Here is a 129,865-nt window from a genome sequence, read left to right on the forward strand (position 1 = left end):
CTACAGTAAAGGTAGAAATGTGAACGGACCTTTAGTAATTAAGAAACTACCCTCTGAACGCATCCAAAGAAATTCCCTCGACTGCTGAATATCCCAAAATATCCCACTGGACTGGAAGTATGAAGCGCCCCCTCTTGGAAAGGAAGCTTCGAGAAGCAAAGACGAGAACCTTCGAAGACATTCTCGAATTCCGAATTTCAGGTATAAAAGGGCAGCGTGGACACCGACCGGATACAGTTTAATCTTGAATGTGAAAGAGTACAGTACAAAGTGAAATAAAGTGTTGGAAATTGTTAGTAGTAAATAAAGTGATTGAAAAGTGTGTTTGTTTGAGCGAATAATAAAAGTAAATTGATTTGAAATAAAGTGTGTTCTTATTTGAACGGAAAGATAAGTGGAAGTTAAAATAAACGAAATAAGTTTTATTGTGAACCCGGAATAAAACGTTACATTGGTGTCAGAAAAGTGGAATAAAACTTATTTATTTGTGCGAATCAGATAATTTCGCGAATAAAATAAAAAGTGCGCGTGTGTTTTAACAATAAAAAAAAAAAAAAAAAAAAGTTTAAAACATTTTGAAATAAGTAAAAGTGCTCGCGTTTAAAAAAAAAAAAAAAAAAAAAAAAAAAAAGTTAAAATGGGTAAGACATTAAATCAGTTAAGTTTGACTGAGCTGAAGGCGGAATTAACTAAGCGAGGTCTTCCTACTGCTGGATCGAAAAATGACCTCATTATTCGTCTGCAGGATCATTTAACCCAGATAAACGAAAATTTGGACACATTTCAATTCGAAATTGAAATGACAGAAGAACAAGTAAGTAATACTTCCGATATGTCGTCCATGGTGGCTGTTCTCCTTGCCAAATTGGAAGAACAACGTAATGAACAGAAGGATGAACAGAAAAATCTTCTCGAACAAATTGAGACACAACGCAAAGAACAGAGAGAACAAATGGAACAACAACGCACAGAACAAAAGAATGAACAGAAGAATCTTCTCGAAATCCAAAAGAACCTTCTAGATGAACAGAAAACCCTCATCGAAGGTAAGCTTGATACGATCGAGAACAAGTTTGTTGCTCTTGATGCTTCCATAAAAGACGTTGCAAAACAATCTCAAGAAAAAATTGAGAAAGTTGAAGAAAAACTCGAGCAAGTAGATGGAAAATTCGAGAAAGTGGATGAAAAATTTGAAAGAATAGAAGTTAAAATCCAAAGTTTTACCGAAGAACTTGACAAAGTTCGGAAAATTAAGATTCGAGAAAGTTCTGGTGAGTATCCAAAGAAGAAGGAGATGCATCCACCAACCTTTGATGGACAAAGTTCTTGGTCAATCTACAAGAAACAGTTTGAGGCAGCTGCCACAACCAATGGCTGGGATGACGAAGACAAATGCATAGCGCTGACTCTTGCTCTTAGAGGTCCTGCTGCTGAGTTATTACAAACTTTACCACCAGAGAAGAATGGTAACTTTAACGCTCTTGTTCAGGTAATTGAAAAACGCTTTGGAGATGGCCATATGCAAGAAGTCTTCCGCGTCCAACTGAATACAAGAGTCCAGAAAAGAGGAGAAACTCTGCAACAACTCCAAGCTGATATTGAAAGGTTGGCTCATCTGGCATATCCGAAAGCAGGAGACGATATTATCAGTCAGTTTGCGACAGAAGCCTTTATTCGTGCTGTATCTGATACAAATCTCCAGCGAGCGATTCGGACAGCCGGAAAACATTCCCTTCCTGAAGCATTAGCGTTCGCACTAACTATGGAAGCAGCAGAACAGGCTTCTCAAGGCGTTCATCGGGTAAGAGAAGTTGCAGTGGAGGAATGCTCTTGTCAAAAACTCGCAATCCAAAGAAACCAGCGAGACGGAGCTGCTCGATGCTGGAACTGTAACAAGACCGGACATCTCCAGCGGCAGTGCAGATTGCCACCAAGAAGAACTGCTTGCCAACACTGTGGAAACAGGAATATTGCCCAACAACAGGTAAGCGATACAACCAACACTCATCCTCAACTTGATTCCCATTCGGGAAACGAGTAAGAACCAACTTCGAGGGGCAGAAGCTGGTTTCTGGTATCGATGGCCCCAGAAACACAATTCAAGTCTCACAGACTAAACGAGACAACAAAAGTCTGACAGTAGAGGCAACCATAAATAACAACCAACACGTGGCTACAATTGACACCGGTGCCACTGCCTCTATTGTACGAAGAGACTTGGTGAAGATGACGTGGCTACATAACACCAACAGCTACCGTCTGAAGACCGCCACAGGAGAAGCAGCAAGGGTGTACGGTGAAGTTCGTCTTACGATCCGTATGGCAGAACTAGAGTTTTCGCATGTGTTTTTGGTGGCAGATATATGTGACGAGTGCATCATTGGAATCGACTTTATGAAGGAGCATGGAATCATTTTGGATATCGGTAATCAAGTCCTGAAATACAGAAATGTGGAGATCCCAATGGTCTATGGCAACGAAAATTCAACAACAATTAGAACTGTCATCAAAGAAGATATGTGCTTGCCTCCTTCTTCAGAAGTTTTTGTGTGGATGAAGTTAAAGGGGAACTGTGGAAGCCATCGATACCTCATGGTCGAACCAGAAGTTGAGCAAAGTTCCGACAACATCTTCATCGGGAAGACTCTTGTGGCACCAAAGAACAACATGGTACCTGTACGGATACTTAACATCAAACCGTACCCAATCAAGCTTAAGAAAGGAGAAGTTGTTGGGCAATGTGAATCTGTGTCCGCAATAACTAAGATCAATGAGATGGACATACAGATCACTATGAACTCTGAGAAACTAAAGACTCAAATTCTCAAATCAGACAACTTGAGTCAACATCAGCTTAATGTTGCTGGAAGGCTTCTTCATGAATATGCTGATATCTTCTCTTCACCAAGTGGGCAATACGGCCGAACACAACTGGTGCAGCACCGAATCGATACAGGAGACGCTACGCCGATTCGTCAACCAGCAAGACGTCTCCCCTTGGCCAAACAAGGTTAAGTTGAAGAAATGATATCGACAATGAAGAAAGACGGGCTGATCGAAAATTCCAAAAGCCCTTGGGCATCACCGGTAGTTCTCGTCAAAAAGAAGGATGGAAGCACTCGATTTTGTGTCGACTACCGCAGACTGAATGATGTGACGAAGAAAGACAGCTACCCACTGCCAAGAATCAGCGATACTCTAGATGCAATGGAAGGAGCACAATGGTTTTCGACTTTGGACTTGAAGAGTGGCTACTGGCAGGTAGAAATCCATCCAGAAGATCGAGAAAAGACGGCTTTCTCCACAGGAAATGGTCTGTGGCAGTTCAATGTCATGCCGTTTGGGCTATGTAATGCCCCAGCTACTTTTGAGCGCTTAATGGAGTGCGTTTTAAATGGATTAACCTGGAAATCTTGCCTAGTCTATTTGGATGATGTCATCGTTTACGGGAAAACATTTGATGACCATTGTGAAAACCTAAAGGCTGTATTCCAGAGGCTACGAGAAGCACATCTTAAGTTAAATCCAAAGAAATGTGCACTTTTCAAGACCGAGGTTAAATATTTGGGGCATATCATCTCATCCCAAGGAGTAATGACTGATCCAGAAAAAGTTGACACTGTGAAGAATTGGCCAACCCCTCAGGACAAGCATCAACTTCGGAGTTTCCTCGGTCTGGCAACGTACTATCGACGGTTCGTGAAGGATTTTGCGAGAATCGCCAAAAGCTTGCACCAGCTTACGGAGAAGGGTAAACCCTTTAAATGGTCAGGTGAGTGTGAGAAAAGCTTTCAGGAACTGAAGCTACGGTTATGTGAAGCTCCTGTGTTGGCCTATCCGACTCCAGGCAAACAATTCATCATTGACGCAGATGCAAGTAATGTTGGAGTTGGTGCTGTTTTATCGCAAGTTCATGACGGAGAAGAAAAGGTCGTTGCCTATTTCAGCAAGGTACTCTCGAAACAAGAAAGAAACTATTGCGTGACCAGAAGGGAACTTCTAGCTCTGGTATTGGCAACAAAGCACTTCCATAAGTACATCTATGGACAGAAGTTTCTTCTTCGCACAGATCATGGTGCACTAAATTGGCTTTTGAACTTCAAAAATCCAGAGGGTCAAGTAGCAAGATGGATCGAGATACTCCAGACGTATCAATGTCAGATTCAACATCGAAGAGGAAAGCTACATTCAAATGCAGACGCATTATCTCGGCGCCCGTGCAAGCAAGACTGCAAGCATTGCACACGGCTAGAGGAAAAGGAAGTTGTCGCTGTAAGAAGAACGAGAGCTGATCCCATTTGCGGCTGGAGTAATGAAGAACTCAGGATGGCCCAACAGGAAGATTCGGACATCGAACCCATCCTTGCATGGAAGGAACATGAAGAGAAACCAGAATGGGCCGACATCTCCGACCGAAGCCCCAATCTCAAAGCATATTGGGCACAATGGGACTCACTTCATGTGCAAGAAGGGTTACTCAGGCGTAAGTGGGAATCCGCAGATGGTAGATCTTATGTAATGCAACTAATCGTACCTCAGTCAAAGGTTAATGATGTTCTCCGAGAGATGCACGAGGGAACTTCTGGAGGCCATTTAGGCATCAACAAGACGCTGGAAAAGGTACGCCAGCAATTCTACTGGTTACGTATGAGAGAAGACGTTGAAAAGTGGTGCCGAAAATGTGATACTTGTGCCGCTAGCAAAGGACCAGCTAGAAAAATGCAAAGCAAGATGCATCAGTACAATGTGGGCACACCTTTTGAGAGGATTGCAATAGACGTGGCAGGTCCTTTTCCCGAAACCAACAAAGGAAACCGGTATATCCTCGTAGTGATGGATTACTTCAGCAAGTGGCCTGAGGCATTTGCCATCCCAAACCAGGAAACCAAAACAGTTGTGGATAAGATTGTCTTTCATTGGGTGAGCAGGTTCGGAGTACCCATGGAACTTCATTCCGACCAAGGAAGGAACTTCGAATCTAAGATTTTTCAAGAGGTTTGCTCACTCCTTGGCATCAAGAAGACGCGAACAACACCGCTTCATCCACAATCTGATGGGATGGTTGAGCGATTTAACAGGACACTTAAAGAACACCTGTCAAAAGTAGTCAACGATAATCAACGAGACTGGGATCGACATATTCCATTATTCTTGATGGCTTATAGAAGTGCAACACATAGTTCCACTGGACATACACCATCGGAAGTCCTTTTTGGTTCTACAATACGGCTGCCAAGTGAGATAAAATTCGGATGTGTTCCAAATGAGCCACAGGAAATAGATGAGTATGTTGATAACCTGAAAGAAACACTGGCTGACATTCACCAACGGACAAGGACAAATATAAAAGCGTCTAGTGACAGGATGAAAACAAGATATGACGCGCGAGCGACAGCAACAGGGTTTCAAGAAGGAGAACTTGTGTGGTTTTACAATCCCCACCGACAAAAGGGACTATCACCGAAGCTACAACAAAACTGGGAAGGCCCTTACACAGTAATAACCAGAATCAACGACGTGGTTTACCGTATACAGAGAAGGGTAAGAGGCAAGTTAAAGGTAGTTCATTGTGACCGTTTACATCGTTATAATGGTGAAAGAAGCAATGGAGTTGTTCGGGACGAACAATCCTAAGAGGGGGGCAATGTAACGATGAATTACCGAACTACTTTTAAGATAAAAGTCTGAACACACTACCTGCTACAGTAAAGGTAGAAATGTGAACGGACCTTTAGTAATTAAGAAACTACCCTCTGAACGCATCCAAAGAAATTCCCTCGACTGCTGAATATCCCACTGGACTGGAAGTATGAAGCGCCCCCTCTTGGAAAGGAAGCTTCGAGAAGCAAAGACGAGAACCTTCGAAGACATTCTCGAATTCCGAATTTCAGGTATAAAAGGGCAGCGTGGACACCGACCGGATACAGTTTAATCTTGAATGTGAAAGAGTACAGTACAAAGTGAAATAAAGTGTTGGAAATTGTTAGTAGTAAATAAAGTGATTGAAAAGTGTGTTTGTTTGAGCGAATAATAAAAGTAAATTGATTTGAAATAAAGTGTGTTCTTATTTGAACGGAAAGATAAGTGGAAGTTAAAATAAACGAAATAAGTTTTATTGTGAACCCGGAATAAAACGTTACAATACTTTGGTAATTTTATATACATATCTGTTCAACAATCTTATCAGGATCCATTTAAGACTTTTATCTGAAAAGAGCATTGCCTATATCTCGAGATATTAACATTTCAATGCAACCATGTCAAACAAATTTTTGATTATTTTTTTCTATGAGAGTTTTTTCAAACCTCGTTTTCTCCGCTTTTTTTTTTTTGTTAATATTTTCAGATATTTCTGTATGAACACAACAATTAAACTACCTTGGCACTACTGTTTTTATCGAGAGAAAGTAAAATCTGGATAATTATCTGGATTTTTCAAAAATCTATACAGATAAAATTTTTGTTGTTTTTAACACGTAAATTGTTTCGATTTCAAAAATCTCGATGTCGTTTTTTTGCACAAAATCTATATAGATAAACAAAAAAACACACCTATTATTTTTGCTCATTTTGTTTTAAAAAGGAGATGGGGCGTTTTTGGGCCATGAGCGTACATTAATGAGACTAGTCTCGAATTGAAGCTGGAGCTTAGTATATTCAATATATGAAGTTTTTTTTTAAATCGAAAGTCAGGGTCCTGAGATATAAGGCTCCAAAGTTCGTTCTGATAACCATTTTCTGTCCCTTTTATATGCAAATATCATTAGAACTATAAGAGCTATATGTAAGTTTTTGATGTCAAATGAAAGGTTTTTTTTGTGCCTTTTCAACAATATATAACACATATTACACATAAAAAAGAAACGGCGAAAAAATAAAGAAAAAGTAAAATATTTATGAAAAAGAGAGTAATCCTGAACAAGTTTAAGGTTGACCTGAAAAAACGACAAAAACTAAGGATGAGGCTTTGTTCCTGAAAGCCTCTGCAATAATAATCCGCTTTTACCAAAATCGGATTAGATATTTTTTCGAGATATCCCCGTAAAAGGGTTTTTTTTTTGTGAAAAATTCATACCAAAGCAAGGCACGAGTACGATAACTTAGGCGCCGAGAATTGACAACGGCTATTTCTAGAGGTGTTCAAAACAAATATTTTTTCTTACGGGAGGGGGGGGGGGGGGGGTCAATGTCCCTCCCTTTAGGCGGGAGGGGCAATTTTCAAAAGAAATACTTGAAATCATAAAAAAATTATTAAAAAACAACGGCAACACTTACAGTTATCAATTATACTTTTTTCAAAAGCTAGAGTTATACACTTGATTTTAATTTTTAAATCAAGATATTTCAATCAATCGTTTTTGAAATAATCGATTTCAAAATCAACATTTGGGAAAAATAAGATTAAAAAAATACATTGGATACTATTTTTGTCAAGTTTTTCAATGAGAAATTGATTGATGAGTAAATTGTCTCAATAATTTCCTAATCAAACACTGAAAACCATATCTTCTTATGCCTTGCTTCTAGTTTTTGAGAAAAATGAAAAATAGAAAAACTAATTTCTTAATCAGATTTTTATTTTCTTGGCTGTTTACCATTATCAAAAATCAGAAAAGATCGATATTCATACATAGAGTCAGTAAAGAGCTTTGTTCTTCTTAAAAAAAAAAACTAGATTCCCATTGTACGCTCACCACAGGCGAGCCCTGATGGTGCAGAGAATAGTCCCCAAAAACTTAATCCACTGAAGGATTTGAAAAAAGTTTTCTTATTTTACAATTTTCTCAAAAACTAGAAAGCATAAGAAGATATGGTTTTCAGTATTTGATTAGGAAATTATTGAGACAATTTACTCATCAATCAATTTCTCATTGAAAAACTTGACAAAAATAGTATCCAATGTATTTTTTTAATCTTATTTTTCCCAAATGTTGATTTTGAAATCGATTATTTCAAAAACGATTGATTGAAATATCTTGATTTAAAAATTAAAATCAAGTGTATAACTCTAGCTTTTGAAAAAAGTATAATTGATAACTGTAAGTGTTGCCGTTGTTTTTTAATAATTTTTTTATGATTTCAAGTATTTCTTTTGAAAATTGCCCCTCCCGCCTAAAGGGAGGGACATTGACCCCCCCCCCCCCCCCCTCCCGTAAGAAAAAATATTTGTTTTGAACACCTCTAGAAATAGCCGTTGTCAATTCTCGGCGCCTAAGTTATCGTACTCGTGCCTTGCTTTGGTATGAATTTTTCACAAAAAAAAAAACCCTTTTACGGGGATATCTCGAAAAAATATCTAATCCGATTTTGGTAAAAGCGGATTATTATTGCAGAGGCTTTCAGGAACAAAGCCTCATCCTTAGTTTTTGTCGTTTTTTCAGGTCAACCTTAAACTTGTTCAGGATTACTCTCTTTTTCATAAATATTTTACTTTTTCTTTATTTTTTCGCCGTTTCTTTTTTATGTGTAATATGTGTTATATATTGTTGAAAAGGCACAAAAAAAACCTTTCATTTGACATCAAAAACTTACATATAGCTCTTATAGTTCTAATGATATTTGCATATAAAAGGGACAGAAAATGGTTATCAGAACGAACTTTGGAGCCTTATATCTCAGGACCCTGACTTTCGATTTAAAAAAAAACTTCATATATTGAATATACTAAGCTCCAGCTTCAATTCGAGACTAGTCTCATTAATGTACGCTCATGGCCCAAGTCCCATATAATTTTGCCCCATCTCCTTTATCGATATAATAGGTGTGTTTTTTATTACAACCGGTCTTAACTGGACAAAAAAAAAACGCAGTCTGGGCTAAGCAATTTACATGTTAAATACAACAACACCTTAGCCCCTTGGGCTTAGTTGTTTAGCCCGGAGATTTCTCTGGGCTTAACTTTTTGAACAGTTTTAAATCTGTGCTACCAGACTAATTTTTTCATAAATTGTTTAGAATTTGTTTAAAAACGTGAAAACTCACGTTTCTAAGGACAAAATGTATTAAAATAGTTTTGCTAGCATACATTTTTGTATCTCTTTGTAAAACATACATGAAAAATACAAGAAAATGACGAAAGCAAAAAATATGACAACTTTAAATTTTTGTTGTGTCGGCTGTTTTCGGAACATTCAATATACAGTGCTGCCAAGATTTCAGGTTAAGCCCCGAGGCGTTTTTTTTGTCCAGTTAAGACCGGTGGTAATAAAAAACACACCTATTATATCGATAAATTTTTAAAACAAAATGAGCAAAAATGAAGTTATTAAAATCAACACAAATATAGGCTTAAGGGGTTATATCTAGTTGTAAGTGCAAAAAAAACCTTCTTTTTTGTTGATTTTTTGTGAAGAGGCATTTAATTATATAATTAATATATATATAATGTATTAAGCTTGCTTCAGAATTTAACTGCTTATAGAAGTTCGGACTTGTTTAACAACTTTTAATAAGTTGTTTAAATACTATTAAAGAAACTTAAGCGAAGAAAGCTTGTTTTTCTTATTAGCCTGTTTAATGAATTTATAGAAGCTTTACAGAAATTACCAAGTTTTGTATTTGATTTTTGGTTTTGATATTAAGGCCGTGTGCGAATTGCGTTAAAATGTTGGTTAAAATATGACGTTTGGTTAAAATTTGACACTAACATGGTGAATAAAATGGGTTAAAATTTACCCAGCTGCGGAGCAGGGTAAAATTTGACACTAGTGGTTAAAATTTGACGTTTCTCAAGATAGAAAGATCAAGATAGATTTGAAATTATTTTTGTTATGATAGGTGTGTTTTTTATTACCACCGGTCTTAACTGGACAAAAAAAACGCAGTCCGGGCTAAGCAATTTACATGTTAAATGCAACAACACTTTAGCCCCTTGGGCTTAGTTGTTTAGCCCGGAGAATTCTCTGGGCTTAACTTTTTCAACAGATCTAAATCTGTGCTACCAAATTAACTTGTTCGTAAATTGTTTAGAATTTGTTTAAAAACATCAAAATTGATGTTTGGAATGACAATTATTATTTTAAATATTTATTTAATAGTTAGTTAAACTTTTTTTCTTCAAAAACACACAAGAAACCCCAAAAGCGAAAAATATGACAACTTTATATTTTTTTGTGTCAGCTGATTTCGGAACATTTAGTATGCAGTGCTGCCAATTTTTCTCGCTAAGCCCCGAGACGTTTTTTTTAACCAGTTAAGACAGGTGGTAATAAAAAACACACCTAATGCGTTGATATTTTAAGAAATGTTAAAAGTATTAATACAAAGTACTTCCTCAAATTAATATTCATCTTGAAAAATTGAAAATCTACTAATTGTTTGTTTGTTTTTTATTTTTATATTTCTATTTTGTTGGCAGCTGGTGAACTACGAATTAGTGTTAGAAGACTGAATTAATACATTTCTTTTTGATCATAATGAAATGGGAATTTATCGATAAAATAAAAAAAAAGTATGTGAAATTGAGAATTTCTTACATTTTCATACTAGAATATTTAACTTGATATATTTTCAACTGGGTTTTGTTAAAAAAAAATAGTTAATTGAATATAAGAAAAACCATTTTTGAGGGTAATTTTGTTTTATCTTGAGGGAATTTTATTCAAAGTAGTACCAAGAAAAAAGTCCCATATCCCATTTAATACATTTTAACCCAATTCGCACAGCAAAAAAATAAATTTGATCCCTTTTTTAACCAAACGTCAAATTTTAATAGTGGTAGAAATTTTAATCAACATTTTAACGCAATTCGCACACGGCCTAAATAATCTAGCTCGGACACTTTTTTGTTTTGACATTGAATAATTTAGCTCGGACTTTTTTTGCTATTTGAACTGATTAAGTTTTTGATTTCATTAATGAATATACATACTAGGATGGCCGAGTGGGTAGAATGGTGGACTACCACCAAGCAGATACGAAGTTCGATTCCTGGGTGTGGTAAAAAAATGATATACTTTTAAACTTATTATTAATAGATATACTAAAAACTAATGGAATGTTATACATAATATCAGATCAAAAGATAAAATTCATGATTTAAAACCAGTTAAAAAATAATTCTTTTTTTGTTTTTGTAGTTTTTTTTTTTAAATTTCGATAAGACATGTATTAAAGAGCTATACAAGCTCTTCCGTAGCTATCTGTCAAATCTCAAAGCTTCGGTAAAGCTTCGTTTAAGATCCTTATAGAGGGTCAAATTTGTATAACGTTCTTCTTTTTCCATGCTCAACAACCTTACTAAAGTTTAAAAGAAGTTTAAATGTAGCTTTTGTAATACCTTAATCGAAGCTGAAATGTTAGTAGGGACTCCGATCTCAAAACGAGAAAAACGGGGTTGCAATCACACACTTGCAACTTTTTGTGTATGAACACAAAGTAGAAGGAGAAATCGTGGTGAAAAAACCAATACATATAAAATCGGCTCCGCAGTGATTATAATTTTACTTAGAGGATATAATATATGGAGTGCTTGTTCCTATACCTAATACATTGTAACGCCATATGCATGGATAGGGGTCGCTGCCTTCGTTTTTCAATGAGAGTCCTGTTCCGCAGTTTAAAGAAACTAGAGCCCTCTTTAAAAGCTTCAAGGAACAAACAGCACAAGCACTCCATATATTATATCCTCTAAGTCATTTCCATACTAATTTGAGCCGCCGTCGGACCCGTTTCGTAGTCGAGGTCGGACTCAGGCGGAGCGGATTCGGACCGAGGTCGGACTCGTTTGCTTGAAGGGATAATGCATTTTGTATTTGTTGTCAGTCTTAGGCAGCCATGCCAACTGAGGCATAATTATGCCTTTTAGGCATAATTTTGTTGAATGAGGGATTGAGGCTTATTTTTTGTAAAGAAAAAGGCATAATTTTTTTCATGCCACAATTGTTTTCTTTTAACAATTTTTCGAATGATTTTGTCTGCAATAATCAATTTTACTAGAAGAAAATCTACAAACGGCAATTTCGTGGCTAAAACTACATAGGTCTGAAATGCTCGCTCGTTTTGCTTGTCGTTTTTCAGTACGCAGCTCTAGAGAATATTTGGAGAGTTTTCACTAATTTGTAACTTACTTTTTACTGTCCTGTGTTTTTTCACTGTTAATTAATTTATTTCTTGCTTTAAAAATTATTTTTTGTTGATTTTTCTTGATTTTAAATTAATTTTGAATTTTTTTATTTTGACTTTGACAGAATACTCGACGATATGTTTTCGTTAGCATTTTCGTTGTCGACTTTGTAGACTTGAAATTTTTTCGTTTCTCATCAACAGCGTACTAGCGTTCAAGCCTTAACTAAAATGTCCTAAAAAGTGCAAAAGTGGGAAATTTACAAAAGTAAAAATTATTTATTTCTATCTAGCGCTATTTGTTCTTGGAAAAAACTACTGTTTTTTAAACCAAAAAATAAGCTTTCTGCATCATTATTTTTAATTTTGTGATCGGAAAAACTGAAAAACTGACTTTTTGCAAAAAGTGGCAGAGTTATAGTATGCTATGCATTTATTTATGTTTTTCCAATTTGAATATTTTTCCGTTGAGATTTCGCAAGTATTTCATTATCCTGGTGAAGACCGACGAAAAATTTCGATTCGCATCAGAGACCTAGGCTAAAAGACTATTACGCAGCTGAAGTGAAACGAAATTTACCATATAAAAATAGCACAATGAAAAACTTCGTTTTTCAGTAGGTACGCAATTCTGTTAAAAAGTGGATGTCTGTAAAGCCGGTTTACGGATGATGATTTTACGTGATAATGTCATAAGAAAACAGGTTGTGTGCTTTTGTTAAAAAAAAATGATCTCAAAATTATATATTTGTCAACTTTCTTGTAAAAAAATTTATAAGATAATAAATCATATAGAAAAGTAGGTACTTAAGCTTAAGACCATACATATTTATGTATACCTATCTGTATGTTTAGCAGAAAAACGGAATAACTTTTTGAATCCTATCATAATTTACAAGAAAAAGCTGAAAAAAAAATACCTTTTTTTTCTTTTCTCATTATATAAATTTTTGTATATGAAAAACTTACAAAAAATTACGCCATTAAGAAGTTTAATATTTTTTCTAAAGAATAAAACCATACTTAATTTTTTCAATCCGTGAAAGGTATAAAAAAAATTCATTGAAAACAATAATCAAACATTTTTTCTTCTAACACCATTAAATCAATTTTTTTTTATATAAATTGTATTCCATCTGAAAGCCTATTATTTCAGCTCAAAATATTCAATCAACCATGTCTGCATGACATCTACAAAAAGAGCTAGAATATTTTGAACCCAATCAATTTTCATCAAAAAAGAAAAAAAAATCAATCTTCTTTTTTTTAATTAACTTAAAGTCCATTTTTTAAATGACAAAGTAGAATATATGTATATCATGTGAAAGCTTATTATTTCACCTTTTATATGACGCTTCAATCATATTTCTACGATGTCTACAAAAAATAAGGTAAGAATTTTTTAAAGCCAATCGTCGAAATTTCAAACTGAGAATACGGTACTTCCCACACTGGTGGCTGGTCATGGGCAACAGATCTCCCTTCACAGGTGTTTTGAGGTATGTATTTCTGAAGAAAAGAACAGTATGAATAATTTTAACTTTAAGGCTATATCTAAAAAAATGGCCTCATAAGTAAACATATATCTATTTCAAATGACAAAAAACTTTAACTATTTTACACCATCTAGCTCCAAAATGAAAATCTGAAAAAATTGGGGGATTTTTTTTAATACATATTTAGAAACAGTTTTTCCACTTAGGAACTTGATTCTCAAAAAAAAAACCTAAATAACGTACGCCTTAGTAAGGATGCCATCAGATAGTGCTCGGTAAATACTAATTTTGACAAAAAGTGGACATGTGCCGTTTTTCGTCTGGACCCTTCAAATATTCAGATCAGTTAACTCTTTAATACCTACTCATATTTATCTGTAAATGTTTATTTAATCCTGTAAAATTTGTATAGTGTGACCGATTATTTTAAATGAATCATTTATTTTCAAAACATAATAAGTCCACTTTTTTTCAAAATTCGTTTTTTTGACTACCTAAATTGTTACTCGAGGGATAACCCACGTCTATCTTTAAAATAATGAAGTATCAACACCATCTATATACGATTTTACAGCTAAGCGAAATATTTTTTTAGTATCAAAAACAGGATAAGTCCCGGACTTATCATCTTTTGAAAATAAACAACAGCTTTTTTATGTGTAAATGCTATATTATAGGCTATTGATTATGTCATTTAGAAAGGAACTAAGACGTTCACGGGTTTTTATTGCAGGAATCGTTCAATGGGTTATAAAAGAACATAAAACCGCGGAGTGCTATTAAATGAGAGGGTGGAAACTGAAGATAGGGGTGTAAAAGCCCCCTTTTTGGTTTTTTCAATATATCTTGTAAACCGAGCAAAATTTTAGTATATTGCTATCAAAACTTTTTGTAGAGAATTGAATTTCCTATTAGAATAATGTTTTTTAAAAATTGAAAAAAAAAAATTTCCATACCAAAATAGTCGAAACAATCATAAAAAAAATATCAAAAAAATCGATTTTTTGAGTTTTTTTGCTTTTTTAGTTGTACATTTTTTTTGGGTTGAGATAGACATAAACATTTCTCCAAAGAAAAAAAGAAGTTTAAATTTCCTTCAAAACCCTGTACCCACTTAATTTTTTCATTGAAAATTAACCGAAGTATGGCCATTTTAATCTATCTTTTTTTTCGCATTTTTAGTTTTACTCAAGTAAAAGAGAAACATTTGAGGGGAAAGTACGATAACTTAAGCACCAAGAACTGATAATGAGATTTTGTAGAGGGGTTAAATACAATCATTGTTTACCATGGGAGGGGGGATCTATGTCCCCCCGTTTTGGCGGGAGGGGCAATTTTCTAAAAAAAATACTTAAAATAAAAAAAAATTATTAAAAAACAACGGACACACTCACAGTTTTGATTGATACTTTTTTCAAAAGCTAGAATTAAACTCCTGCTCAAAATTAACGCACACGTTTTTCGTCTGAAGTTATACACCTGCATCTTATTTTAAAAGGCTTTAAAATTCTTTGGTGCATTTTTTTGTGTTTTGTTATTGTTTAGCAAGTCGAAAAAATGCTAAACTGCAACAGTATTATCAACCAAAAAAAAGATAAACCAAATTTAACAATTCAAGGTCTGAAAACTGATTATAAAATAATTTTTATTTTTAAGAAGAAAAATTTTAAAAAAATGGAAGCGGGTGACGGTTCTTTCCCATAATTGTATGCAATACTTGGTATAGTCTCCTCTAGCGCATATGACAACCTGGAGTCGTTTGTCCATTCCACTAATTAACTTTTGAAGGTTTTGTTTTAACACTTTTTTCACTGAAGTTTTCAGTTGATCAAGACTGCTTGGAGGTGGATTTCGGTCGCGAATGCATCTTTTCAATATTTCCTACACATGTTCTATTGAATTCAAATCCAGATTTCTGTGTGGTTAATCCGAAGCTGGAATATTAAAATCTTGAAGATATTCTCAAACTACTCTAGCATGCATTATCGTGCATTAGACTAAACTGTGGACCAAATCTAGGGGTGATTGGAACCAGATGCTGTTCGAGGGCATCAGTCAAGTATTTTTAAGTACTTAACTTAGGTCTAGAAAGGCTCGCTAACTCCGTAGGTGTTGTAAAGCAGATTTAACTCCATGAAATTTTATGACTCTTCTTTAAAAGGCTCGCGGGTTAACAGACAGACTTCAGCAAATCTCTCCCCAAATCTTCAGGACAAACATATTATTCCATACCTTTAATTTAAGATCACTATTGTCTCATTTGAGAAAATAACCATGATACTGTGGCATAAAGTAATAGCAGGACTTTACTTTAAAATAAATAGGATGTGCGTTAAATTTGAGCAGGAGTGTATATACTTAATATTAACTTTAAAATGAAGTTATTTTAATCAATTGTTTTTGAAATAAACGAGTGATTCCAATAATGAAAGTATTTTGTCTATTTTTCAATTTTCTCAAAAAGTAGAAGGCATAGGAACATTATGATTTTCATGATTTGATAAGAAATCAATTAAGACAGTTTACTTTGTCGATCAATTTCGTATTGAAGTCCACAGTCTTTGTGAAAATTTTACTCAATGTGCTTTTTAAACTTTTTTTCACAAGTTTTGACTTTGAAATCGGGTATTTCAAAAACAATTGATTAAAATCAAAACTGTAAGTGTGTCCGTTGTTTTTTAATAATTTTTTTTTATTTTAAGTATTTTTTTTAGAAAATTGCCCCTCCCGCCAAAACGGGGGGACATAGATCCCCCCTCCCATAGTAAACAATGATTGTATTTAACCCCTCTACAAAATCTCATTATCAGTTCTTGGTGCTTAAGTTATCGTACTTTCCCCTCAAATGTTTCTCTTTTACTTGAGTAAAACTAAAAATGCGAAAAAAAAGATAGATTAAAATGGCCATACTTCGGTTAATTTTCAATGAAAAAATTTAGTGAGTACAGGGTTTTGAAGGAAATTTAATCTTCTTTTTTTCTTTGAAGCAATGTTTATGTCTATCTCAACCCAAAAAAAATGTACAACTAAAATAGCAAAAAAACTCAAAAAATCGATTTTTTTATATATTTTTTTTATGATTGTTTCGACTATTTTGATATGGAAATTTTTTTTTTCAATTTTTAAAAAACATTATTCTAATAGGAAATTCAATTCTCTACAAAAAGTTTTGATAGCAATATACTAAAATTTTGCTCGGTTTACGAGATATATTGAAAAAACCAAAAAGGGGGCTTTTACACCCCTATCTTCAGTTTCCACCCTCTCATTTAATAGCACTCCGCGGTTTTATGTTCTTTTATAACCCATTGAACGATTCCTGCAATAAAAACCCGTGAACGTCTTAGTTCCTTATTGCCCTGTTTTTTTCGACATAATCAATAGCCTATTAAGGTACTGGCTGAAAATCTTAAGTTTAAAGAGTCTTTAAAGTTAAAGAAGCACTCCGGACATTATATTTTAATCTCAAATACAATTTTGTGATAGACTGGGGATGAAAGCAAAATAATTGTGTACTCATTTTAAAACTAATTTCACATCCGTTTATTTTCAAAGTATGATAAGTCCAAAAGCGTTTTTATTTTTTATCTTTTGAACTATTTCTCCAAAAATTAAAATCGAAACGGTATTTTGTACCTAGGCAAAGTTCTACAGAATATATTTTTTATAAATTTTACTACACACATCAAAAGAAAATAGAACGTTTTTTTTCTGCTCCTGCAAAATTAAAAATCATGGACTTATCATGTTTTGAAAATAAATGATTCAAATGTAATAGATAACCTAATATCGGTTGGCAAGTTTTGGTTCTGGGTACCAATATTGAACAGTAATATGCAAAGTTTTTAAAAATCTTTGTAGTTTTCACAATTTATTTATTTGATAGCTCCTTAGTTTTCTATTTTTTAAGCTTACAAACAAAATAATTCTTCATGGACAATGTTTTTATAAAAAAAAAAAAAAACAATGAAGACGATGCACATTACTTACGGCTGGTCCCGCCCTCCTTGACTGGCAAAGGAAATTTTCGAAAAAATAATAAAACATTCTGAATACTTATACTTTTCACTAAAATGTAGGCCATAAAAGCGCCCTTCTAATAAAAAGTCATCCTAAAACCTAATGAACTTATTGACAAAAGAAAGAAAATGATAGAATAAAAAATAGACAACACAATATAATAATCTAGAAACTAAACTTTGAGTTCATCATGAACTCAAAACTAATAAAAACAACAAACTGAAAATCTACTGTCGCGTCACATCATCACCATCATCATCGTCTTTAAATGGTACAATGTACTCCATGGGTACGAGTATAAAGTCGTAGACTTGATTTTAAATTGGATAATCGTTGAATTATCATACGATATACATTTGATTTAATCAAGCCACATACCCCAAGCGGACAAAAAAAAAAATAAATACAATTTTTTAACCAAATCAGAGTGGCGAAATACTGAAAGAATCATCTGAAAAATATTCAGTCTTCAAACAGCGGTCGGTTCGGTTCAACTTATAATCTCGCTTAACTTGTCAATTTGGTCTTGGAACTTTTCAATTTGGATAAGAAAAAGTTCAGAGGATCATTTTTATTGGATACCTTGAAACAGGTACCTGTTTAAAATATTTTTCTTCCCTGATTTATTTAGAAAAAGGATTTCAAAATAGCTTTTCGTTCTTCCTAATTTAAAAGTTCACATGAAAAAAAAAATATAAAAAAAAAAAAAATTCCAGCCCTTTTAACTGAAAAGTATAAAGTGCAGTGATTTGTTATTTCCTTCTCATTAATATTTAAAGTAACGCAAGGCTCTAGAAATTTGGAAAAACAACTTAAGCCTTTGAAACTTATCGGTTAACATCAAAATCAAAATATTCAACTTTAAATTAAGTGTTTTTTTTAATTTTTGTTTTTAATTTTTCGGTGGACTTATCTACTAAAAAATTAAAATATAATTATAAAAAAGGAAGTGATTGTAGTTCCTTTGCAGTTTTTCCTAAAGAAAATAAATTTATTGCAACTCACTAAAATTATTATTAATCAAATATCATAAAAAATTTAATCTATTTATCTATTTCTCCGAATTAAAAATTTTAATTTTATTTTTATAAAATGGTTCGAGAAACTCGAAAATCAAATTTCAAGGCAAATGATCATCAACATGGAGTTCAAGTTTATTTGAAAAAAAAAAAAAAAAAAATTGTGACTTAATATCCCTTTCACTATCTCAATCCTTTTGTGTTTTTGTTGTTTTAAAAATTACCGAAAATCCGAATTCCAAAATTCCACATTTGTAGTAACTTATAATTTATTCTTACAAATAGCTATCTGATGGTTCTTTTAAAAAGTCATTTATATTTTAGAAAAAGGACTTGTCACAAGATCAAGATATTTGAGTTATTTAAATCATATGGTTTGAATTATATTTTATATTTTGTTTTGCTGAATTATAATAATAATAATATGGTTTGAAGTTAAAACTGAAAAAAGAAAAACAAATCGGTTGCCATTGTAAATAAAAACTTGGGGTTCTGAGTTTTAAAATGAACTACTGCGTCTCGGCTTTTTTCTTTTTTCATCTCAGAAAATTATTTAAAAACTAATTTGCAGAACATTTAGCTACGAACCCCTTCATTTACTTTAAAACTTAAAGGCCCTATTTTCGTTCCATCAAAAATCTAAACTTTGTAAATATTAATTCCGGATGAAAAGTGTTTCATGAATTTTTTTAATTGCAAACAAATGTAATTACGGGTCACTGTGGTGTATGTGTAACATTTTTGTTCAAGAGGTAGACACAAAAGCATCAATTTTGTAGAAAAAAGAATGCTTTTGGGTAATAAGTTACAATCTGATGTTTTCGAACATCGATTATATTATTTGAACAACCTAAGGTGTGTAAGAAATCCGAAATGGGTATTAATGCCTTTAATTTGTTTTATGTAAGAACATTTTACGTTGTCTTAAAATATTAAAAACAAAACAAAATTTTGAAAACAAATTTTAGATTTTAAAAAAGTTGTAGATTTTTTTTAAATCATGTTTTCGAAAATGAGTTAGGTACTGAAATTTTTAAAATTTTTTTAAATAACTAAAAATGGAATAGGTACAAATTTTTTTTTGTGAATTTTATATGAAAAAATTATTTGGAAAAAAATATTTTTTTCCAAATATGTAATTTTTTTGATTTTTATTTAAAGTAATCAAATGACGCACTTTTTTTTTTGAGATTTAATCAATTTAAATTTTAATTAGCAACATTGTCAAAAAATACAGCATCTATTGCAATTTTTTATCGAATTATTTTGATTAAATAATTTATCAAGCAAAAAAGCTCTTAAATTTCAATTTAAGCCTTATTCATTCATCTATTCATTAGTATGTAATAACCTTGTATATTTAATCAAAATTGAATATTATAGAAATAGGTAACTTTTTATGGCAACTCCTTCAACAAAAAAATCTTATAGGAATACCTCTCTGATGTTCACTCCAGTTTACTCCGAAAATTCCGAGATTAGGCACCTCATGAACGATTTTTTTTTTTTGTTTCTTAATTTTATACCAGCTATATCTTCTCTTTTTTACATTTTTGAACATTTTTTACTCTAAAAAAGGCAAAAGATGATGCCTATAGAAGAAAATTGTTCATTGAAAATATTAAAAACATTTTGGTTTAAATTCTTATATATTCCATAAAAATAAATAGATAAATACTAAGTACATTTTTTTTTTTAACATTAATTATGAGATTCTTAAAACTAAAACAAAAAATAAATGGCCTTTCCCTGTACAGTAAGTTATGGCAAAAATATAACATAATAGATAAATAATACTCTACTTTGGGATTATGGTTATAATAATTATAATAAAATTTACGACATTGAAGTAGTGAATTCCTTCGAATTCTTATCATTTTTGACTCCACAAATTCTACCCAAATAACCTGTCCACATACTTCTAGTAACTGGATCCAAAAGTATAAAATACACAAATAATACAAAACCTTGTATAGTTGCAGTAATTGAAAATAAATACGAAAATATTATTCCTGCCTTCATGGCTGTTAAAAGACCAAATATCCAAGTGAATCCAAGAAGAAAGAATAATAAGACTGAAAGTCTGATTTGTGATATTGCCATTCTTTTATCATTGTGTCTGATAGATATATCCGGACCATGAACTATATTATAGATGACTGCAATGAAGATTACAAGATTACCAACAATCACCGAGGCAACTGGTAGACATATCCCCAAATAAAGGGATCTTCCGGTGGGGTAACAAATCGCCGATCCAGAACTTTCACGTGGAATGTATGACTGCCGATCTAGTAAAACCACCAATAGCACAGGAATTAAGGGAACTCCCCAGCCAATGCAGAATGATTTGATAAAAAATCGTTTAGGTCGACTGTTTCCAAAGACTTTGACATATCGTTTGAATTGAAGATAGGCAATGATCATCATCCAGCAGAATTGAACCAACACCGAATACTGCAAACAAGCTCCCAAAGCCACACAACTTGAAAATATATGATTTTCGATAAGGTGAGAAGTGTAATCTTCAGTGTTCACGAAGCAAAACAGAACCATCTGAAGAGCAATAGCCAGAGATAATTGAAGAAGAACTTTTGAAGAAGCCTTTTCCCGCCATGTTTGAAAGGTAACAGCTGTTATGAAGATTCCAATAATTCCAATCAATGACAAGGAACAACCCATAAGAGTGATGATATCCAAAGCCTCTCGATGAATATCTGTGATCACCACAATATCAGAAGAAACTGTCAAGTTATAATAACCCCCGATAAGAAGGGCAAACGGGGTTAAATGCGAACATCCACACCAAACCAAATTATTGTCACTTTGTGATCTTCCCAAAAACACCAGTCCGTCTTTAGCCCAAGTGTTATAGTCCCAATATCGACAACTTGCTTCAGTTTCATTATTATTGTCCGAAGGTGTCCTCATGATCAATGGAAGTAACTCTGGAAGATCACGATCATGTCCAGGAATTGACACCGAAACGATCTTGCTGTAAACTTTCTTATCGGTTATATCAAGATCTTCTTGAAAAAGTTTATCATTTGTAAAAATCTTGATCACAATTCGTGGATCTGGATGATCGGCAGCAGTAAGATTCTTTGCCAAACTTGAAATCTCATCCAAACGTTCGAGTAAAATTTCTGGAACAAATGTAGCCAATTGAAGATCATCTTCTTCAAGTAATTCCTCAATCGACTGATTCGAATGAAGAAATCTATAATTATTATCTTCAAATATACCTCGATAAATAGCTTTATCGGACTTAGACTTGTATAATGCCAATCCAGTGATATTAGCAACATTTGGATCTATAACGAACACAATCAACTTTGGTGTTATTCGAACTACAACCCCATCATCAAAGTTAATGCTCTCAATTAATTCATTTTCATCATCCCTCATTTCAACTATACCAACAGAATGATGATCTTCATGATGATGATCATCATTGTTATCACTACTCGTGCCTGTCACCGTGGTCTGATGGGGTGCTGTTGAAACCTCATCAATTAGCCTCTCGAATGCGTCAAGCAGGATGTTTGTTGAATTCAATCTAATTGATGGTTTTATAACATCTACATTGACTTTCATTAAATAATTGTAAATGCTTATAATATCACTTGTTGTAGCTTTTGTTAAACTTTCTAGGCTTTGTGTTGACAATGATAATGGTCCGCTAGCAGTTGTATTCACCATTGATCTAAGAGCTATTACTTTTGAAGAAATACTTCGTAAAATTCTACCCAAGTAGAAAAGATCAGCTGGAATTAGATGTTTCACATTTTTTCGGATGATAGATTTGATATCTTTCATTGCTCTTTCGGGATCTTTATTGGATCTTTTTGAATGATCGATTTCATACAAATGACTTGTAATCAATTTTGAAGGAATTTTTTGAATACATTTTACTTGTTTGCTAGCAACTTTTTCCCACATTGCTCCATAGAGGAAATCTCCTACACATCGTCGAGCTATTGGAAGACCATTCGGTTGAAGACACAATTCTTTAGTTGTCGAAGTTTCTCCCAGAGTAGCTGTTGTCCATTGATTCTTCGAGTTATCTGGAAGAAGTTCAGGGAAACAAAATTCTGTACTATTCACCGCAAAACTAGTTGAATTGTGCAATTTTAATAAATCACTTAGAAGATTCCGAATTGTCATACGAACCGATGTATCATGTCGGATTCCTCGATTATCTTCTTCTTCGTCATCTTCTTCACTACTCACTTCATCACTATCATCAACAGCTGAGTTCTTTAATGAAGCTGAAACATGACACAGAACCGAAATACTTTGAAGATTCTCATCAATCCATTCGATATTCATCACTCTTACACTATTAATCTTCAATTCTTTGAAGACATCCCTTTCACTTCGGATATCCATGAGATTTTTCATAGTTTTTTCAGCTTGTTTACCAAATTCCTTCATATTTCCATGAACTTCTTGACATTTCTGCCCTTCACAAGGCATATCGAAGAACAAGGCAAATATGTGTCCTTTATGCTTCCTTGCAGCAATGATCTTCTTCGATCGCAACAAAGTAAAATTATAAGCTGAATGTGCTTCACACCAATAATAACCTGGACCATCACCATAAAGTTTCAATTCGAACATTGTTTTCGTCTGATCGGGATTTTCCCAAATAATATCTTTGATCTTCACCGATCGTATAGCTTCATAATCAGCATTAGTGAAGCATTTTATTCCATAATCTTTCTCATCTAATCTCCAAATAGAATTCCGATTATAAACTGTCAGCACAATCCCATCCATTTCGGGATCAAATTTCAAAAACATCTCAACCATCGCACCCTGATCACTTATCACCTCCATACCCAAATATCTAACCGATCGATAACCAAGTCCAATTTTCAATTTCTCCTTAATATTCATCAATAAATTATATCTTACCCCATCAATATGTGCTGGACTAAGTAAAAAATATTCATCTTCGTCATAGTCAATCATATTGAAGATCTGACGTATGGCATTGCGGTTGCCAAAGTACTCCCCAGTACTCAATTGCCTGGCACCTTGATGTGGTTCGACATCCCACTCGATGCCATAGCAGATGTTTGGCTTATAGCTCAGTGCACCATAATTTATAGGACAAACAGATTTTATAGCTAGATTTTTACGCTTAAATACACATACCGAATGATGTCGTTCACGACAATGACTCATTTCGAAAACAGGTATTGGATTAACGGTGGCAATTAAACAGCTCTTATCAGAAAGCTCATTGTATTCGACTTTTGTAAAATGATCACCCCATTCTCGGCCAGGTAGCTTCCATATCAGTGGATTATATCTATTTCCATCGGCTCTTTGTACAGGTATCCAAAAGGCTTTGATATGCTCATGTGATCGTAGATACTGATAGATCGCATCACGTTCGTGATCATTTAAATCAAAAATCGTTGCATCGGATCCTAAACACAAACGATCACTCCATGCAACAGTTTCATCGGATATTTTGACACATAAAGGTTTTGAACCTCTGCGAGTGGGTATTTCGATTAGATCTTCCGGGCAAACATGATGATCGGGGGAAAAACTCTCCGGTGCATGATCACATTTTGGAGAGTTTTTTGGTATCCATTCGCCAGTTGCCGCAGCACACTTTCGCAAAATAATTGTGCCATTTTTTTGTAAACAAGCTGGCTCAGATATTACAAAATCTGTTTCGCTAGCTTTCGAATGTTTCCACGTAAATATTTGATCACCTTGAATTGTTATCTCTTTGCTGCACACATTATGGGGAAGCTAGAATATATATGAAGATTATTTTAAATCTTTTTGTTTAATAAAAGAATTCTAAAATGCATACACTGGGATCTCTTCCTCCACCGGCTGCTGTTGTAGCCAATACAAGCGACATTAATAACGTCATTAATCTAAACAAATCACTGGTAGCACATTCCATGATAAGATTGACCCGCAAGACAAACAAAATACAGAAAAAATAAAACTAAACAAAAAAGTATCTACAAAATGCGGATCTAACTTCTTTGAAAGATCTTCGGTGTAGATCTTCCGGTTGAAGAAGAAAAAATCAAAGAAAATAAACACAAGCAGTTTTTAGCTTTTTTTTATATTCTGGGTCTAAAGTCTCTGAGGGGTGTTTAATAAATATATTTTCTTGAAGAACTTAACGATTAAAGACCACGAGACTGAGTGCTTGGGGTTGAATAATTTCAAATATGTTCGACCTAACTGCAAAATGTATCTCTATTAAGCAAGATCACAGCGGGCACGATCGTTTTCTCAGATAGATTTTGAGCACTAAGATTGAAATTTAATTTAAAAATTCTCTATATCTCTGTTAAAAGCTAAAAGATTTACTGAGAAGAAGAGAGTAATTGAGTATCTTCATCTCATCTCTGAAAAATCCTCAATTCTCGACATAGATATTTATGAGAGGAAAAATAAAATATTGTAATTAGGTTCAATAATAAGAAAATTAATGAAGCAGAAGCAGACAATTTTGATTAGCTTATTAGAGATAAGCTAAATAAGAATTTACTCGAGAGTAGGTATCTCTAAACTTAACCATTTACTATTTGACTGCAGTGCAAGCAAAAGTATTCAGAGAAACGTTTATAAAAATAATCTAAAAGAACAAAAACAAATAAAAAAAGAATTTATGCAAATGCGGGTATTTTTTATAGCAGATTTTTCTTTTTCTTATCAACATTTAAACACCTTTTAGATATATTTGAATGAATAATAAAACAAACAAACAGAATAAAAAAAAAAAAATAAAAACATTCGAATGGGTGGTGGTGGGTTGGTCTAAGACAGGGGTGTATCTGTTTTAGATCGATTAAGGCGATTTTTGATTTTGATAAATAAAAAAAAGATTTCCTTCCGTATGCATTTAAATAAGATAATGGCAATCCCACCCTTAAAAACAATAAGATTACTTCTTAAAATAAATGGAATTCGCTTGAACTCTGTTTAATTTAAAGTGAACTTCATTTCATTTTGATAAGAATTATTATTATCTTTAAAAAAAAAACGACTAAAATGAAAGGAAACTGTCTTAATTCTATGTGCAATGTGCATGTTTCATTTTCAGGAGTATTGCCTCTTGGGAGAAATTGACAAGGCTACACCCTCCATACCATAGGGAAATTTAAGGATTCTTAAAAAAAAAATCAAACTCGACATGACATTACTATGATGGATAATGCCAAAAAATGTGGTTCCCGATATTCTGTCTGCCTGTCTGCATATACAATATACTTCGAACTACAGTCTAAACTAGTAAAACAATTTTCTTCAAAATTGGTAGTTTTGTGTGATTCCCTACAGGGTAAATTGAAATTTTTTTTAGGACACAAAACTAACGGTACAGTGGAAATAGAAGAGAATTTGTTTTTTTTCAAGAACTGCTTTAACGATTTTGATTTAAATGTTTGTGTGTAATGTTACAGATAAGACCCAGATTTTGAAATAAACCTTTTGAACCGTTATTAACAGTACCTGCCATAGAACCATTTTCTTATGTTTCTGAATATCTCGTACCTACACGACTAACCCGATTTCAACGAAAACTTTTATACAAAAGCTTTAAAATAACCGTTGTATTAAAATTTTTAAATAGCACATTTTTGTATTTTAAAAAAATATTCCAAATTAGTTTTTTTTTGAAAAATCAATTTATTTATACACGGGTTAGTGAAATATTTCGAACTTTCGTTTATAAGGGTGTATTAATTTTATTTATTAAGAAATTATATATTAAGAAATCGGATAGCAAATTTCATATTTTTTTTTTTTTTTTTTTTTTTATTATTAAATTTCTTAAAATTATTAATACATAGTTAATACCTTACATACAATAATAATATTATATAGTAATTGTAACAAGATTAATAATTTTTAGAAGAAGGTATCATTCTGTAGCACTTGTGTGACTAGAGGCGAATGATCCGTCATTTTAAAATTTCATTTTTTTTTTTATTATGTGTTTATGGGGTAATATGTATTATGAAATTACAAAATTACAAAAAAAGAAATTAATTCAAATTGCAAAAGAAAGACAATTTTAAGTATGAAAGCTAGTTGAAAAATAATTTGTTTTGATATCAAACTCAGTTTAAAAATAATTTGACCATAGAACTATCCACAGTAAAAAGCCAATTCCTTACTTTATTTATGAACAAATTTGATTGCTTTTCTATTCGTATTTCAAATGGTAGTTTATTAAAAAACCTAGGTGCCGCCGCAGTGTAAAATTTATAAAAGTGTGTCCTATTAGATAAAGGAATATTTACCATTGCCATGTTATTCACTCTTAATCCATAAATGTTTGAACTTCTCAAGGTAGCACTATAACCGCTTCGTAAAAAAAACACTTTCAAAACCTTAAAGATATAAAGATGAGCTATTGGAAGCACCCGAAGATTAAGGAAAAGAGGCCAGGTACTTGTTAGCCTGTTGACTCTACATATAAGTCTTATCATATGTTTTTGGGCAACATTTAATTGTTCTATTGTGCAGTTGTATATTCCACCCCAACTAGCAATACCGTACTGTAACTTAGAGTGCGCCAATCCATAGTATATCTGCAGGAGAATTTTAGCTGAGCAGTGGGGTTTCAAAAGATACATTTTGCGCGTCACGGATAACATATATTTTTTTAGTTCATCTACATGCGGTTTCCAGCTCATGTTTTTATCAATTAAAACACCTAAATATTTAAAGCATTCAACATTTTCAACTTTAAAACAATTTGTACACATAAAGTCATCAGAAAAGTTTTTTTTGCCACATGTGTGAGCTGATAAGGCAAATCTTGAACAATTAGTGGAATGGAAATAAACCTCACATTCATCAGGGTAAGGACCCTTTAAGCTACAAATCATCATTTTAGTTTTTTCGCTTATAAGTAATTCATGTTTTGCAAACCATTGCCGCAGGATTTGTAAATCCATATTAAGCTTAACGGTGGAGTCAAACAAATTTTTATCCGAATACGTAAAAGTTACGTCATCAGCAAATGCGGTAACTTGACTTTTGAAGTTTTGTATGAATAGTGAGTTAATATATATTAAAAATAAAAGAGGTCCTAAAACGGATCCTTGAGGAACGCCAATATTTATATTTAATTCATCACTATAATTATTGTCAAGTTTCACACGCTGACTTCTTTCTGAGAGATACGAAGAAAACCATCTATGTATAACTCCTCTCAATCCAGCTTTGTACAATTTGTCTAAAAGTATACCGTGATTGACCATGTCGAAAGCCTTAGTCATATCTATGAAAAGAACTACAGATGTATTTTTTTTATTTAAACTATCGTTTATTTCGCTACAAACTTTAAGAATGGCATCTTCAGTACATCTCCCTTCTCGAAAACCAAATTGTTCATCACTAAAAAAATTATTTTTATTTAGAAAAGCTACAATGCGTTTTTTTATTAGCTTTTCAAAAATTTTACTGAAGGTTGGGAGAATTGAAATGGGTCTATATTGAGACATTGAAATTCGATTACCTTTTTTGAATAGTGGAATGACTTCGGCAGTTTTTAAAGATGTAGGAAAAGTACCAGAAACCACACTTAAATTAAATAAATGACTTAGTACATCAACAATATAAAATGAAATTTGTTTCAATAGGCAATTATTGATATTGTCAGAGGCACTTGAATTTTTGTTATCCAGAGATAAAATTTCTTTTTGTATTTCCAATGGAGAAAAAGGAGTAAAAACAAAAGTTTTACTTTGAAATGTCTCGTCAACTAAATCTGGAAATAAATCGCAAGAGCAATTATTTTGTAATGGGAGAGGCTTTAAATCAGTTGGGACAGTTATAAAGAATTTATTAAAATGATTAGATATCTTGACAGGATCTGATATTGTTTTACCCTCAAATTCAATTTTTAAAATATTATCCTTATGAGGTTGATTGCCAAGGATGTTGTTGACAACTTTCCACTCTTCTTTAATGTTCCCTTTACAGTTCTTGAGCTTATTAGCATAGTAATTATCTCTGCTCATATTTATAAGTGATTTAACTTCCTCATTTATCTTTTCGTAGTGCTTTTTTAAATTGTTGTTTTGTGGATATCGTAAACATTTTTTCCTAAATTCGTTCTTTGTGTTTATTTTTTTCAACAACCCCTGACTTATCCACGGCTTAAAACGTTTTGATTTAGAGCTATTTGGATTCATTACATCAGTACAATTTTCAATATGATTTCCTAATAAATAAATAAATTTTTCGTACGCCAATGAGGGATTATTCTCTGCGTAGACCGGATCCCAGAACTCAAACGTCAAACGTCTTATTAAGGAAATAAAATCTGTTTTCCGAACAATTTTAAAAGGTATAGGTTTATGAATAGTATATGGTTGACATTTATCTACGAGTATATTAAGATTTATCATGCAGTGATCGGTAATTTTATGGTCCAGAACTTGAGCAAGTAATTTGTATTTGAATTGCTTGATTAACCTTATGAACAAATGGTCAATGCATGTTTTAGATGAGTTTGTTATTCGTGTAGGTTCCATTACAAGCGATTCCAAACCATATGAGGACATTAGAAGCATATAGTTATCAGTATCTACGTTACTCTTTAATATGTCTATGTTAATATCTCCTAACACCAATAAGTTCCTCATCTTTACATCTCTAAGTAAGTCATTCATATGTTCAATAAAAATGTTTTTGTTTAAATTATTTTCATGCAGACGATAAATGCTAAAAATGGTTAACTTTTCCTTATCAATATTACACTCAATTTTTAAAATATCTGCACTACAGTGACTAATCTTAACAACATTACATTCATAATCTCTCTTTATGTACACTACGATTTGTGATCAAAATCATTAAAAACGGTTTTCGTTAGTTATAAAAACAAATTTTATGTATTTTTTACATTATATCAGAAATTCTTTCATAAAATCAAATTTTAAATTTACCCTATTTAATTTTTCCTAATAAAATCTAAGATAAGAGCTACTCTAACCATAAGAGCAAGCACTTGAATTCAATTTTTTTTTGTTTTGAGTCTGTCAAAAATTCGAACCTAGACTTCATGAGATCAGGAATTTCTTTCCTACATTGTTTTTACCTTGACATCGATTTTGCTCATACACACTTGCTTTAGAAAATTTTATTGCATTGCATTAATATGTTAAAAATATTTTAATTCCAGATTCAACGATGTTCTTTTCATAAAAATCGGCTGAGAATTCACTAAGACAATTTTTTAAAACTTTTCGTAGTGTTACACCCCTGACTTAGCAAACCCTCTGTTAAATCAGAAGTTTGCTCCAAATGCAAATTCAACTTTCGTTAAGAACAGTTATGTTTTATTTATATTGCAAACAAAAACAACATCTATAAAAGATTTGTGTTTTTTTTTTTTTTTTTTTTTGCATTATTTAGTGGGATTGTTATTATTCAATAAGAGGTATAATTCATCAGAATTCAAAATTTGTCTTCTATAAACTTTTTAATGGTTCATCAAAAAGGCCAGATTTAATCATTTTCTTGTATAAAATTGAACGCTCTACAAAATTGCATTTATAAAATTATCTGGCCTTTTTGATGAACCATTAAAAAGTTATAAAATTCCAAACTCAAAAACACAATCTTTCCCATGTAAATCATATGGGAAATAGAAATTTGCGATGCGGCGGTACTTAATGTTAATATTAAGGGCTGAAACTCTTACAGTATTTTTTTTTTCATCATTTATAACAATGCTTTGAACGAAAAAATTTTTTTTTGAATCAGTCTAATGGTACATGATATTAATAAGTGGAGACTTTGTTTATAATACCTACCTATTTGTTCTGATACAATTTTTTTTTTTAAATCGGTAATATATGTAGTAAGTGACACAATCATTGACTATACGCATTGAAAGCAACAAAATTTACTACTTCCTGTCTTCGAAGACACTTGAAACCAGGGACGGATCCAAACTTTGGCCTAAGAATAAAATAAAGGTGATTGGGTGCGATGGTTATAATTTATAAACATACAAAGCCTGCAAAAATGGGCATTTTTTTATTTAAGACTCTCAAATGTTATACAAATATTTTATAAAGGTTTTTAAAAGATTTTAAAAATATTAAAACTAGTAACTACACTCACCTGCTTAAATGATCAAAAATAGTGAAAATATAGGCAAAAAGTACCAAAAAAAGTATTCTTTCAGCGAATTTTTCTGTACGGAGTAAGTTATTATGTTAATATCACAGTTGCAATAAAATACAATCAGAACGAATAAGAAGGTCGTCTGGTATTTCTAACACTTCATCTATGATCGTATCATGTGGGTGTGAAAAGTGCATCAGGACATTCACTTCACGTGTAAAACTTTGACTGGCAACTTGATAATGTTGATAATTTGAACAATGTTAACAATGGTGAACTGGTATAGTTTTTTGTTTAGGTTAACAAAAACTTTTCTTAACCAATAACAGTTTGTTTAAAATAAAATGTTCCACATACGCCACAGTGACCAAAAAGAAAAAAAACTTTAAAAACTCCGCGCCTTACCGTACATATTTACTCATAAGTACAACCATGGTCATTGCCAACTAATGTGTAAGGTTTCAGCCGGTACTCAAATATATATAATTTGTTTTTCTTTGTTTAAGAAATTATTTCTCAATATACGATACGCGCAAAAGATACAGCAGATGGTTAGTGATGATGCTAAGTGGACTCACATATCACTTGGATTCTTCAAATAAAGTTTCAAAGCTTACCACACAGGTAGTAGCATCATTGGGTAAGATAGAGGTGTAGCATCGTCCAAGAACTCTTAAAAAAAAAAAACGTTTATTTGTTAAATTGATTTTGTTGTGTAAAGCGCACATACAGAAACTTTGTATTGTTTTATAATTAGATTTTATTCATAAGTTATAGCTTATGGGCTTTAAACATATACAATATGAGACGTAGTATTGTATTTTATTTCGTATTTAACATGAACTTATGTCATTTTCTAAGTAAAAAAAAAAAAAAAAAAAAAAATACACAACTTATGTTTACATAGCAAAATTAAGTGGCACTTAAATGATTTTATTATACACAATTAAAAAAAAAATGAGATTAGTGTTTGCTAATCGACAAGATAAAAATTGTAAAATATTTTTTGTTAGACAAAATGGCACGTGACTCACATTCATTGATGAATTATATTTATTTTGAATCAAGCATAATTTTTTGTAAGCCATAATGTCAATCATCAATAAACAAATCAATCAGGTGGATCATTAATAAAGAAACATAATAACTTTTAAACTCGTTATGACTTCTTAAAAAGTCTAGTGGAACTTTATGTACACTACGCATCAATAAATAAAAACATTGAAAATATTGAAAAATAACACTGGTCGGCAACGAAAATTGAGCTTGAACCAAACCATACTTTTCTATAGGGCTTTTGTGTGCTGATTCCGAATCTGAAGTCAACATGTCACTGGCACGTCAAGTTTTCAAAATATTTAAATATTAAAAGGTCAAAAACGCGTTTTTTTGGTACTTTTGGCGTTGAATTTCATCACCGTTAAATTTTTTTTTGTAAAACTACATATATGCAATATTCAAAAGCTATATTTTATGGTCTTAAATACGTTTATTTTTATTTTCAAAATTATTTTTTTCTAAAAAATATTTGGTATAGAAAGGTATGATATCTCAAAATCTTGGTGGTTATGGTAACTTATGGTCTTTGAAGCAGATTTGAAGTAAATTTCAGTTTTCGACTCCTGATTCGGTTGAAAAATAGCAAAATATTATAGAAAAATAATATTTTTAGATCAAATGTCAAAAAACATTTAATTTAAAATTAGTTTTTGGGACCTTATAGCTAAAATTGTGATGAGCAGAGCTCAAAAACTAGACCTGATGGAAAAAATCTGTAAACTGTCTTGAATTCAGCACACTCAAGTTTATTAAAATCACCTTACAGAGTTCTTGCTCCCGACTTTTTGTGTTTTTTTGCCGACCAGCGTAATCATTTCATTTCGGACAAAATTTAGACAGTTTTATGCTCAAAATATAGACATTTTTAATAGATTAAAGCCCGTGATACGTCATTTTTGTCAGCAACTAGTCTTTAAGGGCTTAAATCACAAAAGACTTCAAAATAAACAATTTCAATTTCTTTAAAAAATTCGTCATAATTTTCAAAATTCTATAAGAAAATCACTATAAAAGAATGGTGCCAAAATAATGACACTATATTTTATTAGCAAAATGGCAATTTTCTTTGGCATCTTATTCTATCAAATTCACATTAATATTAAATACTATCCACATGATTTATAAATTTAGTACCCGTCTATCAATTTTAATACAAAATTAAACATTCTATTATTAACAACATCGTCGGTCGTCGTCGGCCGCCGGAAGAAATTTCAAATTCCATCGAAATGAAAACAAAACATCACACTATTTTGTTTGCCTGGCTTACTAAACAAATAAACATTATTTAAAAACAGATAAACCAAAAAATATAAAAAGAATTAAAACGTAACAAAAAAAGAACAATGACCTTAACAGTATCCACTAATTTTCGATTTTTTTGTATTATCATTGAATAATAAAATGTACTCAATGAATGACATGAAAATGTGACGTACACGTACACACCAAAAAAAAAATATTTAACAGTCTCTTGTTCGCAGAGCATTTTTATAAACTTTTAACGATTTAATTGATCTGCAAAGGCTCTTTAATACATAAGATTTTGGAATAGGGTTGCCATCTGTTTAAAAACTATCTAAAAAAATTCGATGTTCCAATAGCACCTCGGCAAAAAATTCTATAAATTCAAAAAATAATATTCCACAAGCTGCAGAGTTTTTTTTGAACCCGGCAACCCTGACTTGCTCAAACTTTTTCGTGTCACTTATTCACTTAAATCTTCGTATTTTTAAAATCAACAGTTTTGTTTAGCTCTCTGGCAGCTCTTTTTCGATATCGCATCATGAAGATAGACTGCGCACTGCACACATTATGAATGAATGCATAATAAAGTATAATTTGGTTGGCATTTTCGATATCACACGTCGATCAGCATCTCCACAAAATCAAAATAAACAAAAGAGTTCAATTTTGTGAGATGATATTTATTGAAAAAATATCGAATTTATGATAGAATAGCGAGAAGACGTTTATAGACATTTTCAGAGAGAACAGGGTGTTTTTTTTCCGTATTCAAACAAATTTGTTTGCAATAATTTTTTTAATGCAATGTTAATAGTGATAATGAATTAATTCATCAAAGATCAAACAGCATTAATAAAACATCACCCTTATACAGGTTACGTATTTATTCAGAAAAAAAAATACCCTGTTTAAGTTGTGAGATAGGAATCCCCATGTTATGCATTAGACGCCCAGCTGGGGTGCCTTTTCTAAACAAAGTTCACGAATGCAACAAGTTTTTTCTGTTTACTTTTTGCGCAATGTATGAGCGCATCATGCATGATCTTTGAATGCTGCTAACAGTGCAGAATACAGTGGTATAGATAAATTTGTCAGGCACTGCTGGCGGGTGCACTGCTTATGTTTTTGTCAAAGCTTTCAAAAAGAAATCAAATGATTAAGCAATTAGAAGAGTGATGATCAGATGTGTCGAGAATTTTTATTAAATGGATATTGTAATATATGATGATAGTTAAATAGCTAATTGGTAATATCAATATGTAATAATAAAAATATTCAATGTCAAGGTTGTATTTAGACATTAATAATTAATTAGATATAGGTGAAGATCTATGTGAACTTAGTTGAATTTTGATAGCACGAAATTGACTTTTTCTTCATGTAACTTGTAATTACTCTTGTTTACATTGTTGTAGACAAAATTTAATTAGGTAGGTAAAACTTTAACACGTGGAGGAGATAATGAAGGGGTTGGAATATTTGTTATTATGAATTTATTTGATAGATTTCTTTTTGGTTTAGTTTGAATTATTTTATTTGTTTTTGTGAAGTAGTGTTCTTTAAAAGAAAATGGCGCGAGAAATTAAATATAAATCTTGAAAAGTAAAAATTCAACAAGATGATTGGAATAAGTTGTTTTGCAAAGATATAAAGAATTGTCGGGTTGGTGTAAAAATCCTGAAAACAGATATCCTGAAATTCTGAAAACCTTAAATCCAGAATCTAAAAAACCTAGAATCCCGAAAACCAAAATACTAAAAACTAATTTTTCGAGATTTTTTTAAAATGTTTTAGTGCATTTTCTTATTCTATTGACCATGCATTTTTTTCTTGGATAGATAGTTTTTTACTGCAAAAAAACGAGTATTGCGCTAGGTCAGTCAGTAGCTCAGTAGGTGCTTGTTTTTTGTTGTGTGCTGTCCGCAGCTTTTAATTTATTTTTCGCGGTCGATGACAAATTGAACGTTTTTTCTTAGATGTTATACACGAATCATTGGCTTTTTGGGACCAATTACAGTTTTTAATGTCTCATAAGAAAAGTCTATGTAGTTTCAATGCACTCTACTTAATAAAAAACAATCATATATGCAATTCACACGTGGTTGAAGTGAAACCTTAAAAATCATTTTTCTTCCAAAAAAAACAAACGAAAATTCTTCTTCTTCCTTTTTCTCGGCCCTGTTATGATCTCGATGTCGAGGGGATCATAACTATCCCACGTTACTGCTTCACACTAGTGATCCGCTTGTGGGGTTCGCCGGGTTGACCTCAGAAATCGGCGGCAAGCCTCCCGGTTTTGTATTGTTCCATTTCTAAGGCCAACTGAATGCTGGTGTTTTTGCATTTGCTTGTACCAGGTTTAAGGCCTACCTTTCTTTTTATTTCGTGTTGGAACGTTGTATGATATTGCTTTTTTGACGGGGTTCTCAGGATCTCTCCTTTGAACATGGCAATACCAACTGAGTCGGTCGTGTTCAATTTTTTGGGAGATGGTGTTTTAAACATGAAAAAACAAACGAAAATATATAACTTTTTTTTATTCCATCACTTTTTTTATATAACAACCTACGATATATTTTATACCATCTGAAAGCTTATTGTTTCAGGTCAAAATATTAATATCCACCATGTCTATACAACATCTACAAAAAGAGCTAGAATTTTTTTAACCCAATTAGTTTTCATAAAAAAAGCAAAACAATCAATCTCTTTTCTCTTCTACCGCTATTAAATCCATTTTTTCAATGACAACCTATAATAAATTTTATATCATTATTATTTCACCTTTTATAAAACGCTTCAATCATATTTCTAACATGCCTACAAAAAAAGTAAGAATTTTTTAAAGCCAACCATGTCGAAATTTCAAACTGAGATTACGGTACTTCCTACACTTGTGGCTGGTCATCGGCAACAGATCTTCACAGGTGTTTTGAGGTATTTTTCAAGTTTTTCAATTAAAGATTATATAACTTGTAGAGCATGTACCATTATGTGTGATATATCAAATGTGATATATCAATATTATCAGCATGTGTATTAAAGTTAAATAAATTTATGTGCTCTAGATCCAAAAATATAACGTGTTCAAAAAAAGAACATCTTTTCACCGTTATCTCAGAATTTTGAATATGAAATTAATTGAAATTTTGCACAATTATAATTTATTTAAGTACCTATCTACTGTAAATTAAATTTCATTTATCTATCTATTAAAACAAACAAGTTATGATCAATTGATTTTTCATGTGGCTTTTTCGTTTCATCTTGTTTCAAATCACTACGATACTAAAGAAGTTTTCACTCCAAAAACCCTTTCACCCAAATGTTTTTATGAAAACCGAATGCAACCGAATGCATGTTTTTATGAATACCAATTTCATCAGGGTGGCCCATCAATTTTTGTTTCACTATTTCCAATCTCAAAAGTAACATTATTATTATTATTTTAGTTTTTCCAATAGCTTTACCCACATTTTCTCTGCACTTAAAAAAAAAACACCTTTTCACATAAAAATAAAATGCACGACTGGGTCGCACGTACTTGCTCTTGTAGTTCAAAGTATCTTTATCTTAAATATCTATTGGAAATTAAAGATTTTGTTTAGTGTCGGGAAAAAAAAATTAAAGAAAAAATCGAAAGTTAAAAAAAAATCCAAAATTTAAAAAAAAAATTTTTCAAAAACTTTTTTTTTTTAATCTGATTATACATTTTACACTTCAAAGTGATGTCTTAAAATTTTGAATAAAATTAACTTGTGCTTTGATCAAATATATGAACTTAAAAAATGTCAATTTTTGAAAAAACGGCAACGCCATATTTCCGTTCTCCGTATTTTTTGAGAAAAACTAAAAACGCAGTTTTATTACAATCAATAAGAGTATAACGTACACCAAATTTAATCAAAATCGTTAGAGCCATTTTTGAGAAAATTGCAATACCTCGAAAACGGTATATAGGAGGTATGCGTTAAAAAGAGGTATAGAAAAACTAAAAAAAACTGACCTAGGGTATTACGCAAAAATCATCTGTACCAAGTTTCAAGTAAATCCATCTATCCGTTTAGGCCCTAGCTCGATGTACAGATGGACGGCATGACGAAAACCACTTTTTTGATCTTCTCCATCATTGTAATGTTGGTTTTGATTAAAACCTCGAATTTTTTTTTCTACACGAAACCAATACTTGCCCTATACCTAAAGAAAGTAAAAAAATGTATAAACTGATTTTATTCATTACTTCCATGGCCAAGACAACATTTTTAATAAAATTCGTAAGGGTACCTTTTATACCGTTCATTTTATAGGACTTACAAGGGATTTTCCTCATTTCCCAAAAAACACCCTTTCACCTTAAGTTTTTTTATAGTCTGCTTAGATTCTTGGTTTCTGTTATAAATAAAATATTTTTTACCAATTTTCATTGGGGTACCATTTTTGTCCTAGTATTTGTGGTATTTAATCTGAATTTCATCATTTCTTAAAAAATAACACCTTTTCACTCAAGATAACTTCGTATACTCCTTAGATTCAAATTTCTTATAACAAAAGAAACCTACCTATTGAAGTAAAAAAAACAAGCACCTTTGCGTTTAACCGGCAATAACTTTTCTTAGAGCAATTTTTATTTTTATGTCATTAGATTCAGTATCAGGAAAATAACCTAAAAACATGTGTTATATGATTATATTTCACAAGCAATTTTTTCACTGTTTTGTCGACCTTCCTCTTTTCCGCGAAAAAGCATCCTTACGTCCAATTTGTTTTTAATAGACTCTTTTGATCCTTGTTCTTATTCAACAGCAAACTTTTTGCTAAAATTCATGAGGGTAACATTTGTTTTTATTTATTGATTTTTTTTTATTCTATTTTAAATATTTATTAAAAAAATATGTATACATTAACATTTAAAAACAAAAAGTTACAAATTATTGGCAATTTTTTCATGTTCCTCCAATAACACCCCCTGAATTCTGTGCCGTACAGAAAGTTTCTTTTTATGTGGAATAGTTTTCAAAAATGGCAAAAGACTTAATAAAAACATCCTATCAGTATCTGATTCATTTGTGGCACTATTATCGTTATCCAGCATTGATTTGAATTTTTTGCGTTTCATTTGTTTAAGTTTTTCATTCAAATAATTATCATAATCATCTTCGCTTTCAGTCTCTTCAATTGCAGGTCTTTTCTTTGATTGATTTTCATATAAAGTTGTATTAGATTTTGTATTTAATTTAAGTGGATCTCTATTATCAGGAGGTCTTGATGCTTCTCTATCATTATGTGCTCTTTGTTCTTCTATTGATTCATCTCTCAGTCTTGAATCTTCTCTTGATTCTTGTAACAATGATTCCTCTCTGTCATCCTGGAAACTTGATTGTTCCAATGTGTCGTTGTAAAGTAAAAATGATTCACTACTTTCTTCTTTGATGTAATCTCTTCTCATACATTCCATTTGTTCGGGTGGAATGCTTACAGTAAAATTTGTGAGATCTATATGATCACGCAAAAATAATAGTTCATTAAAATACTTCCATCTTTGCTTTGAAGAGGCGGTAGAACCATTTAAGGATTCTACACCATCTATTGACGGTGGATTATTGACTAGTTCATGTTTGAATTTGTCTATAAGATTTTCCCATTTTTGTTTGCACGTAGAAACTGTAAAAAAAAAATAAGAAAAGAAAATTTAACAAAATGAAATGCGAATAGTAAAATTTGGAGAAAAAAAAATTATTTTTGGATTTACAAAAAAAAAAAAAAAAAAAAAATTTGAAAAATAGAATTTTCGAGAACGTGACATATTTTTCTAGTTTTTCGAAAATACATTAAAATCTGTAATTGGTCACAAAAAGCCAATGATTCATTTTATTTTTAGTTTCGATGACAAAGTGAATGTTTATACTTAAGTTCTTAGATGTTTTACACGAATCATTGGCTTTTTGGCACCAATTACAGATTTTACTGTCTCTTAGAAAAAAAAAAAACACCCTTTCACCTAAATTTTTTTTATGAAAACTCTTTATTCTTTGCTTTCTATCCCAAATTCAACTTTTTCACCAAATTTCATTAGGGTGGCCCATCATTATTTTTGTCACTCAAAAAGACAAAGATATTCTTATAGACACTTTATATTCTTGTTTCTAATCTTAAAAAATAACATAACTGTTGAATTTTAATAGGGTGCCACTATTATTACTCACTTTTTCCAATTTACCCATATTTTCTCTACTCCTAAAAAACACCCTTTCACATGAAAAAAATGTATACACTTATTTTATTCGTTATTTCCATAGAAAAGATAACATTTTTAGTAAATTTCATAAGGGCAATTTTTATAGCATTGATTTTATCGGAATTATCGCGGATTTTCCTTATTTCCCAAAAAAAAAAAAACACCCTTTCACCAAAAACATTAATAAAGGCTGTTTAAATTCTTCGTTTCTGTTATAAATGTAACATTTGTACCAATTTTCATCAGTGTAACAAATTTTTTCCCAGGTTTTTGTGGTACTGATTTCGAATTTCGTCATTTCTTAAAAAAAAAGACACCCTTTCACTCAAGATAATTTTGTAGACTCTGTAGATTTTTTGTTCTTATTACAAATAAAAATTTATGTCAGCAGTTACGATAACTTTCTCACACATAACTCAACCCATAAAAAAAACACCCTTTTACCAAAAATATTTTTAAAATCTTTATGAATCATTTGTTCCTGCTTTATTTTAAACCTTTAGACCCAACTATAATAGTCGGAAGGGTGCGTACGTTGACGTACGAAAATTCCCAAATACATGCAAATCAGATGTCACAGTCACAGCCATAATAGCGGATTGCTCGGTTTCGTTCAGTTTTATTTTCGGACGTAAACTCACTTTCCTTTCTCAATTTACGTCCGCAAATTTGACATTTCTTAAAATAGAAAAAACTTTTAATGAAAGTCAAGTAAATTCATTTTTGTGTTTCAAAAAACATTTACATATAAGTTTTATCAAATAAACTTGTTTAAAATATTATAAAAAAGATTTAAGGCCAGTTTTTTCACAATCGATTATCATTTAATCAAGGATTATTCCATAGAAAAATCCTTGATTAAAAGATAATCGAGTGTGAACAAATCTGCGCTTAGTGTGATAAATTTCTGCCCAACACCGCCAAGAATGTGAAATGGCTGGAAACGAAGCCCCTAAACAGGATTATGATTTTGTTTGTCATTGCTCAATTCTCTCGTACACCAAAATTAATGATTATACAAAACAAATCTTAATCAATTTAAAATGTGTTTTTTCTATTTATTTTTAGATAAAATTTTGTAAGTTTGAAAGAAAATGAAGCATGAATTCTCGACACCAAAAACAACTTGACATAATAATGCTTCCGTTCTGTTAGAACAATTATGGTTAAGCGGATGCAATTGACAGTCAGAAAGAAACGGTTCGTAGTTCGTTCAGTTTTGACGCTAGCTTCGGTTCCCGTCCGTCTATTATAGTTGGGCCTTTTATCCCGAATTTCATCAACGTATTTTGTTTTCGATAATATTTACCTATTGAATTCAAAAAATTCGGCAATAACTTTTCTTAGAGCAATCGTATTGATTTCCTTTATTTTTATGTCATTAGATTCAGCATCAAAAAATACCTTAAAAACATTTGTCATAAGATGATATTCCACAAACAATTTTTTTCACTATATTTTTGACCTTCACCCCTTCCCTTTTAACCGCAAAAAAACATCCTTCCATCCAATTTTTTCTTATAGACTATTTTGAACCTTGGTTCTCATCCCAAAAGCAAATTGTTGGCAAAGTTTCATGAGTGTAACAATTTATTTTTATTTGTTGATTTTATATATACCTACCTACCAACTATTTTAACTGTACTATAAAAAAAAGAATTATTAAAATTAAAATAATTTTATTATTTTAAGCTCATTCACCTTTTCAAGTGATTAAATTTAAGTTAAGTCAGTACAATAATACAGTAAAATAATTCATAATAATAATTTTGCAAGATCAGGAATGCAATTTTTGAAATTAGACAAAAATTCATTGAATATGGAAATGGATCTAAATTGTATGAATTGCCAAATACAGTAAAACCCGCTTAAGAGAAACGGCAAAATGTCACAGTCTCTCTTGCACTTGAGCGGGTTTCCACTTAAACGAACCCCGTTTAAGTGAAATACAATATTTGGGGATAAGAAAAGTTTTTCAGATAAGCGGGTTTTACTGTACAATGTAAAAGCAGACTTACCAGTGACTTCCAATCTCATTCTTATCTCATTCCAAGCTTGGTCTATCAAGTCCTCATTAAAACGATTACCGTCTGATTTATCCCACAAAAGCGGATAATTACGCACACAATCTATTAATCTTTTTTCAAAGTTCAACTTGCGAGGAAATTTAATAATTTTTTTCTTCTTCACGTACGACGCATAAATTAAAGGATGAATGTTTCTCAAATGTCTTTCTAAATTAGCACTATGTTTGTATAATACTTTTCCATTGCATTTTTCCTGATAACAAACTATTTGATCATGTTCATTTAATTTATATAAAGCAAATAATGAATTGTTTTGTGGTCGAGGCATTTTAGTTATTTAACTTATTTAGGTACTTTTTTTTTATCTACACCGAATACAGAACAGCGCAACCTTCTTTGTACATCGACACCTAAATGAACACTAAAATATAAAGCACTTTTTACTCATTGTAAACGGTACAGTCTACACACAGCTACAATATTCAATGTGTTCAGCTGCCGCAACCCGCAACCTACCAATACACATTATAAAAAAAAATAATTATGTACACACACATACGTTAAACCATAATATACATATATTCGTATACGTTAAGAAATGAACAATATATTTTACCCATACATTGGAAATGTTTGTGTGCATAGTACACAATTTTTATCTTTATTTATTTTATTGCTCTCCTTTCAAACAGATTTGCGTTAAGGTTTTGTCAGAAACATACATTTATGTGAATAGCTATTTATTCTTTTTTAGGATATTACTTGAACACAAGAAGAAAAATTTATTTTTCATGGAAAATCGCACTTAACGCTCTTGGTACTCATACTCACTCGTTCTATTTGGCTTTGCATGTAGACAGGGTTGTAGCGTAGGTACAGGGTGTGTGTGTCTATACAGTGCTGTTAAAAAAATAAATAATCTATATTTTTTTTTATTGTGGTAGAATAGGTACAAAATGCATTTTATGAGTTTAAGTTACTGTATATTAGGTTTCTAACCGAGGAGGTATTCATAATGCAAGATGTCATACGTTTGTATGTATGAACATGAAAAAGCACATAAGTCTTTTGGCGAAAACTTAGGTACTGTACACTAGGGTGTGTCACTTTTGTATGGAAAAATAAAAGTACCCTAATTTCCAAATGTAATAGTGGTCAAAAGTTGTGTTAGGGTCTGAAATTTAATAATATGTAAAAAAAAATTATAATATCGTTCGTCTTTGGCTCGCTCAAATCGGTTGAAGTTGTTAGGAAAAAAAACGATTTTATATGAAAAAATGATTTTTTCCTTGACTTATTATCTTGCAGTTTCTTTACTAAGTGTTCAATTCCAACAAATATAAGCTTACAAGATTTTTCTTGGAATTATCTTTCACGTGAAAGCCTAAAAATATTAAATATATATTGTTTGTATCGAAGCGGTGCAGATTTGTATCCAATCGGTGCAGATTTCTTTCTATATTTTGAGCGAGCCAAAGATATTAATTAAAATGAAAACTGTAAACGCAGGATTTGATTTTGATAAGCAATGCAACTTTTAAAAGCTATTACACTTGAAAATTCCATATTTTTGCATTTTGACACACCCTACTGTACACTGAGCCAAAAAACAACGTAAAATCAATGAAAACCACTTTGAATCAATGGAAAATCACTACATTTTTAGCCTTAAGTGGAAAATAATTGAATCAAAGTAGCACACTTTAAATCTATGTTTTTCACACGTAAAAATATACAAAAAAAAAAGTACAACTGGCATCCGCTGGGGATCGAACTATACCTGCTATATTTGGGTGGACAAGCTTGTGCCTTACCACTGTGCCATCTCACTTATAAAAATTATTGAGAAAAACTGTACGATAATTTTAAGAACATTTATGAATATTTTTTTCACCATTGATTCAATGTTGAAGGTATTAAAAATTACTATGCGTTTTTTCTCTGGGTGTACTTAATCTTTTTTCAATTAAACTTGACATTTTAAATCAATTGAGTTTACTCACATGAGAAGACGATTTCAAGCGACTAATTCATCAAATTCGCTGGAATGGCATTTCACAGTCCTAGTCCTTAAAACTCGGTTTAAGAAAAAATTAAAACTCAGTTTCAGTTTTCACCAAATTCTAACGCCTTATAATACAAGTAATGAACTATTTGAATAAGAACTTTGTTTTTTTTTTAGACACTCATCGCGCAGAGACATTGTCAGTTTTTATTTCATAGTTCCATACTTGCTATTTAAAAACTTAAAAATTCCCGCTAACTGACTATTCTTTTGGCAGAACGGAGAAAAAAGAGTAGGTACCTTAAAAAATTATATTAAATTAAAATGTTTCCAAACAAAAATAAGATGATTTTCAGCCAGGGCTGCCAGAAATCATGATTTAGCATGTTTTTCATGTTTTTTGAACTAAAATCATGTTTTAATGTTTTCGTGCCCAAAAATCATGTTTTTTTTTCAATCCAAGAGAAAAATCTTTATCATCCAACAATTTATTAACCAACAATCTTCACTAGGTGAACTGTTATTTTTAATAAGTTATTCAATACCTACATGAAGTATGTATATATGAAATTAACCCTAACGGCCATATTATTCACTAGTTTAAAAAATACATCTGAATGTAAAATTGTCAAATCTCAAAAATAAATCCAAATCCAAAATAGTTATCATGATTTTAACTATGAAAATAGTTAAAAATAGTTAAAAATGTTTTTTTTCTCTGTAAGATAGTATTATGGATTTGGATTTATTTTCGACATTTGAATTTCCTTACATCCAGATGTATTTTTTAAACTAGTGAATAATATGGCCGTAAATGAGTACAAATTATAAACTGATGTATCTATGTTTTCAAGTTTTATTCCTGCCATTTTTGTAATTTAAGTTTTAACTACAATGGCCACCTTTTGAAAAAAAGTGGGAAAATTACAAAAGCAAATAATTTATTTTTTCCTACAAAAGGCAATTTTTCCAGAAAAAAAAAACTATAAACTAAATTTTTGAAGCCAATATCTATGATTTCTGCATCATAAAATGAGTTTGAAAATTTTCACATTGAGACTTTTTGCAAGAAGTACCCTGTGTAGGTATACCTTTGACACTTTATTAATAATATTTTCTAAAGTGAACTCGAAATAATTTGTTTTAATCCCCCGTAGTCACGATGTGGATGTTCATTTTCTATCAGTTTTTGCTTTTTTTTTAAATCATGTTTTTTCAACAGAAATCATGTTTTTTATCATGTTTTTTTTAATTTCAAAATGGCAGCACTGTTTTCAGCTCAAATTAAGTGGGTTTCTTTTAAATTTTCACATACAAGAAATTAAGAAGATTTGTCCGCTTAATTTAGGACGGAAGTCATCTTGGCTAAAAAAAATTATGCAGAAATCCTCTTAACGTAATGTGGAATTCAGTTGTTTTTAGATGGTCTTTTTCACGGTGTACTGAGCAATTGTAGTTAACAAACAAAAAGTAGTTTTTTGTGCAGTAAATTGTGGTCTTATTATGTTACTATCAATGCATTTAATGGTAACAAACATAAAAATTTTATATAGTCCTCTTTATTCTGTACAATTAAAAGAAAAATTAGGTCCCATTAAATAAAGTTTTACAGAAGGAGAAGAATAATTTTAAATAATAATAATAAAATGACAATTAATGGCTTGAAAAATTGCAGTATTCACTAATATTTAAAAAATGGAGCTACACACTTTAAGCGCGTCACCGATGATATGCTTTAATAAACGTTTCAAATCTTTTCAAGAGGCATAGAAGTTTTAAAAACGCTAATAGAGAACTACTTATAAAATTTTACATCTTATTGACTTATTCTAAAACTTCTTAAAAAAAAGTTCAGTTAGAAACTTCTAAAACGTTTCAAATGAAAAACGATTTTTAAAATATACATACCTATAATAATAAATTAAAAGTCTTAAAAAAGTTATTGTAATGTATTTATGTTTCATTAAATTTCTTCTACCTAACAAATACGATAACTAATGTTTAATTTTTTTTAACAGTACTGTAACTGTTACTACAAACTGACATATTTGCCTACCTGACTTTTCAGATAAAGATACCCTACCCTAATAATACACACTTACATCAAAGTCCAATATGTAGGTATGGTAGTGTGGTCTTTTAAGTTCTCGAAATGTACAAATAGGTATTCAAGTACTTTATGTTCGATCTGAACTAACCCAACAGTTGTGAAATGAACGAAGTGGAAAAAAGAAATAAACAAAAACGTTGGCTATAATACCTATATTGTGGAACATTTCGGAATAAAATGCATAGTGAACTCATGTAATAACTTATTATCTCCTCTCGAATTATACCAATACCATTTAAACTGATGGATTGATTATTCCATGAGCAGGGTTCGTGAATGTTAGTTTGGCTGAACTGAATGATTTAGGAAAAAACAAGACTGAATTATTTAGAATATAGTTAAAGTCAATTTGGGAATTTTTCATATTGTGTTGAAGAAACCGACTACTACCTTGTAGACTTGTAGTAGTTCTAGATTTTATTCAACTTAATATATATTTTTCCGGTACCTGTAAACGTATTGTATTTGTATGTATTTTGTTGTTGTAATTGTTCATTGAACAATATTTATAATCTATAGTTCCCATAAATTAAGTACAAGATAAGAAATATGTCTTGTCTTACCTGTTACTTCCATTTTGAAGCTTATCTCTTTCCAGGCTTTATTTGTCAAGTCTTCATTAAATCTACTATCGTTTGATTTATCCCACAAAATTGGATAAACCCGAACTAAATCAATTAATCTTTTTTCAAAATTCAACTTTCGAGGAAATTTGAAAATTTTCTTCTTCTGAATGTACGACGTATAAATAGTAGGATGAACATTTTTCAAATGTCTCTCTAAGTTTGCACTATGTTTGTATAATACTCTGCCATTGCATTTTTCTTGATAACAAAAAATTTGATTGTAATCATTACATTCAAATAAAGAAAATAATGAACTGTTTCGAGGTCGTGGCATGTTTTCACTATTTCGGTTCAAAAGAATAGAGAACAACGCACTTTGAGAACTAAATGAACACTAAACCTAAACGGTATGTACTTTTTGTTCATTGTACAGTCTACACTCTATATGGTCTGCTCAAGCGTCGTTACGTATCTAATACATACAATGGTAAAACAAATGTATGCGTAGCGTATATGTACGAACAGAATAAACATAATAAACATGCCTGTATAATGTACCTACCTATAAAACACATTTAGCAACGAGTTAGTGTACCTTATGTTTTTCTTATTTAACTGCTTTCTTTTCAATCAGCTTCGTACTTTTAAATTGTTGCCAGATACCTACATATACGAATTTATTAATGCATGGTTAATATACCTACTTTTGTTTGCAACCACCATGATACAGCATACAATTTTTCTAACTTTGTTTAGAAGACGAAGTAGTCACTCTCAACTCAACGCGTTCTGCAGGGTGCATGGTGGGTATTGGGTATGCCTTTACAGTGATGTGTAAAAAAATGTGCGGATTTTAGGACAATGTTTTATTATTTACACTTCTTATAAATGATAATAATATAAGTTTTGAATGTTTTTTTTTTTAAGTTATTGTTCATTAAATCCGTTATTTCCGAGTAAATGCTAGACTATAATTCTGAATGCGAGTGACCGAAAACACACAATCGCATAAGTCTAGCTATAATACACATTGCACCTTTAACATATCAAGCTTTTTCCGCAATTTTACCATACATGTAAATGCGGAAACTGAGTCTACAGAAAAATCTCTAGTACTGTTTTTTTTACCTCGAAGTTATTAACCCTTTCGGTACCAACCTTTAAAAATTCGTAAAAAATATTCCATCGAATAATTTTTTAGGTTTCGATGGCTTAATAATTGAAAGATAATAATGCACAGTTACTGGATTATTACAAAAAGTTAGTAAAATATCATACTTTTAATTTTGTTTAACGAAAAAGGAAGTGAAATCCACATATTTTTTTATTTTTGGTCATAATTTTGAAAAAAAGATATAAAAAGCGTTAATCCAGAAAGTGTTTTGTTTTTTGGCTTAGAAGAAGTAGCATACATTACACTGGTTAACAAAATTAAACTTTTTTTTTTGTTGCCGGAACAAAAATATACTTTTCTGAAGGTTTTCGGTGTGCTGAACTCGAATCCGAAGTAAATAAAAATTCGTCAGCTCCCGTTTTTGATATATTACCGTTAGAAAATGCAGTACTTCGGACCTTATTCATTCATATAAGTAAAATTGTTTGAGCACATTTAGTAACGGTTTTTATAAGAACTATTTTCCACCTTTTCAAATCTGTTTAAATCTTTCCGATATATTTTTTACTGCCCGAGATATCCTCAGTTGTTTGGTGTGTTTATAAATTTAAAAACGTCATTATCTAATCTATGATATATGAAGCCAAACCCACTAACTTCATTATAAGATATCTCGGGCAATACAAAAGATATTGAAAAGATTTAAACAGGTATCGAAAGATGGAAAACAGTTCTTAAACAATTTTCCTTATACAAAAGAATAAGGTCCGATAAACTCAAAAAAGCGTTTTATTGCATTTTCTAACGGTAATATCTCAAAAACGGGAGCTGATTAGTTGTTTCTGACTTCGGATTCGAGTTCAGCACACTGAAAACCTTCAAAAAAGTATATTTTTGTTTCGGCAACAAAACCCTTGTAAACCAATGTTATTGTTCCATAAAAAGTTATTTTCTCAGTTGTGCGACTTTTTTTGGTGGTCAAAGGCAGTGTGTGTTACTTACAAGTAACATGAGAATAACACATTAGTTTAGCTATTTATTATTTTGGAACATAACTTTTTGCTATTCATATTTCTTAGTTGTAATGTTTTTGACACGATAATACTGAAAAAAAAACATTTTTTAATATTGATTTTCAAGCCTTCAAGATCATGTTATTGTTTAGCTTATTTCATCAAAATGTACATGATTAACTAAAACTTTTTCGTAAATCTTAGAGATTTTGAGGCAGCTCAAGCTCAGATGCTCAAGCCCCCTCCAAATTCTGAAACGGCTGTTTTGTTTGTGTAAGAACCTTAGCTGACGTGAGGGTTGGGTTAGTTTTTTTTCGGATTTTAGTCCAATTCCAATTTTTTAGTATTTTGACGTCGAATAACATCACCGTTAGATTTTGCAAAACTTCTTATGCAATCTTCAAAAATAATATTTTCCACAAAGATATTGCAAATAGATATTTTTGATATCTTAAAATCTTAGTGGACAACAAACTAATGGTTTTTTAAGCAGTTCGCGCTTCTGATTTGGATTATAAACGCAACAGATTGCGAAAAAATATATATTTCAGATTAAACATCAGAAAAAATTTCATCCAAAATTAGTTTCTGAGACTTTCGAGTTCTGCATTTCACTTTTTACGCACTAGCTTGCCGAAAGTGAAATTAGGCGTTCTGCATTTTTTCAATTATTTAGATTTTCTGATCGAATTCATTTCACTATGTTTCTGTTTGTGAATTTGCTGCCTTTTTCAATGAATCTGCAAATTTTGGGCAAAATATTATCAAAACTTATATTTAATTGTTTTGTAATGTTTACTTGTTCTTAATTTAATACGAAATACATAAAATACATGAGGCATGAAATAGATATCATAATTCATCACAGCCTCTGTGTTTTCAACCTCATTCGCTTAACACTTTATCTGATTCATTTTTCTTTTAAAATTTGCAATAATATCGCCCATGTACCTGCCATGTTTTGCATTTCACTTACATATTTGATTTGTCTCGCAAAATGTTTCTTCATAATTTTTTTCTTTTAACCTATGCTTTGTTCCATTAAAATTGGTAATAAAATTGCATATTCATGTTCATGGTAGCAGTAATCTCACTTAAGAAACAAAGCAAAAATGATGATCCTTCAGTTTTGACAGTTCGAAGCAATTTCGAAGTTTTCGAAATCGATCGAAATGAAGTAGGTATATGATATTTCATTTCACGTGAAATGGAAAAGTTATTTCAATTCACTTTCGTTCAATTTGCGGAACATTTGCGTTTATATTGAAAATAGTTATGAATTTAACTCAAAAACTAGGCCTGATAAGAAGAAATCTGTAAAATGTTTTGAACTCAGCACATGAGAAGTTCGAACGAAATAAAGTGTTTTTTTAGAGATGCTATTTTACACAAAGAGCAAGGTGTTGAGTACCTTGCTGTTTGTGTAAAATGTTTAGGATACAAAAACTTTGAAAAAACACTACATTGAATGTTAAAAGAGGAGACAGTAATACGAAGCAGTCGATTGAGATCAGTTAAATGCTACTATACCACTTTCAGTGCCGCAGCACAGTGCTTCAACCTCGATCAAAGATGAATAAAAAAGAAAGAAAAAGGTTTCGTAGGTACATTTACCATCTAAAAAATTTTTGAAAAATTTTCCAGCCCAATCCAATTTTTTTTCTGGATACGCCACTGGTTAAGGGCCATGTTTATTTTAATTAAACCTTGAGCAAATAATCTGAGAGTAGTAATTTGAGGCTTAATGTTAAAAATTATTTTGATTTAAATAGTTTGATGACATACAACAACAAATTACACCTCGTTCTTTTCGAATGCTTATTTTTTATCTTTATGCATGTATTCTGTTGTTAACTAGCCAAACATATTTTATAAAAATGTTTTTTTTTTTTTTTAACATTATTGTAACTCCACTCTAAGTCATATATATTTATGTATATCCATCTGTAAAAAAACTAGTAGTCTATGTCTATGTAGGGTTAGGGTAGTTGTCTTCAAACGAATTGTACAATTGTTCCGTGTCCAGAGTTATTCAGTTGTGATAAGATATTTTATTAAAAATTTAAAACACTAGAAATTTTCTTTTTGGAAATTAACTGTCAAAATTTTGTATGATGATGACTTCGAAATTGGTTATGGATTAATAATAAAAATTGAAAGACATTTTGTATCGTACTGTGTGCTTATTTGAACTCATGTAAAGTCGAAGCACAAAGTTAAATGTTAAAGGTACATACAAAGTTTAAAAAAGCTAAAGAAAAATTTATAAACTTAACAAAATGGAGATATTTGACAATAATTAAAATCCAAGATGATAACGTAAAGGTGAACTTCGCAAATGCAAAAAATTAGTGTTTTGGTTTTTGAACAATTCTCTAACTTATGAAAAAATTTAGTTTGGAGGTGATACAAGTACCTAAATGATATAAACTAAAAAAGTACAAGTACAAGCTATAAACTAAAAAAATAAAATTTTTTTTTTTTGCTGCAACAGGTAAAATAAAACCGAAACCTATGTCAAAACTCAAAAACACGCTGAAATTTGGAATGGAGGTTTAAATTGAAGCAAGACAATGAATCAATAAAGTACTTACAAATATTTTTAGTGAAAGGTTGTTTTTTTTTCAAAGATTGAGTTATGTATGTGTGAGAAACATTTCATAACAGCTGTTTGTTTTAAAATTGCTGATAATTTTTCTCGAAGAGTTTAAAAAAATATTTTGACAATATTTTGGAAAGGGTGTTTTTTATTGAAAAGAATAATAATAAACGTTACATTTGGGATAGAAACCAGGAATTCTGTAAAAAGCTAATTATTCGTCGAGACCTTTAGTGTTGAGGGGTTCTATTTGTAATGAAACTCAAAAATTAATTGAGCCTTTCTGTTAAAGGATGTTTTTTTTTTTCTATGAAGGAAACAAAAATGTCTCGGAGTAAAATTTGTTTTTAAAAAAACACTATTTCATTCAAAATATAATCATTTTTATACCATTTTTTGAACTGATTTTAAGACATAGTTATTAGTTATTAACTTATATGTATTTCCTTCACCCAAAAAACACTTCTTTTTAAATTAATGGAAACTTTTTACACGAATCTTAATGGAAGTAGGTACATACTTATAAAAAATAATTTAAATTTTAAAATTTCGACTCTCTCGATATATTCCATTTCAAATTTTCTTTTACATTGAAGCTTTTTCATGGCTTTACAAAATTTTTAATGTATGTAATTCCAGAATTGGAGTTATTTAAACGACAAAAAACAGTGTTTCGAGTAAAGTCTACATACTGTTATTTTAACAACTACATCAACAAATTTATAAATGTAAAAATAATGACGTTAAACAATGATTTGACTTAAGACTAAATTATTTAATTTATTGAAGTCTTTTGTTTAAGTCGGATGGAAAAGTCCCTAATTTATTTAATCTATCCCTGAGGCATTCCATGAAGAATGGAACCTCGAAAAACTTGTGAAATTTTGTTTTAAAAAATAAAAATAACTCATTTGCCATTAATAACACATAGTTTTTAATGAAGACAATGATTTGTATGTAAATTCGCTTTTTGTTATGAAAGCTATACCTACCGATATTTTGTGAAGGAAATTAGAGCCTTTAAATTAATAACAAAAGATTAATTGTTTGGGATTCTGTATAAAAACTAAGTTTAAAAAAAAAAAATAAGTTTGCATTTTTTTTGCAACATTTTAGGTTAGGTTACGTGGGCTGACAGTTGATATTGTTACCGTCACACTTAGATCAATGTAGATCCCTTCTGATACCCTGAAGTATTGTAACTTCATGAAGAAAGTGTTAACCTATGAATGCTATGGTTGTTGGAGCCATTTGGAGGACTTGACAAAGTTCAGTAGGCTATTGCCTGAGAGTTCCGATAGTTCTTCTAATTCATTAAAGAAGTAGTTTCCTAAGAATTTTTTCCTAGTGCGACAGAGTGCTGGGCAGTGACAGAGGAAGTGAACAGTGTTTTCCTGTTCGTCCTCATTACCGCAGCCTCTGCATAGATCATCCGTACAAAGCCCCATTTTCTTTTTGTGGTATCCTAGTAGGTTATGACCCGTTAAGACGCCTATTAGGGATCTTAAAGAAGGCTTACTAAGTAGTAAGATCTTATTTGATTTTTTCTCGTCGAAGTTCGGCCATAGTTTCCTGGTGTGACCGCAGGTTTCTAGGAGGTTCCATCTATCGTTGGTTTTTTGTGAAATCTTGTTGACGATATTTCGCCTTATTTCACATTGTGGGATTCTAATGTTAAGGTCTATGAGAGAGGGATCAAGCACTGAGCCCTCCCTTGCAAGCTCATCCGCTTTTTCGTTTCCGAACACATCACTGTGGCCGGGAACCCAGCAGAGTCTTACATTATGCTGCATACCAAGAACCCTAAGCTCTTCGCGACAGCAAGAAACAAGCTTAGACTTGATTAAGGTGGCAGAAATCGCTTTTATTGCCGCTTGGCTATCAATGAAAAAGGTGATGTCAGCAGGTGATATCGCCATCATGGATATATGTTTAGCAGCATTTTTCACTGCCAATATCTCGGCTTGGAAGACACTGCTGTGATCGGGGAGCCTGAAAGAACTGGCTAGGTTGAGGTTTTCTGAGTAAAAACCTGCACCAACCCCAGTGTTCATTTTCGAACCATCGGTAAAGATGGCGATAGTCGACTCATTTGAGAAAGGTATACTGTTTTCCCAATCTTGTCTGTTAGGGAAACTGACATTAAAAGACTTGTTAAAGTCTAAGTAGGGGGTCATGTAATCTGTACTAACGTTGTAGCCAACGTAGTTAGAAAGGATCGTAGTATGGCCGTTTTGACTAGTATTCCAAATGTTGGTTTGACTGAGTCGTAGGGCGCTGTTCGCTGCCAATTCTTGTACAAATAGATCTAAGGGAGTGAGATTAAGGATTGCTTCCAGACCCGCGGTTGGAGTGGACCTCATCACCCCCGTAGTAATAATGCAAGCTGCTCTTTGTACTTTGGTTAGGGTCTTCAAGTTCGTGGATTTCTCCAGAGCTTGCCACCAGACTAAACTGCCATAAGTCAGAATGGGTCTGACAATGGCGGTATACATCCACATGATTATTTTAGGATTTGGTCCCCAGTTTCTGCCAAGAATTCTATTACAAGAGTAGAGTGCAAACGTGGCTTTCTTATATCTTTCTTGAATGTTTGGACCCCAGTTAAGTTTCTTATCCAAGATCACTCCGAGATATTTTGCTTTATCCGAAATCTTAAGTGGGGTGCCATCAATTTTTGGCACTGCAAAAGGAGGAATTTTCCTTCTGTTTGTGAAAAGTACCAGTTCTGTTTTAAGGGGGTTTACTTTAAGACCGCATCTCCTGGTCCAGTTACTGACCTGGGATAATGCGCTTTCTAATTGTTCGCTTACAGTGGTTAGGTATTTACCTGTCGCTAGAAGAGCTAGATCATCTGCGTAGGCTATAACCTTGACGCCGCTGTTTTTCAATTTGATGAGAATCTCATTCATCACCAAAATCCAAAGAAGAGGTGATAGAATGCCCCCTAGTGGGGTTCCTCTAGATGCGTACATTTTTATATGTGACCCACCTAATTCACTATTTATTTGTCTGTTTTTTAACATGCACACGATCCATTTTATGACCGTGTCTTCTATTTTAAGATCAGTGAGTGCTTTTTCAATTGCACTATTATGAACATTATTGAATGCTCCTTCTATGTCTAGAAATGCTGCGAGGGTATATTCTTTAACCACAAGTGACTTTTCTACACTTCTACCTTTTGTGTATGCATGCTGAAAGGGTGATATAGTCTCCGGTATTAAATAACTGCGGATATGTATATCGATTAACCTTTCAAGTGTTTTGAGTGTAAAAGAAGTTAGACTGATAGGTCTGAAATCTTTGGGTTCTGTGTAACTGGATTTACCAGCTTTTGGTATAAAGACAACTTTGACTTCACGCCATATTTTAGGGACATACCCCAATTGTAGGCTATTTTGGAATATTGTGATCATGTATGGAATAATGAATTCACTACTTTTTTGCAGCATCAAAGGGAAGACGCCAATGTTTCCAAAGTCAATTAGGGACAGAATTTGAAAGGGAAACAATAATTTAATTGAACAAGTGTCCCACCCGTGACATTGTAATGCCCCTCTGTTAGCCAATTGCAAAACCATATTAACAAAGCTTATTTGTTTTTTTAACTTACATACATTTCAATTGTGAAAACGAGACCTGAAAAAAATTGTTTCGACTTTGGCATCAAATTTGTGTAGGTATTATTTTGACCCGAAATAAATTGGAATTTCATCATAGGTACTTTTTAATATCTTATTATTTATACTTAATTCTTACTCCCAAATAAAGTAAATTTCACCTACAAACAATTTGTCATTAGGATCACTGCACTTGTTGGTATTCTATTCATAAATATTTACATAACTGGGAATGTCATTAACAATATAAAATGTATTTTATCTTCTCTCAGCAGTGGGCGAGAATATTTTCCTAATTTGTTAAAAATCTTTTTTAAGAATTTCCTTTGATGTTGGTTTTGCAATGAATTAATATTCTGTCCGCATAATAATAATCATAATCATTCCCAAGCAGCTAAAAATATTTATGATTTTTGTGTATTTAATTTGTCTTTCAGATCGCCCATCGCGATATGAATTCCATCATATCGTTCCTACTTTTAGGAACGATTCTATCTCTATGCAATGGCTATATAGTCGACGTAAGTACAACAAACAGTCTTCTATCTTTTCAAATAGCTGTCAAAAACTATACCATATTTTGAAGTAATTATGACCACTTTTGTATAAATATTATAGATTCGACAAAAACGAAGCATTGATCTATCTGCGTCACATGCACTCATCCCAGATGCTCGCCTCTCAAAAGATGTCATCCCTACTTCGTATATTTTGAATTTGCGACCAAATTTCGAGGAGAGTAACTTTGCCGGTGACATTCGAATGAATCTTAGCTGGAATGAGGACACCAAAAAGATCTCCCTGCATGCGCATTATGATCTGAATATCTACGAGAAGGACATCAAGTTGCGCAAAATCAAGCGTAGAACAGAGTAAATATTTGAAAATTGTTGTGGGCACTGTCGAACTGAATTTCGAAAATTTGTCAGAAATAAATTTCCATCTCATTGAAGGGGTTCAGCAGAGACGGCTGCTATTGAGTATGAGGACGTTGCCATTCAGAGAGCTGATAGACTGCCAAAGAAGACAGTTTATGTGATCTATTTGAAGGAGGCGATTGCTCAAGGAACGGAATGTGAATTGGAAATCAAGTTTAATGGTGAGATTTGGGAAAGTACGGAAGGACTTTTTAAGGGAAGTTATATGGATGGAAAATCTGAGAAGAAACATTACTTGGCAACTTATATGAGGCCGCATAATGCGAGAAGACTTTTTCCTTGTTTCGATGAACCAGGATTTAAGGCGAGTTTTTTCATCGTTTCGAAATTATTTTGGAGTGAATTGAATAATAATTGGGTGTTATAATTTTCAGGTCCCATTTACAGTGAGCATTTCAAGACCTAAAACATATCAGACGCGTTTCAATACTCTACCAGCTAAAACCGAAGATATGTGAGTAGTTCAAAAAGTTTACATTACGTTAAAAAGTATAAATTGTACACAATTTTTTATGATTTTATAACATAACTTTAACGTTTTTGAATATTTTTTTCGTGTTCTTTTTTTTAACAGTGATAATAACTACGTAGTGGATTATTTTGAGACAACGCCACCAATGTCATCATTCACATTTGGGTTTGTTATATCCCAATTGCAGAAATTAGAACCCACTACTCCCCTACCAGAAGAAAGAAGACCCCAAATTAATATTTGGTCTAGGCCAGAAATACACGAAGACTTGCAGGTAGGTGAACTTTGAAGGAACAAAAACAAACAATGAAAACAATCCCTAGAAAAATATGACTTTTAAACGGTGAACTTGCCAACTTGGCGCCAAAAAATTAAGGTCGTTGAAATGACTACTTTTGAGAACCCATTAAATTTTTACCACCTAAACTTAAAAAAAAAAAAAAAACAAAATGAAATAAATTGCACGACTGGGGTCGCACGTACTTGCTCTTATGCTTAAAGTAACTATAATGTTAAAGCTTTTCATTCAAGAAATTTAAAATTTGATATTTTGAAGAAATTTCATAAGTAGTATAAAAAAATTAAATCTGTTTTTATAATTAATTAAACTCCGTTTTAAATTATCTTAAAAAAATAAAAAATATGCCATTTTATTTCTTGTATAAAAAGGTATTTTTAGAAAAAAATTTTCGAAAATTGTAGGAGCCGTTTTTTAAAAAAATAATTTTTTATATATACAAATTTTTTAACATTTTTCAAAAAAAAAAGTTGGTATGCCATTTTGAAGAAATAATTAATTTACACATAAAAACTAAATTTCAAAATTTTTCATGATTCGTTTTCAAAAAATTGATTTTTCAAAAAAAAATTTTGAAATATTTTTAAAAAAACCAAAAATGCGTTTTTTGAAAATTTTCTAAAATTTTAATATTATCTTTACTTACACACTTTTGTATAAAAATTTTCATTTAAATCGGGTTAATGTTGTACGAGATATTCAGAAACGAAAAAAACCGTTCTATGACAGGTACCGTTAATAACGGTACTTTTTATTTAAAAAGTTGGCTATTATGTGTAGTACACAAAAATTTTAATCAAAATCGTTAGAGCCGTTTTTGAAAAAAATTAACTTTTCTATTTCCGTTATATGGCAGGTACCGTTAGTTTTGGTCATAAAAAAAAAATTTCAATTTCCCCTCTAGGGAATCACCAAAAACTGCTAACCACCAAGTTTGAAGAAAATCACTTCACTCGTTTAGGCTGCAGCTCCAGATAGAGACAGACACACAGACAGACAGACAGACAGAATTGCCGGACCCACTTTTTTGGCATTCTCCATCATCGTAATGCCATGTAAAATTGTTATCTCGAGTTCGATTTTTTTTACGAATCCTAAACTTGTCCTATAGTACCTATATCGCAAGTAAAAATTGGTTGGCAAAATGAAACTGCCACCGAAATTTTTTTTGGAAATGATTTATTTTGTGATATTGAAAAAAAAAATGATTGTCCAAAAATTTGTTTTTCCATTTTCGAAGAAAACGATTTCGAATAACACAATATCAAAATGAATATTCTTGAAAATCGGAAAAAATGTTGATAAGTTAGAAAAGTTGGAGAATTAATTTTAAATGGTTGTCATTTTAGATATTAATTGTGTTTTAAAATATGTTATCTTTGAAATTTTAAAGAAAAAAAAAAATTGTTTTTCTTTCAATTTCGCTAGTTAAAAAATCTTGTCGTTTTTGCTCGTTTTGGACTAGCTTTCTCAAAGTTAAATTCAATTTTATAGTATAGAAGAAAGTAAAAGATACAAGTGGTAAAATTATTGAACAATCGCAACTTTAGCTTATTTGGCCAACGTTAAATTAAAAAAAAATGTTCTATAAATTGTAATCTCCTTGATGAAAACACATTTTTTAAAGATTTTCTGTTATGAAGTTTGGTTCTTTTTATTTTATAACTTTTTGTATTGGTTGGTACAAAATAAGCCATTAACAAAGTTTATTTTTAAGGAATAAGGAACCAAAGTTCAGCATTTCCTCATGTGAAGTCTATTTAAAAATTTCTTTTCTGAAATTTGGTGGAAGGGAGTGAGGGCCATGAAAACAGTAAAATATTTTTTTTTTTCAAGGAGAGACTTAATTCTGTCCCAACAACACAATGATTTGTGAATAACGTCTAAGAACTTTAGTACAAATGGTCAATTTTCCATCGACACCACAAATAAAATGAATTTTGTAGGCAAAGAGTGTTTTTGGACGAAGTGCATTTATTATCAAAAATAAGTTTTAAAAAAGGTACCCATCGAATTCCAGTAATAATATTAAATAAGGATAAAGCCAAGTATCTATGGCGACCATACAACTATCACTATTTTGGATGAAAGGGTGTTTCTTTCTATGACTATAAACGAAAATTATATTCGGAGGTATTTTTGTTTCCTTCACTAAAAAAAAAAAAAACACCCTTTCACCAAAGCTCTTATTTTATTCTTTGTTCCCATTACATATAGAACGAATATTATCGGACGTCATCAGGCTATATTGAACGTCTGCGGCTGAAAACGCTCGAGCACACTTTGGCTGATGACGAATTTGGTGTACGCAAACCTGCATTTCAATTCTTGGGTGACGTTATGTTTTTTTGTAATTTTTTTTAAGGTTTTGTAAAAACAAAAAAACTTAACGGATCAGCCAATGATAAAGTAGGAAATAAAAATTCAAAAACTGATCTGAAGTTACATGGTTACAGATTATAAACATTATTATATGATCAATTAATTATTTGAAAAGTTAAAAAATGAACAACAAAAGATGAACACATCTAATTTAAAGTATAAGATTTTTCAATATAAAAAAGTACACATACACCATAGTGACCCGTTTGTTAAAATTAACTTAAAATACTTATTTTACAAGTAATAAGCATTTTATAGTTGCTTTGCAAGAGAAAATAAGTTGTTTATTTCATACTTAGGCTTTATAGTGATAAAATAAACAATGTTGATAGCAATGTGTTTAAAAAACATATTGAATGCAACGAGAAAGCTATTTTATTATATTATTATAAAAATTTTCAATTTTCAGGAAATTTATACTAAACTGGTAACGGTTTATGACCATTTAGAAGCGTACTTCAATGTCTCGGTTCCATTGAGTAAAATCGATGTTTTAGCTATTCCAGGATTAGCATCTGTACGTCCTGCTGATAACTGGGGTGTTTTGATGTTTAAGTAAACTCTTATCCGGTATATTTTGGATGGTATTAAAATGTCTCAAATTTCCAGAGAAGCTGAACTCCTTAAAAAAGGTTACTACGGACTATCTCAAGAGCTTATATATCAATGGCTTGGATCATGGGTGACACCATACTGGTGGAGTGATGCTCACGTCAATAAGGCTTTAGCAAGTTTTCTAGCTTCCTACACAGTAATTGGTGTAAGTTTTACAAAAACGTTTTCAAAATTAGATTCTCCAAATAAAAGTTTTCGCTTTTTTTAGATTGACAATGGACTTGAATTCAATGGAAAATATCCAATGACTGTGTTATATTCTTTATACTATGAATTCAGCAAACGTTATCCACATTCTCGCATCACAGGAATGAAACAAGAAACTACATCATTCAAAACTGAATTGGTCATGAGAATGTTAAATTACACTTTGAGCAGTGAAACTTTCAAAACAGGAATACGTAGATTCATAGCCGATCGACATTTTAGTACTTTTTTTGGAGATGATCTTTGGGATGCTCTGACTAAGCAAGCTCATGAAGATAAGACTTTAGATGCTAAATATGCTATCAATGAAATTGCTGGCTCATGGATCACTAAAGATCGTTTGCCAGTTATAAAAATTGAAAGAAACTACAAAGATAAGACCGCCAAGGTTAAACAAAAGGTCTATCTTCGGGAACGTCCTCATGATGTACCTGAACAAGACAAGATGTTATGGTGGATTCCTTTGGTTTTGGTTACACAAGATTCGTTAGACTTTAACAATACTACACCACATGCTTGGATGGAAAAGACTAGGGAACTTACATTGAAAGATCTCCCAGAGCAGGAAAAATTCATCATTGTAAATCCGGAAGAAATAGGACCGTTCCCGGTGAATTATGATGAGAAAAATTGGGACTTGTTGGCGAAGTTCCTTCAAACTGAAGATGGTAGGACTAAAATACCAATTTATACCAGGTAAGGAAGAGAAAAGAAGATGTACTTTTAGTTTATTAGTTTATATTATCTTCCTCCAGGGCTAAGTTACTCCATGACGCCTGGAACCTTGCTTATGCGGGTGATCTGAGCTTCGCAACAGCCTTCGATATGACACTCTTTATGCAAAATGAGCGGAATCACATCGCTTGGAATCCGGTATTCACTTTTATTGATCACATTGGAAGACACATTGATATGTCAGCGGTTCACAAGAAGTTCGAGGTAAGGTTCCTGAAAAGATCTGTAAGGCCCTGATTTAAGTCTTTTTCCTTGCAGACTTATGTACGTGTCTTATTGACACCACTTTATGAAGAACTTGGCAAACCTGTTGAAAACGAAGAAAATTGGAAAACCGATTTGAGGTCTCTGTCAAAGACTTTCCTCTGCCGTGCTGGTTACAGGCCTTGCATTGAAGAAGCTCAAGAAGCCTTCAAACTTTGGATGCAAAGTGAAAAACCAGATGAAGGCAATCCGTAAGTCTCTTGAGACCCTTTAAAAGACAATTGTTGAAGTTTTTTCTCTGTAGAGTTCCTAATCAATACATTTGTCCGGTCTTCAAATGGGGAACAATGGAAGAGTGGGAATTTGGCCTCCAGCGAGTAATTAACTTCCCCAAGTCGAGAATTCAAAGTGAGAGAACTTATCTCCTGAAGACCCTTGCTGGTTGTCCTGTGCAACATGAAAAGATCGAAAGACTTTTGAATATAACAATTTTGGAAGAAAATGGAAACTTTACAGAAAATGATATCTTTTTGATCTTTTCCATGTTGACAGGAGGTTCAAGCGGTTACATGAGTTTGTTTAACTTTTTGTCAAATAATTGGGTGGTTATTAGACAGAGGTAAGTTTCTGATATCCTCATCTTTATCTTTTCTAAAAAACATATCCATTATTTAGATTCGAAAACAAAACAAATCTTTGGGATAATTTGATTGGATCAGCAACTGGTGTTTTTACCACACAAGAAGGTTATGATATGGTGAAAAAACTCAAAGACGAACGTCGTGGTGAATTTGGTAGTGCTGAACACATTATCGATAGAAATTTGAAAAATATCAAAGAAGAAGCCAAATGGAGTGATGAGAATTTGCCAGTTATTGAAAAGTGGTTGGATAATTTTTTGAAAACTGTTAATCAAAATGATAATAAATTTATGGGAAAGTAGGGTTAGGCTAAAGGTCTTTTTTTTTATTTTTATTTTGATTTGTAAGAAATTCTCTATGTACCTAATATAAATGCCAATAATATTTAATTGGCTTTATTCAATTTTGTACATTATGTTTCTTGTAACTTTTTTTTAAACATCTTGGACACCATTATGAAATAAGGTCATGGAAATAAATATTTAAAGTCTGTTTGATTGTTTTATTTTTGTATGTTCTACCCTCATGAAACTTTGCAAAAAGTTTGCTTTTTATAGGAAACAAGGATCAAAAAAGTCTTTTGATCTTTTAAAGGGTGAGGGGGTGAAGATCAAATCAAAAATTGCTTGGAGATAAACCTCAGTTAGAGGTTATTCCTAGGAATAAAAGTTTTTTTTATATTGACATTTATTCCTCTGATAGTCTAACTGACGATTGAAAAATCAGGGCTTAATTTAAAATAAATGCAAAAGTGATTTGTGTGATAAGAATTGATTTTATTTGTTTTATTTTTTTCTCTGCAAAAAAGCATTTTTGTTTAGGAGTTTTCTTTTGTAATCTTGGAAAATCTACTTTTTCATTGTAAATTGGGTGCGTTTCCCTCGAAATCTTATTGGTTTGAATAAATCAATAAACATATGAAACCATTAATTAAAAAAAAAACCTATGAAACTTCAATTTAAACGACACATCATTCAAAATAATATTCGAAATTGACAGTTTGTGAAATTGACTGTCACAAATAACCTAGGGATATTATTAAAACAACAAGTTGGGCAACTTTGAGTTTGGAACAAGGGAGCTAAGAATAATTAATGAATAAAACAAATTTTCAGCTTTTGATTAAAATCTCGAGTTGGAGCTAACTCTCAAGCTTGCCAACTTCAGATTTTTCTCAAAGTTGAGTAATAGTGAAAAAAATGGCCCATAATCTACTAAAGGCAAGTTGTGGTGAATGAAAACTATTGGTTCCGCATATGTTGGTAGTAAACGATTACGTTTATCTTCGTAGACTATTCCTGCTTCGAAAAATAGTCTTTCGCTGTAAACACTTGTCCCAGGAGAAGAAAGGTAGACTTTTGCAAATGTTTTCAAAATATGAAATTTTGTAGTATGTGTTGACCACCACTTGTATGGGTCCGCCGTTCGATCTTGGCGAACAGTCCTCATATATAATTCGATTTTAGATGTCTACCTTTGCAGTAGTATGTAGTGTGTTCAGACATTTATCTTAAAAGTAGTTCAGTTATTCATCATTACAATACTATGTTGTTGGGAATTTTTTAAGCCACATCTATTCTTGAGACAAAGTATAAATTTTCTTAAATTACCAACGTTTTTTTCTGAGTGTCCTTGGCCGAATATTCGGTATTCGGCCGAGGAATGTGGCCGAATATTCGGTATTCGGCCAAATCAATGTTCGCGGCATCTCTAATAATAATCAACTATAATAGTTGATAGAGATCGGTATGAGTATCAACTGGTAATTTTGGACGGATTGTGAAAAGTTCATTGTGAATGAGTATTTTTATATATTTTGACGTTGTTTTGATATTTTTTTTGTGCAAAGAAAAATTCTTGTGCGAATATTAGTTGTCCTTATAAAAGATCTGTTTTTTTTTTATTAAAAATAATTTGCAGCAAGGTTGAATCGCTGCCGCTGGAATAGAAGTAAAAATCTCAACAAAATGTTATTAAGAAAATAAAATATGGATATAAAATGAAAAAAAAAAAAACTAGTTTTTATAATTATACTACTAAAATAAAAAAGAATTTGGTACGTCGGTAGGTCTCAAGCAAGAATTTATCGTTGATATGAAAATTGATGTGTAGGTATCTATTTTGTTGATATCCGTATTACCAAGTTTATCAAAAAATCATTGACAATAATGAAAAAATTCACAGTTCATCAACAAAGTCGAGTGCCATAATACCAATTTTATGATAAGAGGTGGACGTTCAAAAATATTTTTTGCAAAAGAAGGAATCGCAAAGATACATTTTCAAGAAAATAATTCTAGAATATCCAGGTAAGATCTGAATGGGACAAGCCCATCCATGGGTGAAATTGAAAGCTCTGGTATAAATAGAAAAAAAGAAGGTCACCGTTAATGTAGTAGAAGAAGGTAAGAAGGTGCTTAACAATACTATAATTGATGATTTGTATCTTCTGCATACAGCTATTTTCTAAATCCAACCCCAAAGTTTGATGGATTCACCCATGTAAACCAAATTGTCCAACGAAGCTTGTGTTGGAGTGGGAACCGATGAATATGTAGCATAGATATAAATTCCATTTTTAATGACAAAAAACGGTACTTCCATCAACATTTGATAGGTGCCAAACCGTTTTTTGTTAGATGTATTTTCAAAACGTATTATCTTTTGTATTGCATTGGAATCAAGACAAAATTTGAAATCAAGGAAAAAGTTCAGAAGTTCAAAAGTCTATACGCGGTTTTTTTTAAGTTTTTATCTCGAGATGGCAAGCTTTTTTGTGATATCGAAATCTTTGGCAATGCGGTTTTTAAAAAAATTATCGCTTATTTTTACTATTATGGACAATGAGATTAAAGTGAATCTTAATTTGGTAAGCTTAATATACATGAAACAAATCTGCAAACTAACAGATTTTTTCATTAAAGAGTTTTTCTGTTCTGATCGAAAGAAATTTTGAGATGAAATAAAACACCACATTTTTGCAGTTATTAAAAACTTACTTCTTATCACTTTTACATAAGTAAAATCAAATTGTTCTTGAGTTTATTTGAACATTTTATAAATAAATAATGTTTTAATTTAAGATAAAGCTATACTTAAAGTTGGTTCAGCAGAGTCTCTATAGCCCTTAATTCAACGAAAACCTTGTACTTTACATTACTATTTATTCTTATATCGTAAAGATTTATGAAAAAATTTAAAACATGTGTATAACAGGAATAACTGATACACATTACGGAGAAGACCATATTGAGTAGCAATTCATTGTAAAAACCGTGATATCTAATATCACCCTGAGTAAGCTTTTGAATTCTTAAACGGGAAGTAAATTCCAGCACATTCCTCAAGGTATTATCAATACTTTGTCGAATACTACATACAATGAGAACCAAAAAGCTCTCTGAGGTATTAAACATTCGTGAAGTCCGCCTTAATTGGATTAAAACACAGATTTTTCCTTTTGATGTCACGTGATGTTAAAGCATAATATTTTGTTTTATTTTTTTTCTTTGATGATAGCATGATACACAATAAAACAAAAATCATAAACAAAAATTGAAAAAAAAATACAAAAAAAACATTGAAATGTTGATGACGATGATGAGATTATAAAATATAAAAATTCTTAGTAAAAATTATGATAAGTATGTGCAGAGACATTAGTTTCTATCAAAATTGTTATGAGCTTACAAACGAAAAAATCATATAGAATATAGTTAAATAAATCCACGAACGAAATTCCTGTGTTACGGCATTATATCACTTGAGTATTGCTGTTTCTTTTGTTGTTGTTGTTTCTGTTGTTTTCTCAAGAAATATCTAGTATATCCTTCTTAGTACTCATCACCTTCTCCAGCTTCTTCATTCGAATCAATACCAACTTCCTCGTAATCCTTCTCCAAAGCTGCCAAATCTTCACGAGCTTCAGAGAATTCACCTTCTTCCATACCTTCACCAACATACCAATGGACAAAAGCACGCTTAGCATACATCAGATCGAATTTGTGATCCAAACGAGCCCATGCTTCAGCAATGGCTGTTGTATTGGACAACATGCAGACGGCACGTTGAACCTTGGCAAGATCACCACCGGGCACAACAGTTGGAGGCTGATAGTTAATACCCACTTTGAAACCAGTAGGACACCAGTCAACAAACTGAATGCTACGCTTGGTCTTGATGGTGGCAATTGCAGCATTGACATCCTTTGGTACGACATCACCACGATACAACATACAGCAAGCCATATACTTGCCATGTCGTGGATCGCACTTGACCATTTGGTTGGCTGGTTCGAAGCATGCATTGGTAATTTCGGCAACGGTCAATTGTTCGTGGTAGGCCTTTTCCGAAGAGATGACTGGAGCATAAGTGGCCAATGGGAAATGAATACGTGGATATGGCACCAAATTAGTTTGGAATTCAGTTAGATCGACATTAAGGGCACCATCGAATCGCAATGAAGCTGTAATTGATGATACAATTTGACCGATGAGACGATTTAGATTTGTGTAGGATGGACGTTCGATGTCTAAGTTGCGACGGCAGATGTCGTAAATAGCTTCGTTATCTACCATAAAGGCACAATCGGAATGCTCAAGAGTTGTGTGAGTTGTTAGAATGGAGTTGTAAGGCTCAACCACAGCTGTCGATACCTAAAATAGAAAAGAAAGTTCAATTAAAAAATATATTCAGTAATATTGCTTTCGAAATTAATTAACACTGAAATTTTTAACAAAATTAATCAAGTTTCTTAATGACTTTTCGAGTTTTCGAGACAACGTGTTTTTGCATTGTTCTATCGAGTTCTATCGATTTAATGATAAAAAATGATTATAACACAAAATTTGATAAAGAAAATTATTAATCGACAATATAACAACTGTATCAATTATTTCAAAAAGTAGTTCCTAAATAATATGTACATATTGCCTATTGCAAGTTGCTTATGACACCAATCAATAAAATAAGTGTCAATTCGCAATGGCGCAAGTTGTTTTTTTTTGTTTTTCATTTAAATGTGCAATATTTTCAACACATTGCATTGCCATTATTAACTTCACGTAATTTAGTTTTTGTAGCAACATTTTGGTAGGTATATTGTACATTAGGGTGGGTCAAAAAAATGGAAATTCGTTTTTTTTGATTTGGTACTTCGAAAACTCGATTGCTAGACACCTCTAGAATATACTCACAATGTACAATGTACATACATATGTGACCTTCTTAAAAAAGAAATCTGCTAGTCGGAGTTTGAAAAGTGTTTAAGTTATAGAAGTTGTTACAAATTGCTTCACTACTAGCGTCAAATATTGCATGCCAATTGACAGCAAAATTTCGAATACAAAATTTCTGTTGTTGTGGTTGTCAGAAAGTTGTCGCCGGGTTGAGGTAAGGTTGAAATGAGTCACAACTTTCCAGTATTTTTGCAAAAATTAAGCCATTAAGAACGATTATGACTTAAAATGACTAAATTCTTTCAAAATTACTGACAAGTTGGAACTCTTGTAAATGAGACTAGACTACAGTGACACTTAGCATTTCCTGCGCTTAAAACGTCTAAATATACATTTTATTGTTCCTATCTTCGTGACCTTTTATAGATTAAATAAATTTCTTCTAATTTTGCTGCAGGCTATTATAGGCCTATAGACCTATAGCCTGCTTAGAAGAAATTTATTTCGTCTATATCTACTCTACTAGCATGAATGGAAAAATATTTGGGAGTTTTGGGAAATTTCGACACGCTATTCTCTGAATTTCTAGAAAGTGAATGAATAAATATCAGTTTCATTTTTTTTTTTTTTATTATTTATGTAAAAATATTGAATATTGAAATGTGTGACACTGTATACTGCGCGTCTCATGAACTCCCTTCTAAAAACAACTGTTTTGTTTTTACCTTGTATTGCACATCTAAACCAAACCACAACATTTTTTCTGAGTCTGGTAGGCCAAAAGCTTAGTTTAGAGAAACCCTGTTGAAATTATTTCACGAAATCCTATATAATTGGCGAATAAACGAAGAATGCTGCAAAATCTCAACCGAAACATTCTTGACAATCTGAAAGGAGGTTGTGGCATCGAAAATAAGTGGGATGAAAGAATAAGACTGCTTTGTTTTAGGGAAAGGAAGTAGGAAGAATAATACTTTTAATAGGAACCTGGCTAAATCTGTTATCTCAATATATTGCTGTGTTTTTTTTTGGCATTGCTATCCGCAATTGGAGTTTAAATTTACTTTAATTTTTCCTTTATCTTGGTGCGGCATATAAATGTTTGTTAATATTGAAATCCTGTTGTAATTGTTTTTTTTTTTTATTTTAACTTGTAAAAAATGCTTCTAGACAATGAGGTTGTCGTAATTTCCCAGTAGAACAGCCTTTTAAGAATTTATAAAAGCTTCTTAGCTCTTAGGAACTTGTTACTCAAAAGTGGAGTATTTAGTTTTTTTTTTTTTTAATTTTTTTTAATAAACCCTGAACTGTAGGTAACGAACACTAAAAGACCTGTTGCGTATCGAAGCACTTGAAATTGGGTCAATTATAAAGGCTTTTCGACAGGAAGCTTGAAACACTGTTGGCGGTCGAATAAAAATTTGCGATTATCTTGAAACTACATTTTTTGACCTTGCACCTTCGAAATCTCAGAAATATTCCGTCCGATAGCTTTAAAATTTGTATCGAATATTCTAAGATAACGTTTTTTTGATAACTTGTTCTTATTATTGTTCTTATTTATTATTAGAATAACCTGATTTTTTTTATTCAGAGAGTGACCATGAACCCTTAAATGAAGAAAGAGTGAAAAGTTGATTTGACATCACCATGGTAAAGTATATTGCAATAATTCATGAAAAAACTTAGACCGTTTCTAGAAATATAAATATGCGATTCTCAAGTGACTCATGAGTCAGAATGATTTGAATAAGCGTCTTGATAGATTTAGTTTAACTCTACTGGAAACTGGATAATGATATATCTGAGATTTTAAAGTGTCAGGTTTCGACGATAGAAAAGTTTCAGCTTATGATTGTGGTTAAAACGTTTGATTTATTTCTAAGATCCGTGCTTAACATCAGATTTTTTCTACATATTTTAGTCAAAGTGAACCAATGGTTCCTTTATAATTCAACATTATATTCAACTGTTGTTTCACAAAACAAACTATAATTGCTGTCAAGTTATTATAATTTTTATCAAACGTAAGAGCTAACAATAGTTTTAGTGTGGTGCCTTTAAGGTTTCGTTGCAACTGTTCCCATAATTGCTTTCACCCTCCATGAGAAGCAAAGCCGGTGTGTAATACATATCAATATCATGACTTTATCAAACCTTCAATTAAGTTCAATACCAAGTTCATTGTGAACAATGAAAACATGTTAAGGACAGACTTTTGGCCTCCTCAAAAACAAATATTCATAAAGAGAATTCAGTAGCTCCCAGTCTAAAGTGCATGTCGAATCAGTATAATCATACTCCTTTTTTTTTATTTTCTAGGTTATTGACCTTAAGTATAGATTTTATAGAAGAAAAAAAAAATAAAAACAAAGAACAACATTCTTCTTGGTCTAATAGTTTAAGCACACACAGCAAAAGTTGTGTGCATTTAACTCATTTCAAGAATTTGTGACTCATTGCTGGACGAAATCCATAAATTTTAAAGCGATTGCGTGTCCATCATAATACTTTACTTTTATAAATCCCCCATCTATACTGACCAACATCCAACTATAACCAACCACACTTACTCTCACGCGAATTATATTATTTTACCACCTCTCTTCAAACATTATGACGATGACGTGCTTGCACACAAAATGGATTCAAATTCTTCTATATAATAATTTTATTTGTAGGTTGAGATAGGTACCTATAAGTTTGAACTTACTTGTGGTGCTGGATAAATTGAAAATTCCAGTTTAGATTTTTTGCCATAATCAACAGAAAGACGTTCCATGAGGAGCGAGGTGAAACCACTTCCGGTACCGCCACCAAATGAATGGAATACCAAGAATCCTTGAAGACCAGTACATTGATCGGCCAATTTGCGAATACGATCGAGGACAACATCGACAATTTCCTTGCCAATTGTATAATGACCACGGGCATAATTGTTGGCAGCATCTTCTTTGCCAGTAATAAGTTGTTCGGGATGGAAGAGCTGACGATAAGTGCCGGTACGAACCTCATCTAAAATAAGAGAAAATTTAAACTCGTTTGATTAGATTTGCATTTATTTTTCTTTTAATTAAACGTGTAATAGTTTTTTGGTACAGTTTTGGAAAAGGTTTGACAATTATGAAGAACAAAAGTATAAAATATTTAAATCAATATCAATTAGCGCTTTGGTCTTTTGTGGTCGAATTTAAATATCTTAAATAAATTGAAGTAAATGCAACAAGTTTAAAGTTTCCAAAAGGTAGGTGACCTTTTAAATTACGTGGGAGTCGGTAAAGAAACGCGGAATTCCTTTTGCTAATCGCTGTTTTTATGACACAAAGATAGGTCTAAGATCCAAAGTCATCTCGCGAGAACAAAGAAGGATATACAAACTTTGCCGCTCAGTCCTGATGATTGATATAAAAATGAAAACTTTGCTGTTTTAGTCAAAATGAATACTTTACGTCTCTCTCGCGGAAATGTCAAAGCATTAAATACTTGGTATTTCTATAAAATGTATAACCCTGTCTTAAAGAGGTTATGGGGGCTTATTCTGGAACTTGTTAGTACTATAGGTTCTTAGTTCACTTGCATATTATATCCGCCATAATCCGTTACCTGATGGATAAATATTTTTGGCAAAAAACGCTCTAAAGCATAAAGTCAACTGTGAAACACTGTAGGCATAATAGATTGCACAATGAGACAAAACGGAAAACTGAAGGAGCAAAAGACGTTGTTCTTGCAGCCAATTAAAATAACGCTAAGTTTTGTACAGCCCGGTGCACAAAAATGTCTATACAAACATGAATATCAATATAGGGTCAGAATTGGGAGTTTAAACTGAGCTTGTTCCAAGATTTCAATGGGGTATTGACTACCACCAGCTAAGAGAGGCACAAATCATAAGGCAAACGTACTTAAGCATGCTTTAGAAATAATATTCTGGATTTTATTTCCATGAATGAGTGGCCATTTCGTAGGTGAAACGCTAATCCGTTTGACTTCAAAATATGTTCTATTCAGAAGGATATGGCTTTTACAACTCGAAATCTATATCGAAATATTGAGTCTTTGAAGTCTCAACCACGACTACAAGCTGCTAGAATGTGGAACGGTTTCTCTTTCCAAACAAATTTTTGTAGTCAGCGTTGACTATATTATTGGATCTTCTTCTATCTTTGAAAGTCTTTAAAAAATGCATCATCAACGAAATACTTATAAGCAAGGCGAGTGCTCCATTTAATGAAAGTAAGTATGAGAACTGGAGCTCTGTCAAGCCCGAAGATCTCAATTTAGGAATTTTTAGGATAGAACTCAAGAATCAAGATCTTTGAGCCCTTTTGTGTCGGACGGAAACTTTTCTATTTAATTTCTTTTTTTTTGTCCTTCGGCCAACCGGATTTTTTCGGTTTTTTTGTCCTCCCTGTTTAAACCGGTGTTTTTTTTTTCTAAAAAAAAACGAAAAACCGAACAAAAACATCGAACAATAAAATGCACGACTGGGTCGCACGAACTTGCTCTTTGAGTTGAAGTTGCTTAAATTTTTAAGACTTTTTATATAGAAACTTGGGAAATGTAGGTACATAAAAACAAACAAAAAAAACAAAAATAAAATAAAATTCATTTTTCAAAAAAATAAAACAATATCTGAAATTAAATCGCCCCACAAAACAAGTATGCAGTTTTATTTGATATATTAAGGTGCATTTTTAGAAAAAAAATTTTCAAAATCGTTAGAGCCGTTTTTTAAAAAACTAATTTTTTATAAATAATTTTTTGAAAAAAAAGTTTAAAAATAAAACTGGTATGCCATTTTGTAGAAATAACTAATCAACATCTAAAAAAAAAATTTCAAAAAAATTCAATGTCCCGTTTTCGAAAATTTGATTTTTCAAAAAAAAATTTTCAAAATTTTTTTAAAAATCCAAAAATTATTTTTTTCAAAATTTTATTTTTGGCTTATATTTAAATTATATAAATGCTTTTGTATAAAAAATTTCGTTGAAATACAATAAGTAGTTTTGTAGAAAATCCGATTTGAAAAAAGCGGTCCTATGGCAGGTACCGTTAATAACGATTTTCAAAAAAAAATTTTTCCTTCAAAAGATAGACATTGTTTAAAAACTAACATTTGAATTTTTTTAACAAAATCGTTGGAGCCGTTTTCGTGAAATTAAACTTTTCCGAAATTTTTGTATGACAGGTACCGTTATTTTTGGTCCGAAAAAATTAATTCCAAAAACACCTCTGGAGAGTCTCCAAAAACTACTACATAGCAAGTTTGGAGTCAATCGGTAGATCCGTTTAGGCTCTAGTTCCTTATACAGACAGACAGACAGACAGACAGACTGACAGACAGACGGACAGACGGACTTCCGGGACCCACTTTTTTGGCATTGTCTATCATCGTAATGTCATGGAAAAATGTTATCTCAACTTTTTTTTTTTGTACGAATGCATAACTTGATATATAGTACCTATATCGCAAGTAAAAAAAGCACCGAGCGAGACAAAAAAACTGAAAACACTCAAGATATTCATTCCCCATCTCAACTAACCACACAATTATAATTTTTCATTCATAAATAGCTCAAAAATTTTAAGAGCTCTTCTAAAAAAATCAAACTAATAACCGCAATAAGAAATTTTCTTCGAAAAGTTGTTTTTTTTTTTTTGGTTTTCAAATTAGATTAATTTTTTTTTTTTTTTGTCAAATCAAGCAAAAAAAACCTAAAACCGTAAATTTTCTTATGACGAAATATTAGGCGTGTTTTTTTGGCAAACCTATCCGCAGTAGGATTTTCCAAATATCAACACTGATGAAAAATGTATATGCACACACCAAGAGAAAGGAAAACGTAAACTTATACACTTGGTCAAAATTCTATCCGCAGCTTGGTTTAGCTTGTATTCCTATCGGCAGCTGCGAATTGTTTTTGTAATGCATGTAAACGCTAACTGTGTACACGGATAGCAATGCCAAAAAAACACACCTATTCTTTCAAAGGTTCTTTCGACATTACAAGAAGAAAATATATGAGCTCTTTATATTTCTTTGAATAGGAAGGTTTATTAGGTCTTAAAACCATTTTAAGATCCGACACTTTTCATTATCATTCTAACGTTCCAAGCAAGTCACTGAATCTTAGACTGAATATTGTATTTCTTCAAAAATAATACATTCTTACATAAAAATTTCCTTGGGTTTAAAAATAAACTTATGACATTGACATAAGCATATTCCTGCCCGACTACCGGACATTCCTTAAAACTATCAACGAAGTAGAATGAGTGCAAATAGAGACCTGTCATTTATCCGGATCACTTAGTCATTTCAAAATTTCAAAGTAGCTTAAGGGGTAATAACACTTTGTAGACACGAAATCGTTTCACCATTTTCATCAGCGCTAATGTAAAAATTTTAATGATGTGAAATTTTTGTAAATGGTGGCGTAGTTCAGGATGATCGCAAAATCCTGTGCTGCCATCGGGCGACCAACTAACTCCTACAGTTTTTAAACAATTGGGCTGAAATTGTGTGGAGCTCACTAATACTGTTCTCCAGTGAAGTACGTAGGATTTTTTTGATATATTAATTTTTAAAGAAATGGCATTAGTTTGAAAAAATTAATTTATTCCCAAAACAAAATTCGGTGAAAAATCTTACCACTGAGGGAAAAAACAACTTAAAATCAACGAAAACCACGTTGATTCAACTATTTTTCGGAATGATTTTGCGTTGCAGACGAGGATTTTGAAATCAATGTAGAACATCGTTAATTTAAAGTGGTTTACCGTTATAAAACATCTTTAAATCAAAGTTGTTTCAACTTTAAAAAAAAACATCAATTTATTATTAAAAAAATAGAAAAAATGGACAGCCGCTGGGGATCGAACCTACAACTCTTGGGTTATTAGGCGAATGCTTTACCAACGTGCTATCTCACTGTTGAAAATTAGAGTTATAAACAAAAGCTGAAGTCCGACAAAAATAAAAAAATTCTTACGTTGTTTCAAATTTATTTTGAAGAAGTTTCATGTTAATTTTTTCAACATTAAATCAACGTTGAACGTTGAACATTTTACATTTTACGTTGCGTTTTTTCCCTCAGTGAAGAGTTTTCGAATTCAAGATTGGTGACACACTACCTGTTGTTTATTGCTGTATTGTATATTGTACTTTCAAAAGACATCAGACTAACGACATAAAGCTCTTTGCCTCTTATCGACGAGTTATTTTGGGTTAATTTTGATACATTAATTCTTGTGGTTGTGGCATTGTAAGTTATTCTTAAAGCTTTCAAATTCAAAGTTACATTTCACAACCTCTAGATATAGGTTTCGTTTCACAGTGGACACCACAAGACCACCATAGAATGTAGTTCTTGCTCAACAAATGAAAGATTCAATTTATTCCTGGAAACATAAAATTAAACTTCTTAAGTTCTTAGTTCTTATAACATCCAGATCTTGTTCGTTTATCGTCGTTTATCAGTTAATAAAAAAGTATTATGAGTTTTTTTTTTTTGTGTTGTTCTCTCAAGTCAAGTAGTTAAAATAATTACTCTCAAGAAATAAAAGAATAAACGCAAAGACATATTTATTTCTACACGCAAAGTTGCGCGTGTTATGTCAAACTCTGTTTTCAGTCTTAATTATTATGTGGAGTTGATATGTTTACTTTTTTATAGGGATTTTAAACGGAATATATTACTCAAACTATTAATTAAAAGCCGCCCTATGACAAATCCTACATGACCATTTTTTACGATTTTTATTTTCATAGAAACGAAAGGAAAGTAATGCCATATTTTTTTGCCATTTTGCACATGATTATGGCAACAATTGGCTTTAATATATCAGGAATTATGACATTGTATCAGCGTGTAAATGCAAAATAACAATAACAATTATTTTCCTTTGCATTTTTAAGAATCGTAAAAAGGGTGCAAGATTTATAGTTATTATATTCTATTAGGGTTAATTGGTTTTATTTATGCTTCGAAGAAGAAGTAATTAAAGTGGTTCTTTGAATGTTCTTCGTTGGATGATATTCATAATGTTTGTTTAAGTGTGCATTTTACGAAGAAATTTCAATCACTTAGTTTTATAGTTGAGTTTGATTGATGAAAATCAAACTCAATCAAGTTGAATTTACTGATGCATAATATAGTTCTCTAATCAAAACTTGCATGGGATAGATACATTTTGAAATAAATATCGTCTATAGATGAAATTGATTACATATCTATGTTTTATGCATTTGGTATGGAAAATTTTAGTTGCAAGTAGAAAATGGCGCCCAACAAAGAGGTGCACAAACGAAATGCCTCTTAGTTAAGGATATTACATATTGTGTGTTGTGTATAGTTTTTAATTATACTTCATTACAAGTCTCTTAAGACTGATTGCTCTATGAATAAAATTGATTTTCTTAAGTGGCTCCCAACAAAATAGTTTTAATAGCATTTTCTATTCTTTCTTATCACGCAGTTCTTTTTTCAATTTACTTTATTATTTTATTAAATAAGAAATAAATATGCATTCAATTTAAATTTTAAACATTTATTGAGAGAATATTATTATCATCTTTTTTTTTGTGACATAATTTCTTATAGAAAAATTGATAATAATTTATTTTTAACAATTATTTTTAATAATACAATTCATTTGATGACTGGTGCATTAAATGTGTTGTCTCATTAATCTCAAGCAGTGTGTTTTTGGCTTAGGGACGTATGCTTTTAGACAGATACTTCTCCACGTATTCTGTGAGAGAAAGAACATGCATTTGAGTGATTTATTACAAATTTATTAGAATTATTAAGAAAATTGTTAAAATAAATACACCAATAAATTCCGTCATAAGTTAATTTTTTTTTACAATTTTTAAATTGTTTTGTTCTAAATTGTTATTTTGTGTATATGCATTAGGAATGAAACTTGAAATTCTAAGAAAAAATAAAAAAAAAAATACCAAAAACTTGAACGGAATGATAAATAAGCTCTAACCCTAGCTGCATAGTAAAATGAGTTAACTGCTATTTTTAGAAAGAAAAAAAGTCAACAAACCCTATAAATCTTTTTGTTTAAACTATTTTCTAATTTTCTTATCGCTATTCATAACACTGTAGATGCAAACCCAAAATTTCTTTTATATTTAATATCAGAAAAAACAGGAAATTGTACAAATTCATAGAATTTTTGTTATCTTCTTTTAATATGAAAAATACATATTTAGATAAACCTGAACTGTTTAGATTTGAAATATTTAGGTACTTTATAAAATGACAATAAAAAGAATTTTGTATATCAGTATCATATAACATAATATTGAACTCGTTTATCTTATATCTTCACTGTTCATGACGTATTATAGTTTGTGATTGTTTATTGCCTTTTTTGAATTGTAGTATTAATATACTTTTTATAACTTGTCTTAATTGAAACTTGATAGCGTCACAAAAGAATGTTGTTATTTAGAAATTGGATACGAAAATCAAACGTCACAGAAAGGCAGTCAGTCAATTGGCAAACAATTACGTTTCGCTTGATTGATAGTGTCAATACTTGCACAACTTGCAGAAAATACTAGATTAAAAATTGCATACTTTTAATTAGATCAGACAAATATTGAAATGAAATTGTTATGGATGAATTATTTAAATAATTAAAATAGTGACTTCATGTGAGTTATGTGTATATTTTACATTTTCCCTATTTTCTCCATGTTGTCGAAAGCTTAGATGTTTCAAATCATTTTAACATTTATTAATTTTACAATTCATGAAAAACATAAGTGAGATCTTCTGTTCTGAAGACAAGACATGTCAATAAGTTTAAGTCTGTCTATGTATGGGGGGAGATCGTAAAGGTTATCCTAGGCTAGGCATCTTAGGGAAAAGCTCAAAAAAAAGCTCATAAGTCATAGTGAGGTGACCAAACTTACATGTGAAAAGAAAACTCCATTCAAAAATGAGTGTAAGGAATTTGTGAAATTTTTCTTGTAAAACACATAAAATTCCATTTATTAATATTTAAAAATAAAAACGATTACGAATACACCAGTCGAAAAATGAGTTAAGGTAACATTAAGTGAACGAACATTAATGTTACCTTAACTCATTTGGCATTAAGGAATATTTGAAGACAGATTGTAAGTCATATATAATAATATAAAAAGTATAGGGCCCAAATGGCTGCCCTGTGGTACTTCAGAGTTAACACACATAACAAAGTTTTCATTAAATCCAAGAACTCTCAATTTCCTTAACAAAATTCGATGCGAACCTACTGCAATGATTTCTTCAATTTTATTTTCTAAACAAAATATTTATTCAATCTATTATTTAGAGGTTATAAGTTGATATATGAAAAACGTTAAAAAGCTCTAAGTTAAAATGTAACAATAAAGTAATCTTGATGATTTTGAGTTAACCTTCACGTGAAATGTTTGAAAATGTTTGATGTCGTAAGAACATCTAAAAGTTAAATACATATTATTTGTTTAAATAATGTTTTCGTTTGGGATTAAAGATTAAATACAAATTTTGATATCGAAACTTACCAACTACTGTAGGTTCCAAATCAACAAATACAGCCCTTGGTACGTGTTTTCCTGAACCAGTTTCGCTGAAGAATGTGTTGAATGAATCATCACCTCCACCAATTGTTTTATCCGATGGCATCTGTTATTCATTCATGCAAATAAATAAAAAAATAAATAGAACATGAAAAAAATTTAATTTAAAAAAAATATTTATATTTATCCATGTTTACAAATCAAATAAAATACAAAAAAAAAAAAAACAATCTTAACTGCAGCTATTTTTTAAACAGCAACGAATAATGACAAAATTATAAATCATCAACAAGAAATAAGACACAAAAAAATGATGTCATTGTTCTTTGTTTAAGAAGTGGAAACATTTTTTATTCGAACAAAAAAAAAAAAGTTAAATAGAAAACAAATTAGCTTGCAATATTGGCAACCACGCTTCATTTGTTTATAAAATAAGAAAATTTATGAAGTCAAGCGATGAACTTTCTGATGAGTGGAGAGAGGCAAAAGCAAAATGCCATTCAGAAATCATAATCAATTTCCGAAATCAATTTAACATTCAATGAAGCATGTTGTTATGATTAAGGAGTTCATAGTTTATTTGTGTATATGAATTCGTCAAAGGCAATTCTGCCGTAAAAGTAAGTTCAGACTTTTTGACAAAAACATTTGTCTAAAAAATTGAGACCAAAATTGCGCAATGATGAGGCAAAATTTGAAATTGCACATCCTTAAAAAATAACACTGGTCAACAAAATTGAATTTTTTTTTGCCACAAGAACCAAGATAGGTTTTTGATGTGCTGAACTCGAATCTGAAGTTAGAAAAATTTGATTGGCCTTCGTTTTTGAGATATTACCGTTCTAAAATGCTAAAAAACCTCATTTTGGCTGTTTTCGAGCTTCTGTTTTTATGTTCTGTTTTTTATTTAGCCAAAATGACTTTTTTCGGAATTTTCTAACGGTAATATTTCAAAACCGGGGGCCAATAAAAAATTTCTGACTTCAGATTCGAGTTCAGCACATCAAAAACATACAGAAAAGTATATTTTGGTTTTTGTGGCAAAAACCTTGTTGACCAGTGTAATTAATTATCAGTTTTTCAAAAAGCTTTCAAAAAAAATTTTAAGAGATGTAAGTGAAATTTTCCTTAACTTAAGTAAATTAGTGCATTGGTTTATCACACTGAAAGTCAGAGTTCGAAATCCACATTTTTTAAGAGCTGCCTCTTATTCACGATAGCGGCCTTGTGGCTACCATCAAAGCATTCAGAGCTAATTTAAATCCTGATCAATTAAATCTAAGTTTGACTGCAAATCAACCTTTGATTATATCATTGCATATGCATACATTCGATGGAAACGTTCTTATGATTAAGTTCCCAATAGAGTCTAGACGTCAATGTCTCCTCCATTTGAATCTCTTTCCAATTTCCATATATGTATGTATGCAATGTTCCAGCACTTGCTTAGCACTCTAATATGACTGACAAATAGACGGTGTCGAGTTCGAATTTCCTATGTGATTGGCAAACAATAGATCAGCGAAGCGGTCATTTGTGGTCATAATCTCATGCCTCATAACAATAGTCCCCCTAACACTTCTAAGTAGTGATCTTATTTTTTTTTTTTTTCACTTAAATTGATTGACAGATGCAACTTCTGGAAATGATAAGCAATTTATCAATTGAAGTGTAAAAATGCATAACAATGGGTTATATGTTATGTCAAATAAATGTCTCGCCACAAATAGATGTAGATTGAATAATAAAAAAATAGACATTTCTCAGGTGACTAGCGAAATAACTAAACATATGAAATTAGACACATCATGTAAACTATATGTAGAAATAAAATCAAATATAGTGATAATTGACTATTGGTGGTCATAGCCAAAAATGATACTTATGTATATTCTCTATGAAAGGTGATCAAATCACATTGCAACTGACACCTATTAAGGTGTCGTTTTCTTATATTTCTGTGGTTTTCATGTGCTTCTGTCTTAATTGCGTAGAATTAAGAGGTTTATTGTAAAAGAGTGTCTAAAATAAATGAAAACAAAATTACAACAAGAAATAACGATGATAGGTTACGTGATCGCCTTGAAAAGAGTAAATTTAATAATGTTTTAAAATGAAAACCGATAGTTATAGTAAACCATCATCTTGAACTTAGTAGATTTTATTATAACTTAGCTCATTTGTGCCAGTTTATTAGAACTCCTGGAATGATATATATTTCTTGGAATGAGACCACAGGAAAGTGTATTGCTGAAACGGGTTGGGGTCAAAATTCTGCCGGGGTCAAAATTCTTTTGTCAAAATTCTGCTTTCAAAATTCTGCTTTACAAAATTCTGCTTTCAAAATTCTGCTTTTCAAAATTCTGTTTTTCAAAATTCTGTTTTTCAAAATTCTGCTTTTCATTATTTTGCTTTTCAAAATTCTGCAAAAAATTAAAAAAGGGTTTCGAAAATGTTAAAAAGCGCGCGCTTTAATTTTTTGCAGAATTCTGTAAAATCATCTTTTTGAAAAATTATCTGCTTATTTGATTACTTACATACACAATTTGTCATTTTTTAAATGCGAATTAATTTTTTTTTTTTATAAATGAATAAATTTGAAAATATTAAGAAAAGGTTTTTGATATTAAACATTTCCGAAAATAACTAAAAATTTATTAATTTATCAAATAAAGATGAATATTCAAAAATTTGAATAAGAAAAGGAATATACAACATCGGTTCCAATTAGTATACATATTTTATTTGAAAGAAAGTCGGATATGCATTTCAAAAAATATTTGCGACACTTAAATACAAATTTTTAGGAAAGTACCAATGTTGAATTACATTAATGAGGTGTATTTTTCTTTAGCCAGCGCAGAATTTTGAAAAACAGAATATAAAAAAGCAGAATTTTGAAAAACAGAATTTTCGCTGAGAAAGCAGAATTTTGAAAAGCAGAATTTTGAATCCAGAATTTTGACCCGATCCCCTGAAACTCCTATGGCCATTAAAATAAAATTAACAAATAAAGCAACTTTTTTTTTTGGGACATCATGATCTTGATGAAATCAGTAATTTTTCTTTAAATTACTTGCAAGTATATAATGAATATTTATTTATTGCATCGATAAACATTAAGGCCGCGGACACACATGCTTTTTTTTACGCGGCCTATGATTTTTACAGGAATCACACCAAGTGCGGCGATGCAGTGGTATTTTGGGAACCTGCGACTGCGAGTTTTTTTTTAACCGCAGCGTCATCGCGGCTTCCCCGCGGATGAACAATGTACATACTCAATTTAATAGTGATTAATGTAAGAATTAATTGCTGCGGGATCGAGCGTAAAAAACATATTTGTTCACCAGGCCTAAGATCCAAATCTAAGATATATTTAGTATTTTATGTGCCAGACCTTATGCAAATGGACTTTAAAGGCTTTAGCTTTAAAAACTGGTTTTTGATGTGCTTCACAATTTTTTTTTTCCGAAGCATTCCAACATAACTAACACGTCACAAATCAAATTTTTGAAATGAGAGAGTAAACGGAAAAGACGAGCCACGAATTGATCAGAAAATAGGTTTTTGGTTCAAAAAAGTCTTAACATGAGTTAGACGTTTCAGGAAAGTTTTAAAAATCATCCCAGAAATTGTTTGAAAAATAAACCAATTTTAATATTAATTGAAAAAGAAAGCAAATTAGGTGATTTCAGAATTAATAACAATTTCTGTTTACGAGTAATAATAAAACAAAGTTTAATTATTTAAAAGGTCCTGTAGACTTTCAATCATTCTGGTCCGACTATAAGAACCTTCCAAGGCAAAATTTGTCTCTAATGAAAAAATTTATAACCCATTTGTGCCATAGTAGAATTAATTTTAAGCCATTGGAAGAAATGAAAATAGTAAAATTTGAAAACTTATGGTGAACTAATTTCATATTCCAACAAGAAAACACTCCTTATATGTACATAAGTGTATCGAATTTTTAAGAACTGGATAAACATTTATCAAATATCACTTCTCGTGGCCAATTTCAACCTTATTAGACCAGCAAATATAGGAACTACGATCAGAAAAATTAATTCATGAATTTTTATGATTTTGTATCGAAGCTGAATTTCACCCTTTTTAGTTCAAAGTTCTTCAAAATCCCTTCAATGCCTTTTTTAAACCGCTTTTAAATTGTAAGTAAAAGGAAGGAGGTGATGGTTGATCTATTATAGAATGTTTATTTATGCAATCTAGTCATATGACAAAATGGTTCAAGGTATTGTTTTTAATTCGACTAAAAGTTGAAAAGAAATCTTCACAAAGAACAAAATTATTTATTCAATATTATGTGAAACCATAACCATACCTATACTATTTTTCATAAATCTTCAAATTATTCATGTTTCACAATAAGCAAAATTTAATTTAATTATATGAAATTTTTTGAAAATAATAAATTAAAAACAAATTGTAAACAACTGTGTTACTTCTCTAAAGTAACGTGGTGTATTCAATTTAGTTTATTGAACTTGTTATTTACAATTGACTCAAAATTAACTTTTTTTAAGATACACTGATTGATACAAAATTTTGTTGGCACAGAGGGGGTCTAACCTTATACAATGACTAAGTTATAAAATATAAATAAATATTATACATTAGAGTGGAGCGTTTTTGGACTATTCTTTCAGATCACTGCGTGCAACTCATGGTTTATGCCTTGTGCTCTTCTGAACATATTCTGATACTTTTTTTTTATTCGACAATGGAAAAAATAAAAATCGTGAAGCCTCTGAACATTGCTCGTATTTCACGAAAATCGATATTTTATGAGGCGTTAGAACCCATCTGAATTGACTTAATCTTTTTCATTTCACTACCAACTGCTCATAACTTATGCTGAGTGGTCTCTAGAACCAAATCTGATCCCCTATTTTGAGTCGTTAATGGAAAAAACGAAATCGGGAAGGCTCCGAAAAATGTACATTTTCGCAAAAATTCAGATTTTTTAAATTGTATAAAATCCCACCCAGAACAAATTTCTTTTACAACTTGTTTGTATTTGCTATATATTTTTAGAACTTATTTGAACCTTATAAGCTATGGAGCACTCAAACTGAGAACTTTTTTGTAATAATGACGTAGTTTATGGGGGATTTAAGAAAATGCTACTTTGACATCCCTTGACCCATTTTGTTTTAACTTTATCTGCAGACGGTTTTCTTAAATACCATACAATCTTTTGTTTTCCACAAACTTTTGTTTTCAATATTGTTAAATTCATAAAAATAAATCGTTAAACGGTATAATTACTACGCAATTTTGACTTCGAAATAAAAATTTAGCATGGGCAAGAATTTAGTATGGGCAAGAATCATGGAAACACCTAAATGTCAAATATCTAAGGACTGGTGTTTTCCAATAATTTGTACCTACTTTTTCCTCATAGAAAATTGAAAAGTTTTGCATTGAAGTTTTTCTTATAAAAATAATTTAAATCTTCGTAATGAAATAAATGTTGAATGCACTCAAATCAAAAGCAACAAGAAAAGTTGTCAAAATGAAACAAGTTATTTTGTTTGCTTAATTTTTTCCTTTATACTAAATTTTCTGTATATAGAATTTTTTTTTAAATATTCTTTTTATTAAAATGTTATTATTATGATTATTCGTGGCATTCCTTACAAAGATGAATAAATTTTTTTTCGTTACACGGCTTCTGTAGGACAGTGCTTCAGGTAGAGTTAATTCAAATTCAACTTAATGCATTTGAATTAAGTCAAAAAGAATAGTTCTCACTTAAGCTTTTTAAGAAACATAAGAGAGTCCGAAATCCAAATCGGCACTAAACCTTCTGATTCATTTTTTAGCAGCTTTAGTTAATTTTGCACAATCCGCAAAAAGTTATCTTGAAATTCATCTATTTTCATCACTTACTTAATTAATGTTGAATTAAAAAACTATCAGTTTTAAATTAATATGTACTTTATTATTTTTTATTCAAAAGAAGTGCTCTGTTGTGAATGATGCAAAATTCCACAGACAGTTATTTTAAGAATTCTTCTTAAATTCAAATCACTCATTTGCTTTTAAGCGATCGTGAATATCATAAATGAGTAAAATATCATGAAGCGAATTCTTTCCTAGTAGGTACCGAACAGGAAATTTGCATTTTCATATGTATTCCTTTTTCTTTTTTCACTTTGAATTTTTGATTTGAATTTTACTCCGTACGAGTATCTTCTGTATTCTATCACAATCGTATGCAAGTGTGAAATTAGATATATTTTCATACCAAAAATAAATTATTCATATTAAAAAAAAAAAAAAAATGAAGAAAGAGTATACTAACCTGTCCATCGGGTTGGATACCATGTTCAAGGCAATAGAGTTCCCAACAGGCATTACCAATTTGTACACCAGCTTGTCCAATATGTACTGAAATGCATTCCCTCTGTAAAAATAAAAAGAAAAAAAAAATATATGATTAAAGAAAGTCAACAGCAAACACCACATCAGCCATAAATAAATTATTTTATTTTTGTGAAATTATTTGCAATTTAAGTTCTAGCTCTCGAGAGTTCGAGTAGGTACCTTCTATATATGAGTGGGTCCATGGATAAAAAGATAAATCTATAAATACAACTTAATGAGGCCTGTTCGCTAAGGCATTTCGCATGAAGCAGCACATACTTGGGCTTCCTTGCTGGTTGCTAAAAACATCTGCAACCAGATGGATAGTGTTGCATCGGCTTATGAACACTGAAAACAGTACATGATGAAGATGATGGTGGGACTATGGGCTAGCCAAAGACCAATGCTTGGAAACCTATTTTGGAATGGATTTTGATTATATTTTTTTTTTTTTTTGTATTATTTGTTCTGCTTTGTTGCCAAGACAAGTATAATAAAGGCAGGAGAGATTCTGAAGTGTACTTTAGTACTTTCTTACTTAATGACTCTTGAAGGAATAGACTTTTGGAGTTAATCCATACAATATAAAGACACACGGCCATGATTAAATGTATGCCCACACAAAGGGAATGTTTTCTTTTTAATTTTTTATTTTTATATTAAAGTGAACAAAAGACATTCTTGTCAAGACGAGACTTTTGCTAGAAAAATTTTTCTTTTCTTTTATGTTTCAATGGTTGAGTCAAGGCTTTGGAAAATGTACGAGTATACGAGACTCCTGTTAGCTGAGCCAATTTAATCTATAAGTGATACAGTTTTATACAAAAATAAACATTTATCACAATAAGTGTTTGTCAGCGGTAGAAATATCTTCGCTTTATCAACTTATTTTAAATAAATTTATAAGAATTAATTACACTGGTCAACAAAATTGAACTTTTTTTTGCCACAAGAACCAAGATATACTTTTCTATAGGTTTTTGATATGCTGAACTCGAATCTGAAGTCAAAAAAATTTGATTGGCCTCCGTTTTTGAGATATTACCGTTATAAAAATGCTAAAAAACGTCATTTTGGCTGTTTTCTAGCTTCTGTTTTTATGTGGGGTAATTCATTATAAACAAATTTGTACCGGTGATTATAAGAACAGATATTCTTCTTTCAGAAACTGTTTAAATTTTCCCGTTATCTCTTTTTTTGCTCGAGATATCTTAAGTTTCAATTAGTAAGCCAAAGAGAAACTAAATTTAATCTTAAGTTTAAGTCCCTGGTCATAAAATTTTTGCCACAAGAACCAAAACATTTCTAGAGGTGTTTGGGTTGCTAAACCCGAATCCGCAATCAGAAAAATTCTATTAGCTTCCGTTCTTGAAATATAACCGTTATAAAAAAAAAACCTTTTTTTTTGCATTTTATAACGGTAATATTTCAAGACCGGAGGCCAATAGAATTTTTCTGATTGCGGATTCGAGTTCAGCAACTCAAAAACCTTTAGAAAAGTATATTTTGGTTCTTGTGGCAAAAAAAAGTTTAATTTGTTTGGCCAGTGCTATTTCTGAGTCAAAGAACACTCCTTAAATTTTACATATCTCGGGCAGTAAAAGAGATATCGGAAAGATTTAAACATTTTTTGGAAGAATAAAACCAGTTCTTATAGGTACCGTTACAATTTTTTTCATAGATAATGAATTACCCCACATTAAAACATAACATCTAAAACAGCCAAAATGACGTTTTTCGGCATTTTCTAACGGTAATATTTCAAAAACGGAGGCCAGTAATAATTTTCTGACTTCAGATTCGAGTTCAGCACATCAAAAACATATAGAAAAGTATATTTTGGTTCTTAAGGCAAAAACCTTGTTGACCAGTGTTATTGTAGAAAGTGAGAACTTGCAAGCTTGGTAATGCGTCCTGGCATTCAAAGAATCAAAGATGGTTCAACAAATTTCAAACAAGCAAGCCGAAGTGTCATCATTGCGGGATGTAGGATACCCACAGTAACCACTAAAGCTTCGATAGGCTCCATATAAAAAGTTTATACCATCGACAAACTATACCAAGACTGGAAACTGAGCGGTCAAAAGGAAAATTGCCTACAAGCTGTGATGAATGTCGTGAATCTATTTATGTGAGCGTGTTAACGTCTTTTACCACAGCGGTGGCTTTCACATATATTCCCAGACAACACTGTTATCAAATGGGTTTTGGGGGGAGAGACGTACGAAAGTTTCCAGTCTTGGTATAGTTTGTTGATGTGCAGTACGTTCATGTTTTACTCCAATCATATTTAGCAGATGAATTGGTCCAAACTTCTAACCATGACCTTATCAAGGGGCTCGGTATAGTACTCATAAAAGTTCTTTAGCATTTTAACATTTGAGATTCTATTCAAAGGTGGAGGGCCTATTTTCTCTAAATATTCCTTCATTATAGATCACTTCTGATAAATCGTAAACTTTAAAATTTTTAGAATATTAGTACGAATGTCCATCAATTTTGAATTATGTATTTGTAAAACTTTTAATTACCTTTTTATAATTGCAGGCCATGAAATTTAACAATCACAAAGCTGACTTAAAAGTATTGAAAACATAGATAATTTGAGATTTTCTAATGTCGAATTCCTTCAACAACAAAAAAAAAATCGAATTGAAACTGATCTCAATACGTTTTACGTGTCGTAAGCAATGTGCCGAGCATTTTCTACTGAACAAAAAATCGATTTCAAATCGATTTCAAATCGATTCTATTTTTGAAATTCCTTTCAAAAGAAAGATATCTACCCACAGCACCAACTAAATGATTTATGGATTTAAAATTTTGTACTGATACCTTGCAAAAAGTTGGAACTAAGCGTAGCCGAAAAAAGCACTGAGCATTTGGCTATCATTTGTGTAGTTATACACATACATTGTTTGGGTTAAATCATACAATCTTTTTAATAGAAAAGTTCGGCTCATCGTGTTTTAAGGAAATATTGCGCATACACCACAGTGACCCGCCGAGTTATTAACAGGATTTTCAATACCTTAAATTGTTCCCTGTAATCTAAGGCATATAAATGTCAATTCGCTTGTGCCCTTTCTTCGTATTAATCAGAGCTCAGCGGAAAAAGTGTAAAAAAGGCAAAACATGTTTTAGTTTAAATTTTGAATAGTTTATTTTTAAAGTTTCACGGTGTATAATTCCTTCCTCTAAATGCAATTTATTTAACAAAAATAAAATTTACAAGCTTTATGTCCCTCCACATTAGAAAATAATTCAACTGCAGTTAGTCGTTATCAAACCAGTACATTGACAACAAATGTGCAGACTAAAATTTTAAATACTTAATGTCTTAAGGTCTGACTTTTTAAAGTTTCCAATAGCAAAATGAATATTTTTTTATTTTAGATTTGTTTTCCACCTCTTACGTTCAGATGGAATCAAAGAAATAAACTTTTTGGTAATTTGTTTGTAATTAAATATAGGCGTGATTCTTAGTTATTCTTCCAAGTCAATTATTCTTATAGTTTTGGTAAATACCCAAAAGAGAAACTTTTTTTTATGTTTCTGAAGAAAATAAATCAAAAACCCTGAGAAAAGAAGTTCATGTTGACGGAAGTGCAATTATTTATGAATTTCTGTACCTAAGTAGGTACCTATATTCCTTTCTTTCTTTTTATTTTTTGTTGTATGTCAAAATCTTATTTTGGAATGTTTATAGCGTGATAAACAACATTTAGGTATATTATTATGTAAATTAGAGGAACAAAAAAAAAGTTGACTAGGTTAGGTGCAATTACCCAAAGTCAGGCAAATAATTTAGAAAGAAAATAAAACCTTTTATTTGCTTTTATTTTTTTTTTTGGTTGAGAATTGAGATTTATTTTATTTGCGTGCCTTTCTAAATTTAATTAAACAAAATATCCAGATAAAACTCTCACAGATTGTGTGAAAACTTTTAAGAAATAAAAACGAAAAGAAAATAATTGGTTTAGTTTAGTTCATCACGTCTCATAAATCAGAAATAATGAGCATTAGGACATGGTGCAAAAACTGTTTAAACAATCTCGTTTATTTGAATATTTATTCTAAAAAAGCAAACAGAACCCAAAACAAAGAGAACTTTGGTAATTTATCATTACTTTTTGGGGGGGGGGGGGGGGGAGGAGGGGTGTTTCAACCTTGTATGTATTTTTCTGCAAATTCGTTCAAGATTTAAAACTGGGGCAAAATGGGTAATTTTTTCAACACTAAGCGTTTTACGAAAAAGAAAGGTGTTTGAAAGGAGATACCGATGAAGATTAATTTTGAAGTTCTGAGTTTTAAAATGAGATGGAAAAAGAAGCGGTTTTTTTAAGTATTTACTTCAACGCGGTTTCTTTTTCCACATATTGGACAATACTATCAAGATTAAAATTTAAAGAACACATCTCATTTTACCGTTCAAGATTCATATCCAAAGAATATGAATTACGAAACAATTATGAAAAACTGAGGGCATTTTCAACAACAAAACAGTTGAATGGATTAACAACTTTAAAAAGGAGATAATTTAAAAGAATGAAAAGACTCGGAAATAGAACGTAGCCCTGTAGTACACCATCATTTGTTTATATTGGATGGATTTGAACTTGAATCGATCTTAAAAATACTTGTATTTAACTTTTCCATAGGTAATTTCTAATCAAGCTAAGAATAGCTTTTGCATTTGTTTCGCCATTATGGAGGAAACCCTCTTCAGATCGATGGAGGAGATACTATCTGGGCTCTCGAATTTCTGCAAATCAAAACCTTTAAATACTCTTAACTGAACGAGTACTTTAGAAATCATGGGACTATCTGGTAGTTGTCAACAAACTGCTACGAAAGAAGGTTGGAATCGAAGTCGAAGTAGTGTTTTTACAAATGACCTTAATATTGGCGTACCTGGCCTTTGTTTGATTTTTTGTACGGTTTTTGATTTTTTGTACGGTTTTCTTCAGTAAGGTTGGCTTTGTAACGTCGCAACATTAGTTCTTTACTTTGATAAATCAAATCAAAGCGGGAAAAAAAATTTCTTTTCAAAATGTGTTCCGTACAAGTTTATCCTAACCGGCAGCAAGTTTGACAGTTTGAGGCTCAATAAAGAATAAACTAATCTGAAGCTAGCTCGAGCTTATATTTATGAACAGAGTATGAAGAGCCGCTTTTTATTAATGAAATACAAAGAATTACTCAAACAGCAAAAACTTCAATCAGTTTATAGTGGAGTAACTAAAGCTCAAAAATTGGCAATATTAGGGAACCCGGCCGAACAGCTTAGATTTTGATGATCTTTTTTTTCAAACGTCGGTAATTAAAAATACTTTAAAGTCTATAAATTAAAATTGCCGGTGTTGCCGTTTTGATTTTTTAAATTTAATTGAAGATTTTTGTGAACAAAAACAAATTTTTTTCAAAAATTTTTCTTAAATTTCATAAATTAATTGATGCCAAAAGATTGTCTAGGAAATTCAAGGAAAAAAAAATATATGGGAGTGAGGGACAATCTTCCATCGTTCAAGCGATAGATGCAATTTTCTTATTAATTGACTTCAAATACAAAAAAAAATATTTGAACACAACGGCAACACCTACAATATTCAAATATACATTTTTTAAAAGCTAGAAGCTTAGTCATACATGTAAAATTAAAATTAAGTTAATTGAATGAACGGCTTTTGAAAGAATGGTAATTGAACTCAGATTTTTGAAGAAAAAAAAATTATTGAAAAAATTTTAACATTTTGTTTTTTTTAAACTTGGTCGTAATATAAAATGCATTTATTTTCAAATTGTTTTGGCCGCATTTATTATGATTTCAAATTATAAAAGGAAATGTCAATATGTATTACGGTTTATGAAAAATATTAAAAAGTATTTCATTTTCGAAGAACTTTTTTTAATAAAAGTTTTGAAAAAAAATGGAACTTATTTTTTTTTTTTTAAGTTCAACATCTAAACATAAAATTATTTTTTGTTCATTTAATAACCCTTACTGTTGAAAGTTAAATAGCAAAAATTTAAAGTTCCTATTTACCACAGTCTTTGAGAAAATTAATTATTTCAATGCAAAAATTCAGTTCTAATAAAAAAAAACCATTGAAATGAAGTAATTTTTCATTTTTTTTTTTTCAAAAGTGTGATATATTTTACCTTTTTTGCTGCGAAATTCAACTGATAATATTTATGGCCAAAATTTTTTTTTTTTAAATTCATATTTTATTAGAAAAAGTTTGGAAAAAAGTCATTTTAAATTTTTCTAATAAAACCATTTTTTCAAAAAGTCTTGATTAAATTTAGTGGATTTAAATTTAAGAGATAAGAATGAGCTTCTGGCTTTTTAAAAATGTATTTTAAAATATTGTAGGTGTTGCCGTTGTTTTCTAAATATTTTTTTTGTGTTTGAGGTTAGAATGTTAGAAAATTGCATTTATCGCTTAAACGATGGAAGATTGTCCCTTACTGCCTTTTATATATTTTCCTTAAATTACCTAGAGAATCTTTTGCTATCATTTGTTTTATGAAATTTAAGCAAAAAAATGGTTTTGTTAAAAAAAATTAATTTTAATTTTAAAAAACAATACGGCAACACCGGCAATTTTTAATCTATAGACTTTAAAGTATTTTTAATTACCTACGTTTGAAAAAAAAAATCGTCAAAATCAGAGCTGTTCGCCGGGTTCCCTAATAATTTGCTTTAGTTACTCTACTATTACTAGAAAAAAACAAAAGAAGTTTTCAAATCTTCATTCGTGTTTTTTTCTGACTAGCAAAATCCTCCAAAGGCTCAGTCCTGTTGTATTGTTATTTTATAAAAAGATAAAAAAAAAAATCGTGTTATTTTTCGCTTCGACTCAGAAAGTTTTCACATTATGAGGGATACCAACCATGGTATAAAAAGACAAGGTATGATCATTTGAGCCGCCATCTTACAAAATGGGGTAATAAGGTTTTGACGTTTGGCATTTGGCAAAGTCAAAAGCAACAACAATTTCCAAGACAAATTTGTTTACAACAACAATTTCAATGGGCTGGTCTGTCAAAACCTTAAGTAGCCATAAGTTTTGACAGTTCTCGATACTGAGTTTTTTCTAATGATAATATACCTTCTCTTTTTATACCATGGATACCAACCACAACCAATTTGACTTACTGATATAAAAGTGTATCATAAAAAAATACTGTCAATAAATTTAGATTAAGTGGAGCCCATTCGATATAAAACTAATTTATATATATTTCATAAATACGCTCCTGTACAATAAAAAAAAAATATCCACTGAACCATGATAGTAGTGTGACTATAGCTTAACTCTTTCTTGTTTGTACAAGTATAATAAGTACCTCACTCCGAAGTGCAAGGGCGTTTGAAACACAGCAATGTATTGAACATTGAACATACTGTCAGGAAGGAAGGAAGGAAGTTCGGTTGGATTTTTTCAATATTTGAAATATAATATTGTACAAGGTGCACGCTCTACTTGCACTGCAAAGAACAAAAAAAAAACACAAAACAAATATCCCTGAGGATATTTTAGGCAAAAAAAAAAAAAATCACTTAATGGCTTCTCTCGTACAACTTTATCCTTCTTTTTAAGTTTCGCATAAAAGAGGGATAAGTTAAAACGAACAAAAGTTAGGTACCTATGTCTTCTATATGCATCTACTGTATTTATAGGTTTTTTTTTTTTTTGTAATTAAATTCTGCAGTACAAATCCGGTCTTGTAGACTCATTCAATTAATTTTTTTTGTACGTGTACGTAGGTTATCCGTAGATATAATACTTCAAATATGTACCTTTGGATAGACACGACACAATGCAAAAACATCTGGGCTCTCTGGGGAAGATATACTCTATACAAAAAGAGCCTACTCTTTTCCTTCTTTTACGATATGATGTTGATGAGATGAAGGTTGATGATTCACAACCAAATCCCAACTGGAAAAGTGGTATTGCAAGTTAAATTGAAAGATGTTTTACGGGGGTCTTTTCGTTTTGTTTTTTTTTGTTGTTATTTTTTTGCTTTTCAATTTGTATATCTTCAGTAGGATCGTCATCGTGAGTTTTATGATACTACTTTCTGTAGGTTGGGTTTGGCAGACAGCCTCTCGCCTACACAAAAATCTTTTAAAAAAAATCATATCCACTGCAAATGACATCGAAAATGAAGTTGAAGCTGAAGCCAGCAGCAGCACGTCATTGTCATATCAGAGAATATTGGCGATGCGTTGGTGGTAGCATTTTACAGAGTGAGTGACTGAAAGTAGGCAGGCAAACAAGATGAGCTTATCTCTTTACAAAGCCGATTTGGTAATGAAATCGAAATTTATTGTATATTATACACCAGCCAAGCCTTCAAAGCTACTTTATATAGCGAGTTTGCTGTGCAAGAAATGAATTCGATTTATATAGGGAGGCCATATCTTTTGGGGGCAATGCTTGTTAAAAATGATGAGGGTTCTATTGATGAATTTTCCAATAAGATTATGGTAGCAATTGATTAATTGATTCAAATGGAAGACAATTAAAATGGGGGAATTTTTGGACTTTTTTTTAAATTTTCTTTGTATAAATTGAATTGTTCATTTAGACTTCTTGAAGTGAAAAAAGTTTAAATGTATGATTGAATTATTGTACTTTAAATTAATTTGGAGGCAATAAAAATAGAATACTTTAATAAAAGAAGATTAAAGCTCAAAACATAAATTAACGTTAGGAAAATAAATTTTGGGTGAGTTGGAATTAGCTGAATTGGGAAACATATTAAAAAAAAATCCAATTATTTTGCATTAAAGGAGCGTCCACCATTGAACTTATACCACATTTAAATTTGAACCGAGTTAAAGTTACTCTCTCAGAGCTTTTCAGAACTCAACTCAACTTGTAATATCTTAAAAAGGGATGCTATTTTATTTAAATGAAATTTGAGATTTCTTCTTTATTTGATTCGAACAATTTAACTGTGCTGTTCGAAGTTTGAAGTTATTTTTAACTAGCATAATTATTAACAACAACCAAAGTTTTTGGGAACTTTAAAGTGGTTTACAGACGTTGCAAGTAAGATGACAACAAGATATATGTAGGGGAAGTGGGGGCAAGACCGCCCATTTAGTGTTTAACAGTCTTAAAAACTAATAAAAAAACATCTTTAAATTAAAATAAAGTGTTTATTCATTAATTTTAATGTTTGTTGTAGGAAATCTTATCATTAAAAATAAATTTAAAAAAATACTGAACAAAAGATAATACGTTTTGAAAAAACATTTAATAAAACATGGTCTTACCCCACATGGGGGCAACTTCTGTTGACAATAAAACCGTTTCTTTCTTAAAATACGGAATCTTTTTGCAATAATAACAAACGTATGCTATATTTTTATCGGTTCCGAACTTTTATTACAAAAAAAGAAAAAGTTAAAACGTTAAAGTTAAAACATTTAAAAAAGTAGAAATTTCTTTTCACACGAAACATGAAAATTTGATGAAAAATCACAAAATTTACTATAACACAGGTCAACACAAAATTTGTGCTTGGGTTGCGACTATGTAATTATGATAGATATATTGATTCTCATTTGGAAAACATTTTTTTTTTTTTAATTTGCTTTTGAAGACAGCAGAGCAATTTCCAGTATTCAAGTAAAGCTGTCTTTTACAAAAATTGTCGTGCTTAATTTTGGCAAAAACTCGAGAACGTCTTAACCGATTTGGCTGATTTTTGTTTTGTTTTCTTCATTTTAATGCTGTTTTCATATTCATATTCAGAAAAATTAAAAAAAAAATCAAGAAATTTAAGTAGAAAAAAGAAAAATTAAATCGAAATTTTCGTTTTATTCGAATTGTTGTCAGATGGAGCTTAAGGCATTATATGATACCTTCTATTTTCAATATTAATATTAAAAGTAATTCACTCCGATGGTATTTTTATTATACAAAAATAATTGTTTACAAAAATAACTGTATCCAAACAGTAGCCAATCTAGTTTATATTAAAATTCTTTATTTATTGAAAAATTATAAATTTATTTGTTTGCATAGTATTTTTATTATTTTGTTGCATATGCAGGGTGTCTAAAAAAGTAATGGACCAAACGAAGTGTGCTGATAGGCCAACTTTTGATCTTTCAGAAATTGCTAACTTGTTTATCCCAAATCTTTGAGGTTTTCGATTAAATATGTAGTTCTTGTGAAATTTCGAAAAATTCCTACTTTGCAACAGTATCTTGCTTCTTCTGCCCATAATTGATTTTTGTTTTTTTTTACGATTCTTTCACTAAAACATTGCCTAACAATAAGAAACAATTAATTAATAAAAATATTTTTTATTTCATACCCCACTTTTTCTGCAAATTAATTAACAGTTCCAAGTTTCATAAAAACTGAATTTCTTACTTTTATTTCATAACAAGCACGGGACAAGACGAACAAAATTTGTATTGTGTGACTCTGGTTTATTACTTGTAAAATATGTTCCGGCATTGCAGTTTTCAAAAAAGTATAAAAGTTTTTAAAGTTGAAGTTAGATCAAAAAATTTTACAGTTTGAACTCAACAAAACGGGGTTTTTTTCAGACCAAAAAACGCTATACTTTTCAATACACGTATACTTAATTCCAAAGAAGCTCGACAAACAATTTTGGTTCTATAAAGCTTTACAGATGCAATTGTTGCTTCTGTAAAGCATTATAGAAGCAAAATTGTTAGTAGGTAGGCCACTGAGAAGTTAAGAGTTTGCTTCCGGATGATTACGGACATGTATTAGCTAAACACTCCGTAGGTACAAACCTATATTTATGAACAAAGATACTGGTTTCATTAACGAATTTGTTTGAATAAAAATGTTACACATACACCACAGTGACCGGTTATTTTTAAACTTGGATTTTGAAAATTATATCAACTAGATTTTCTTGTTTCTTCAAATCCAACTTGGGCAGCACCAGACTTGTAAAAATACCAATACAAAAAAAAAATATGTATTGCAAATAAAAATATTTTGCATAAAAAAAAAATTGTAAATAAAAAAATTTCTGAATTGGAAAAAAAGTTCAATGCTTCTTACAATTAGAGCTATTTGGCCTTATATTAGCTTCGATATAATAATTTAAATAGCTAATGTATGGTCAAATAGCCAAAATTGTAAAAAAAAAATTGAAGAATATAAAAAAAAAACATTTTGCATTGATTTTTTTCCATGAAAAATTTTTAATTGCAATAAATTATTTTTTTTTTCAATGCAATTATTTTTCAGTTGCAATAAAATTTTTATTTTTTTCAATACAAATATTTTTTAGTTGCAATAATTTAATATTTTTTCAATTCGATTTGAGAATTTTTCGAAGTTAGCTATTAAATAAAAACTGGAAATCGAACATCCGTTCTTTGAGTTACTGGTCGAGTGCGTTACCATCAGGTATAGTTTGACTACAATTATTGTAAGTTTCTTTCAAAGGTATTTCAACTTTATTTTTAAAAAAGTTTCAAATATAAGTTTTTGAACGTTAAAGAGTACAATATTACAACTTCCCAAAGGACCACTGACCAAATTAAACCAAGCATATTTAATATTTAAACAACCTACACCAAATTGATTCTTAAACTTTCCCTACCTCACAAAAATATTTAAACTTAAGTGATGACTCATTTGAGTTATTACTGAAGTATTCTTTTTTATCATTAACCTCACTTGAAAACTCCCCATGAAACTTCTTAATTTACACAAATTTCATCAAATTCAGAACTGTTACATAATTGCATTTTCTTTCTGAACTCATTAAGGAAAAACTCATTATCCAACATCTAAACAAATTGTTACCTGTCTCATTTGATTAAACTTGTCAATCATTAAACAGAAGACTTTTCATCCTCGCCTGTATGCACCATAATCATAAACATCTAAAAATTCTTCTACCAAGTTTATATACAAGAATATACCTACTTCTTGTATAGGTAGTTTAATCAGGCTTTAGAAAAAAAAAAGAAAAAATTATTCGGCCCACTTCTTAATTGCATCCTAGTCTCATAATAGCCATCTTTTCCGCCCGAATGGATAATAATAATACAAAACCGACATGGATTTTAATGGAAAAAATATTTTACAAGATTGATTCACCACATAAATCTAGATACGAGAACCTATAGTTATCTTAATGAGAAAAGAAAATCTACAACGACTCTTGATGGTTTGGGATGGGATGGGTTGGTTAGGTACTAGGTAGATAGTCCAAAAGTAACAAAGATGTAAAGTTTCAGTTCTTTTTTTTTAAATCAATAAATTCTCAATGAGCTCCTCGAGACTTCTGATACATTCATGCAAGAGGATAGAAGTTTTCCTATTTTGTGTGCAATTGTGGTGTATTGAGAATTTTTCAACAAGATGATTCATTTCTCCTGCCTGAAACTGAGGTCGTCGTTAGTCGGCGTCTTCATAAAATAATAATTGAATCTCAATTTTCATTTGCACAGTGTCACATTAACACGACACAGCAGTCTTCAGCAGAGCAACTACCATCCACCAGCCACACCCTTTCAGTCGCGCCACCACCACCGTTATGGTGTTTTAACTTTAATGGGTTTGGCTGACTTTCTTCAACAACTTTACAAAATAAAATATCCGTCATTTGCTTATTAATTAAGCAAAATGTTCCGTTAAGCGCATATGATGCATTTTTTAACACCAACCAAACCATGTACGCGAGTGTATAATATAATTGTGGGACGTGATCTTGAGTTGGTATATGAATCAATTGAAGTTTTTCTTTTTTTAAGAGTTAAGGGCGGTTGCCTCAATTGCGAACAATGGAATTTTGAAGTGGTTTTTATTTAAAGCTATATACAACAATAGAAGGATAAAAGTCGAGAGCGAATTTCTCTTTTGAGAGCTCTGAGTTGCAGAGGGTATCAAAAGTCCTTTGAGTAACAAAAAAAAAATCGATTACGAAAATTTGATCGGAAAGATAAAAGCTGATTCTGTAAAGAGGAATTTGTGTCTGGGAAATTTGACAGGAATTTGACTGAAAATCTGTTAAAATAGAAATCGGATCAGGCTGGGCTAGTGTCAAATTTGAAGGCTATAAATTAGGTTTATATTTTGCTGCCAGATTTTAACGGCATTATTTATTAATTGGGATGAAAAATAGGTCCAAAGTTCTGTTTTTTTTTAACCCAAACTCTTGGTACCGTCAAACTCATAAACTGACGTACTTAAAACTTTGTTCCCCTCCGGGACGTTTTTTTTTTTAAATTACACTGGTCAACAAGGTTTTTGCCACAAGAACCAAAATATACTTTCCTAGTAGTCTTTGGGGTGCTGAATCCGAATCTGAAGTCAGAAAAATTTGATTGGCCTTCGTTTTTGAAATATTACAGTTAGAAAATGTCAAAAAACGTAATTTTGGCTGTTTTCGAGGTTATGATTTTATGTGGAGTAATTAATTGTGAATAAATTTGTAACGGTGCCATTAAGAGCTAGTTTTATTCATTCAAAAAATGTTTAAATCTTTCCGATATCTCTTTTATTGCCCGAGATATTTAAAATTTAAGTAGCGGTCTTTGAATCAGAAACAACACTGGCCAACCAAATTACACTTTTTTTTGCCACAAGAATCAAAATATACTTTTCTGAAGGTTTTTGGGTTGCTGAACTCGAATCCACAATCAGAAAAATTTTATTAGCCTTCGTTCTTAAAATATTACCGTTATAAAATGCAAAAAAGGGTTTTTTTATAACGGTTATATTTCAAGAACGGAGGCTAATAGAATTTTTCCGATTGCGGATTTGAGTTCAGCAACTCAAAAACCTTCAGAAAAGTATATTTTGGTTCTTGTGGCAAAAATTCTGTGGCCAGTGACTTAAACTTTAGATTAAATTTAGTTTCTCTTTGACTTATTAAATGAAACTAAAGATATCTCGAGCAATAAAAGAGATATCGGGAAAATTTAAACAGTTTTTGAAAGAAGAATATCTGTTCTTATAATAACCTTTACAAATTTGTTTATAATGAACTACCCCACATAAAAACAGAACCTCGAAAACAGCCAAAATTACGTTTTTTGACATTTTCTAACGGTAATATTTCAAAAACGAAGGCCAATCAAATTTTTCTGACTTCAGATTCGGATTCAGCACCCCAAAAACTACTAGAAAAGTATATTTGGGTTCTTGTGGCAAAAAAAAAGTTAAATTTTGTTGACCAGTGTTACCTACAAAAATTTTGATATTTCGATGATTACACGCCAAAACTAAAAAATGATTATTTTACTAGTAACAACATTGTACTAAGAAACTTTTGAGCTGAGAGTACAATAGTTGAAGTCCTCTTTTTAGTAAAAATAATTAAAAAATAAAAATGCCTTTAAAAACCAATGTGTTTTACCAAAAAGGCTTATTGCGCTAGTATTTAGATTAAAAAAAGCAAGTTTTCTTACTAAAAACATGTTTACATACATATTAAATAGATTGCAAAACCATTATAATCATTCTCTTTCAGTGTTACCTTTATTTGATTTTGTAGATCTAAGCTAAAGACTGTGTGATAAATTGAGAAAACCCTCACAAATACCATACTGCAATTTCTAACTAAATATTAACTTTTATAAAAATATTAAATTTTTTGTTGATCATACGCTAATGTTCAAATTTTGATTATTGCAACAAAAATTATAAATAGGCGGTTTCATGCTGAAACCACTAGCAAGCAAAGGGTTAAGAACTAAAGAATTACCTACATTTCGGAATAGAAATCTCATGTGGTTATTTCCAATGTAACGGGTGTGATAAAAAAAATGTTTTTTACATCCAAATTGTCGTAACTATCAATTTCCGAATAGCAATTTAATATTTTAAACCCAAAACACGGAATGAATTACCTATATTTTTAAAATATTTTGTCAGAATATCTTGAAACAAAATGTAACGGGCGGGACATAAGCAAATCACATTGATTAGATATTATCTTACGATATTGAAACATATCATCATAATTTTACCTGATCGACAGATTTATTTCGCCATTTTACTTTTAAAACTTAGTTTACAAAAAACTATTTTGCAAATTTGTTAAAAATTTTCTTAGAATTCACAACATTTTTCAAATCCCCTGCATTTAACTGGAATGTTAAAAAATGAAAAATAAATATACAAATATTAAGCCATAGCCATTAGTAATAAAAAGCAGCTAAACACTCTGCCTCTTTATATCTCCAAATTCACGTTTTGTGACTTGGTCCAGTACAGCTGCGAGATCTATGAATAAAATCCCTAATATTTTTTTTACAAGTAAGTTATTGAAAGAATTTTTAAGACCTCTAAAAAGTACAAATCATACTACTATCGAATCAAACTCAATGTCTCAATTCTCAATTGTTTTAGGTATATCCTCGATGAACCTATTTTTAATTTTTATTTCATTAGTTTTGTACATTAAATTTCGCATAAACCAATGAAAACTAGGTCATAACTCGTATAAAGACAAACGAACTCCGATTTGACCTTATAAGATAAATGATTCAGAATTTTCTAGTTTTTATTTCTTATTAAATGTATATTTTTATTGCCTTTTTTGGAGACAACATTTTGCTCTTCACTGTCATAAAAATTATATGTCTGATGATATTCGAATGTCTGTGTTTATGTAAGAATACCAACATGCATCATAAAAACGTGTATAGAAACAACAAATAAAACGAAGCCATCGTCGTCGTTTTGCCGGCCGGCAAAATGTGACAAAACACTGTGGCATTTTTAATTGGACCCAGCTTGGTATTTTTATTTTTTTTTTGTTTTTCTCTATTAAAGAAAAATTTTTCATCGTGTGGTTGAAACATCCACAAAAAAAAAATAAAACATAACTTAAGCTAGTAAATGTTTTTAACTCAATGAAAATGATATCAAATGCCCCTTTGTCTGCAATAAAGTAGTCCGTTTTCTTAAACTGAAAATGAATTAAATATTTAAAACAACTTGTGGTTGTTGTACCAAAACATTGCCAGAGTGCAAGTCATTTTGAAGGGAACTTCAGATTTTTACCAGATTTTTCTTTCGGACCTTCGAAACAATCATGGAAAAATTATTAATATCAAATAAACAATTATTTTAAAAACATTTTCCTGTCTTTAGGCATTAAGCTTTCTATATTTAAAATGCATTTCAAAATACCTTCAAATGGAATAATTTGTAAAAAAAAAAGTGAGGCCACAAAAATTTGGTCTGGGGAAAAAGTAGAAAAAGTAACTTTAAGTCTACAATTCGGTTAAATTATTTGATTCATTTGAAAATTTGTAAAAAAAAAAAAATCAAAAAATAATTCATAGAAATGGTTCCCGGAGTTCATTCAATCTACATACATTAGATTGATTAAAAAAACTGAAGACGATCCCACAAAAATTATAATATATGTAAAAAAAATTGTTTTCAGTTCTCAATTTAAGTTCAAAGAGTGGGAACAATATAAATTTTTTAATTAGAGTTGTTTCAATTTTTTTTTACTAAAAATAAGATGTGAACTGTAGACTATTTTCATTTCATTCAATAGTGCTTAAATTTTTTTGAAGAAAAGTTAACAATCAAATTAAAGTTCCAGCAAGACAATGATATCAAACAACCCACTTTTCGAACTTAGCTAAGGACTGTTTTTAGCCCGGCAAACCACAATCCCTGTAAAATACCTACGGGGAGTATTTAAGTGACCAAAAAAAACGAAAAAGAGTGGAATTCTCATTCACAAAATACAAATAAGCCACAACCAATGCTTAGCTCTGGAACCTTACTCGCTCTTTGCAAATTAACATCCATTGAATTTGTCGCTAAGACTAAGTTCATAAACTTAATTTAGGAAATAGTTCTTTATGAATTAGTCCTTAGAATTTGAAGTTTATGGCCTTAAAATAATGTTATTACATTAAGAGAGGAAATCCCTCTGGAGGACAGCTTTGTCAATAATTTTTTTTTGGAAAACCGAAAGCATTTATCGAATTTGGAAAAGTATATGATATTATTGACATTAAGAAGTATTGATAAAATTTTTTGAAGTCAAACAAATGGCGGCTCTACAGCTCTTTAAAGTTGATGCCTCGAGTTTTCGCCGTGCAATGCCCAGGTCCAGAAAATTATTTACAATGAAAAAGAAATGTTTTTCCAATAAAATATATTGATACGCATGTAAAATAAAAATTAATGCCAAAAAAAAAAAACGAAAAAACACAATGTTTTCTCATAAACAAATTCTTAAAAAAATGTTTATTATACAAATTTTATTGCAATGGCCAATTATATAACGAGTAATTTGCATTTTATTTGAAGTCGATAGCTTCATTAGTTTTTAAGTTACGCTGCACGGCGCGGAAAAAAACACGTTTCGAGAAAAATCCGTTTAAAGTTTTCGTTTTCGTACTATGATAGGTTCAGAGCCCATGGGTTTCGGGACTATCTAGGGACTTTTGAGCTTTCATTTAAGGCTAAGACTACTGCAACAAAAAAAATAGTGCAAAAATAAAAAATTCCCTTAAGAATTTTTTTTTGGTATAATTTTTGGTGCGAATTTTAAGGCTATTAGTTAAGGAGACAGAAAATTCTTCGCGACACTCAAAAAAATAAACAGGGGGTCCAAAGTGCTCATTGATGGAAAAATGGCCTTGGGCTCGAAGGACAAAAAAAAAAATTAAAGTTAAAAATGTGAATTATTCATATTCAATTGGTCATAATCATCAAAAAATCATCCAAAACTCGCAGTAACCGAATTTTACACTCCTACAAATTATTCGTATGCATATTTTTGTAAAAATGAAGAATGCATGAAATTTATTTTAAGAATTATTCAAAAAAAAAAAAGTTTTTAACAGTTTTGTACTGCGAAAAAATATGTTTTTGAAATTTGTTAAAAAAAAAAAATAAGTTAAATCCTTTTTTTAACTATCTTCCATAAAATAGAAAACCGTATTGTCTTTGAAATAACTTACTAGACTCGATTACTTTACTTACACAATTACGTAAGCAAAACCTACAAAAACTATAATTTTGTAACTTTTTTATTTTTAAGGACTTTAAAATCAAATGTGTGTCTTGGCAAAAATCCTCTACTGTAATTTAAACAGTCTCATGTGATTATGAGCAAAGAAATGCCTTCTATGGAATTCAACTGGAATTACCGTAAAACTTTTGCACACATTTTCTATTTGTTCCTTTTTTTTTTATTGAAATAACTTTAAAACTCTTTAAAAAGAGGGTTCCGTCGTAGGTTCCACCTATTCGCTCATGTTGGAACAGAACATGCTTTAAAAAAAATTGCCGGCAAACAAAATTAAAAAGTTAACCCAGTGGGGTGACAAATTTTCAAGTTCTTCTTTGTTCTGCGAACTTAGGGTGTGTACCCACCGGTATTTGAGAGGATATGAAAAAGGACTACACCAACGACGAAGGCGAGGTGACATCATACAAGTCTATAAGTTGGGGATTTCCCTCATAATTTACTTTTTTGTTTGTTTCACCCCAAAAAAAAAAATCATTTTTTATCCATGGACGATGATAAAATTAATTTAAATCACTTGAAATTAATTTTAAATTCAATTAAACACTCACCATGATTAATTAATTTATTGTTTTTTTTTTATTTGGTAAAAAAAGGAAATACTTTTTTTTTTTATTTTATTTATGAACACACGTAAAAACGTTTGTTTAAAAAAAAATGTTCACAAAATTGCACTTAAATATTATTTATTTTTTAATAAATAATTTTAAAATCTATTGGTTTTGTATCTTTCGGCTTAAAGATAGATAGAAAATGAATGAAAAACTCCTTATTTATGACTGGAACAATGTACTCGAGAGAGGTCTCCGCAAAATTTGTCCGCAATGCAACAAACGTGGATTTCAACTGAAATTATTTGAGAATGTGAACGAGTTTTTATACGAGAACCCCCGCCTTTCTAGAGAAAGAATAAAATACACAAATTCAATCTTTTTTTTGCGTTGAATTTACTTTTTTGGATTGAAGTTCATTTACACTCAGAATCAGATTCGATGCTAGAGTGAATATTGTCGTCGTTTTTTGAGAGTTTTAATGTCTAGCTCCTCTTTTGGGGACTAAAAATTGAGCCTTCGTGTTTGATCTATGGGGGATTTGGGATTTGTTGGATATACATATAAAAAAAAAGAGTTTTGGTAGTGTATATTTTCAGGGTATCGGAAATTTTTTCCTGATGTATCTTTTGGATCGAGGAAAATGTCTGGACGAAGATAGATTTGAATAGTTGAGTAGTTTTTATTGTGGATGTTGGATGAGTGAAAGAAAATAATTGTAATCATCAAGAGATACAAACCAAGACAAGAGGTTCGCTTTTTGTGGGTTTTTTTTCTTGTGTGTGGTGAATGGTGATTAGTAGGTAATGGTGAGATTGATTTTTATTTAAATTTGCATGTTGGTGGTGCGTTTAAAAAATGACTCATTTGAATTGAGTGTTGTTGATACTACTATCTACGGTTAAGTGATTTGAAAATATTTTTACTAAATTACTCAAAAAAGAAAAAAGAAATGCATGAAGAGAAATAAATTAAAACTTGAGTTATGATTTTTTATTACTTATTAATGTTGTGGGGTTTGAATGTATGAATAATTTGCGGTAGATTCAACAATTTTATTAATGTGATTACGATGTAGTAAGTTTGATAAGTTTCAGTTAGAATTTTAAATCTAAGGAATTCTAAAGGAAAGTTAATAATAAAAATAAAAAATTGGACTTAAAATTATTTTTAGTTTAACTTAATACGAGCAACTCAAGATAAATTATCAAATGTCACACCCTTAACAGTGTTTTTTGTAGTATTTCATCGTTTATTACGTAAATTACTCAAAGAACAGTGGTTATAAGAAAACTATCAATGTAAGATTTTTTTTATATTTTTTCAATGGCATTAATTAAAAAAATCAATTTTTCAGTGAAAAAATAAAAACCACATAAGAATCGTTTTAAAAATGACTTAAACAATTCTTTGAATTTTATAAAATTCAAAAAATATGTTCAAGTTCATGATAAGATGAAAATTAAAATAATATTTTATCGGAACATAAATTTCCTGTAATTTTTCAAAAAAAATAATTACAAAAGTTACTGGGAAGGTTTCGAAAAGGTTATAAATGTTTTATAAAGAAACGGGGTCATAACTTTTTTTACCAAGCTCGTTAGAGTCGTTTTTGAGAAAACACAGATTTTCTTAAACCAAACCTTTAATAGTGGAGTCAAATTAGCTTTATGCCTCGGAAACCAGGGAAAGTCGATGCATCTGAAAAACGAGTATAGGGCTGCATTACTATAAGGTCAAATAAGAAAGTTAAAAAAAAAAAATTTCACCGCTCTCGATTACAACAATTTTTACTGACCGTTTACTGTCATTCCGTATGCAAGCGTTCAATCGGAATTGCTGTCTCATTTTAGATTTTGCTCACACTTTGTAGGGATGTTCTCTAGGACTGTAAGGATGCAAATCCATGATGATTTAATTTTAAGTTGCGTGGTTTCCCCGCTACCAGCATTCAAACTTTTTCAGAAGGTCTTTTTATCTTATTATAGCTTTGCGTCTACTTAAGATATCGTTTTGTTTGAAACGGCATTTTAAAGCTTAAAAATAGTAATTTTTGAAAATATATTAAAAAATTACGTAATAATTAACCCTGAATTAAAAATAATTTTTGAAAAACTTGTAATTTTGCTGATTTTTCTTGGTTTTTGACTGGCTCCAGAACCTTGGATATTATATGTACGAGGCTTATACTTACCAAATATTAAAAACAGATATTTTTCAACAAAATAAATCTTAAATCAACTCGACAGCTGTACTCCTAATGCAAAAATTTTAAGTTCAAAGTATTGAGTATTTTAAAAAAGCTAATTTTTATACTGTCATTTTCCACGATTTGACTAAAGGAAGAAATGTGAAACTTACAGTGTGTTAAGTTAAGAGTACGAACTATATATACTATAAGTTTCATGCTTCTATCTTATGTCAAACATAGTGCAATCATACCATTAAGTAGGGGTAATTTTGGCTTTTTAGCATTTTTGCGAATTTTCAAACAAGCGGTACACTATGGAGATGTGAAAATAACACAATTTTTATTTTCAGGACTTAAAGTTAAAAGTTTCAACTTAACACACTGTAAGTTTCATGTTTCTATCTTTAGTCAAATCGTAAAAAACCATAGTATAAAAAAATATTTTTTCAAAAAACTCAAAACTTTGAGCTTTAAATTTTTGCATTAGGAGTATAGCTGTCGAGTTGATTTAAGATTTATTTTGTTGAAAAATATCTGTTTTTAATATTTGGTAAGTATAAGCCTCGTACATATAATATCCAAGGTTCTGGAGCCAGTCAAAAACCAAGAAAAATCAGCAAAATTACAAGTTTTTCAAAAATTATTTTTAATTCAGGGTTAATTATTACGTAATTTTTTAATATATTTTCAAAAATTACTATTTTTAAGCTTTAAAATGCCGTTTCAAACAAAACGATATCTTTAGTAGACGCAAAGCTATAATAAGATAAAAATGACCTTCTGAAAAAGTTCGAATGCGGGTAGCGGGGAAACCACGCAACTTAAAATTAAATCATCATGGATTTGCTTCCTTACAGTCCTAGAGAACATCCCTACAAAGTTTGAGCAAAATCTAAAATGAGACAGCAATTCCCATTGAACGCTTGCATACGGAATGACAGTAAACGGTCAGTAAAAATTGTTGTAATCGAGAGCGGTATAATTTTTTTTTTTTAACTTTCTTACTTGACCTTATAGTAATGCAGCCCTATACTCGTTTTACAGATGCATCGACTTTCCCTGGATTCCGAGATTTTACAAATTTTATGTTTAATTTGACTCGACTATAATTATTTGATATAAACAAAAATTCAACAAAAAGTATGAAAGAAATACATAAATATTTCTTCAATATTTTCACTGAATTATTATTGTATATATATATAGAAGTGACACCGGAAAAAAGAACTGGATTGTGTACCTTTAACCAATAATCATTCTTATCAAAAAACAAAACCAACTTCCACTTGTTCAATTATTATGTTAATTTAATTTCGGCTAAGGAGTGTTAGGATCGGTGCCAAAGTTGTAATTCATATTATTTGCATATGCACTGTGGCGTATACGTATAATTTTTTCATTGATTTTTTTTTTTTTTTACCGCATATGCAAGAGGTAAGAAGGAGAATACGGTTGACCAAAAGCTAAAATATTTAGGTTCATACATTCTGGCAATTTGACACATTATTTTAAAATATATTTTAAAATGCTAAATGGAATAGAAGTCGAAACAACCACTCTAAAAAAGTTGATATTTTTTTTATGAAAAGATGAATATTTTTTTAGTAGGCGTGAGCGGAATTTTAGGTAACAGGAGTAAGAATTAACAGTTAAAACAAACACAATATTATGCATCGTGAGTAACAATTAAATACATTTTATTTCTTTAATTAAAAAAAAAATTTGTTAATTTACTCCAATTTGTGTTTCTAACTTCATAGATAGATTTTATTTTATATACCTAGATAAATATAAAAATTCTTGGGGCTGGTAATGGTTATTTACATTGTTATACGTAGGTAAGGTACATATACATACACTGAATATACACATGAAAGAATGTGGTGATGTTGGTATTTACTTAATTTTGCATTTACTAATTAAAACATAAATTTGTCTGAGTTTATGAGTGCTGTCGTTTTAAAAAGAAACCTTTTCGTGTTTAAATAACATTACATTTAATAAACATGAATGCAATAAGCACACAGTAAAAGTGAACTTAATTTTAATTAAAAAATATCTTCTTTTTTGTTATACATGCACGTTGCACGTGTCTTCAAGAATTAAAGAAATTAAATATCATTGGCCAAGAGCTTACATTTAAAAAAAAGGTATCGAAACTGACCTTTTAAACATTTAAAAACTTTACGCACTTTTGTGAAAGTATGTAATTTTCTTTAATTTATTTAAATCCCAAAATTCAAAATATGAAAAATGTCATCGCTTTTTTGACAAACTCTATTTTATGGTCTGTCAGAAACTTCAATAAACTTAGAATTGAACTCATGGTAAAATTACCCATCAACCATTAAATCACTCATTCTTTATCTAATTTGATTAGCCCTTCTTTTTACATGACATGACGGCCCCGGCACACGCAGCACACTTGTTGTGAGTGAGTTACATCAAAAGAATGATTTTTTTCCTTCAATTTGACTCCCACGACCTACACAAATACTTCGACTCTCATTTTCATATATTAGATACTCCAACTCCAGTCATTGGCTAGACTGAAATAATTAAGAAGATACATGGGATTTGGAAATTGAAATAATGTATACACGAGTATGTGAGTCATGTGTGGGATTGTGGGTTACATCATGACAATATGATGATGGAGAGAGATTAAAATGAACCACGCGTCGAGTACAAATGGCCACTATACTTTACTTTAAATAGAAGTCGTTCGTTGGTTTTTGTCTGCTGCTAGCTTAAACGCTCATCATAAATTCAACAGAAAATCTTGGACATTATTAATTTCAATGAATTTGTCGTTAGATGTCATTATGCGTGAGGCTCAACAATAAGTTTAAAGATTTTTCTCATTTGAATAGAAAATTACAAAAAAAAAAAAAAAAAACACTAATATGACATCCTATTTATGTTTCATTTTTCATACATTTAAGTACAGTGGCGGAACAAATGGTTTTACAGAGCTCGCTCTGCTGGTATCTTTGATTCCTAACAGCTTTATGGTTGTGGATGATGACTAAAAGGTGAGACATGCGCTGTGTATTCATATTCAGGTAGGTTTAGTCTTCCTCCGTCAAAAAAAATTATCAAATCCTTGGCATACCCATCGTTTGAACAAACTCAAATACATATGTATATCTGAGTCATTCGTTTACTCATATATTTGCAGCTGAGCATCCAGAAAGTTTTTAAATCAAAGCAAATCTGGCATTTAAAAGATAACTGGAAAATAAATGATTTAAGAATATTGTCATCAAAAATTACTAAAAATACCCGAGATAGACCACAGCTTTCAATTTGGAAGGACATGCACATTGACTCCCAAGATTAATTATTTAAAATTCTGTAATGTTTTCTAACGTTGATATCATGTGAAAATAAAAAAACTTTCAATGTAAAAATTCATTAATAGGTAGTACTTCAAACAAATGAAAAGATTTTTTTTTTCAAATTCCGGATTTAAAATTTTTTAAATGCAACTATCGGTTTATGTAAAACAAGAAACCTTGCTGCAAAACGTTAAGACCATCAGGCTATATCTGTTACACTTAGGGTTGTAAGAAATCATTATTTTTTTCAATGCATTTTTATTACAAATAAAAAAAAAAATTATTGCAAATAAAAAAAAATTGCATAAAAAAAAATATTTTTTGCAACTGAACAAAATTTGCACATAAAAAAATTTTGCATTAAAAAAATGTTATTGCAAATACAAAATTTTCTGCATTGAAAAAATGTGTGCATTAAATATTTTTGTATTCAATATTCGTCGAATTTCCTACAATTTTGACTAATCGGCCTTACATTAGAAGGTTCGACGAATATTTAAAAAAAAATATTTGATGTAGGTACCTATACATATTTTCTATTAATTTATTTTTGTTTTCAATGCTGAAATTATTTTATATGCACTAAATTTTTTTTAATGAAATTATTATTTATTGAAACAAAAATTTATTTTCAATTTAGTTGCAAAGCCATTTTTTTTATGCAATTTTTTTGTATTTGCAATAAATTTTTTTTTTTAATTTCAAATACATTTTTTCCAATTGATATTTTTGTACAACCCTGGTTACACATATCAATGTGACCACAACTTTAAAGTCCACAAAAGTGAAATCCATTTAAACTGACCACACAATATTGTTAAAGGTCAGAAAATAGTCGACAAAGGCCATTATTATACGTCATCAGTAACCAACAAATCTTTATTTAAAAAAAAATGTCCCACATACACCACAGTGACCGTTTAATTTCGATTTTTAAAAAATTAATACAAAGCTTACGCTATAAGAAAAACAAAGCCAATTGGAGTTGTTTGAGTGTTATGTGCACTTACAACTATAAATTCAATTTTGTATATTTTTTGAAGTGAAAACTTCTTTAGTATCGTAGTGATTTGAAACAAGATGAAACGAAAACGCGACACGACTTGAACTTGTTATAACTTTTTTGTTTTAATAGATAGATGAATGAAATTTGTACTGTAGATAGGTAATTAAATAAATTATAATTGTACAAAATTTAAATTAATTTCATATTCATATTCATATTGAAAAAAATTTAAAAACACCTGTGGAGATCTGTTGGCGATGACCAGCTACCAGTGTAGGAAGTACCGTAATCTCAGTCTGGAAATTCGACATGGTTGACTTTAAAAAATTCTAACTTCTCTTGTAGACATCTTTGAAATAAGATTTATACATCATTATACAAGGTGAAACAATAAGCTTTCGCATGGTATAAAATTTTTTACAGGTTGTCAAACAAAAAAATTGATTTAATAGCATGAGAACATAAAAATAAATGTTTTTTTTGCTTTTTGGATGAAATTTCATCGAGTTTAAAAAATTCTAGCTCTTTTTGAAGTTATACTTCTTATGGGACGGTGGGTATGAAAATTTGTTTTTTGACAAGAATGTCAAAGGGATTATGACGCGATCACCATCTCCGAGACAATAAGGCAGCAGGGCTGTCGTTTCACCTTTAAAGTTGGTAGTACTTTAGTATTTAAAAATGCAGTACGCCGAAGTACGGTAAAAAAAAAACACACAACACGTGGCAAGTTGCATGTTTCATGTCGCAAGTTGCATGTAGCAAGTACCATGTGGCATGAATCATGGTGCAAGTGCATGTGGCAAGTTGCATGTGGCAAGTTGGCATAAACTAAAACTAAACTCGTATTGATATAAAGGCCATCAATCGTAGATAAAATTTTATTTTTTTTTTCTCAAAAATTTAGCCTCGGAAGTTGGTATGAAGATTCTTAATTTTCAATTAAAAAGATTTTTCATGCATAATTATATTCAGGGAAGTCATATTGTCTTGGGTCAAGGTACGGAGAAAGCATCAAAAAATTTCCCAAGATTTTTAAAAAACACGCTGTTTGATTATTTTAATAATATTATATAACAAAAATAATAAAAATATCAAATGAAATTCAATTAATATACTGAGTGAGAAGTATAACTTCAGTCGCGTGTACATGTGTACACACACTCTTTTTTTTGTAGATGTCTCATAGCCTTGATATATATATTTTGAGCTAAGACAATAAGCTTTCAGATGGTGTAAAAATTTGTATAGGTTGTCATGTAAAAAATGCATTTAATAGCGTGAGAAGTTAAAAAATACGTGTTTTTTCGCTTTTTTTTATGGAAATTGATGGAGTTCAAAAAATTCTTGTTCTTTTTGTAGATGTCTCATAGACCTGATCGATATATATATTTTTGAGCTAAGACAACAAGCTTTCAGATGATATAAAATTTATATAGGTTGTTATATAAAAAACATGGATTTGAAGGTGATAGAATAAAAATAGGTAGATTTTTTCTATTTTATTTTTTTTTTGCAAGAAAAATGATTTTTAAGGTTTCACTTCTACCACGTCTTAATTGCACACATGATTTTTTTTTTTTAAGCTTGCAAGAAAATTGTGAAATATTGAACTGATTACTATGAAATGCTTGCATGAACTGATTACTATGGAATGCTTGCATTATATTACATTCTTAGGAGAAAATATTATATTCAATTGTTACTTAACAGTTTTGAAAGATAGCCTAGAGGGAAAATTCCAATTCAACGGTCACTGTGGTGTATGCGTAATTTTGTTTCCAGTCGAAACCATTTCATGGTTGTTAAAATGTTTCGATTGGTAGCCAAATGGTAAGCCATATTAGACCAGCTGCCCAAAAATACTTAAATTGCGATTTATTTGTTTTTATAAGATTTTGTTTTATTTAAAACAATGTGAACATAAAAATTTGCGTTTTTTTAAGTGTAAAGTGTATTAATACATTTTTTTCAAACTATACAAATTTATCATTTTTATATAATGCAAATTACTTTTTTTGACAACCTATTTTTTTTTTTTTTTTTTTTTTTCAAATTCTAAGTTCACAAAATTCTAAAAGACATTTTCTTCAGATTAACAAACGATTGATCATAATTATTTCTCTTGTAATTACGTCAACAGCAACACACATTATTAAATCAAAGTAATTTTTCTCAGATTGCCCTCAAATTCGTTAAAAATATAATTTTCCACATGAATAGGTCTTCTTAAAAAGAAAAGTTAAAAAAAATTTATGACGACAATTCAAATGGAGGCGCGTCTTTTAGCTCGTTACTCGTTATAAGCCCCATTTGTCTCTCCAAATAGTATCTCAAGCAATTAAGACTGATTTCAAACGAAGATAGTATAAACGTTTAGGTATAGGTAAGTAAGTATGTACTGTACAAGCTACAAACTGTGTGTGCCCCCAAAGATGGACTTATTGCTCATTGAACTTCTTTAAAGCATTAATGTTAATCGCTTGAATGGCTCCTAGTTTCTTCCATATAAAGACACACTAGATTGGGGAAACAGTTAGAGACTCTGCGATAAAACCTATTCGATACACTCTCGCATACTATGTGTGCGGACGCATTAATTACATGTTATTTGTTTTAATTTCCTGCACTTATCGATGTGGGTAGCAATATAAATTAAACAAATCTATATTGGGTGAACTACTAAATTAAAAATTTAATTAAAAACTATTTCTTCATAGAAAATTAAAACGATTAATGTTCTTTTTCATTTTGGACTTATTGACCTTAATTGGATATTAACAAAATAGAGACATAATTTTGAAGCTTTCCTAAAAAAGTACCATAGGGAAAGAATATAATAACTTTGAACTCAAGAATGGTGTTGAAATAGTAAAATTTTCAAAATATAAAAACCTAAAGGTGCTTATTTCACCGCAGTCAATGAAAATTCATTTCAAGCAAATATTCTTCAAGACCATATGACTACTTACTCTAAGTTAGTGTTACCAACCGTACTCTAAAAAAGAGTATTGTACTCTATTTTACGTATGTGTACTCTATAATCTATAACTCTGATAGAGTACGTCAAAATATTCTTTTTTTACTTAAGGCTAAGTGTACCACCACATAAACATCTTAACGTTTACAAATTGGTGGATAACTTTTATATTTCTAAAGATAATAAATATGAACAATTGTAATTTAGAGAGTATAAAACACTATAATTTTGGTCGTTGTTTTAGTATGACCTACTTGTTTTGTTTGTTTCTTAGTCAGACTTAAAATTTAATTTTTTAAATTCTGTTTTGGAATGAAATTGATTTAAAGGAAGGAGTAAGCTTTTTTCAAAAAATTAGACTTTGTTTTTTTTTTTTAATAGAAAAATATGAAACGCAACTGATGCTATTTTTCTTGATTTTCCAATGTTTGAACTGGTGTAACTTTTGCTGTTTTCAATATAATTCATCGAAATAAAAAAAATTATAGAATATTAATACCTTGATTTTTTTACAAAAAACGGTTTTAAATATTAATTAAAGAAAAATGTTTAAAAAGGATTTTTTACTTTTTCAGAAATATTAGTTTAATTTATTTTGAATTCAAATTTTATTCTCTATTTTACTTTGTTTTGTTTAAGACCTCTGTTCTTACAACTTCAGCATTCACTGAGAGAGTATTTTGGGTCATGAATATGAAGTGGTGAGATGAGAGGAATAGGGCTGCATTGAAATTGGTCAAAAATGAGCTCTTAATTTATATAAATTTTGAATTTCACCTTTTAGAGTTATACCTACAAATATTTTAAAAATAACAAAAATATTGTTATATACTGCAAGAAGTACCAAAAAATACATTTTCAAGACTTGAAATGAATGGTACCTACTCTTCTTTTTTAAAATGTACTCTTTTTTTCGTCTCTGAAATCAAATATACTCTATTCCTATTCTTAAAAAAGTTGGCAACCCTACTCTAAGTCCAACCCAATTTATCCCCACTTCACCTATATATGGTAACTATATTTGCCCTCCTTCTTAGAGGATAGACCTTCCAAATTAAAATTTTGTCTCCGATTTTTGATGTTATTAGAGTAACTTTTTTTTATTCCATCACTTTTTTTATATGACAACCTATAATATACCATTTATACCACCTGAAAGCTTATTTTTTCAGCACAAAATATTTATATCGACCATGTCTATACAACATCTACAAAAAGAGTTAACCCAATTAGTTTTCATAAAAAAAGCAAAACAATCAATCTCTTTTCTCTTCTACCGCCATTAAATCCATTTTTTAAAAGACAACCTATTTTATATCATTATTATTTCACCTTTTATATGACGCTTCAATCATATTTCTACCATGCCTACAAAAAAATTAAGAATTTTTTAAAGCCAACCATGTCGAAATTTCAAACTGAGATTACGGTACTTCCTCTTCATTTTCACAGGTAATTTGAGGTATTTTTCAAGTTTTTCAATAAAAGATCTTATAACTTTTAATACTATCAGCATGCGTATTAAAGTTAAATAAATTTGTTATGTGCTCTAGATCAAAAGATATAACGTGTTTAGAAAAAGAACATATTTTCACCGTTATCTCAAAACTTTGAACATGAAATTAATTGAAATTTTGCAAAATCATAATTTATTTAATTACCTATCTACTATATATCTATCTATTAAAAAAAAAGTTATGATCAATTGATTTTTCGTGTTGCTTTTTCGTTTCATCTTGTTTCAAATCACTACGATACTAAAGAAGTTTTCACTTCAAAAAAAAAAAAAATTTTTTGAAATGTTACTAACCGTTTGCTATGGAAGCATTTACTCGATGTTTAATTGACTTGGTGTTTAAAAATTTTAATAAAAAAAATTAGAAATATTTGTGTTTTAGGCAGAACCCAAACAGACCTATTTCTTCTTCCTTTTTTCTCGGCGCTGTTATGATCTCGATGTCGAGGGGATCATAACCTTCCCACGTTACTGCTTCACACTAGTGATCCGCCTGTGGGGTTCGCCGGGTTGACCTCAGAAATCGGCGGCAAGCCTCCTGGTTTTGTATTGTTCCGTTTCTGAGGCCAACTGAATGCTGGTGTTTTTGCATTTGCTTGTACCTACCAGGAGTTTTTAGGCCTACCTTTCTTTTTATTTCGTGTTGGAACGTTATATGATATTGCTTTTTTGACGGGGTTCTCAGGATCTCTCCTTTGAACATGGCAATACCAACTGAGTCGGTCGTGTTCAATTTTTTGGGAGATGGTATTTTTAACATGAAGGCTTCCTCGGATCTTCGTACTTCTAATTCTATCAAACAGACCTATTGTTTGCGAAAAATAACAGTTGAGTTTAGAGCTGTAGCAAATCGTATGTATTCGTTACTAAAATACGGGTATTTGCTTCAGTAACGAGTAACATAACGTTACTTTCGAAACAGTATCGTTACTCTCATGTTTCGTTACTGGGTCCTGAAGTAACGAAACATACGAGTAAATACCCCATTCCAATTTCAATACTAAATCATCCGATTTATGAGATACGAAACGAAGTGATACACTCAATTTGTAGCATTTAGCATCTCGTATCGATATCGTTACCGTAGTCGGAATGCTAACTCCAGATAATTATCTGGAGTTTACTTTTGTCTCGATAAAAACAGTAGTGCCAAGGTATAGTTGAGGTATCGATAATAATTTATACAGAAATATCAAAAGAGACGTGTTTTAGTATTTTCTCTATGTGGCCGAAATATACCCATGCCGCAACCAATGTGTTTATGACCTTTTTATAAATGGTCTTGAAATGTAGCTTAAGAATGTACAAAAGTGTTTTGGATTTTGAAAAAAATTGTTAATTTTCAGTGCAAAATGTTCAACTAAAAAAAAGCTGAGAAAACGAGATTTGAAAATCACTCTCAATAGAAAAAAAAATTAAAAATTGTTCGACATGTTTGTATTGAAATGTAAATATTCCGAGATCTGCGCGATGTACTTTTGAAATAAAGGTATTTAAAGAATTGTGATAAGATTACTGAACGGATATAAACAAAAAATTACCAAAGTTTTGTCGAAAAAATAGAAAAAATAAAAAAAGTTTGATCAAAAAATTCGAAAAAAAAAATCAGTATAGCTACCTTCAAACTCTTATAACATTAGAACGTCGCAACTTAAATTAATGTGGCTTTAAAATGTAGCTTAGATTATACAAATTGTTTTTGGTTTAAAAAAAAAAAAAAATTTTCATCCTTACCAACGCACAATGGGCCCACAGGACCATTTGCGTCTCAAAAATGGTTTTTATGAAATTTTAATTTTTGGTAATTTCTTTACGAAAATGAATCAAGGCAAAGTCAATCTATATATGTTTTTATTTAAAATTGATTTTTAAAATGAGTTTCTCTATTACAAAATTGTATCTGAAGTCTCCACTTGAAAACACTTTGTTTGAGTAACAAAATAAAGCAAATCTTCACGATACGTTTTAAAAACTATATTTGAATAAATTATATACATAAGTGTTGTATGTCGTTGGAAAGCTTATTTTAACTGCTATTTATATAGCTGATAATAAAATTTTTTTAAAATATATTTTTAATTAATATTATTTTTTTTTTCACACAATAAGCTTTTATTTGCATTTTTTTAATTTCGAATTGAGTTTTAAATGTTTCCGCTGTCTACTTTCTTTCACAATTTTGTTCTTTGGTTTATGTACTAAAAGATACAAAAAGAATTGGCTGCTTTTATCTGCTTTTGTTTGATAGAGAACGATATATCTGTCGAAAAACATAGTACAAAAAAACGTATTTTCGTGCATCCTGACCTGTTTCAATACGTATCTTGAGTTCTATTGATCGCACTGTCAAGACTGATGTCTTCAGGCTTTGGGGAAATGACAGAGCATCAGTCCTTATATTCAGAATGTGATTTTGTGTTAATTTAGCCTACTCACATTAATTGGAAAACTCGCGATATTTAACCCCTCGGAAACCATATAAAGCCGCGATTTAAAGCTGCCAGACTTTTTAATTCGTTATTAAAACGCATAAGGCTATAAAACTGCATACTCACATTTTGGTTATACCTCCACTCCCAAAATTTACTGTGGGCTCTTAGACTTAGTATATGCACCCGAAATTGAAGATATTTGTACTATTAGAAAAAGTCTAAGGTAGCAGAAAAATGTTAGAATTTGATATTGTAATTGTTGAAAAAAATGTCATCTTTGCAAAAAGTAACATAGAGATTTTATTTACTGATTTTGATTTTACTCGAAGATTTTCAAAAGAGCCGTTTAAAGTATTTTATTAAGAAGGATTTTCGAAAAATTGACAACCAGTTTTTTTTGTGATTTTTTTTTCTCTTTTCCCAAGAACGGAGTTTTTCGACTATTTCACTTTGCCTTAAAAACGACTTTATTTAAAATGTGTATAATCAATATTTTTCTTATAATTTTCAAATAAAATAGCTTAAATTTCAAATACGGTAACACAAACAAACTACATTGAAATTTATTTTTTCTATACTTTATACTCATAAAAATAGTTAAGTAATTTTAAGACATATATATTTCTAATTTGAGTTAATTATTTCCAGACTCGAAAAAGTTACAGATTTTTCAAACGCCATAGTAGAGCCAAAATTGTACTTTTTGAACTTTGCCTAGCTTTTCAAAGCTCAAAAATAATTTGCATTTAAAAAAAACTATGCTTTATGATTTCTGATATATTAAAGATTATGTGTTCCAAATTTGGTTTAATTATTTCAGGAGACAAAAAAGTTACAGATATTTTTAAACACCTAAATCAAGCGAAAATCGCACTTTTTCAACTTTGATTAGTTTTTAAAAGCTTAAAAACAATTTGAATTTCAAAAAAAAAGTAAATTGAATGATTCGTTATATAACAAAGGTAATATATTCCAAATTTGACGCAATTATCAGAAAAGACAACAAAGTTACAGATTTTTGAGACGCCTAATATGGGCATATGGGCCCACTGTGCAACGTACGAAACATACTTAAAATACCAAACATACGAAACGTATCAAATACATGAAATACGAAACATGCGAAACATACGAAACACACGAAACATACGAAATATGCGAAAAATACGAAGCATACGAAAGTAACGTGTAACGATATTATTGATGCGGGTACTAGTATCAAAAGTAACGTATACATGCGGGTACTCATTTTGTCGTTACTTTTACAGCCCTAGTTGAGTTCATTTTTGTTTATTTTTGTTGTTTGATTTTATGATTTGTTTTCTCATAATTTTATTTTTAATGGATGTGATTTGATTAAGTAGACATTTCGTTGTCTTTTTTAAGAGCGACATTAAAATTTTCATTCCGTATCAGAAATCCACTCAGCTTTTACAACATTCATTTTTCATTTAAATTAGGTAACGTATTTCTATATTTCCGGTCAAAATGGTCGAATCAAAATATATCTCCTTACTATCAACTACGCCACCTACATTAATTTCATTCTCACTGAACACACTCATCGCTCCACCACCAGCCACCACTTGTTTGACATATCCCATCAAAAAACTGACGTTTTACCTTTCAAAATTAAAAAAAAAAAAAAAACTACTGTCGTTTTCCAAAATTCAAGGAGTGACACTCCTAGCTATATAATCACTCCAAAAGGAGTGATTTCAAATTCCAAAATTGAAAAAGGAGTGAAGTTTTGGAGTGAATTCTTCACTCCCAAAATTTTGAAGGAGTGACGGAGTGATTACCAATACTTCTACATTTGACTTCATGGACTGCTTGTCAAATTGTTGGGTGGTTGTTTTAACTTTTTTTTGTGAAGGAAATTATATTTATTTACAAAAAAAATTCAATAAAGTATTGTAAAAAATCACTAAAAGTGAATTTAAAAGATTGTGTTATTATTTTATTCATTATTTCGTATTACAAACACATGCAAAGCAAACGTCAAATCACTCCACTTGTCAAATTCTTCGTGAACAAATTCCAAAATTGCACGAAAAAGGAGTGATTCACTCCCATAATTTTGGAAAACGACATACAAAATTTGCCAAATCAAATTCGTAAAAGAAATTTCCAATCCAAGTGAAAGTCTCTCTGTTTTGCAGAAAAAAAAATATAATTATTTCTACTAAAGAAAACTCCAATATCCTCAATTATTAACATTCTTTTATATTTAAAGTATTAGAATTATTCATTCCAATTGAAAAAAAAAAACTTCTTACAACAATTGAAAAATGTTTTAGTAGAAAGAAAATAGTTAAAAAATAAAGTTTTTTTCAGAGATACCCAAAAGAGATGAGAAACTTCTGACGTCATACGCGGTTTGCCTACAAGCTGCTTTAGACATTTTTGGATAAGTATGCGTGAAAAAATATACATTTTTGGCGAAGTATGCGTGAAAAATTGACATTTTTGCTTAGGTGTGCGGAAAAACACCGTGGCTACACTATGTGTGTTTTTCACATTTATTCACGAATACAAAAGAGATTACAACAACACGAAATAAACAAATGGGTTTTGGGGGGTAAAACGTACGAAAGTTTCCCATCTCCTTTGGGTATCTCTGGTTTTTTTGCTGTGTTGTCTTTTTCGTTTTATTTTTTTCATTTTATTTGATTTTATTTTAAAATACTTTTGTGCCAACGAAATAAGATATTAAAATAAATCTTCAAAATGCGTTCTTCTATTGAATTTGAAGAATGTTTAAAAGATTCTCCAAGATTCAGGTGAGCAATCACAAAGCAAAGAAAAAATCTAAAAGTTCTTAGAAATATGATCAAATTCTCATCATTCTCGCCAAACACGACTCAAACCCTATTTCTCTAAGCCGCTGACTCATATTTTTATTATTTTTTTGTATACACAAATAATGACGATAAATAAACAAACTTTTTTGTCGCCTTGTGTTTTTTTTATAGGCAATACATTTCCAAAGAAGAATCAGAAATCGAACATTTGGAACAACGTCTGGAGAAGATTATAAAGCTTTGCACAGTTGCCGTAGACTCTGGCAAGGAATATGTCAAGAATCAAAGGTTTGTTATTCTCCTTTTGTCTATGAGCACCTTTCAATTCTGCCACATGTTCATTTTGTTGAAAGAAAAACAAACTAACAACTATTCTTTTTGTTTTTTTTTTTTTATTTCTTGTATTTTAGTGCTTTTGCAATGTCGTTGTGGGATTTGCAACAGCATTTTATTGATAACAAGAACGCACACAACGCACTTGGAAAGATCATTCACTGTTTCCAGGTTTGTTTTCTGTTCCTTGTCTTCTTTGTTTTGAATTCTTTTTATTTGGCAAATCATTATCAACTAATTTATTACTTTTTTTTGTCTGTTTTCCTTCTTATCAATTGTTCTAAAGGAGATGAATAAATTCCATACAATTTTACTGGATCAAGCCAGTCGAACGGTGTTAAAGAACTTGAGTGTATTCGTCAAGGACGATATTAATCAAGTTAAAGATTATAGGGGACATTTTTTGAAAGTATCGGAAAACTATGACAACGCCCTTATAAAAAATGCTCAGGTTAGAATAATTAGAGAATTTGCAAACAATGCAAATTACTACTTGGTTGTTTGATTGATTTTTAGATGATTCATTTTTAATGATATACTGTATTTTTTTTTGTAGGCAAATAAAAATCGACCACAAGAAGTGCAAGAAGCTGTAAATATACTATCAGCATCAAAATCATGCTTTCAACATACAGCATTGGATTATGTGAATTATATTACATTAGTGCAATCGAGAAAGGTTCCATCTATATTATCAACGGTGAGTATGCAAACTTATTTCTTTACAAAACAAAATTTGTTTAACACAACTTGTTATCAATGCCGTCTTTACCATAAGGGCACACGGGGCCTGTGCCCAGGGCCCCCATTCTCAGGGGGGGCCCCGAAGGAACGAAAGTTTCTCTCACACATTTATTCTCAAAACATTTTTGTCGGGCAGACCATCTACCAAAAAATATGGCAACCAAACAATCAAATAAATTTTTTTCTACACCTATACGGAAAAAATATGTTTTCAAAAAGAAAACAAATTATATGGCGTTTTATGCGGACAAAATTTTAAATCCAAACGACCAAACCCAAATTCAATTTTCAAAACAAATTAGACAGTAAATTTTTTCAAAAAACAAGAAAAATATCTTTTTTTTTCCACTGTAGGTAAGATTATTTATTATTTATTAATACAAACAACGAATTCTCAAAACTGTCAAATTTGTAGTGCGTGTTAAAATCAGTGGGAAAATAATATGTAGAATCGTATTAAAAGACGAAAAAAGAATCAATTCGTCGGCAAAAAAACATCAATACTTTTTCCGTTGGAAAACGTTTAAGAAAAAACTATTGCCGGCTCGTCGACGGTACATCAATGTTTTGGTTGAATGGAAAACGCCATTGTACAACGGTTGGCACATCCAAACATTTTTTAATTTGCATTGCGAATTGCTCTCGTATTTAAAATAAGTAACTTTAAAAAAAATTGTTTTTCAAAAAAGAATTAATTTTTTTTTTGTAATCCAAAAATAATTTTTTTAAAAAGTTTTCTTAATTTTAATATCAGTTTAAACATTTTTATGCCAAAATTTTCATTAAAATCGGTTGTGTCGTTTACATTAAGAAATCGGTTTTATGGCAAGTAGGTACCGTTAATAACGGTCCAAAAAATATTTTTCTTATTTTAAAAGTGCGGCCTTCTGAGCAGCATTACATATTTTTTTTTTTTCAAAGCAAAATCGTTATCCGTTTTTGAGAAAATTGCAATATCTCGAAAACTTTATATTAGAGATATTTGTTGAAAAGGAGACATTAAAATAAAATTTAAAAAACGGCTCTTGGAAATTACTTACATATCGTCTGTACCAAGGTTTTAGCAAATTTATCAATCCGTTTGAGCTTTTTTTCCAATTCTTCAAACTGAAACTTATAACGGATACCAGGGTATAATTATTATTGGCAGTATAAAAAGTATACAATTATTGGCAGTGGCAACGATTGATGTCTCAATGCACGTATTATTGGCACCCCCTGTCAATAATAAAGACACTAGGTACTTTATATAGAACGATATATTGGCATTGGCACCCCTTTTTAACCAACCATTGCCTTTAAGCCAACCATTGTTCTTATTTTACTTTCCAAAAGGGCCCCCAAATTCTTGTGTGCCCAAGGGCCCCAGGATAGTTAAAGACGGCCCTGCTTGTTATTAATTGAAGGTATGCATATTTTTTTTTTTTTTGAATTGATTTTTTTTTAATAGATAGTCACGATGAATCATTTAAGGGTTGAGGTAACGATAGGTTTATTAGAATGACAAGTTTTTGTTTCGCAAATCTTCAATCTAGTGTAATTTTAATTACATAGCTTGTTATGCTCATAGCTGCATATGAACACAATTTCTTTGAAGTTGTTTAAAGTTTTTATCTGATGATTAAGTTCTCTTCATTATAAACATTTTGATCTCTTAAAAACTTGTTTTAAAAGTAAGAAGTTTTGATGGTTAGTCGTCTTGTCACGAAATGACCAACAAGTATTTTCAATACTGTCATCACAATACATAAAAATCATGCATGTGCTTTTGAACAATTTGAAGAGTTGATTGATATTTCAGACTTTGAACTATAGTCGAATGAGTTTATCACTTAACAGGATAAGATCTAATTGACGCAGAGAATACTGCTGCTGTTTTGTTTTTCTAAAAAAATTTTGTTTCTTTTAGTGGTTCTCAGCAGAGAGAACTACAGGGACTATGTATGATAAAGTTTCTGGGTCGACTACAATTTTTTGTTCTAGTCCTATTTTTTCCATGATAGTATTCCGAAGGAATCTCGTAAATGCTTTATTAAGTGTATGTAAGCATACATTAGTACTAACTCATATTTCAAGTTATAAGAAATAAAAATGCACACAACCTTAGTATGATTGCTTTCCATAAATTTGTCTTGTGATTATTCATAATCACACGCCTAAGGTCCATTTTCTTCACTCGGAGTTGAACAAAACTTGAGAATTTTTATATTAAAAATTCTCAAGTTATGTTCAACTCCGAGTGAAGAAAATGGACCTAAATCTATTTAGAAATCGGATGCCATAATCTTGTCTGTGAAGAACTTAACCGGACTTGGTGGGTCTCAATGTTGAGGTAGCGATTTTAAGCATCACTTAAATCAAAGTTTTATGAGCAGTGATATAAAAGTTAAGAAACGAAAAATCAAAATATCCGTAAAAACTGATAGGCAACTAAAGTTTTTCTTGTTAAAAGTTCCCTTTGCAACTCCAATACTATTTTTGAAGATTTTGAACTTCCTGTATTAGTACGGTACAAAAGAGTTTGAGAGGATTTGGTCTCTTTATTCGACCCGTCAAAAAACCGTTACTTCTTTAAATTGTAAAGTTAAAAAAGAAAATATTAATCGGGGTTAAAATGTTTGCTTTTAATTGATAAAAGCCAATCTGGATGATCGGTCATGGTTTGGGGCTATTTTGCAGCTGTAGGATGTAGCTCTTTACATCAATTCAACGAACTTATTAATAATTTCATCATCAGTCTTCCATCAAGTTATAATCCCGAAAATTCTAAAAATATTTAAAACGGTGTTTTAAAACAACCAATACCTGCATTTTAGAACGATGCATCCTATACAATTTAAGTCAATTGTGTGATTGGTATATTTTATGGTTCTACTATAGTAAAAAAAAAAGGACCGACGAAATAATCTCAGAGTTTTGGAAAACATGAAAGATGATCGAATGTCTAGTCAATGGAGGAACATTTTATTTAATCTTCAAAAAGAGTGTAATTATAAACTTTCAAAAAAATTGTATTGAACAAAATAAAACAAAAACAGAATCGTATCAAAATGAAGGGTTAAGAGGAGAAACGGCATATGTCCACTTTTTGTCAAAAATAAACCAATGATGAGGTCTTGTAATATTTACTTAGCACTATCTGATGTCATTACATTATACATTTATAAAATAAATTTAAGCCTTGCTGAAAAAATAAATAAATTGTGTGATTTTAGTACTAAGTTGTATGGAGAACAAAATTTTAAAATGCGTTTTTCTCGAAATGAGTTGGAGTGGACTATTGCTGTTCTTCCCCTGGACCCTTCAAATGTTTCAAATAACAATTGAGGATACATGTAGAATTAAAATCCTTGAGCGATTTGTGTTTTTCGAATGTAAGTCAACCACAGATGCAGTCCAAAATATAAATATTATTTTCGTGATTCTATAGAAGATTTTCATATCGTGTTGGGGTAGTTCGATTGTACCTACCGGGTGTGACAGATTTACTTCATTTTTACTTGCGATATAGGTACTATATATCAAGTTATGCATTCGTACAAAAAAAAAAGTTGAGATAACATTTTTCCATGACATTACGATGGTAGACAATGCCAAAAAAGGGGGTCCCGGAAGTCCGTCTGTCTGTCTGTCTGTCTGTCTGTATAAGGAGCTACAGCCTAAACGGATGGACCGATTGATGTCAAACCTGGTATGCAGCGTTATTTGGCGACTCTCCAGAGGGGTTTTTGGAATTAATTTTTTTGGACCAAAAATAACGGTACTTGTCATATACCGATTTTAGTAAAATTGAAATATCTCGAAAACGGCTCCAACGATTTTGTTTAAAAAATTCAAATGTTAGTTTAAAGTTTAGGTCTATCTTTTAATGAAAAAATTTTTTTTTGAAAATCATTATTAACGGTACCTGCCATAGAACCGTTTTTTTCAAATCCGATTATCTCCAAAACTGCTTATTCGATTTCAACGAAACTTTTTGTGAAGAAGCATTTATATAATTTAAATATAAGCCAAAAATAAAATTTTGGAAAAAATAATTTTTGGGTTTTTAAAAAAAATTTGAAAATTTTTTTTTGAAAAATCAAATTTTCGAAAACGGTACATTTAATTCTTTTGAAATTTTGTTTTTAGATGTTGATTAGTGATTTCTACAAAATGGCATACCAATTTTATTTTTAAACTTTTTTTCCAAAAAATTATTTATAAAAAATTAGTTTTTAAAAAAACGGCTCTAACGATTTTGAAATTTTTTTTTCTAAAAATGCATGTTAATATATCAATCAAAACTGCATACTTGTTTTGGAGAGCAATTTAATTTCAGATTTTATTTAATTTTTTTTTTTAAACGAATTTTATTTTTTTTTTCCAAATTTCTATATAAAAAGTCTTAAAAATTTAAACAACTTTAACTCTAAGAGCAAGTTCGTGCGACCCCAGTCGTGCATTTTATTTGTTCCTGGCTTGAGTACTATTCACTAAATAAAGTATTTAATAGCTTGCACACCTTACTTATTTAGTTGTAAGTATATGTTTAAAATTACATTTTTTTAACCTGTCTTTCAACTCTCAAACTCTTAAGATAAGATGTAACAGGTGTGACGTTAAAAAATCGGTTCGGTGTACTTTGGTGACTTTGAAGCCATATTGTAGATTTTTGAATGAAAAGTCGTGGGTATCGTATATAATATGAAAGGAGATTTAATTAAGCTGCCAGGAAGCATATATTTCTAGGGAATTAATAAGAATTTTATAACAATTCAAAAAAAAATACGGGTGTGACTATTTTTGTAACGGGTGTAACAGTGTCACACTGTAAGAAAATATGTATTTTTAAAGTACATATATGTACATATAAACATTAAAGAAAAAATCTATAAATTCTAGTTTCAAATATTTAAGCACTATTTACACAATAAATAATTTCTTAGGATCAGAATCTCAGTACTTATCAGAATAATTGACTCGAGCTTTTTTTAAGCAAATTATTTCAATGTATGATAAAAATGCCTAGGCGTTCTAGGCGTTTTAAAAAAATGTCGGCCTTGGAAACTTTTAGAATGCTAAGTTTTCCCATTTTTTACCAAAACATTTCTCATTTTTTTTTTATTTTTAAATTGAGGAATATAAAAAAAACTGAACTAATATGAAATTGTTTGACTTGATTGATTTATTAAGTTTAATAACCCATTTAGGGAGTCTCCAACACTCAAGTGTTTTCACATAAACTTGATACTAATCTTAGAGTTTAATTTAGCTTGAAAAGGTAGGTACTTTCATAGATAAAACTTAATACTTTGTGGTCTAAAATGAATGAAATTCTTTTTTTTCATTTTTTAAATTAAATATCATACAGATAAACTATCAATCTTGTTTTAAGATTAGATTACTATGCTTTTATGCGTTCAACAATATAATTGTGCTATCTCCATTCAGATAACAACCAAAGAAAAATCAATAAAACTGTATGACTAATATATTTTGTTATTAAAAAATTAACTTGTATCGAATAAACAAAACCACATTCAGTTCTAAATAACGTTTATACTCATGTTACAGCTACTTGACTATTACCAAGCTTGCGGTACTTATTATCACCAAGGCTCAGATCTCTGCAATGATTTTGATGAATTCTTCAAGAATCTCTCAGACGATATAAATTTACTTCGCACAGACTACCAACAATTGGAGAAATCAATGCAGAATCGCCATTTAAGTGTGAATAGTTTCAATGACAACAATACCAATAGTTCGTCAAATAAACTCGAGGGATATCTCTTTAAGAAAAAATCCAAAGGTTTCAAAACCTGGTGCCGACGATGGTTCTATTTGAGTGATAATCAACTTGTATACAGGTGAGTCACTATTTCAAACATAAACTAGCTTTTGGAAAGAGAGTTTTCCAAATTATATATTTCATTGCGACTCATAAGTGATTTGACGAGTTTCAGAAAGCGATCCAATGAGGATTCATTTTCGGTTATGGAAGAAGATCTGAGAATTTGTACAGTGAGACCCGTAAACGATGGTGATCGGAGGTTTTGCTTTGAAGTTATTTCTCCAACAAAGTGAGTAGTGGAATTGAAAATGTTTGAATTTGTATGATTTTTTCTTTTTTTTTTAGGTCTCATACACTACAGGCAGATTCGGCAGAGATGCTACAAGCTTGGATCGGTGCACTTCAGAGAAGTATTGGCGCTGCAATTCAATATAACAGTATCAATTCAAAACCCCAATCATCTCTGCCTTCAAATGCTCTGAACATAAAAAGAAGGATGTAAGTTGAAACAGTCAATCATTCAAGTCGGTTGATTTATATGTTATTTTTCTCTAGCCACTGGGAACAATTCTTAAAGATTCCTGGTAATTCTCAATGTTGCGATTGTCGAGGCTCAGATCCTCGATGGGCTTCAATAAATCTTGGCATAACTCTATGCATTGAATGCTCTGGAGTTCATCGCAGTCTCGGAGTTCATTACAGCAAGGTGCGTTCACTCACCCTCGACGCTTGGGAAGCGGAAAATGTCAAAGTAATGATGGAATTAGGCAACGACATTGTCAATCGAATCTACGAAGCTCACATTGATGAGAGCAGCAACTTGAAGCCGGCTACAGAGAATTGTGATATTAGTGTGCGCGAAGCTTGGATAAAAGCCAAATACATTGAAAAGCGTTTCATTTGTGGAATGCCAAAGGTTGAAGAGCTAGAAAATATCGAATGTTTTGGTGCCACTGAAGTTGCAACAACTCGCAAATGGGGTGTTAAGAAATTTCGACGCAAGTATCCAAATGGATCGAGCTCAAAGTCGGATGGTGATGATGAGTCTTTAAACATTCCATCAATGTCGCTGAGTATATCACGAGAGGATCTAATGATTATTGGTGATAATTTAAAAATAGAGTCATGTGATCAACCAGGAATTCTTGGTTCTGATCAGGAATCGACAGAGGGTGAAGATGATTATATTGTTGAGGAGGAACGTTTCGAGAAACTTACTTCGAATCTGTTATTGTATAAGGCTTCAGGGGTACATAATTTGCCAGTTATGTGTATGGCATTTGCTTTAGGTGCGGATAAAAATTGGAAGAATTCAGAAGATTCGAATAGGACGTACTTACATCAAGCGGTATTATCGGTAAGTTTTCTTATGTTTGATGTTTAACGTCAGCTTTCTTTGAATTATTTGTTAAGTGTCTTCCAAGATGATTGAAGTTGTTACCATTTTTTCAAAATTACAAAGAAAAAACTCCGCAAAATACTAAATTACGTTTGGGCAGGTGTTTCACAATAATTTTTGTATTTTTAATGTAATGTGTGTGAAGGCAAAGTCAATCTATGCTATCCTCGACGAGATATTGGTTGTATTTGGCTGTTTTAATTATTTTTGATAAAAATGCTTTTGGTAATTGACCATCTGGAGAACCATGATGGAGAAGTTCAAAATAGTAGTTTCCGTATAGCAATAGAATGAGCTACAGCCCAAACGAGTGAACGAATTTGTTTAAAATTTGATGACGATAATTCGTATGTAATTTTTGTCTACCTGTTGATGAAGTTTGACGGGTGGGCTATTTCCATTGAATCCTGGTATCCATTTTTGGTACTCTGTAGAGAAGTTTTTGAACCAAATATAACGGTTTCATAACTCTATCAATTTTCAAAACTAATAGTCTAAAAGCCCATAGCAGATTTTGGAAGTGGAAACTCTCTGGGGAGAGTTAAAAAATGCATTATTTCGATTTCTGTGTCGAGTATTAATGAATTATGCTGTTGGTATGAACTTCCTTTAGGAAATAAAACTAGAACGTTTCTGGTCAAAAGGCTTTTTAATAATATATTAATAATTTGATTTTTCATTACAAAACAAATTAAGCAAAATTTAGTTTTAACAAAATTTATAAACAAAGTATAAATTCTTTAAAGTAGTATACACTCTGAGAGCGTATTTTCAACAAGTATATAACCACTTTAATTCATATAGAGCCCAAAGAGAGTGAAATCTTGAAGTTGGGTGTCAGGCTTTTTATTCGCGGCATTCCCCCTGCCAGACGTTCCAAAAAATGGTAAACGAAAATCAGTTTTTGATGCCACAAGTGTGATATACCAAAAAATCAGAAAAAATACCACGATTACAAATCCCAGACGTTTTATTCGAAGCATTTTTTACCGTACCAGACGTCATTAAAATTCTGAAATGTTCTTTCAGAAACGGTATACGAAAATTTTGTTATTCCTTAAATATAACCATAAGATGGTCACTCTTTGAAAATTACAAATACCTCTCTATAGTGAACAAATTAGTCCCAGACGTTTAAACCGCGAGCTTACCCCCACCAGACGTCCTTGAAGTGTCCCGAAATACTGAACTTCTAACAAAACTCGAAAATTTGTAACACGTCATTGAACAGCTTATTTAATGAACAGACTTTTTCGAAAACGACACCATAAATCATATGTAGTTCCCTCTTTTCAAATACGCCAAGAAAGCTTTTATCCACCTGTGAGAAAGTCCATACCCATCCAGCATCCACCATACAAAATGAAAGATAAAAAGTGTATTCCTCAATTATTTTTTCTCAGCGCAAAGAAGCTACTATTAGCAAGAGATATTCTGCGCTTGATTTCGGTACATATGTCATCCTAAGTGGCTTTGAATTTAAATGTTGAATTCGCGGACTTTGTCCACAGATTTTACAATAGTACATTTTCCAGGCTTAAAGCCGAACGGAAGAGTTGGTACATACTCCGTGTTTTAGAAGCTCTATCATTATAAGTTCTTTATAAGTGAATTATGTCGTTGATTTCTTCACAATTCGGTAGATATGTCGTATTTAATCTTTTCCAATCCATCTCTGTATCTCCTCTGTTCACACTTTTTTTGTTGATTTTACTGCTTTATATGATTTTTCAATATACTGAGGAGTACATCGATATACATCGAAACAGGATCGAAAGAATAGGATTTGACGAAGAGTTTTAAATACTTTTTCGGATATGTCATCTGTTTTTGATGCGAATTTTCCTAAATCTCTATTTCCCATCGGTGAAGGTCAATACTTTTTATTTAAAATTTTTCCCATAGAAACTTTTTCTAATATTTTCGCTGTAATCAGAGCTAATGTAGATTAAAATCATGCAATAACGCTTTCAAACTTATATAATGTCCAGATTTGAAATCCATGTTTAAACTTATTGGTATTAGAAATCGGGTTTCATTTTATTTTTATCATTTTAACTTAAAATCAATCATAATATTAATAAATATACTTCTTTTTGTATTTTCTTTTCAGGGCTCGGTAATGGCTTGTGAATTTCTTTTACTTAATGGAGTGCCAATCGATGTGATAGACGACTTTGGCTATAGTGCTCTTCATCTATCCACACAAAAAGGCTGCATTGCACAAGCATACCTTTTGCTAAAGCACAAAGCCAAATATGATATCGTTGCCAAGGATGGAAAGAAACCTCTTGATATTGCTGTTGACCAACGAAATGCTGATATTGTTACATTGTAATTTTAACAAAACAAATTAAATCAAATTTCACTTACTTTACTCATAATTTAAAAATTTTAGATTACGATTGACTCGACTTAACGATGAAATTGGTCTTAGCGATGAGGGCAACGGCGAAGATGAAACTTACAAAGATGTAATGAAAGACTTTTCCAATTTCGCCTCAAGTCAACCAAGAATGTTAAGAAATCGCACCGATACCAACACTCTCGAATCACAAGCTTCCTCTCTAACGAATTCCGATTGACAAAATTGAATTGATAAATAAGTAAAACAAAACAAAAAATGATGCTTAAGTTGCACTCGCTATTCCAAATAAATTGAGTTGCAACTGTGCCACATACACACCCCCTATCTGCCAACTCTTTATACCATTTAAACCAGCGCCTTTTATTTATCCTGTTAGTTCCTTAAGTATGATTAACATTTGTAGCTAATATGCAAATGCAATACAAGCTTAATTATTATATCCTTGTTGTGTTGATTGTAGAACTTGATAGGCAAAGAAATGAAAATGAGATGAAGAAAAAAACTGAAAAAGACGAATGAATCTGTCGTCATTTTTCGCCCGAATAATATAACATTTATATATATTTTTGATATTAAAACAAAAAAAAAGGTGTTGCTTCGCCGCTCTTTTCCTTGTTCTCTTAAGTAAACTACTCTCGTGATTGTTTAACAAAATATTATTTTTACTTTTTATATATCTCAATTTTTTTAATTAATTATTATTATTCTTAAGATTTAAGTTGTAAATTGTTGTATTTATTCAATATACGTTAAGTGTCTGTTAAATATTTTATACATATTTTTGCAAGCAAAAACAAAAAAAAAATGTGTTTGTATGTCCTCTTTTTGTGTCTCTTCAAGCTGGCCAATTTACATTATGTTAATTGATAATAATTTTTATTTTTTTTTTTAAACACATGCATTAAATATAAATAAATATTATATATACTCACATTATTATAATTATTATGATTTATTGTTTCCTTTTTGTTATTATTGGAAAATAAAAATTTAAACAATTAAGATCTATCAATTACCTAGATCCTAGACATATTAAAAAACAAACAAAATATCTGTTGTTTTTTTTTTTGAGAATGTTTTTTTAATGTGCCCACTTTACACACATAAATCATAACCCAACGAATGTAATAAAAAACATGCCTGCTAACAGTAACTTCAATTAATTTAATTGAAATATTTAATCGCACATTTATTATAGTGACAAAAAAAGAAAAGATTTTCTTACAGTTAACCTTGTGGCAGGTATATTTGTTAAATAAAACAAACAAAAAAAAGAGGATAAAAATAATAATTTTTAAAAAATTATTAAAATAAATAAAATTAATTTCCTTTTTGAATGGCCAACCTTTGTATGAATAAAAAGAATAAACAAAAATTTTAAACAAAAATAATAATACAGTTTTGTAATTTTAAAAAATATAAAGCTT

The 129,865-nt window shown here is 30.8% G+C and overlaps 5 protein-coding genes across 7 annotated transcripts; 2 read left to right on the forward strand and 3 right to left on the reverse strand.

Moving 5' to 3' along the window:
* The first annotated feature begins 18,030 nt into the window (after positions 1–18,030).
* Positions 18,031–61,316, forward strand: LOC129913507 (aminopeptidase N). Its single transcript, XM_055992232.1, has 13 exons — positions 18,031–18,171; positions 54,770–54,853; positions 54,951–55,204; positions 55,286–55,574; positions 55,645–55,724; positions 55,845–56,016; positions 58,832–58,977; positions 59,032–59,182; positions 59,246–59,940; positions 60,000–60,183; positions 60,238–60,434; positions 60,488–60,802; positions 60,859–61,316. The coding sequence occupies exons 2-13, from the start codon at positions 54,785–54,787 to the stop codon at positions 61,124–61,126; spliced, it is 2,820 nt and encodes a 939-aa protein (XP_055848207.1). The 5' UTR covers positions 18,031–18,171; positions 54,770–54,784; the 3' UTR covers positions 61,127–61,316.
* Positions 20,240–25,309, reverse strand: LOC129913506 (uncharacterized). The gene is made up of 2 exons (XM_055992231.1): positions 24,438–25,309; positions 20,240–24,373 (listed from the first exon to the last, which is right to left on the reverse strand). Exons 1-2 carry the CDS (start codon positions 24,531–24,533, stop codon positions 20,435–20,437), a joined length of 4,035 nt encoding a protein of 1,344 aa, XP_055848206.1. The 5' UTR covers positions 24,534–25,309; the 3' UTR covers positions 20,240–20,434.
* LOC129913508 (uncharacterized) lies at positions 37,922–46,323 on the reverse strand. 2 transcript variants are annotated; one of them, XM_055992233.1, is made up of 2 exons: positions 41,294–42,001; positions 37,922–38,701 (listed from the first exon to the last, which is right to left on the reverse strand). In XM_055992233.1, exons 1-2 carry the CDS (start codon positions 41,628–41,630, stop codon positions 37,962–37,964), a joined length of 1,077 nt encoding a protein of 358 aa, XP_055848208.1. In that variant the 5' UTR covers positions 41,631–42,001; the 3' UTR covers positions 37,922–37,961. The 2 variants fall into 2 exon arrangements, with proteins under 2 accessions (XP_055848208.1, XP_055848209.1); XM_055992234.1 differs by lacking the exon at positions 41,294–42,001 and adding an exon at positions 45,981–46,323 and having other exon boundaries at positions 37,923–38,701.
* Positions 61,317–64,624: 3,308 nt separating the features above from the next.
* LOC129913776 (tubulin alpha-2 chain) lies at positions 64,625–101,854 on the reverse strand. The gene is made up of 5 exons (XM_055992618.1): positions 101,549–101,854; positions 82,903–83,004; positions 76,557–76,677; positions 68,715–69,016; positions 64,625–65,479 (listed from the first exon to the last, which is right to left on the reverse strand). Exons 1-5 carry the CDS (start codon positions 101,549–101,551, stop codon positions 64,658–64,660), a joined length of 1,350 nt encoding a protein of 449 aa, XP_055848593.1. The 5' UTR covers positions 101,552–101,854; the 3' UTR covers positions 64,625–64,657.
* Positions 101,855–117,143: 15,289 nt separating this feature from the next.
* On the forward strand, positions 117,144–129,652 carry LOC129914337 (arf-GAP with coiled-coil, ANK repeat and PH domain-containing protein 2). Of its 2 annotated transcripts, none has more exons than XM_055993531.1 (12): positions 117,144–117,342; positions 117,639–117,797; positions 117,990–118,106; positions 118,229–118,322; positions 118,438–118,602; positions 118,708–118,851; positions 124,452–124,747; positions 124,826–124,960; positions 125,017–125,169; positions 125,227–126,028; positions 128,184–128,404; positions 128,469–129,652. In XM_055993531.1, exons 2-12 carry the CDS (start codon positions 117,745–117,747, stop codon positions 128,653–128,655), a joined length of 2,367 nt encoding a protein of 788 aa, XP_055849506.1. In that variant the 5' UTR covers positions 117,144–117,342; positions 117,639–117,744; the 3' UTR covers positions 128,656–129,652. The 2 variants fall into 2 exon arrangements, with proteins under 2 accessions (XP_055849506.1, XP_055849507.1); XM_055993532.1 differs by having other exon boundaries at positions 117,145–117,342; positions 124,844–124,960.
* The last annotated feature ends 213 nt before the right edge of the window (positions 129,653–129,865 follow it).

This window comes from Episyrphus balteatus, chromosome 3, assembly GCF_945859705.1.
Source record: "Episyrphus balteatus chromosome 3, idEpiBalt1.1, whole genome shotgun sequence".
NCBI classification, from domain to species: domain Eukaryota; kingdom Metazoa; phylum Arthropoda; class Insecta; order Diptera; family Syrphidae; genus Episyrphus; species Episyrphus balteatus.

What these genes read in the sequence shown, in the direction of transcription:
- LOC129914337 (XM_055993531.1), top strand. Translation starts at nt 117,745, where the DNA reads ATGCGTTCTTCTATTGAATTTGAAGAATGTTTAAAAGATTCTCCAAGA. An exon ending in GAATATGTCAAGAATCAAAG is followed by an intron (nt 118,107 to 118,228) that starts GTTTGTTATTCT and finishes CTTGTATTTTAG; the next exon opens with TGCTTTTGCAATGTCGTTGT. An exon ending in AGATCATTCACTGTTTCCAG is followed by an intron (nt 118,323 to 118,437) that starts GTTTGTTTTCTG and finishes ATTGTTCTAAAG; the next exon opens with GAGATGAATAAATTCCATAC.
- LOC129913776 (XM_055992618.1), bottom strand. An exon ending in TTTGGAACCTACAGTAGTTG is followed by an intron (nt 69,017 to 76,556) that starts GTAAGTTTCGAT and finishes CTCTTATTTTAG; the next exon opens with ATGAGGTTCGTACCGGCACT. An exon ending in CAATTTATCCAGCACCACAA is followed by an intron (nt 65,480 to 68,714) that starts GTAAGTTCAAAC and finishes TTTCTATTTTAG; the next exon opens with GTATCGACAGCTGTGGTTGA.
- LOC129913508 (XM_055992233.1), bottom strand. Translation starts at nt 41,630, where the DNA reads ATGCCTCGACCACAAAACAATTCATTATTTGCTTTATATAAATTAAAT. An exon ending in AATGAGATTGGAAGTCACTG is followed by an intron (nt 38,702 to 41,293) that starts GTAAGTCTGCTT and finishes TTTTTTTTACAG; the next exon opens with TTTCTACGTGCAAACAAAAA.
- LOC129913506 (XM_055992231.1), bottom strand. Translation starts at nt 24,533, where the DNA reads ATGGAATGTGCTACCAGTGATTTGTTTAGATTAATGACGTTATTAATG. An exon ending in GTGGAGGAAGAGATCCCAGT is followed by an intron (nt 24,374 to 24,437) that starts GTATGCATTTTA and finishes TATATATTCTAG; the next exon opens with CTTCCCCATAATGTGTGCAG.
- LOC129913507 (XM_055992232.1), top strand. Translation starts at nt 54,785, where the DNA reads ATGAATTCCATCATATCGTTCCTACTTTTAGGAACGATTCTATCTCTA. An exon ending in GCAATGGCTATATAGTCGAC is followed by an intron (nt 54,854 to 54,950) that starts GTAAGTACAACA and finishes TAAATATTATAG; the next exon opens with ATTCGACAAAAACGAAGCAT. An exon ending in TGGGTGGTTATTAGACAGAG is followed by an intron (nt 60,803 to 60,858) that starts GTAAGTTTCTGA and finishes TCCATTATTTAG; the next exon opens with ATTCGAAAACAAAACAAATC.